This window comes from Plectropomus leopardus, chromosome 12, assembly GCF_026936395.1.
Source record: "Plectropomus leopardus strain MGB_pleo_1.0 chromosome 12, ASM2693639v1, whole genome shotgun sequence".
Classification (NCBI taxonomy): Eukaryota; Metazoa; Chordata; class Actinopteri; order Perciformes; family Serranidae; genus Plectropomus; species Plectropomus leopardus.
This window is the reverse complement of record NC_142187.1, coordinates 21,478,020-21,595,637: the sequence shown is the minus strand read 5'-3', so window position 1 is coordinate 21,595,637 and position 117,618 is coordinate 21,478,020. Positions and strand designations below refer to the sequence as shown.

General features: G+C 38.5%; 7 protein-coding genes across 13 annotated transcripts; 5 read left to right on the top strand and 2 right to left on the bottom strand.

Annotated features, from left to right (window-relative positions):
• Positions 1-2,403: 2,403 nt before the first annotated feature.
• On the top strand, positions 2,404-14,257 carry bokb (BCL2 family apoptosis regulator BOK b). Its single transcript, XM_042498288.2, has 5 exons — positions 2,404-2,668; positions 3,164-3,506; positions 5,623-5,751; positions 11,300-11,463; positions 13,171-14,257. Exons 2-5 carry the CDS (start codon positions 3,284-3,286, stop codon positions 13,294-13,296), a joined length of 642 nt encoding a protein of 213 aa, XP_042354222.1. The 5' UTR covers positions 2,404-2,668; positions 3,164-3,283; the 3' UTR covers positions 13,297-14,257.
• Positions 14,258-15,573: 1,316 nt separating this feature from the next.
• Positions 15,574-19,472, bottom strand: thap4 (THAP domain containing 4). Its single transcript, XM_042497824.2, has 5 exons — positions 19,313-19,472; positions 17,674-17,827; positions 17,369-17,478; positions 16,631-16,734; positions 15,574-16,436 (listed from the first exon to the last, which is right to left on the bottom strand). The coding sequence occupies exons 1-5, from the start codon at positions 19,335-19,337 to the stop codon at positions 16,320-16,322; spliced, it is 510 nt and encodes a 169-aa protein (XP_042353758.1). The 5' UTR covers positions 19,338-19,472; the 3' UTR covers positions 15,574-16,319.
• A 1,037-nt stretch (positions 19,473-20,509) lies between these two features.
• On the bottom strand, positions 20,510-25,197 carry agxtb (alanine--glyoxylate aminotransferase b). Its single transcript, XM_042498061.2, has 11 exons — positions 24,845-25,197; positions 24,143-24,335; positions 23,978-24,042; positions 23,701-23,801; positions 23,538-23,608; positions 23,355-23,439; positions 23,143-23,241; positions 22,787-22,856; positions 21,611-21,706; positions 21,216-21,344; positions 20,510-20,890 (listed from the first exon to the last, which is right to left on the bottom strand). Exons 1-11 carry the CDS (start codon positions 25,115-25,117, stop codon positions 20,783-20,785), a joined length of 1,290 nt encoding a protein of 429 aa, XP_042353995.2. The 5' UTR covers positions 25,118-25,197; the 3' UTR covers positions 20,510-20,782.
• A 3,423-nt stretch (positions 25,198-28,620) lies between these two features.
• On the top strand, positions 28,621-63,511 carry kif1ab (kinesin family member 1Ab). Of its 5 annotated transcripts, XM_088085485.1 has the most exons (49): positions 28,621-29,131; positions 30,366-30,544; positions 34,415-34,488; positions 34,675-34,854; positions 35,017-35,085; positions 35,486-35,664; positions 36,359-36,470; positions 36,819-36,896; positions 37,037-37,102; positions 37,200-37,217; positions 37,326-37,404; positions 37,496-37,574; positions 38,976-39,118; positions 39,314-39,352; positions 41,535-41,734; positions 41,944-42,023; positions 42,795-42,870; positions 42,961-43,040; positions 43,149-43,255; positions 43,392-43,475; positions 43,644-43,824; positions 43,905-43,977; positions 44,103-44,193; positions 44,297-44,445; positions 44,799-44,977; positions 45,142-45,279; positions 45,385-45,503; positions 45,616-45,701; positions 45,877-46,012; positions 46,819-47,002; positions 47,490-47,580; positions 48,096-48,214; positions 48,329-48,384; positions 51,050-51,158; positions 51,322-51,388; positions 52,329-52,413; positions 52,631-52,736; positions 53,078-53,101; positions 53,230-53,344; positions 53,493-53,626; positions 54,173-54,234; positions 54,352-54,497; positions 55,502-55,690; positions 55,796-55,867; positions 56,596-56,705; positions 57,613-57,732; positions 58,119-58,311; positions 58,414-58,532; positions 59,248-63,511. In XM_088085485.1, the coding sequence occupies exons 2-49, from the start codon at positions 30,439-30,441 to the stop codon at positions 59,312-59,314; spliced, it is 5,169 nt and encodes a 1,722-aa protein (XP_087941611.1). In that variant the 5' UTR covers positions 28,621-29,131; positions 30,366-30,438; the 3' UTR covers positions 59,315-63,511. The 5 variants fall into 5 exon arrangements, with proteins under 5 accessions (XP_087941611.1, XP_087941608.1, XP_087941606.1 ...); XM_088085480.1 differs by lacking the exon at positions 39,314-39,352 and having other exon boundaries at positions 28,622-29,131; XM_088085483.1 differs by lacking the exon at positions 39,314-39,352 and having other exon boundaries at positions 28,623-29,131; positions 41,604-41,734.
• A 936-nt stretch (positions 63,512-64,447) lies between these two features.
• Positions 64,448-73,751, top strand: espnlb (espin like b). Of its 2 annotated transcripts, none has more exons than XM_088085249.1 (6): positions 64,448-64,776; positions 68,844-68,912; positions 69,804-69,936; positions 70,128-70,246; positions 71,493-71,672; positions 71,793-73,751. In XM_088085249.1, the coding sequence occupies exons 2-6, from the start codon at positions 68,898-68,900 to the stop codon at positions 73,383-73,385; spliced, it is 2,040 nt and encodes a 679-aa protein (XP_087941375.1). In that variant the 5' UTR covers positions 64,448-64,776; positions 68,844-68,897; the 3' UTR covers positions 73,386-73,751. The 2 variants fall into 2 exon arrangements, with proteins under 2 accessions (XP_087941375.1, XP_087941374.1); XM_088085248.1 differs by having other exon boundaries at positions 69,801-69,936.
• A 714-nt stretch (positions 73,752-74,465) lies between these two features.
• Positions 74,466-85,560, top strand: rab6bb (RAB6B, member RAS oncogene family b). The gene is made up of 8 exons (XM_042498084.2): positions 74,466-74,664; positions 78,072-78,130; positions 78,806-78,859; positions 79,343-79,448; positions 80,051-80,162; positions 80,309-80,402; positions 80,896-80,962; positions 84,513-85,560. Exons 1-8 carry the CDS (start codon positions 74,595-74,597, stop codon positions 84,575-84,577), a joined length of 627 nt encoding a protein of 208 aa, XP_042354018.1. The 5' UTR covers positions 74,466-74,594; the 3' UTR covers positions 84,578-85,560.
• A 145-nt stretch (positions 85,561-85,705) lies between these two features.
• aire (autoimmune regulator) lies at positions 85,706-102,141 on the top strand. Of its 2 annotated transcripts, none has more exons than XM_088085479.1 (14): positions 85,706-87,345; positions 87,613-87,787; positions 88,987-89,133; positions 89,464-89,529; positions 89,607-89,738; positions 89,952-90,085; positions 90,175-90,296; positions 90,447-90,516; positions 91,425-91,562; positions 91,672-91,793; positions 92,431-92,512; positions 92,602-92,700; positions 94,352-94,455; positions 102,067-102,141. In XM_088085479.1, the coding sequence occupies exons 1-13, from the start codon at positions 87,199-87,201 to the stop codon at positions 94,430-94,432; spliced, it is 1,515 nt and encodes a 504-aa protein (XP_087941605.1). In that variant the 5' UTR covers positions 85,706-87,198; the 3' UTR covers positions 94,433-94,455; positions 102,067-102,141. The 2 variants fall into 2 exon arrangements, with proteins under 2 accessions (XP_087941605.1, XP_087941604.1); XM_088085478.1 differs by having other exon boundaries at positions 94,349-94,455.
• The last annotated feature ends 15,477 nt before the right edge of the window (positions 102,142-117,618 follow it).

The following is a 117,618-nucleotide window of genomic DNA, read 5'->3' as shown; positions in this document are numbered from 1 at the left end:
GTGTTGCAATGTCAAACAGATTTGAATGCATTAGTATGCATGCAGAGCATTTCAAGCTTGTGGAGAAGCTGCCGCTGGCAGCCTAAATGATCAGGTTTCATGTTCATGAAAAAGTAAATAAAATCAGGACAAGGATCAGATGCTGGTAAAAAGTATTTAAAAAGAAACAGTCTATTAATACTTGTGTTTTATTTATGCAAATGTTGTGTGCTGTATTTATAAATAAGTGGCTGGATCTGACAGAGCACAAAAACTAGTCTTGAAGAAATTATGTCAGTGATTTCATCAGCTCAGAAAAGTAAGAATGCCTTCTTGGAAAAAAAAAAAAATCAACCAACTGAAACAATAATGCTGGTCACAACAGAAAAGTGAGATGAAAAAACTACGCAACAGCGCCACTTAGTGACCAAATAGTTAACTACAAAAAGAGAATTTAAGCCCTTTATGGACAAAATGAGCATGTCCACATCAGGTAAATAATGATAGCACATGTAAAAAAGAACAGAAAAGTGAATGATATAACAATAATAGAAGTGCATGAATGATAGTAAATAAAGATAATTAAATAAAAATAAATTACCAAATATAATGATAGATAGGGTACAAAAAGTATATTCAGTCAGAGGATTCTGGGAAAAAGCTGCATGATTTTTCAAAAGATTTACACTTTTTTTTTTAATATACTAAATGATTTAAGAAGAGCCTTTGGGTATAAGAGAATAATTGTAAAATATCAGAAAGATAAAAAAAACAAAAAATGAAAATCTTTTGACTTAGTGAACAATCTAAATAAAAAAAATCAGCACTTAGAATAACAAAAATAATTTGATATTTAGGAGTGCTATTGTCTGGATTATCACAATAACAAATAATATCCCTACAGTTAAAGGAATCAGAGGTTTCATCAAAGAGTTTAGCCTAACAGCAGCCTACATGTAGGCCTAAAAATAGGTTAATGTCATTAATATTGAGAATAAAATAGCCAAATAAAAACTGGGATCAGTTTGACACACACACACACACACACACACACACACACACACACACACACACACACACACACACACACACACACACACAAATGGACTGATAAGTTGTTACCTGGACTGAGTCCATAAACAGGTCGACTTACATTGTTTACAGCCTCTCCCCTCTGGTTGACCTTCTTTTCTTTCTTTCTGTCTTTTATTGCAGAACAAAGTCACCGCCACCTTTCAAAACATCAACAGCTATTGAGTTTTACACTGAAAAATCAAAGTGACATGCAATAAGATCTATGTAGCCGCCCCTCAAACCCATGCAATGGACAAACTTTATTGTATTATAGTTTAATACAAAAAAGGACCATACGATATCATCAAAACAGCTTTAAGGAGCAATATAATTAACCAGTGGTGTTCATAGACCTGTGTGTACAAGGCTTCAGCCCAGGATGTTTTATAAATTACCCTGAAGCTAAATATATAGGCTATATACATTTTTCAAAAATAAGAATAGGCCTGATTATAAAAAAAACCAACAACCCTGCATCTAACAATCTTTTCGTTCATTTTTACTTTCACTTGATTAAATGTAATCAGTTACACTCCACCTTTCTTAAAATAAATATACACATTTAACATGCTTTCCAACTCCAGTCAACAAATTGTAATGATAATATTTGTAAAGTACTATGTACTCAATATTAATTACTTGCAACTATTTTTCTCATTACAATTCATAATTAACCTGTAAGGTACATTATTTTTAAAGAGTAAATATGGTGCCAGAGTGCACAAAAACGTCAAAATAGAGCTTATTCATTACATAAATAAATTTTAAAAAATAAAAATTACTGCGGGAGGATCCTCGGACTCACATACAAAAGTCGGGGCCAAGCCTAATTAACTTTGTCCCATTGCTGTAAGTGCAGAGTAGGACACCTAGCCTATATATAGCTGCTTTGCGTGGGATTAAAGGTGCAACACTTTTGGCGTCAGTACGGAACAGTTACATAAACTCTGTGAGGAAATCACCTGTAAAGGGATACACCTGTACTGGGAAACCCCATTGTAATTACTCACTCATCCACTCACCTTGCGTTACTGTGAGATGTTTAAAACCTGATTTAAAACCTCGTGACTTTTACGCACACGAGGAGTAGACACAAATAATATGCAAAAATGTAAAAATGAAAAAAGATTAGATCAGATTATTTTGCCCAGATTTGTGAATGAAAATATATGCGCAGTTGATTTGTTTTCCACTGTCCATCGTACTGCGGCTTGTCTCGTTTCTGCTGGCAGTTATGCGTCAAACTCCGCCTCCGGGCTGCTCCTGACTATGAAACCAACGCTCCCACTGAGCTCCAATGGGAAGCTGGAACAACAGGTAGGCGTCCTCTAACTGCGTCTCTGCGCGCAGTCAGTCGGTGTTTTCCGGGGGAACAAGTGGTCCGAGCAGACCATGAGCTATTCAGAAATGAGACCTGAGGTAAAACTTCGCCCCATCATATCCTAATTATCCGAAACAGCATTTTATGTGAGTGGACGAGCTGTTTGCCTGCGACTTTTTGGTTCTTTTTGACTGCGAAACACCACAGAAAGCTGGTTTGGAAGATTTTCTGCTTAATTGATTGGACAAATCACACTTGTCGAGTGGATATCTCAATGTGGGAACAACGTTGAAGGTAAGCCTGCAACAGCCAGCATTATTAATAATTAGTTATTCTAAGACATATCTTAGATATTCTACTTTTTTATCATGTTATTAAATGTTGCACTGAAAGACGTGTCTTATACGCATTTTTTAATCTCGAATCAAGTTGCTCTCGAACAGCAAAATATTTCCCTTGTCATTTTGTGGTATCACCTTGTTGTTGCATAATCCAAGAAATGTAGCAATATCTTCTTGACTATCCTACCATGTGACTCACAACAATAACGCCTCCATCAAATTCTTATGTAAGTTTCTGGTCTAATTTAGACTCTCAGTGTCTGTATGTACGCCCAAAGTCCTTGTGAATGTACAAAGTGTGTAGCAGCAGCAGGAATCACTCAAGATGCTGACTTTTTTTGCACCATGTGTTGATTAAAAGTGTCTGGCACAAACATTTCAAGATTTGCAAGTCATGCCAAAACAGTTCTCACCAGATGCCTCTAATCAGGGTTTTCTGTCCTCACAGCTGCCATATTGTCCTCATCGTTAAACTTTGCTCCTCTGGGATTAAAGCCAGGACACAGTGAGACACAGCTGATCCCAGGAGGTCAGACACACTCTGACCCAGATCCCCCTGCAGGAGGACATGGAGGTCCTGCGGCGGTCCTCTGTGTTCGCTGCAGAGGTCCTGGATGTTTTTGACCGCTCGTTGACGGAGAAGGAACTGGTGTCCCAGTCCAAAGCCTTGTGCAGAGACTACATACTGTCCAGACTCAACCAGAATGGACTTGGGTGGTCCAAAACTGAACTCAACCTCTCTCCTTCAAACGCAGCGCTCGCTGAGGTGTCTTTGGTGCTTCTCTGTCTTGGTAAGAGAAACCTGAAGATCTATAAAGTCTTAGAAAACTTAAAAATTAGTGAAATAATGGGCAAAGTTAAATTTTATTGTAACATACATGCACATCCAAGGCTGCGGTTATTTCCTCGTCTACTTTGAACCTGATAGGAGAGGATAACATCAGTAAGATGAAGTGGCCACATTAGTTTTAACCTTCAACAAAGGCTGCACAATCCTCAGTTTATTTTAAGTGTTTTTGGGGTAAATTTTATACCTTTTTATTGTATTTATATGTCAGACAGTAGAGAGATGACGAAAATAAATGTCTCAATTAATAAATAAAAAATAAATGAATCATCAAATTATTAATTATTCACATTATTTTAATGTAGTTATTAATTATGAAAAATTATTACATTAATACATAATGTCTCAATTGGACAATATTGTGGTACATGACTTTTTTTCATGAGTAGAAATATAAATCTGCTATAGATGTTCTGTCGTTTTCATCTGGGTCTCATCTGGTAGTGATGTAATATAAATACCAGATGTTTTTCATGTTTGTAAACAAGTTTGTGACAAAAATTGGGTAAATCGAACCTTTTCACCATATTGTTATATGAAGAAATTTGTAGGGAACAAAAAATCCTGAATCCAAATCTGTACAAAGAAATAATAAGGGCTTAATGTTCCACCAAATTCCACTGAAATCTGAAATCTGCCAGTAAGAAGGGTTCCCACTGTCACGGAAAACCTGAAAAAGTCTTGTTTTCCAAAATCTTTCAAAGTTGTAGAAAAGTCATGGAATCATGTTATCCATCTATCCATCCATCTCCATCCAAATTTTATTGTGTTTAATGAAATCACACAGTCACAGTAATCTTACATGTAGAACCGTCCACATAATGTAACATAGCCGCAGATTTATTTTCCGTAGCTGTTAATGTGCCTTTAATATGTGTCGTCGTGTGATGGTTTGTTGACCATCATGTACATTTATTCATTTTTCCCAACCTTCCCGCTCTCCATCCATGTCTGCCAGCTGACTGGAATGATGTTTGAATAGAATTTGAATCTAATGTATTTGAATAACACCACGCAAAGTGCGGGAACAAAACAACATTATGACAGTGTGTCTAAAAATGCCATGATACCCAAAGTTTTCATATCCTTGCCCCAGTAAAACTTTTAAATTTAGCTTCAGATTTAGCAGTTAACATGAGCATGACTTTTGGAGTATAGATCTGTTTGTGTTAAATGTTGTCAATGGTCTTGGAAATTTTTTATGGGTCTTTGAAAAGTCATGGAAAAATTTTGAAAGTGCATCCATGAAAAAGTGTGGGTACCTTGAGTAAGCTTTGAGATTTTTTTTACTAAAAAAGAAAAGGTGGACTCAAAAGACAAGTGCTTTGTAGAGGTAAGAACAGCTGAAACATACAATGAATATATAAATATAATATACAATATAGACTTGAGACTTTGCATAAGGCCGTTTTGCATATTCCATGTAACAGTATTTACCGGTGACACAAAAAAAAACCCCTTAAAAGTAAAGAAATTCTTTCCAATCAAGCATAAATTGATCAATTTATTGCTTTTAAAGTAATAAATTCTTATTATCTTGTGTGCCTTCAGCCTGTTGTGAGCTGACTGTTGTGATGGTGATATGATTACAGCTCTCAGGTCTAAAAACCAGAGTTGATAATCTTCTTTTAGATAACAGGAGGCTGAGAGCTGAGATGACTCAACAGAGCAGGGAGCATTAATTGTTACATGTGAAACATGAGAACTTATACTTGACTGTTTAAATGATCCACGTACTGCACTGGATATTATATGTTTAAAGCCATGATGTCGCGTTGTATGACGCGTCCGTGTGTGAGAACAGTTTGAACCGAGTGATCGAATCCAGGGGACTTGACTCACTTAACACATTAAAGTACTCAATGTCTGTTTAAGAGACCTACATGTTTCACTTTAACGTCCTGACATCTTAGAGACCCTCCAGCAGCAGAACAGAGTAAATGGTCTGAATCGCTTGGATTGCGTAATAGTTTGTATAACCCAGAGCGTTTAAAAAATTGGTTTAAACTGTGCTCTTCCTGCTTCTCCTTTTTTGTCTGTGCTCTCCCTCTGTTACCTAGGAGACGAGCTGGAGTGTATACAGCCCAGTTTGTACAGGAACGTGGCGCGGCAGCTCAACATCTCTGTTGCCATGGAGAACATGGTTTCAGATGCCTTCATCGGCGTGGCAACAGAGATCTTCTCAACAGGTACACAGCTGTTGGTGATTATAATGATGATGGTGATGTAGCACACTGTCCAAACTAAACGTGTCGTCCTCAGCCAGCACAGGAAGTGATTTTCACTTCAGTGTCTCAGACTGCTGATGCAGGCAGTTACTGTGATTAAGCAGGTGTGACTGCGCAGTTTGCAGTTGGCTGAGTGCTTTCAGTGAGAGTGAGCGGGTGTGAATCAGGCGTTGGTGGAGTGAGACTTCATCTAAAACCATAGACTGTATAAAAATAACGTAGGTGGCCACTGTGACGTCACACATTGGTTTGTGGACTCCCATTTTCAAACCTCAAGTTCGGCATTTTGGCCATCACCATCTTAGATTTGAGCAACCAGAAGTGTGGATATATAAACAGAACTGGATACAGTGTTGAAGGTGGGGCCTGGTTTAGTCTGCTGTAGACCACTTAAACACAGAATAATCAAATTAACTACACTTACAATAAAGTTAAAGTAGCTACAGACAAATAGTATCTATTTATTTAACCAGAAAAACCTCTTGAGACGAAACATCTCTTATGTAGTTAAGAAAAGTCTTATTACAATGAAGTTTAATGAAGTTCTGTTATAATTAAATTAAATAAAGTTTAAATACTGTATTAAGTACTGTTATGTTTAAGTTAAATCAAGTAATGTTAAGGTGTAGTTAAGTGTTGTTATTATAAATTTAAATAAAGTACTGTTATAATAAAGTTCTCTCAAAATGTTAAAACAAATATTTAATAAGATTAAATTCAATGCTGTTAAAATGAAGTTAAATGAAGTACTATTATTGCAAAGTTAAACAACATAATGTTATAATAAAGGTACATAAAGTACTGTTATGAAAAAGTTAAATAGCACTGTTGTAAAAAAGGTAAACAAAGTACTATTATGATAAAGTTAAATGAAGTATCATTAATTAATAGTATTTTCAAGTCACACAGTGCTCGCAAAATATAACTAAAAATCGTGGTAGTGTGCAGCTCTGCAGATATAAAAACACACACCTCACCTGCTCACACACTATCACTAAGGAGATGTTGGGGACGGGCGGAGGAGTGTGTGTGATGTATCGTGTTTGCGAGTCTTTCTTTGTGTGTGTATGTCTGAGAGGGATAGAGACTTATGAGAGAATGCGAGAACTGAAATACGGAAGCGAGTCTCATTCTGTTGGATTAAAATGAGAAAAAAACAAAAAAACCTTTTCATTTGGGTTGTGACACTAAAAAAAAATTCTACTGATTTACTGACTCCTTGTAATTTCACATTTGGCCACTATGTCACATTGCCTTTAAAGCCCAGCGCTGTTCCTGGAGGCTTGGCCTGAAAGTGGCCACACCCTTAAATATGCATAACTTTAACCCTTCATAAAATGTAAATGGGTGAGTTATAAAAAAAATTGCACCTGTACAGTTGTCATGAACGGGAAAATTAGCTATAGAGAGTAAAGCTGTTTTTTGTACCAGGCTGTGAACATGTTTATCTCTGCTGTAAAGTTGGGTTTTTTAACCATGAATATATCAATAATCTGGATACAGCCATGGAGATGGGCCTCGTGCATTTCTGTGAGAGCTGCTCATTGTTGCATGAAGCAAAAAAAAGCTCTTTTCCTGGTTATTGAATACAAGGATCTATTGGCCCATAAGGCTGCACACTAGAGACTTACGGTGGCCGAGTGTGCCCGAGTGGGTAACTTCCACTGGAGGATCAACTGACTTCTGGTTAAGTGCCTCACTAGCATGAATGGCAGTCTAAAAACTTTAATCTTGTGGCTCTCTTAGACTTTACAAATGTGATTGAACTGGATGGCTTAAATGTAGATAGTGAATTGAGTCGTTTCACAGGGGTTTTGATGCTCACAAAAAATGATTTACTGATTTACAGACGTCTCGTTCCCGATGGAAGTCAATGGGGGAAAGTCTTGCTGGGCCTGTGGGCATCACGTGACCGGCCCTGACAGTGTAATTCCACTTTTGGCCACATGTAAAATTTGCATCAGAGCCTGGTGTACTTCCTGGAGGCTTGATTTTAACATGGGAGTTTATGGAGATCAAGTTGCTGTTGGAGGCAGTGGACATTCGGGGAACTGCAGTTTTGGCACATCCGAGTCAACTTCATTTTTCGGCTCTGGAGGTTGCCACATGACTGAAACTGTGTGAATTTGTGAATGAATAACAAGACTAGTAGGACACAGACTTCCACTAAGACCAAATGCCTTATTCTGCAATGTTAATGAAAAGGAAAACTAGTTTGTGTATTCGCCCCATGATTAATATCTGCTGTGGGATGTAATGGGCTTCTCCTCAGCCCAAACAAAACCCTCGTTCAGTTTACTTGACAAACAAGCAAAATGACCGTAAAACATAACCTCATGGTGGAGGTGATGAATAATAATTAAAATCTTTGTTCAGTCTTGGTCTTGAAAGAGGACTTTTGGTTTTGTTGGACTGATTTCATCTTGTTTGTGCTGGCTCCTGGACGTGTTTTAAGTTGTCTTGACAACAGATCTGCTTCGTACACCATTCAAAGCAGCTGACATTTTGAGGTCTCCAAATAAAAATGGTGACATTATGTCCCAGAAAGAGCCTTTGGGATAGATTAGATGGTTTGGCCGCAGTGTGACGTGGAGCTAAAAATTGTCATATTTCCAAGAAAGGTAAAAACAGACTTGCTTAATGTGATTTTCATGCCTGTGTGCCGGCTAAACTTGTGCTTGTTTAGACGTCACAAGGGTGCAATTCTTGGAAACAGCGTGGGATTCCTCCTGAAGAATAACAATCTGGTGAACCCAGGCTGCTCTGGCCTTCTGGGACGATCTGAAAGGTGGATATAAATAGAAAAATGCACAAGTTTGTTTTTCCTTCTGTCAGGAATTTGTTTTATAATGACTTATATAACTTTTTATCATTCCTCTACATGCCTCCAAATGCTCAACATGACCAAAAAGGAATGAAACATCTAGTGAATCTATCATCATAACCACATACTTTTTTAGAAGCAGTTTAATGGCCGTCTGCACTTTGATCTCCCTCAGTAAAATCACGTCTCTCCTCTAACCATCTTCGCCTGCCTCCCACTTATGTTCTTCCTCTTTCCGCCCTCCTCTTCTCCAGCTTTATCCCTGACAATCTTGTCTCTATTCTTGGCCTCCTTCTGAGTAGGGAGTGAGATGTGACGTGCTTTGACAGCTTCCGTGGACACTTATCTCATTTAAGCTTGCCCAGAGCTCGCTCTATCCCACTTATAGCCACAGTCAGACACTGTAGGTCAGCCATAACAATGCGAGCTGGCCGAACGAGGCTAATACCATTAGGCCCTGCACTGCATCATTGACTGTGGTTATAACAGTCCCTGCTGCCCTGGAAACCCAACCTGGAAATGGCTGGATGCCATTAATAATCATGCTGGATGTTTAAGAGGACAAAGAATTTTCCTTTTTTAGCTTTTTATGACTCTGGATTGCTTCTTAGTGCTGAATGAAAAATCGTTTTTTCACAATAGAGTGTGCGTCACCCACCTCCAGGCAAAGCAACACAGTCTTTTAAATTTATAACTGGCACAGTAACACATCTTATCAGCTACATTAACACAAACGCACTGGTTTGTTGACTTTAACTTGGTATTTACAGTTTATTTCAGTACAAGGTCCGCCAGTTGCCCCACAAACTCCGTGTCAGGTCACAGAATATGTAACAGGCTTTAATAGAGGAGAAACCACGGGCGCCGATGGGTGTTGATGCTCGGCGAAGACTGAGTTCGGCACCCATGAGAACAGGAAAAGGAGTGTTTATTTTGAGATAAATGTGGCCGTTTTATTGATTCCTGTCAGGAAACTCTGCTGTGTTCAGGATGAAGTGTGATATTTTTGCTTCTCGCTTATCAAACAACTGTTCTGGGACTGCAAGACTGAATCGATATCAGCTTGAATTGCAGAAGCATAACGATCCCTCCAGACATGATGCATTAAAGGAGCAGTTTCCAAGAATTAGGTGGATTTAGTGGCATCCTTAGAAGGGGTTGACAGATTATTGCCCTGTCTGATTGTTGGGACCAATATTTGGCATTTTGCAGATTACCTGTAGCAGTATTTTATTTTTTATGATTGCTGATAAAATTAAGTAATTAAAAAGTGCAAAGAAAGTGTCAACATGGGAGGAACTTTTACTCTGTGAAACCCCAGGGAGCTATTTTTATTTGTTCATTTAAATTTTCACTTGACTTTTTTTTAAAATTAAGTTGCTGGGAACTTTCTGTATATGATGTTGAACATTTGCTAAAGTAATTTAAACAAAGTTTTGTGTTGGAGTTTGTTATATTACAAATTCTTAATATTGACAGAAAGATTTTCATTTTTTTTGTAAAAGCATATCAGTTCCACATATCTGTTATCAATCTCATTAACTATGAGTAATTGGGGCCTGAAAAACCAATATTGGTCGACTGAAACTTCTCCTGGTTTTTACCAGGAGCTTTATTATCCACAGAGGTCTCTCCCTCTCCAAAATAAACAAACACAGTGATTAAAACTTGTAAAAACAGTTATTAAAGTAGTTTCACATTACAAATTAGTATTTTTCCTGATGCTGTTTGGCATGTCATAGACAGGCTGCTGGCTCAGCACCTGCTAAAGTGTGCTCACATTTTTTCTTTGAAAACTTAGGATCCAGATGCTAAGGAGGTTTTTCTCAAAGCTTAATTGTTTGCAGAGGTCTTCACCTCCCCAAAACAGATGGATGAGGTTATTTAAACCATGGATCAAACTGTTTCAAGTGTTTTTCTGACGTCAACTACAGTAGCTGACACGAAAACAGAAAGACAGCCCTATCTAGAGCCAGTGTTTTGTCTGTTCTGGGCCTCTGTAGAAACATGGTGGTGTAACATGGCGCTCTCTAAGGGTAAGGACGTGTCAGGCTCCCAAGAGGTACGACAGGCTTTGGAGCCAATTTTTGTCATGGCCAAACGGTGGAATTACAACTCCTGAGTTCTTCACATGATGCCATGGAGCCCAAAAGACATTTCCCCAATAACTTACATGCCGAAAGAGACGTCTGTAAGTTAGTTGATACATTTTTTTTAACATCACAACCCCGCGAAATGACTGGTTTCACTATCAGCATTTAATCAGTTTTGTCCGATAAAATTCGCAAGTCTTGAAGAGCCGCAAGATTAAATAAATGTATCACCATTCACCAAGCACAAGTTAGCATGCAGAGGTCTCTCGTGCGCTTGCTCTTTGGGCCGAATGATGTGGAAGCAGCGCCCATCATCCAGATAATTTCTTACAGCGGAAATAAAGCTTTTTTGGCTTCATGTAAAAATATCGGCTCATTCTAAGACATTCTAACAAAATCACAATAATTGTTATTTTCAATTGATTATACCCTAAAGAAGACGTACTTATTATATTTTATTCTATTTCTGTCGATATATCCCCCAAAATCCTGCACACTGGACCTTTAATGATGAGCATCAGGGCTTGCACATCTATACTCAGACTTAAATACATAAAACATAACCCAGTGATGCCTGTTTTTCCCATTATAGGTATAACATGGGGCAAGGTGGTGGCCATGTATGCAGTAGCCGGAGCCCTGGCAGTGGATTGTGTCAGACAGGGTCATCCGTCCTCCGTTCACATCTTAGTGGACAGTCTGGGCCAGTTTGTCCGCAAGTTTCTGGTTCCCTGGCTGAAGAGACGGGGAGGATGGGTAAGTAACACTCTGCACAAACTGTGCAGAGTTTCTCATGTATGTTTTTATCTGATTTCAATATGATTAATACCGCTGCATGTTTAGTGTTACTGATATGACATTTGAGACAACAAGAGGGGGAAAAACACAGCTTGCATCTTGTTTCTATGGAGATTAAAACTAAAAATCTCTCTGGTCCTCTGTGTTGTTTTTGTTGTAGCTGGATCGGTAACTTTGTTATCTTGTTTATAAAAAAAACTCAGTTTGCTTTCATAAGCTCTGATAGTCAGAGGGGAGCTGCATAAAATCTGTTGTTGCTCAGAAAGGCCCAGATGACTGAAAACTGAGCTCTTCCTGCCACACTGCTGCTTCCTGTTTGCTTATCTGATGCTAAAATTTACAGTAATATTTGCTTCTTTGGCCCTCTCTTGATTAAAAGACAATTTAAAAAAGCATTTTTAGCTGCACTTACCTAAAAGTTTTTTTATTTCTTCCTCTGTCATTATCAACAAGTCAAAATGTAAATTTGCCAAAAATGTTTATTTATGACAAAATACGTGCAAAATCCAAGACATTCCCATGGGCCTCAGCTGTTTGCATACTAACACACTAAACTTAGCTGGTGAACATGATAACTCTTGTTTTTAATCACTGGACTTCTGCCTTTTTCCTGAGGAATTTTTCCTTGAAAAGTGCCCCTCTTTTTTTGCATGTGACTATTGAAGGGTACCTTTGCTGCTTTTCCTTATTTTCTGTCATATTTCTAATGTAACAGTGAGGAATGTTCATATTAAATGTGGCCAAAGTTTCAAAATAATGAGGTAAACGTGTTAAAGTAATCACTGTGGGCAAAAACCTCAGGTTTGGACCGTTCTGAATACCCTGTTTCTGACATTTCTTCTACTTTTTAGACAAGCAGGCGTCAGCTTGTGATTTCTTTACATGGTCATCTGCTCCAGGCGTGTAACTGCGTGTGCTTACATTACATTGCCTACACGGCTACATTTACACACTAACATCAGAGAAATATGTAATCTTGGTTGCCAATGTTACTAATTTCTCCCATATTTCAGATAATATTCCTGCTGGAACTTGTCTGGTTGTAAAGACTTATGTTTAGAAGCTTTTATCAGTGATTTTTCACAGAAAGGGCCACTATACTTGTCAAGTTAGTTATTCCTCTGCAGTAACGCTGCATAAACAATGGATGTGCAAAGATAACTGGATACAGCATTGGTGGGCCCTCTTCATTCATGTGCAAGTTGCTCTGTGGCACACAAAGTCAAAAAGTAGGTCTAAAATGAGAGAGATCTTAGATCCATACAGCAAGTGCATGAGAAACCTCATCAGTCAAAGGGTTAACTTCTGGTGTAGCGCTCCGTTAACTTAAATGAGGATAAAATTATTTAATCTTGCAGCTTTTCTAGACTTTTAAAATGTGATCAGACTGAGTGAATCAAACCCAAAACGAGTCATTTTGCATAGGGTTGTGCCGCTTTTATCGCTTGTATTTACTGATTTATAGGTTCTATTTCACAATGTAGGTAAACAGGAAAAAGTCTTTTTGGGTCCAGCATTTCAGACAGAGGGTGGATACAAGAAAAAAAAGTGTTTTTTGAATGTTAAAGGATACAAAAATGTTCTAGTAGAGACCCAAAATACAAGTATGAACCTAAAAATGAGCAAATAAGTCTCATTTTAATAAAAACAATTCTCTTTTATCAGGCGGAGATCACGAAATGTGTGGTGAAGAAGGACCTTACCCCTGAGCACCACTGGCTGTCGTCTGTCATCGAGTCTCTGAAATATTTTCTCACTACAATGTATGTCTACATCATGAAGGAACCGTGAGTCATCAGAGGCCGAGTGCACAGGAGTCGGCGTCATCATGGATTGATGTGAGATTAAAATCTCAGACTTATCAATAACGGAGTGGAGATGGTCGCTGTGCCTGCACGCAGATATTTGCTGTTGCTGAATGGCCATCAACAAATGTTTCGTCAGCATCGTGTTTGTGTTTTCTCGGATAAGCGATTACCCTTCATCCAAAGTGTAGTCATGGTGATGTTTAACAGCATAAATGGCAACCAAACACGTGTGTGTCACTCCACCTCTTCTGCATACTGTCACAGTGCTTTCTCCGGTGCAGTAAACCAGGCTTCTCCAGTGATGTAACTGTGTCGTGTGATGGTGTTCGGGTTGAATGTGACGTCTTTGCACTCCTGAGTTAAACTGTTTGATGTAATGTTTGTCTCAGAAAATAAACCTGAAGGAGGAAAGAAAGTGAAAGCCACGCTTGTAATGAGAGTTGATGCTCGCTGGGCTGCGTCTTCTTGACTTTTCAGTTGGAAAACGGTTTATGTCACATGGTGAAGCAAAGGTGTTTCATCTGCTTTCACTCTAAAGGTTTGATTTACACTATTGTACTTCACCAAAGCACAAGAAGTGTCTCTTCCCAAATATGATTCAATTTTCTGCTGCAACTTCAGACCCCACCGACCAAGAAATGTCGGGTCTCATCTTGAGCCAAAGAACTTGAGGACAGAAGAATGATACGTTCAGAACCCACATATTTTGGTGAAGTTGATTTCCTTTTCTTTTCTTTTATTTTAAATCTGTAAATATTGTTATTTATGATTTTATTTTTTGTATCTTGATGACTTTAACATTTAAAGCCACTGCAATGTAAAGACAACGGCTCTCCAGGATGATTGTGTGGTATGCTTGATGGTTATCACTTTTGCAGTGTTAATTTATAAATGTGTGTCTGAATGTTTTTTTTTTAAAATCCATAATAAAATCCTAACACATACTTATGTTGATTCTTTTAGGATACTGTGTCTCACTGATCCGGCACTTTACCCCACTTTCCACTCATTTACTGTCACCTCTATGGTAAAGGGATGAAGAATCATCTTTGATGCTGTGTCACTGTTATGCACAATAGCATCATTAACGGGTAAATTTGATCAATATCTTTCATGTTGAACTCACATCAGAGGGAAACTTTTTTTTTTATTTTTGAACCTGGACCCCAAAATTCCCATTGTGCCTCAGTGACATATACTGTATAAATAATGGATGTATTCTACCGTGATGTCTCCCATTGGTTTATGGACTGCTGTTTTGGAGCCTTGATTTTGGCACGTCAGTCATTGCTGAGTGGGGGTGGGTCTGATTTGACTATGGCGATGCCTCACAGACAGGTTGTCACTTAAGTGGCCCAAAACTGATTTTGGGGATTTACTCTGTTTTGGAGCCAGCCTCAAGTGGCCATTCAAGGAACTGCAATTTTTGGCACTTATGCATTGTTTGTTTTTTTTTCAGCCTTGGAGTTTGCTGCTTGCTAGTGACTAATGGAGACAAAAAAAATAAGTCTAGTGCTGTGAGAAACCACTGCAGCGAAACAAGCTGCAATGTAATGCCTTTGAACAACTGTGCACCGTCAATTCAGTTTTTGCAACTGATGGAAGTGTCGAACAAAAACAAAATTTCAGAAGGAACCTACAGAGACAGTTAATATTTTTCTTTACTTTTCACAGATCCGGTCTGTTTGTCAGGATGTGTAATAAAGTCTCGTTCAAGAGCTCTCATTCTGAAATCTGCAAACACACATTATCGATATCACCAAAATGTTCAGCCATGACATTGAAAACCTTTTAGAAAACACTAAGCTACACTTTCTGTGTTAAAACACACCTGTGTTTGTGTTTTTTCTGCAACATGTCATCTTTTGAAAGATTTTATTAGACTTATCCCCGAGCAGACTTGATCACAAAAACAAACCAGCAAACAGTACAGCTTGTCAGTGGCAAAAACAAGCACTTTAATGAATGTAAATTGACAGTGCCCGCAGTGGTTACATTGCAGCCTGTTTTGCTGCTGAAGCTGCAGTGCTCTCTCTCTGTTCTGGACCAATTTAAAGTATTGTTGTTTCTGAGAAGCACAGAACAAGCTAAAACATTAAAATAATTGAAATAAATAAAGACAAAGAAAAGAAAGGTTCAATGACATTAATTTCTTTTAACGCAGTCTGCATCAGAACAAAAATGTTGTATACCCACGAATCTGTCAAATGAAGATATAAACCAAACTTGAAACACAAAAAAACCTCTGAATCATAAAAGGTCATGTTCACCAGTTTAATCCATCCATAACATCACCGTTACATCCAGTATCAGAACAACTCTACATTTTACACTCAAAACATTGATCATTGACTCCAGAAGGACAGCAGTTACTTAAACGTCCAATCTTATAATAGTGCAATTAAAGATAAATGCTAGCAGACAGTGTGCTTAATCAGTGCATTATATGCTTAACAGCTCCCACATTAAATATCTGGACAATAAATATTAAGACAGTGCAAGCACCCATTCTCAACCATGGCCATTAAGTGCAATATGATTTATTTTTTATTTATTCTGTTAAAGATTTCCTGTAGAATTTTAGATCTCTAGTGGTGTTTTCACTCCAGTGATCTACAGGTGGTGGCAATGTGCCGAGAGTTACAGCAATATGCCAGCAAAGGCAGGGAAGAAGATTGTTTATGTGTAAACATGGACATAATTAATATGGAATTTAAAATATTTTTTTCTAAGAGGAAGGAAATGCGCTTGACGTGTTTGTAAAACCTCAAGACACACAATGCATTCTGGTGAGTAACGCTGACGGTAAAAATACATCTCTCTATGAGGCCTCATTAATTCTTTCAATTTAACAGTAATATTAACTTAAATTTCTTCTCCCTGTAGTGCCTAAACAATGCTGATTCATTACTGTATATAACGTGCAAATGCACACCATCACTCAAACCGTTGACCAACCCTGACCTAAGTGTTTCTGTTTTAAAGGAATCCTGGCAGCCTGTTTGGTCAAGATGATCGACGGTAGATGATGTGCAAGTGCTGCATCAGTGGCTGGTTGTCTGTTGCCATGGAAACTGTCTGCTCCAGCTTCCCATCTGGTCGGAGCTGAAACACTCGAGAAATCTGAAAGACAGACGAGAGCAGGTGAGGTCACTGGCACAAAAGAAAGCAAAGTAAAAGTTATTTTATTGATTAAAATCGGTAATGTTGATGCTTTGTGGACTGTGTGGGCAGTGATGTTACACAGATTTGATTTCAATGAAGAGCTTAAGACACTTTTATTAACAATGCGTGCATGATCAGACAATCAGTTTTACCTTCTGTACGTATGGCTCTCTGGCGAAAGAGATTCTGGCGAGACCCTGGCTCTGCAGGTTCAGCTGCTGCCCTGTCAGCTCTCCCTCCTCAATCTCCACCAGACCTGCACACAGAGACACACTGGACTGAAAACATGTGTGAAGTGTCTGTGTAGACAAAACAGTATGTTAGCCATTAAAAACTCATCCTATACACAATTAAGTACCAACTTAACTTTCATATTGGTAAACAAACACAATTTCTATCAGCAAAAAAGTCTTAAAGTGTACATTGGAAATAGTTTTAAAGCAGTAAATCCTTTATGAGAAGAATTAAACTGCCATCCCGGTCATCAATCAGTTACTTTCACTTTCATGACTCAATACATATAATTTATAGCTTATAGATATAAATAATAATTAATCCATCCACCTGTCAGTCATTGCGTATGTCATACTGTAAATACCAGTTATACTGTTTCAGTTTTTCTGAAACTCCCTTTTGTTTAATGTTTCAATATTTATTTATTTCTCTCTAAAATGTACCAATATTTTGTTTTATTTCTTACTATAATGTATTTTTTTTCTCCACAGTATTTTGTTCTGCTTTCTCTATATTGATTTGATAATTTACTACATAAAATGCACAACAAAGGCAGCACAAGGTAAGACAAACATAAAATAAAGAGGTATGTTATTTCCAAGTATTTATGTTTTTCATCATATTTATCGGGAATATACTTTTATGAATGTAACTACCTGAGTTCTGTGCAATGATGAATGCCACTCTGTTGGCCCCTGGCTGCATTCGAATGAAGCCACACTCCCTGTGCAGAGGCTTCTTGGTCTCTGCATGGAAGGCATTGAACCTGTCAAACACAGAAACGAGGAATCACATAAATTGATGAAGTCTGTTGGGATTTTCCTACTGGCAGTCTGTTTGGTCTGATATTTTACTGATCTGTGATGCTGGGTTCAGAAAGTAAGCGTTAAACTTTCCACCAGAAAGGGCATCAATATACAGTTTTCAGCTTGATGTTGGTAGACTTGTTAGAGTGACCTACATGAAGTTGATGACTGGTTGTCCAACATGGCTGAAGTTCAGTGTCTCTGTGTAGCGGAAAGGTTTTATGGAGGGGAAACAGCCCTCTCCCGGTTCATCTGACTCCCAGGAGCCCAGAAGCCAGTCGAGAGGGAGGACGGCTGGGTTTAACTCCACTGACGGTAAAACACAGTGTATGAAACATTATCATGGCAAGAAAAAAATAAATTTTGATACATTTTTCTTTTTTCCCATTAAAATGTTTCCACTTTTTAATCTGGTTATCAGAGTTTATCATTTACTTTTATATAAAGCTCTTTATGTTGTATTGTATGTATGTGTGTGTATATCTCCCTCTATGCTGATTGCATAGAGTTTCTTTTAATTTGGTAGTACATCCAGCATTTTTATTGTGGGATCAGACTGATCATTTTACAGTAGTCTTTTATTGTGACCATTGTAATTGTAATTTTGACTTCTTTGTGAGACACACAACCTCCCACCGCCTCACCAAAATGTCAGACTCTTTGATTGTAATTGTTAATTCAATTCCTTTGCATTTCAACCACGTGTGATATTCCTTCCCTTCTGCTTCTTCAGCAATATCCAAATCCTTTTGTATTTTGAACTGTGATGTCTAGACGGTTTAACTCACACCTTAGGGGGTCGGTACCCATACCTGCAAGAGACAAAGGGCGCGAATACACACCTTTGGATAAGGGGCCGAGGGGTGTGTCTCTCCACAAGCATAAAATGTCCAGTTTTCCCCATGCTCGGGGTCTTTCTTCATCCTGACCGCTCACATGTTGATTGACCTTTTTTTTGCAAAGGAAATAAAACCTTGTCGGCCGGCAGAAGTCTCTATTTCATTCTTCACCAGCAAAAGCAGCAGAGAATTTCCACCACACCATCCCAAAACACACCTGCGTAGTAATGATACTGTGTAATCAGCATCTTGATATGACACACCCCTCAGGTGGACGGATTATCATGGGAAAGGAGAAGTGCTAACTGACACGACTTTTAACAAATTTGATAAAAATATATCTATTGAGTGCATGAAAAATGAAAAAAAAAAAAAAAACTTAAACTGGGAGGATTTAAAATCCAAAAGCACTATACGTTTGCTCTCCTTTCGACAGCAGGTGGCAGTAGCGCTGCGGTTTGGACATTTGACTGAAACCACAAGAAGAAGAATCTGTGCTAAACAGGAGAAGGTGACTGTCCACACTCTCACAGAAATACCCACATCATACAAAAAAGCACGCAGTTGTCACCTTTTCCTTTCAGTATCGTTTTATCGGTCACAAAAATTAGCACTCACTTTTTGACATTCAGAGGTCACAGCACACAAACAGCTCAGTCTGTGCGGCGGTTACCGTTTGTTTACTATCATGGAGGCTAAAGTTAGCTGTTTTCGTTTTCTAAGCTAGCGTCAGTCAAACGTCTCAGTCAGCGATTGACGGTGAGTTGTATGAATAAAGAGACACTGACTTTAGGATATATTTTACTTTTTGCCCTTTGATATTGTAAAGTTACATTATTTAACTAAAAGCCATTTAATACTTTAAAAAAGTAGCGTCTTAAGTTAGTCCGTGGTAACTGAGACATTGTAGCTTCAGTTTACATTGATTTAAACTTAAAATGTTACATCGACCTACCTGTGTGATTTACAGGACACGCCATTAATAAACCAAAAAGCAGTCAAGTGAGTATAAATGCATAAGACGAGGCAGAATTTGGATTAAATGCCACAAACTGCAGCAGTGTAAAGCCAATGTGACGCAGTTTTATAGACAGTTATTACAGTGGAGGATCTTGGGAAATGTAGTCTTTTGTAAGATATTGGTTTTGACAATGGCTGTCAAACTCATTTTAGTTTGGGGTCCACATACAGCCAAATTTCATGTCAACTGGGCCGGACCAGTAAAACCATTTTTTATATTTAAAGTCTGACCAATATTGGATTATAGTATATATATCCGATATATATTATAGTATATTAATTGAAACCTGCTGTATTCGGATGTATTTTTAAAAAGTTTTTAAATCTTTACACTAATTGAGCTAATTGCTTTTACTAAATAGCTACTATTTACTTTAGTATATATTCAATACTTTTGAGGAAAAGGCAATGAGCAACCGGGCAAGTAATGTCCTGCAAACTGCAAAAAATTAGTAGATGTGTTTATTAATTTATTGTGTGTATATGATAGTGTTTTTTTTTTTAATTTGAAGTTGGGGGGGAAGTGTCCAGAAAACTATTTTAATAATCATAATGATATATTTTTTTAAAAAGTGAATTATTATAATTTTGTAGTTTTCTTGTTATGTTTTTTTCTCTTTGTATTTTTACTTTCCCTTTTTGTGCTAATTTTCAGGGAATTGTACTTTTTTGAAAAAACTTTTTTTTTGCTTTATATTTTTTGATATCTGCTTGAATTGCTCATTCACTTTTTCCTTGTTTTTGAAAAAACAACAACAACAACAAGCCAATTGGCTCAGGTTTCAAAGGGTTGAGTCATTTTTATGGAAAAATCTTGATTTTTTTTGTCTGGATGTAGTCAGAGATCTCCTTAACTCAAATGAATAGTCAATGTCAGAAATTAACTATTTAATTAACACGTAACTGTTACATTTATTTAGCCTCTTTAGGAAAATGTGTCAGAGATATAATCTGTTTGTCTTTATTATTAATGACTTCCTTGAAATCTCACACTTTGCAAAGTCACTGTTTTGGACCCTTTGGCAGGCTGGTTCTGGCCAGCGGGCTGTATATTCGACATCCCTGTTATAGACTGTTGGAGCTATTTTCAAAAGCATTCTTACTGTTATCACACATCGAGGCAGGACAAGTGTTTGATAAATTAAAGCACACTTTATTGAAATCTCTCAATGCACTCAGCATGGACCATATGACAATATCTGCTCCTTTATTTGAAAACTAGCCCGCCTACACAATAGAAGCACATGGCCTGTGTTTCATAAAATCTCTGCAGTCAAAAGCACAGAAAAAACCTTGAACTTTATGCAAGTTTTTGTTTTTGTCCCAAGTGTCTGGCATGTTGGGGACTCTGAATGTTTACTCTACTTCCCTAATCGATAAGTAAAGGGTGAGTGGTGAGGGAATTTTAAGCCTTGCTCTTTTTGCAGTTCTTGAGAGCGTCTGCCAGGGCATGTAGTGCCATGTCAGCATTCGTCTTCTCGCAGTTATACCCCATCAATCCAATCCTCATCACCTAATGAAAAGAGAGGTGGAAAGTAGAGTGCATCAGAGCCGGCAGTGACTCAGCAGCATGATTCAGAGAGCTGTAAAGTCACCAAACTGATGACATCGCTCTTGTTATAACTGTTGAAATTGGTTGTTAAGTTCATTTAGACAAGATTTGTGGAGAGGATAATTCACATTTTAATTCAACACCCGCTGCTGCAACATGCTGAGACTGATGGTCACATCTAGAGTGGCTATCATAAAATCATAAAGGTCAGCTGATGACCTTGACCACAGTGTTAAAGGCATAAATTTGTCCACCGTACAGTGCTAAAATACCAATAGTAACTCACCATGCCGATGGAGGGGCCCAGGCCTCCGGTCATCTCCATCTGGTGGTGTTTCATGATGTAGGCCAGCAGCTCCCTCCAGTTGTAGCCCTCGGGGATGGCAATGGTGGTGACGGAGGGAAGCCTCAAATCCTAAGGGACACGACACAAAATGATTGTGTTCACAACAGAGCGGTGCTGTCACAATAACTCTGGTCGAGTGTAACAAAAACAGTCCTGCATCTGAGGGATATGATATACAAGGCTACGGACTGTCACACTGATTATCTGTATGTATTATTCACGTATGTTATTCTTCAGTTTTGTTTATCCAATTTGTTTCTTGCAGATAAGCTTTTTGTTGTCCTTCTGCACAAAATATACACCATGTTTTTTTTTTCATTTCATGTCTGTCTCACCTGTTCAGGGATAAACAGCTTGAGGCCCAAGTCCTCCAGTCCTCTGTACAGATAGGATGCCACCTCCTTGTGTTTCCTCCAGGACTCTTCCAGCCCCTAGAGGGAGACAAAGATCGATGAAGGTAAGTGAGAATCAGAAAAGATATTAGGAGGCGGCTGTGCCAACACCACCAACTCAAATCTGCAGTATTATTTCCACCAAGTTTTTTTTTTTTTTAGCAAAATATAACCATTGGCTCCCCTTTACTGTAGATGTTTTGAACAAAGATGTTAACATATAACTGCCAATAAACAAGAGCCTAATAATACAAAGGAGTATGAGGGCAATATAAAAAATTATTTTTTCCAGAATCCAGTAATATTATGAGAATAAAGTTGTAATTTTGAGGGAAAAAGTCATAATATTACATTAATAAAGTCATAATATTACATGATTAAACTGTTTTCTCAAAATTAAAACTGTACTCTCATATTTTCTCTTATAATCTCATGACTTTTTTCTTGTAATATTGCAACTTTTTTCTTGTAATATGACTTCATTTTCATTATGATTTTTTGTCATAATACCATGACCTTTCACCTAATATTATGACTTCTTTCATTTTATGACTTTTATCTCAATATTATGACATCTTTTCTTATATCATAATCTTTTTCTCATTATTTAATGACTTTTTCTTGTAATATCAGGACATTTTATTCTCATAATATGTCTTTTTTCTTGTTATATCATGGCTTCTTTCTCATTATGACTTTTTTATTGTAATATGACTATTCTCATAATATAATTTTTTGTTACATTTTTCTCATAACATTTCAGTTTTTCTGGTAATTTTATGACTTTCTCATATTATGCTTATTCTTGTAATATGACTTTTTCTTGTAATATTGTAATTTTTGTTGTAGAATTATGACTTTATTCTCATAATATTATAAGTTCTTGTCTTATAATATTATGTTCTGTTTTTTTTTTTAAATCTAAGATTTTTTCCCCCAATATGGGCCAAATTCTCTTTTGTGTGATAGGCCCCAGCACGGCCCATTGTTGGTATTAAACTGGCAAAAATAAAGTTTTTTGACAAACATACTGTAAATGTAAATAATTGTGATGACATACACTAAAATGTGAATCTCTTTAAGTAAAGCAACTGCAAAACTGGTAAAATGTCTCTTTACCTTCTCAGCAAGAATTGCCAGACCCTCTCTCAGGGCGAAGAATCCAGACACTGGACCAGTGTGGTGGTATCTAAAACCCAGAAAACATGTAATTCAACAATGACATCTGTAAAATTCAAAAATTTTAGAGAGACAGAGTAAGATTCAGTGTGTAGGATTTAGGAGGGAAATATCGGCAGAAACGGATTATAACATAAGTGTGTTTTCTTTAGTGTATAAACACATAAAAACAGAATTTTTGTGTTTTAATAATCTAAAAATCAAATATATATATTTAGTCTCCTTCTAACAGAGTTAAAGTAATGTTTAGGTTGTATGAAGAGAATAAAGATGTAATTTGGCTGTAGCGGACTTACACTCTGGCTGGTTGGCCATCACAACCCCAGTAGTTGGACAAATGCGTCATATCAAAGAGGTAGGATACTGGTTTTGTTTTCCTGTTAAACATCTTGTGGCTGTGATGGGTAACAGAGGGACAGAGAGATGCTTAATTCAATGACTGTAAGGTCTCATTTTTTATGCAATGTATGACTCAAAAATGGACTGCAGTCAGAAAGTCCCTCCTCACCATGCTCTGTCATTAAAGGAGATGGGTGCTGTGCCAGGAGGTGCATTCAAAGCCTTCTGAGAACCACTGTATAGGATGTCAATATCTGGGAGTGCAGAGAGAAGCAGAATATATCGCATACAAGCTATGGTAACAGGTAACAGAGTTCAATCATTTGTTAATTAATTATTGTTAATTACTTACTTTGCTTGTCCATAAAAATTGGTGCTGCACCGAGAGATGCAACTGTGTCCACCAGAAAGAGGCAGTTATGTCTGCAGGAGATATGACGGAAAGCATTGACAAATGTGACTTTATATACTTTGGTTGATGACATGAAACTGTCTTAAATGTGTTTGAGGCTCACTTTCTGCAGATGTCTCCAATGCCATCCACTGGGTGGCATAGGCCAGCTGAGGACTCTCCATGTGTGAGGAAAAACAGCACAGGCTTGTGTTTTTCTATGGCCTACAAAAAGACAGTTGTAAAAGAGGTTTAATATAATATGTGCTCTTGTTACTGATAGTAAAGTGATTGTTTGTCAGTATAATTGTTCAGCCATTTTTAGGGCTAACAAAATTTTGTTATTGCCGTGTTTTGTAGCTTTGGTAGGTTATAGGCTACTTTGGAGACACTGTGCATACCTGTTCAATTTCCTTATTGCTGAAATATCCTCCAGGTGTTTTTACCATTCTATGTACATTAGCACCTAAAGATGAGATAGGCAGAAACAAAAAATACACAATCAGTGTAATTTAGTCATGTATGCCTCTGGAGACCCGTGCGTAAAACCGTGCGTAAAGACGTACCCATTCTTTCTGCGATTTCTGCTACCCGCTCTCCCCAGATTCCGTTGATGGCAATGAGCACGCTCTCTCCGGGCTCCACCGTATTAAACACTGCACACTCCATGGCCGCGTGCCCGGAGCCACTCATAGCAATAGTCATGTTGTTCTCTGTTTGAAATACGTACTGGATCCCTCGCTTGATGTCATTCATGATCTAAAAAAAAAAAAAACAGAGACAGGAAAACACTTTTAGCCTAATTGTCAGTTACTGTCACCAACTACTTTTAGTGGTTGCAGTGAGGGTGCACAGCGTAGCCAATGCGCAATTACGCACAACCTATTAGTCATGGTCTTTGATAAATGTGTATTTGTCCTTCGGTTTATTAGGAAATCCAAAAAAAGGCGATACATTGAATAAACACGTATAGAGTAAAACTTTTTCAGTAGTTTTAAAAACTTTTGAGCTGGATTTAGACTGATAAAAAAAAACATTTCGCTGGTCGAGAAAACGTTCACTCAAGCACAAGGAATAAAATATAGCTTGAATCTAGTAGAAGTAAAAAATCTGTGTTCTCAATTTTACTTCAAACCAACAAGACACAAACTTCAAATTGTTCTAGAATTCAGTATTTTCATAAAAATAGCCTTCGTGTGTGCAATTTAAAGTAGTTGGAATTGAACATACAACTTTTTTTGAGTATGAATTTCAAATAAAGCGTTTACCTCATACATTTCTGGATGCAGGTGACCGATGATCGGCCTGCCCTGTGCAGCCAAGATACGTGGAGGAACGTTTGAGGGTCCCGGTCCGAACAGGTACCGCAGTGGAGCCTCCAGCGGCCGGAGCATGCATGCCGGCGGCGGGATGGTGACGGAGGACATGGAGCGGTCCAGTCGCTGCATCAGAGGCGCACTCCTCGCGGCCAGCGGACTGTCGAGGACCGCTGCTGCCTGCTGGGTGAGCAGCACGCTCCGGCTGAACAAAGCCCGCTGCATCACGGCTGGTGTCCTGGTTCCTGGGAAGCCTGCACCGAGTGGGATCAACACCGACAAACGGTGAGACTGAACCTGACTGTGAGTTTTAGGAGAAGATTTAAAACAAACAGGTCTTTGACCTGTTGGCCACGGGGCGGTGTGCCTCCCCATGCAGCCAACCCTGCCCCGGACTTCAGAGTTGGCAATTAGTGGCACAATAGTAAATCGAGTTAAACTAGGTCTTCCATGGTAAAAAAAAAAAAGAAAGAAAAAAAAGGGGTGTGTGTGTTTTATATTGTATTTGTTGTTAACGTATGCACATATTTTACATTTTAAGGTTTAAAAACACTTTTTCAAACATTGGTGTCACTTTATTTGAAGGGAATAAGACTGATATTACACTGTGAGGACATGGTCATATGACAGGTGACATGTGTTGTTTCATGGTTAATTGTTTATTCAAGGATCCCCATTAGAAGCACTTGAATGTGACCCTAGTCCTCCTGGGGTCGTCAACATTGAAATACAGTACAAACATAAAATTAAGTACAGACAACTTACGACACATAAACAGTACACACATAAAGTAAAAGAACAGTCAATTTAAGATAAAACTTGAATGCTAGACTGATGTCTAAATGAAAAAAGGACGATGCAGTCTTAGTCAAAGCAGTACAATTAAGCATAGCAACATAAAGAGAGAGACTCTTGCAGACATAAAGTGATAATAAGGTAAGCAGGCTAAACAGATGAATTTATGAACAAATTTAAGGATAAAACATGTCAAAATGCAAAAACCACAAGTGCATACAGTTAGAGCATACCATTTGTGTTTATCTTGTTATTTGGCAGGATATTTCTTTCTTTTCTTTTCAAGAATTTTTTTATCAAGCTTTTCTGTATAGAAATGAACGACAAAATAAACCTCCAGGGTCGGGTGGGTGGTAAGTTTTTTAACTGACAGAGTGCTGACAGTGTCATATCTTTATCGTACACCCCTTTAAATAAATTGGTGCCAAAACTTTATAAACTAAAACACTCATATAACTACTGAGCAGATGGTTATCAGGGCCTTTTCCCCCACATTTGAATGGGTAAAAAAAAATTTTTTAAATCATGGTGAATTATTGTCCAGCCAATGCAGTGTCCATATTTCAACTGTCTACGTGACAAAGTTAGCTTTGTTTATTCTTTTTCAGGCCAGTGTTTGAATTTAAGGAATGTCTTTGCAACACAACAACTTATCAGTGTATGTTGATTCTTCTGTTATAGTTTGGATCCACCAGAACTGTTTTTGTGACTCGTTCAAGGTCCAGATCCTCAGCACTTTGACTCTTGTGGAAAAGTGAGGACCTGCACTTGGCAGCTTAGAACCGGTCGAGGTCAGTTTGCAGGTGGTTTGTTGATTTTGTTTTCAGCTACTGCAGCATTACATTTGTAAAGAGGAGTCTCCTCTCAGAGAGCCAATCTGCTCTCTCAGAGGAGGATGGGGGGCATGCACACACACACACACACCCACAAATACATACACGCCTCAACCAATACACACCACCAATGGCTCAATTTTTTTTCTTTGTGAGCATAAGTAGCATATATATTTTTGATTTTGCTTGTAAAGTGAGATTTAAAAGCATTTATTGTAATATCAGAATTTGTTCTGTTCGGTTTATAAGTGTTTTTTTGTTTCAGATGTTTTCAATACAAAATGTCACTGGGCTCAAAGGTTTTTGCTTACACAAGATGGCTAAGTAGAATAGAAAATCATTAAACTTAGAAATATGTCCTGAGTGAAAACAGTTTGCAAACACAGACTAGATCCAGCTAAGATAGTTCTGCTATTTGCTTTAGTAGAGTATTATTGTTGGTCACCATATGTCACTAAATATGCAAAAAATTGTTTTTTTTTTAAGTTTTATGATTAAACTGACAGCACACTAGATGTTTTGGCCTAACATAATGTAAATATTTTAAATTAATAAGTGTGTTTATAAAATTAGGAAAAGCTTTGAAGAATGAAAATAGAAGAAAAACTTAATCTCATGTTTGTATGGATATTAAAGTATTACTTCAACTGCAAAATGATCATTCTTAAATCAAATACTCAGCCCGTGTTATGCTGTATTTTATGAAGAAAACTTTGCTTTTCCCCCCATGCATCCATCGTGAATGAAGAATTTAAAAAGAGAGATGATTCTTGATGACTGAAAGTCAGCAGGGCCCAAGTCCCATCATATCATCTATCATCTACTACTAAGCATACAATTAGATAAAAGAAACCTGCATTATATTGCACGAGTTGTGAGAGAGTTTGTTAACAGATTTTTTTGTAATATAGGTTTGCTGTTAAAGATGGTCTCCTTTTACTTTGATAAATCAACAATTTCCTCTATTTTTGGATTGTTTCAAAGCACGTTACAGTAATTGATGTACAAATGGTTGTTTGCACATAAAGTATTCCTTTAAAGATTACAAGAGGTCCAGATGACACTTAAACTCCAAACCAGGCAAATCAAACATTTACATAAGGTATATTAAGCTTCATTTTATAGATATCCCCACAATCAGACAAAGAAACAAAAGCCAAGTTTTGCTCTTGACATAAGAGCTTATGTTTATTATTTTGCTTTTGTCAGTAATTGAGTAAAATCTTGTATTTCTGGCCCTTTCTGTTTTGTCACAGCTAGCAGGATCACCAGAAAGTGCCCCTCTGTGAGTCTGGCTGGGTAAATAATTACACTACTGGTAAACAACTCACAGTTACCCTCATACTGGCCTTTGAACTGGACTGAACACTCAAAATCTGCCCAAACAGAGCAGGAGGAGGAGCTGGAGGGGACAGCCAGAGAGAGAGAAGCATGTATGTTCAAGTTCATCCACAGGGGGCGTCATAAAACTGTCAATGTAGTGACAAATATTCAGTTCAATTGTCCTCAAAATGGGATGCTATGTACAAGGCCAGATCAACCTGTCTCCTTCTAATTTAAATAAAAGAGTAATGCTTATATTTAAAATTAATATATAATTCCTGTAAAAATATGGCAAAATTTTAACAGTAATGTACATTTTTCTTTAAAAAATACAGTAAAACGCTGTAAACTTTAGGCTTTTTGGAGACAATGTTACACTGTAAACTAACATTCTACTGTATGATACTGTAGTATTACAGCAATTTGTTGTAATGAAATGCAGTTTCTCCAAATTACAGCAAAACATAAATCGTGATGCTTTTTTGAGCCAATATTACACAGTAAACCTCACTTTCTACTATAGAATATTGTAATAATTTCAGTTATTCATTAATACTGTTGAAGTCATTCATGGTAGTGACTGTAAAATAACAGCAGGATGTTGGCAAATACAGCTGCTGGTAGTTTACTGTAATTAAAAAAAGTTACAATGTAGGCAAGACCCAACATTTTGCTATTTTTGTATTTTTAATATGATAAGATGCAAAAATAAAGTGAATCTCAATATTTGTCTCTCTCAGGTTTATTATGGTCCATCGTAAGGCCTTTCCTTCCTCCTCCTCCTCCTCCTCCTCCTCCTCATCCTCCTCTGTGTCTCTGTGCTGCATCGCTCTGCCTCATAGCTGCCTGATGATGATGATGATACTGCTGATGTCATCACCGCCTCCCAGCATCCATAGCACAGCAGCACCGCCATTTTCCCTGGTTTCAGACCGACTGACGGACAGACTGACAGCGGGCCGCTGGAGCGTCCCGCACCCATCCTCCTGTTTATCCATCCGGCTGTCGCTCCTCCCTCCTCCTGTCTGTGATTGACGCACCGCTGCGTTCAACACTTCAGCCCACCCAGCGCCGCCGCCGCTGCTGCTGCTGAAGCTGAGGCTGACTCTCCCTCCCCGGCGGATTCTCCATGTATGGATGCGCCAAGGAAAAGGATGCTGTAGGCTGACCAAAGAGGAAAAATACTGTCTGCTGAGGAGATTCAAGAAAGACGCACCGGAGGATCCGGGCGCTGTTTTGGATGGGCAGAGGATTCACTCTCTGCGGTCGTCGTCTCTGAGTTGCTGAGGTAAGATACGGCTCGTTGGAGATGTTTTTCACCGCACAGCGTCGGAACAGATGGGTGTCACGCCTTGGCGAGGACTATCGTGTGTTTGTTGGTCATTTTGAGGCCTTTTTCTTTTTTGTAAATGTGAGGCGGTAAATAACGACGCTGCGTCAGGAGGGTTGATTTTTGATTCAGCCGCTGTCAACAATTGTCTAAAAAAATACAGCCAAATCCATCTTTGAATAAACGACAGCCCAAAATCAATTAGATAAACATCTGATCTAATACAAGCTGTTAATGTCATTTAGGATCTACAGATGTGCGCTGACCTCCTTTCTGACGCAGCGTTTGATGGTTTGGTGTTTGTGCCGTTTCTGTTTACGCGGCCTGTCTTTGAGGTGCGGCAGGCAAGGCAAGATGGAGGAGACAATATTTACATGGCTTATGAATCTTTACCCTAAAATGTCTCCTTATGTGTACAGAGAATGCGTGTCATCCTCTTATTTATCCACATATAATGGCCTATTGTGATAATGTTGTGGAGGAATTGTGTTTTTCATCGATTGAGGCGGAGAGAAGATGGATGTGCGCGACGCTGCTTTGAAGCAATTATACCGTTAAAAGAAACCCCTAAATTATCTAGTGTATCTAAAGGAGAAATCTACAAGCCACTTTTTAAGGGTTTTAATGACAAGCATCAGTCTTAAGGGGTTGATAATTGTAAATATTTTGTGGAAAAACACCGCAGCCAATTCTAGACATTGAGGAATGTGTGTTATTATCTTTGAGGAGAAGCAGATTTAGTTTCATCACAAGGCCTCCAGCCGTAATGGATGAGGCCAGGGGATGATGCCCGAAGAATAAGCAGCCATTTTACTGTAGAATAGCAGGGATGCTGATGATCCTTCTGTGAAATAATTTACCAGCCTTTATTCAGCATGTTTTAAGAGCTGTGTGTCTCAGATCGACTGATTCAGGGCCTGAAAATGGAGAATGTGTCTCAGTCTGAGCTGTTAGGTTTGGCTAACAAGGCCTTGTCCTCAATATTTAATTATGACAACAAGAGGCATCGCTGATTCAGTTTATCATTTTAAATTATTTTCTCTATCTATCTACGCCCCCCCCCATCTTAAAGTTACAAAGAAATGCATAAAATGCCAAATAGAAGAATCAAAGATAGAGCCCAGTTTGTTCTGCATCTTATGTATCTCTGCTTGCATTGGTATTAAATCCCTCTCGTCGTCTACCCGTGCAGGTGCCAGGTGTGCGTGTCTGTGTAGCCGCACAGATCTTCAGCTCTCCTGCTCACTCACACACCCTCCTGCAACATGGCGGCGGCTTCAGTGAAGGTGGCGGTGAGGGTCCGACCCTTCAACTCCAGAGAGATGTCGAAGGACAGCAAGTGCATCATTCAGATGTCAGGGAACACCACGAGTGAGTACAAATTCAAGTCATTTCTTTTACTGTACTTGGAGTTTAAAGTCATTAAATCTGATGAATGTGGACTTCAGTGTTTACATGGTGATGAGAGATGCAGTAATGTGGATGGTTCTGCGCATTATATGGCTGACATGCGTTATTTAAACTGTATTTGGAGCAAAATAAGTGAAGTTGAAACCAACTTTGCCTCGTGAAATTCAAATGAATATATATTTCTATTTTGGGTAAAGCTGCCATGGTTTTAAATGTTATCCGTTTTGTTACTTCACTTGGATGTTTGAGCTTCACGGTGCAGAATGACGTCTGTGCAGAGTTTGACTCCAGAAGGCTGAAAGTTTCTCTGTGCTCATCTGAAATCTGAGTTCAACACGTGTTGGGACGTTAATGTTTCTTTTCATTATCAATTTAATCTGCTGATCAATTTGTTGATTTATCAATTGGTCTTTTAAATGTCACTATGGACTGGATTTTCTGACGTCACAACTAGTTTGCAAGCAAATTGAGGTTCAATATGCAACTAAGACATTTTTCATGTTGAAAACTGAAGCCTTTCGGTGCACACATACACTGAGAATGGACTATACAGTGAAGTGAGAGACGTGTCCAATGACTAAAGGGCGAATAGAACATTTAGAGAATATCCAAAATTGAGGGCCATAGCCAGTCTTACATCACAGTTTTGTTATAGTATCAATAATTGCCCAGCTTTAAAGCAGATCTGCCCTTTCTAAAAATCTCTAAAATAAGAACATATCAGAGGCATTAGAGGGACGAAAGCCACACATATGCATTAACCTTCATTTTAACTTTAATATTTCTGCAAACTAAACATCATAATAAGACAAGGATACCACAAAAAATCTACACATAGGAGCGTAAAGGAAAAATTGTATTGATATGCACACATCAAGAAACATGATATAATACATAGAGTTTGTAATCTATAAAACACTGCAGTGATGTGTTCCTTCCTTGTTTTGCAACATTGTCGTCACTGTTTCTATGATATTGCTTTTTGTCCTTACACCCAGTAAAGGAGTGTAAAAAGAAAATTAACCCTTTGAAACCTGAGCAAATTGGCTTGATTTCTTTCAAAAATGAAAAGTAGGCGATGAGCAACCTACAAGAAGAAATTAACCCAAAAATAGCAAGAAATTAGTGCGAAGAAATGTCGAGAACAAAGTGCTTGAAAATAATAATTGCGTAACATAATTTTAAATATATATAATTATAATAATTGTAAATATTGTTTTACATGATAGAGCATGTTTTAAAAAATAGTAGTATTCTAGACTGGGCTTTAGTCAGGTCATTTTCCAGTCTGCTAAGCTGAATCACAGCATGTTCATATAAATAAATGACACAATCTGATATCGCAGTTTTAAGGTCATGCATCTTTTAAAGTCCTGGCTTTAGAGCCAAAGAAGTGCAGCAACGTTCTGCTGCTGTTTTGATCAAATTCCTGCGACCTAAATTGAACTGAGTTTAGCGTTTGACCTCAGTTATTTGTTTCATGTGCAGCTTTGGCCTGCAGCAACAAGCGAGTGGGCAGGGAGGCACGCAGCATCGTGGCAGCCAGAGAAGGAAACAAAAGCTTCAGTCAGGCCTGAAGCCTGTCAGTGTGTGTAGGATGTAGCAACCATCGCAGCTCTCATCATACGAGCGACCAAAAAGACCTCCTTGTTCTGGTCGAGCCCAGACGTGGGGTCAGCTGATGCAACTCTGTGTTGTGTGTGTATGTGTGTGTGTTTGCGTATGTGAGAAAGAGAAAGGGCGAGTGTTTTGTACTCGTCTGTGTTTGAATTGACCTCATTAGAACCAAAAATGTAAACTTGTATTATTCCAACTCAATAACTTCACTTACTCTTAAAATTAATGCTTGCAGTTTCCAACACCGGTCGGCTTTTCATGTATTTATTTACTTATGAGCATTTTTTAAGTTAAAAAACCAAAATCAATATCATAAAACAAATGATTAACAGGCTATACGTGTGTGTGTGTGTGTGTGTGTCAATAACGACAGAGACAAAGAAGAAAAAATAGAAATAAATACATATCCATAATAATAAACCATTTTGGACAGTTCATAAATCATTCTCAGTTCACAAATCATTTGAAATTCATAGGTTGATAAGTAGTGATTTCCTGTTTTAGGATTACTGAGTTAGCAGGCGAGACGAATAGAGAAGAAAAAAAAAAGAAAAGTTCTATATGTTATTTATTTAACTGGTCCTCTTCTGTTTTTCCTCAGAAGAATAGGCAGGTTTAGCTTTGGGATGGATGGATGGATGGATGGATGGATGGTCACTCTCTGGCCGTGTGCGCCTCTCAGCAGCATATAAATGTGCTGCTGTATTGAACTCGTCCACAGGGGGCGATACAGAGGTTCAGTTTCCAGCCGAGAGAGCATCTGCTCCCTCTCAGCTCTTGCTTGGTATTCCAGTGCACCGCACTCCTCCCTTCTTCAAAAAGGATGAGTGGTGCATTTTAAACTGCTGCTTTTGATGCTAACTGTAACATAATGAGTTTTCTCTGAACTGTATTTGTCATTTCTCACTCCTAAGTTAAGAGAGAAATTATTTAAGTATTTCAAAGCCACATCATTCTGTGAGAATTTCAAATCATAATGTTGAAACAGGTTACTAATTGACAAACAGCAGTCCCTGCTTTCATTTCAACAATATGATGATGCTGTTTTTTGCTGCTACTTGAAGGCTGAAAGTAGAGAGATGACACGGAAGTGGGGAAATGAGAGAGGGAATGACATGCAACAAATATCTCAGCTTTTCAATCATATCATTGACATTGTGATCACAGTTTAGCCAAAATCTATGAAGTCAACCAGGCTGGTCCCTCTGTCTACATGTTTTGGTGTCTCAGGTTCAATTATTTCACTTAGAAATAAGCACATAAAAGAGAGATACAGTCTCTTCATAAATTTGATGCATTCCTGCAAGCTGTGCAGTGATTACAATGTCAAATGTCTTTATATAAAGTCTGTGGTATCAACAAATAGCACAGGCATGTAGCACAAATTGACATTGTACCGGTTAATATTGTTAGCTATATTTGGTATTTTGTTGTCCATTGTGTAATGAATGATTGAAATTACATGTTAATTTGCTCGCAGGTTGTGTTGTTGAATGGAAATATTTGCTTTTGTTGCATGTTTAAATGTTTTGTGAGCATTGGAGCATTTTGCAAACAAAATGTCATTTTGGACAGCGATTGTCAGTTTAGGTCTTTGTGTTAATGATTTAGAAAAAAAAAAAAAAAACTTGTTCTATACTTATTTTTTTAAACTTATTTTTTACTTATTTTCTTTTCCATCACAACTATCACACTGACGACATGGTGTGTGTAGACACTGAATGCAGATTTCATATTAGAGGCTTCTGCTCACAGTATTCTCAGTCTTGTTACCAGTGAAAAAACATTGTAACAACATTTTCTTTTTTCAGACAACAGAATGTGATTTTGTATTGTGTCAGTAGTTGGAAGAACACAATACATTTCAGAGCATGTACTGTTTTGCAAATGGAAACACAGTTTTGATGTTTTTGTTATCTGTTCTGAAAACTGTGCTTCTTTTTGTAACAATGCATCAAAACAATGAAGAAAAACTGTCTATATTCAAGATGAAAAGACACAGCTGGATTGAAGTGATCATGATGGAAATGCACAAAGAGAGACAGAGAAAAGGTGTTGCATTGAGATGTAGATTCAAAATCTCTATGAATTTAAATGTTTTCGCAGTTTGCACCCTGCAGCTTTTCAAAAACTGACAGTAGATAGACTGAAATGAAGAATATGCCGTTTGTTAGTGACTTCATTTCTGATGCTCCTGTTTTGTTTTTATTTTAGCGATCCTGAACCCTAAACAGCCGAAAGAAAACAAGAGTTTCAACTTTGACTTTTCCTACTGGTCACACACCACTGTGAGTATCACTGCATCACTCAGCATTAAATACATGAATGATCTGTCAGATAAGGAAATTACTAATCTTCTGTAGAACAAGTCACTAAAAAATGATAAAAATGTGTATTTTTGGTGAGAAAATTAATAACTTGCCATCTCTTATCTATGTTTCTTTATTTCTGCTCCACTTCCTCTCTTTCTACAGCCCGAGGACATCAACTATGCGTCCCAGATACAGGTGTACAAGGACATCGGGGAAGAGATGCTGCTCCATGCCTTTGAAGGCTACAATGTGTGCATATTTGCATACGGCCAGACAGGAGCGGGAAAAAGTTACACCATGATGGGACGACAGGAGAAGGACCAGCAGGGAATCATACCTCTGGTAATGCAGACTACACACAGAATACAGTTCTGACCAGCAATGAGCATAAAATACAACTTTGTTTAGTCTTTTTGATATTTAAAAAGTATATTTCCAAGATGCAAATTTGCTCAAAACAATGACAACAATGCTCTGTTTTCTTCTGGTTTTTGTTTTTTTCAGCTTTGTGAGGATCTTTTCACCAAAATCAATGACAGCAATAACGACAACAGCATGTCTTACTCTGTGGAGGTGAGTGATGTCAGACTCTACGAAACTTTTCATGTTCGCCATTTTTCATATTTAGAGGCTTTTTTATGTTAAGTGTCTCACAGGGGTGGGCAATATGGCCAAAATCTTTCATCACAGTATATATAATTTCATATCATGGTAACGGTATATATCACAATACAGTAATTGTTCTGTAAATTCAGTTAAGGAAGAGTTTAAAATAACCATTTTGTACTTCATCACATTTGATTATTTTATTTTGTTATTTGGAACTTTCACATAAACAAAAAACAACAACAACAGCAACTGCCTCCACACAAAACAACAACTGCGTAAAAAAACCGAGAATAAAACAGTAAAACTAAATTCACTTCCACTTCACTACACGACCCGCTTTCAAAAAACTGTCTGCCTCTTCTAGGTGAGTTACATGGAGATCTACTGTGAGCGTGTGCGTGACCTGCTCAATCCCAAGAACAAAGGAAACCTGCGTGTCAGAGAGCACCCTCTGATGGGACCATACGTTGAAGACTTGTCCAAACTGGCCGTCACCTCGTACAACGATATCCAGGACCTGATGGACTCTGGTAACAAGGCCAGGTAACAGAGCAGGACTGTGTTACGATGACCTCGTCAATGACGTGGAAAAAATCCAATCACACCAAAACTAAATTCATGGAAAACAACAATAGAGCATTTTCTTTACAAGAAAATTACTTTAATTAGGGACCCAAATTTAAGAAATGGTACAAATTATATCCTAACAGCAATGTACACAAAAGTACATACTGTTTTAGATAAGTATGAACTATTCTCCACCCCTTCACCCAGCCATGCACACACACACACACACACATTTTCCCACCTTTTTATTATTATTTATTTCTTTTTTATAATAGCCATTGTTGTTGTTGTTTTTGTTATTATTAATAATGAAGATAAGGGTGATAACAATTTTTGTATTTTTGTTCTTTATGCTTTCTTTATTCTTGTATGTGTATGGTTACTTTCCTTTATGTATGATGCCTTAATTTACACAATATGCATGCAAATATGCCATGGACTTTAAATAATGATTTGCACAAATTATTCATAGGATTCTGAAAAAAACCCATCGCAATAAAGTATATTAAATAAAGAATTACAGGTATCGACCTGAGAAAACTGCATGTGATGATGGATGGAGAAGATACCCAGATCGGAGATTTGGATGAATAAAACAGTGGCAAGAACAAATGATGAATTGAGCAGATAATGTGTGTATCAGTAATATGTATTTGTTTTCTTTTTTCAGGACTGTGGCTGCTACCAATATGAACGAGACCAGCAGCCGCTCCCACGCTGTCTTCAACATCATCTTCACACAAAAGAAGCACGACATGGACACGGAGAACACATCAGAAAAGGTTAAAGCTCACTCTCTTCCCTTAGAAATCACCTCAGGACATGATGTTTTTCTGTTTTACAGACTAACAAATCAGTAAGAGGGACAGTTTTTTATTCTTGTTCTTCCAAAGCAGCCTTAGAGGACGTGCTACGAGGCAGACATGATTTTATCACCTTTTATGACCTGAGTGGAGGCCGTCTGCAGTGCAGTTATCTGATGAATGTGTTGTATTGATTGATGACCCCATGTAACATTTTACTGTCTGTTCTCTCGGTGCAGTTTCAGGTGAAATGTGTTAGCTGAGGTGAATGTTTGATCTTTTTTTATACAGAGCATCTCATTTTGAAAATATCTTGTGTCATTTTAGGTCAGCAAGATCAGCCTGGTGGACTTGGCTGGCAGTGAGAGAGCCGACTCGACCGGAGCTAAAGGCACCAGACTGAAGGTGAGAGGAGGACGCTGTCTTCTGCATACAAGAGGAGGAGATAGGAACAATTTAATAATGATTGTTTGAACGGTATATTTTAAATTTAAAATGCATTAATAAATGACCAAATACTTAACAAGGTTGACTTTTATTTGCAGGAAGGAGCAAACATTAATAAATCTCTTACCACTCTGGGAAAAGTTATATCTGCTCTGGCTGAACTGGTATGTTGTTTTTTTTAACACATCAAAAATGAATTAAAAATTAAATATTTTATGTTGTCCACCTAACAAATGCTGGTATTTCTTCTCTAACTATCAGGATTCAGTGCCAAACAAGGTCAGTAATGCTGACACATTTGCAAGCAACAAATTAAATCTATACTGTATTTTTTAAAATGTTTTTCTGACTTGATCAGCGAATAAATTGTGTTTATTTTGTGCACAGAACAAGAAAAAGAAGAAGGTGGAGAGTTTCATTCCCTACAGAGATTCAGTTCTGACTTGGCTACTGAGGGAGAACTTGGGTAAATACACATAATAATAAACTTAAGCTTTTACCATAATAAAATATAAGTCCTCTGTCAGTTTATGTATTGTCTTACTTTCTTCTTTTAGGAGGAAACTCTCGCACAGCCATGGTGGCCGCCCTCAGCCCTGCTGACATTAACTACGATGAGACACTCAGCACCCTCCGGTGAGAAAAACTACTACTTCTCTTCTTAAAGATTTTAAAATCAACTTTTTTTTAATGTCACACTTACATGTTCAACCTGAAGAGTATTGATTTGATTCTAGGTCAGTGGTCCTCAAACTTCTTATGTACCATCTCTGAAAATATAAGGCTCCTCAAGTACCACCACTATGAACAAGGTTAACCCTTTGAACACTGAGCAAATTGATCTGATTTCTTTCAAAAACATGGGGACAAGGCAATGAGCAACTCAACAACACATTCCAAAAAAAAAAAAAACAGTGAGGATTAGTAAAAAGTTACAAAGAAATTACCTGAAATGAGAAAAAATAAATTAATTAATTAAAAAGAAAAATATTGGGCTGCCCAATAGCTCAGTTGGTAGAGCGGGTTCCCCAATGACAGAGGCAGTGTCCCTGCTGCAGTGGCCGCGGGTGCGATTACAACCTTGGCCTTTTGCTGCATGTAACTCCTAAACAAAAAAACCCCTCAACAAACAAAAAATAACTGGAGCTTACAATAATGAAGGAAATTGCATAAAGAAGGTATAAAAAAAAAATAAGAACTGTCTAAAATAATTTAAAATATATAATTATGTTAATAAAATCTTATCTAATTTCAGTAATTTTTCACCAGCTTTAAAAAAAATGCAATGTCTTGAAATTTGCGGGACATTTCTCATCAAACCAATTTGCTAAGTGTTCAAAGGTTTAAATACTTGCAAAAAGTGTCCGAACGCACCACAAGAAAAGTGATGTAGATCCAGGTTTTAAAGAGTTAAACCATTTATATTACTTCTGCTTACTATCTTTCCCTCACAGTTTTGCTTGTAACTGATCATGGACATATACACCCACTATGTTCATGTACGTAGCTACGTAGCAGACTGATATATATTTTTAAAAAATTACAGGAAAGGCAAAACTAATCTTAAATGACATTCCCCAGTTGTCATAGTTTAAATGTTTTATTCAAAATGTAGTGGCATTTTGATAGCATTATAAATATATATGTAAAACAGTTTATTTTAAAAAATATATTTTTGGTGATTCCCCTGCGTACCACTAGAGGGAGCTCGTGTACCATCTGTGGTTCACGTATCATAGTTTGAGAGCAAGTGTTTTGCTGCATGCATTTCCATATTGCAGAGTAGCTTGGCAGTGTTGCGCTGTTTGTGTAACCTTATAAATGCCTGCTGACCTTTTCACACTTTGCAATGTTTGTGAAACACCTTAACAAACGCATGCACCATCACTTCTGTAGCAACAGAAATTACAGTAGCATCCCTCTCATTTTAGGCTCATATTGTCATTAGCAGGTCGTTATAATTCAGTATGCAGAGCCTTAGGAATCGTGCTTTGCAAATTAATGGCTTCTTGACCCTGATAACCTTCGTCCCTCCAGGTATGCTGATCGAGCCAAACAGATTCGCTGTAACGCCGTGATCAATGAGGACCCCAACAACCGTCTGGTGCGTGAGCTGAAGGAGGAAGTGGCTCGCCTCAAAGACCTGCTGTACGCACAGGGTCTGGGAGACATCATAGAGAGTGAGTGTCGCAGAGAAACATGACTTACAGAAAATGCACTTATGCAGGCACACACACACACAAACACACACACCTGCCTGAATTCAGACCCTTTGTGCAGTTGTTTTCAGACTGTACATGTAACAGAGGATGGCAATTAAATCTGGAGTGTGGGTGTCTCTCACACTCAGTCTCTTCTCTCCTCTGTCCTATCAGCGTATCGTGGCACCGGCCCCGTCATCGCTGGTTTGAAATGTGTGTATTACTCTTGCAAGCCTGCGCTTTGCAACTAATAGAAATGAATCCCAAGCCAGCGTTCCTCCTCCTCCACACCAGAGACCAAACTAACAATCCCGAGACTGGCATGAATTAAAGATATTCTTACCCGACATGATTATTTAGAGCAATCCATAGATAATCAGTGGTTGCTGTATTATTGAGTTACTGTTTTCTCAGGAATTCTGTAAAATGGCCTCCTTTTTTATTTCCATTCATTCTGGTTTTCATGGTAATGTGGGATTTTCTCTCTTGTTTAATCTGAAATGTCCAGCCTTGTCATACTTTCATTTTTATAACACAATTTTAAATTGGCTGAGATTTTCTATTTCACTTCGAAGCTTTGCATTATGATTTGGCCCAGAGGAAAGTAAAATTCAAAATAAGATATCTTCTTTGTCCAGACTATTTCTCCTAGACACAACTGAGCTCGATTTCACATACAATATACATTAACCCTTTAAAACCTGAGAAAATTGGTTTGATTTCTTTCAGAAACATGGCGAAGAAGGCAACCAGCAACTTAGCAAGACATGGCCCAAAATTTAGCAAACAATTTGTTAAAAAGATACAGATACACATCAGCTGAAAATAAGCAATAAAAAAAGATTTTTTTTTTAATTAAAAAAATTAAATGACCTAGATAAAGTGATAAAAAAGTATTTATTTTATATATTTTATTATATTGTTTTCTGCAACATAATTTTAAATATAAAATTATTATAAATATAGTTTTTGGGACATTTTCCCTGTTTTTAGATATTTTTAAAAAACAACCCTCCCCTTTTTAAAAACTATTTTTAGGTAATATTCTTGTCATATTTTACTGATTTCTTGCAATTTGTGTTACATTTCTTACCCAGTCGGCCGTTGAGTTTTTTCCCCATGTTTTAGAGAAAAAACAAACCAATCTGCTCAGGTTTCACTAGGTCAAAAAGCTTGTGAAAGGTGTCTGAATGCGACACAAAAAAACTAATATCGATCCAGGTTTCAAAGGGTTAACAATATAAGATATTGACCGTTTTCTAAGTCATCTGAAATTCAGCCTCTGAGAAATAGCCTTCCTCTTGTCTCAGGTCGAATTCAAAATCTTAAGATGCTCTTTCTTTCACTACACTTTTTTTGTCTGAAATAATGAGCTCTTGAGATATCAGTAAGATCCAAAAGAAAACTTGATTGGCTTTTAAATTGGCCTGAACAACTTCATAATTCTCTCCCAAGGATCAAATTCCAGCTTCGAATCAGTGTATTCTCAGAGCTGTCTCACTTCTGAGAAGCCCATGAGCACAGCAAAAGAACTCCTGCTGATTTATTCTTTTGTGCCTTATTTCTCCCAAAGGGGGTGTTTAGGAGAAACAGATCAGAATTTAGTTTTCTCCTAATAAGAAGCTGATTTATTTCAGAGAAGACAAAGAAAAGCAGCAACATTTTCCTCTGGGTGTAGCTGTTCATCAAGAATCTGAATTGTCTGACTTTGATTTTGTGAAAAAAAAAAAGGAAAGCAGACAGTTGAGGCCAGCTTTGGCATCACGCATGCTGTCTGATGCATTTTGTTTTTACGAGACCTGTGATCATGGAAGAAAGGATTGACCAAAAGGACGCCATTTTAAATTGCTGAGGAACTCCTTTCTTTGGTTCTCTGTGTGTGGAGCTAATTGACGCTGTGAGTCAGGTGCTCAGAGGCCTGCATCCCTACCAAAGGCTTTGCCAAACCCTTTGAAAAACATTTGGACATGCAAAACATGACAAAAAAAGAAGAAAAAAGCATTGTAGAGATGAATATCTTTTTGCTTGCGAGCTTGTTGAACGTCTCTTCAGTGTTGGAGAAAAAAGAGATGTGGTCTCTTTCAGTGTATTTGGCATTTTGTGCTCTATCAGTTTGAGTTGCTCTTCTCTCTCTGTCTGCGATGGCTTTGGTAAGCAAATGACCTCTGCTTCTCTGATCCATTATTTGAGCTTTCTCTTGTTTTTTTTTGTACTCCTTCCCGTTGTTTCCCTATTTTTTTCTCCTTTTTTATAATTTTCTCTGCGTGTTCCTCTCAATCCCTGATGTTTCTCCTTAATTACCCGGCGTCTGCTCCGTACTTCCGTCCATCTGTCCTTCTGTCCTTCCTTCCTTCCTTCCTTGCTTACTTCCATGCGACGCCTCTCTCTCTGGCAGACCTGTGCGATTACAAGAACTTTGTGAATAATCGCCAGGCTGTCAATCAAAGGGGTGATCTCTCCGCAGTGTCCAATGCCATGACAGGAATGAGTCCCTCCCCGTCGCTGTCGGCGCTGTCCAGCCGTGCAGGGTCCATCAGCAACCTCCATGACCGCATCTTCAGCCCAGCCAGCGAGGAAGCCATCGAGAGGCTCAAGGTAGGAGGGACAATGCTGAAGTTATTCAGAATGTGGAGTCAGGAAATAAGGGGGTTAGATATCAGTTAGAGGACAGAAATAAAGTGAGCTGGGGTTAGAAAATCAAAGAAAAAGTAAATATGTTGCAAAAGGCTTTTAAAGAACTGATTGAGAGGTTATTAATTTAAATTTGTATGATTTTTACACGTCTGTCTTAATTTTGCCAACAGGAAACTGAGAAAATCATCGCAGAGCTCAATGAGACCTGGGAGGAAAAGCTGCGACGTACTGAAGCCATTCGTATGGAGAGGTTCGTCACACGTGATTCGTGGCTACATGATAGCGTTACTTATCGCAATTAATGTAGTTATAATGTTAAACAAAGTTATTGCTTTTTCTTCATATCTTGCAACCATACTGTTTGCTGGAGGTTTGATGCTTAAGTTGAATATGGACATAGAGAGCCTGAACGCTCTGAAGTGCATGGTGTTCAGTGATTGACACAAGCACATTGAGGGCATGTGCAACTGCACTTTTGTTAGGCATATAATATATAAGGCATATAATCGGGTGCAAAGGGACAACAGGGCTGTAATCGGTTCTTTAATTGATTGTATGTATGATTCACTTCAACCACTGTCATTTCCCATGACCTTTAAAAGCCAGGTGTCCTTATTTTCTTCATTAATGATGTATATCTTACACATATGCAGCCCATACGCACATCCCTGTACGCTTAACAAGCAGAGTGTACTTGCATTGTGAACCGCCCATATAGGCGCATCTTACTGTCTGAATAATGCGCTCTTTTAAAAGCAGGAAAATACTGCACAATTGTAGTTAGACCAGGTTTTTGTTCTTTGTTCAGTCAATGGCATAATCACTCTCAAAATAGCAATGAGCAAAAAATGTGCCTGACTACACCTCACTTACAGGCCCACGGGCTCACAGATGGGCGCAAGTATGTTTGCTACTTACACAAACTTACTGTATTACATTGCTGGATTGTGAGATGACTCTGAAAGTAGGAATGCACCATATTTGTAGTCGTGCTAGCAGCATGTGTGATTGCTTCCTGCAGAGAGGCCCTGCTGGCTGAGATGGGTGTTGCCATGAGGGAAGATGGAGGCACTGTGGGCGTCTTCTCCCCGAAAAAGGTAAGAACCGATCACTGTTACGCAGTAGTTTGATACATAAACAGCATATGTCCAATCGCAAACACTACATTTGTCATGATTTCCCTTTAGACGCCTCATCTGGTGAATCTGAACGAAGACCCGCTGATGTCAGAGTGTCTGCTGTATTACATCAAAGACGGCATCACCAAGTATGTTTTCTCTTTTTTAAATATGTATTTTTCATTTTTGAGATTTAATTCACATACTGCACTGATTCTGTGAATTTGTCTCATATGGATTAATTTATCTTCCCTCAGGGTTGGCCGTGAAAATGCCAAAACTCGCCAAGACATTGTTCTCAGCGGCCATTTTATCAAAGATGAGCACTGCACATTTAGCAGCACTACGGGCCCTCAGGGAGAAGGTAAAGGCTGGCTGCTCTCTCTTAACAATTACAATTTCAAATAAATGTTGTAACATGTTGAAAACAGACATTGGTGTATATTGTATATGTGTGAAGTACTTTGTTGTGGTGCTTATAAGATTGTTTTTGTGAAAAGGATGCGTCATCCTGGAGCCGTGTGAGGGGGCTGAGACGTATGTCAACGGGAAGAGAGTGAGCTCTCCCATTGTTCTGCGATCTGGTGCGTGTGAAGCTTCATATTATTTTGTTTTAAAAAGGTGTAAAGCAAAGCAGCTGTAGCAAGAGAGTAGACAGAGAAATGTATCGGGAGGAAGTGATAAGTCACATTATTATTATGTGGGAACAAGTGTTTTGAAATCAGAATCATGTTTTTCTGTGCACCCTTTAGGGAACCGCATCATCATGGGAAAGAGCCACGTGTTTCGCTTCAATGACCCTGAGCAGGCTCGTTTGGAGCGAGAGAGGACGCCGTGTGCTGAGACGCCGGTGGAGCCCGTCGACTGGGCCTTCGCTCAGAGAGAGCTGCTGGAGAAACAGGGCATTGACATGAAGCAGGAGATGGAGCAGAGGTGTGTGGAAGACACAATATTATTAACTTACATTTGATAGCGTCACTTCTCTTAGATACATATTTTTGAATCCCTTTCAGGCTTCAGGAGCTCGAGGATCAGTACCGCAAAGAAAGAGAAGAAGCGAGTAATCTGCTGGAGCAGCAGAGGCTGGTGAGTGCACAGGCGTACAGTAATTTACTGTTTAAGGTGCTTGAGAAAAAAAGTAAAAATGTGTATTTATTGCATGCAGAAGCATCTCATTCTGTTTTTTACCTGGACTGTATGTTTTCCTTCAGGACTATGAGAGTAAACTGGAGGCGCTGCAGAAACAAGTGGACTCTCGGTACCTAGAGTCCCCAGAGGAAGAGGAGGAGCCTGAAGAGGAAGGTGGTACTGCCACTTTTCATCTGACTCATCAAACAGTCGTCTCTTAGTCAGTCTTTTATTTGGTCAAAATGTACTCACATATTATGTGTCTTGTTCCTGTCAGTGCCGTGGACGCCTCGTGAGACCGAGTTGGCTCTGTGGGCTTTCAGGAAGTGGCGTTTCTACCAGTTCACCTCTCTCAGGGATCTGCTTTGGGGCAATGCCATCTTCCTTAAAGAGGCCAATGCTATCAGTGTGGAGCTGAAGAAAAAGGTGGGATGTTTGTGATGGTATAGCATTGTCCTTATACAGCACTATGGAATATGGTATGCATAGGTATCCTGTCATTATTTCTCTTTTTTCAGTTTTAGGTACCTTTTTTGAATATTTTACAGTACTTTTTGTTGTGGACGTCTCCAGATTGACTAAAATCTGTGGCACTTAATGTTTAATGAAGACCTCGTCTTTGCTGTGTTGGTAGAAACTTTGAGGAATTTAATGTGTAATGACACAAATTCTCTCCTGCTGAAGTCATATTTTAAGAAAAAGTGATATTCTAATTTGATACTGCGGATATGATGCAAAGAAGCACTCGCTCTTTTTTTATTGTCTCATGTCGTCCACAGGTTCAGTTCCAGTTCGTCCTGTTGACAGACACTCTCTACTCGCCCCTGCCCCCCGACCTGCTGCCCCCCAGTGTGGCCAAAGAGAGGGAGAGACGACCTTTCCCCCGAACCATTGTCGCCGTGGAAGTGCAAGACCAAAAGAACGGAGCCACACATTACTGGACTCTGGAGAAACTCAGGTACAGGAGTTTTGCCTTAAAATAAGTAAATACAGACTTTCCCTAAAGTTACTCAGAAAATCTATAAGGTTAAAAATTATCCCAATTTGCACAATACTACTATCTGTTCTCAAACAGTGCTCAAACCCTCAGTAAGGTTTTTTTTTTCATGCTGCTCCGTGCAGGCAGAGGCTGGACCTGATGAGGGAAATGTACGACCGTGCTGCAGAGCTCCCCAGCAGCGCTGTGGAGGACTGTGACCACGCTTTGACCGGAGGAGACCCCTTCTACGACCGTTTCCCCTGGTTCCGTCTGGTCGGCAGGTCCGTCACCTCACTACCTCCTGGAGGCAGAATAAGTTTAAAACCCTTTTACTGCACAATACATGCCTGTTAAAACTGAAATCCCCTCATCACTTTGTCCTTCAGGGCTTTTGTGTATTTGAGTAACCTGCTGTACCCGGTGCCCCTGGTACATCGCGTGGCCATCGTCAGTGAGAAGGGGGAGGTGAAAGGCTTCCTCCGAGTGGCTGTGCAGGCCATCTCAGGTACAATCACAGGCTGCATATCAGACACATTCAGACACTGTTGGTGTATCTGTTCTTTTGTATTAAGAAATGATGTTAAGACATTTCATCTCTCTGTTTCGTCTCCCTTTAGCTGATGAAGAGGCCCCTGATTATGGATCTGGTGTGAGGCAGTCAGGCACTGCCAAGATCTCCTTTGAAGACAAACAGTTTGAGAAGGTACTAACTGGCTGATGATTTGTTGTCCTCTGCAGCCAGTAAAAGTCAGATGTAATTTAAACACTGATAAACTGTTGAGATCAAGGGAAGAGAGTCAGAATTTCAATCTATGCTCTTGAATGTTAATATTTGGTGAAAACGGGATCCAGGCTGATTTTTTTCCTGTTTGTACCAGTTCCAGACCGAGTCGTGTCCTGTTGGTCTGTCCCACTCCAACACCTCCCAGGAGGAGCTGCGAATCGTGGAGGGAGAAGGACAGAACGCAGAGATAGGAATTTCTGCAGATGAAGTCAACAACAACACCTGTCCAGGTGAGCTAACAACCTGTGCAGGGAATAAAAAAATATACTTGTCCTTCTGTTAGTGCTGCACATTATGCAAAAGAGAAAAAAATCATATTGCAATTGATTTGTCAGCTATTGCGATATGAGTCCAGATATGACTGGGGATGGTAATTTTTGCATTTCTGAAGCATCACAATGCATGATTTACAATGGTATGTTGTGACACATTGTACCTTAAAAAAACTCAAAAAAATGCAGATCCTCCAATTTGGACATTGCACTCTGCCATATTGCAATTTCAATAGTATTTCAATTGTGCAGCCCTGCCTTCTTTGTATAAACAATTCTTAACAGGGTAAAAGAGTCCCCATCGAAACACCACATGTTAATATAATTCAAAGTTATCCCAGCTGATGTTTATGGTACATCAGTGCCACCATAATTTTTTTTTTTATGTTTTTTTTTCATCACAAAAAATAACATTTACAAACAAACTGCCCACATATACACAAAGCAAAACAACAAAAAGACAGACTGGACATAAACACAGCCATGTCATCCTATTACATTAAGAAAAAGGAAAAAATGGGTTAAACTATCAGAACTTTCACTCAACAAGGATATCAGTTAATTGATGGGAATTGATATATCTAATAATTTGTCCTGCAGACCCAGTGAGCTGTTTGGAATTCTCTCTATATGTCTGCCTGAGACTAATTCCCTTAGCCACCTTGAGAAACCACCATAAATCTTTAAATTAACAACGAAAATAAATAAACCAAAATAAATACCAGGCTCACGTGTTTCTGTGTCTCGTCCTCTGTTGTGTGTAGCCGTCATGGAAGCTCCCCGCAGCCCAGTAAAGAGTTCAGGTCTGGGTCTGGATCTTCCTTTGGACCTCTCCCCAGAGAAAGCTCTGTCCCACCTGAAGATCGGCAGCACCTTCACCTTCAGAGTCACCGTCTTACAGGCGTCCAGCATCTCAGCCGAGTACGCCGACATCTTCTGCCAGTTCAAGTGAGTTTCAAGCATGTTTCCTCCAATGAAGTTCAGTAAATAATATGGTCTGTCTGCTGTATGTTTCTGACTGAATGCCTGTTGTCTTTGTCAACGATCTCTCTCTATTGTCACTATTGTAATACATGCATACAAATGCAGAAAATGTCTTAATATTTGTATTGTATTTGCATTTAAGTATTTTTGCAATTGGAATTTCGGCTATTAATTTATGGTAGTATATTAATGCATGCAAGTATACATCCCGTAACTGACGTACATACAAGCTCATATAATATTGTTTCAGCACCAAATAATCTGCAGAAAAATGATCTCAATACAAAACAAGGTCCTCACTGCTCTTATTTATGATAATATGTATTTAAAAGATTGCTGATAGTAAATGTTTGTGTTTTGTAGCAGTTACCAAATTAATCAGTTTGTGTTGTGGTAAACCTGATGTAAGGAAAAGGAAAATCAATCTAATAGAATGTCATCACTTTTTCAGTTTCATCCACCGCCATGACGAAGCTTTCTCCACTGAGCCGCTGAAGAACACGGGCAGAGGACCTCCGCTGGGATTTTACCATGTTCAAAATGTAAACATTGAACTTTACATTCAGACCTGTTTTTAACAAATATTACCGACAACTTGGGGTGTAAAATTATATAAAAACACTGCAATACTGCGACATTATGTTTGTGATACTGTATTGATTCTCAAAACACTATTGATTTTTAAATGTTTACAATTAACAAATGCTGTTTGTTTTTTATTTTTCTTAATTTGTTTCCTGAAAGAATCCTGCAAACACTTTTGGTTTTTTATTTTTATTGATAAGGGAAATATTTCTTTCTTTTCTTGGATTGCACTAAAAGAAGTACTCATTGTGGTGTTCTTTATACTGTGACAGTTTTCCTACAATTAGATTAAAAAAAAAACCTTATCACCTTTCTTACAGTATTGCAATATATTGTTATAATACAATATATTGAGTTGTAACCTCTCTATCTTGATGTGTATCGTATCACCAGATTCTTGCCAATACACAGGCCTGCTGACAGTGGTCTTAAGTTTCCGTGTTTGAGTTGTTTTTCCTCTCTTGTCTGTCAGATCACAGTGGAGGTGACAAAGTCGTTCGTGGAGTACATTAAGACTCAGCCCATCGTCTTCGAGGTGTTTGGTCACTATCAGAAACAACCATTCCCTCCGCTCTGCAAAGACCTCATCAGGTCTGAAAGAAAACTTATCTTTAATTTTCAAAAGCTGATGACTTATTGTGACATGGTATTTTTAAATGCAAAGAAACTTTCCTTATGTTTTGTTCCTTTGTCTTTTTTTTTTAGTCCACTGAGACCTTCCAGGAGGCAGTTCCCCAGAGTGATGCCCTTATCCAAACCAGGTTAGCAGAGAAATTTAATGTTTAGTTTAGTTTAGTTTAATTTTATTCAGTCATAACAACACCAAATATTGTACACAGTATTGACATTTCACACAAAATCACAAAATCATTAACTCAAGAAACATGTGTTGAATATTGACTGAAAAGGCATAGGCAGAAGCAGACTGCTTATTAAAGCCTATCCTATATTATCAACTTTCTGGTCCACCAACCTCCAGAAAAACAAAGAAGACACAACAACAAATAATTAATCACACTTATAAGCTTCAAAAATAGCTTTACAAAGCATTTTCTTAAAAACCAAAAAAGAATGACATGTTTTTAAATTTATGTCGGCATCATTCCAGAATTTAACGCCTATAATGGAGACACATCTTCTTTTCATACCTTTTTTAGCTTTTTGTACAGTGAACTTGTAAACACCTCTAAGATTATAAGGACTGTCCTGAATTAAAAAGAACCTCTGTATTGAGTCGGGGAGCATTTTTGATTTTGCTCTGAACATAATTTGCATTAATTTATAATAAAACAGATCATTAAATTTCATAACATGAGAATTTAGAAAAAGTATTTCTGTGTGTGCATAATAGTTAGCATTATTGATGATACGTATAGCTCGTTTTTGCAATTTTACAATTGAATTTATGGTGGTTTTAAAGGTGGATCCCCACAATTCCACACAGTAAGACATATAGGGAACAATCAATGAGTAATAGATCAAATGCAAAGCCTTGGAATTTAGCACATTTCTGGATTTATATAGGATTGCAAGTGATTTTGAGATTTTCCCTTTAATATACTCAATGTGTTGTTTCCATGTTAGCTTTTGATCAATAACAACCCCAAGGAATTTAGTCTCAGAGACTCTTTCAATGTCAATATTACAGATTTTTAATTTAACATTACAGTCACTTTCATTTGGATTCCCAAATACCATAAATTTTGTTTTCTTAATATTTAAGGATAATTTGTTGACATCAAACCAAGTCTTGAGATTTTCCAGCTCCATTTCTACACAACACAAAAGTTCCTTTAAATTCTTACCCGAACAAAACAGATTGGTATCATCTGCAAATATTACATATCTAAAAAAATCGGTTACATTGCAGATGTCATTGATATAAAGAATGAACAGTATTGGACCAATCACTGATCCTTGTGGTACACCACATGTAATCTTTCTCAGTGCTGACATAGTATCATTAATTTGTACACACTGGTGTCTATTGCCTAAATAGCTTTCCAGCCAAGAATGAACAACCCCGTATTCCATACATCTCTAGCTTCTTCAATAACTGTCCGTGATCTATGGTGTCAAACGCCTTCTGCAGATCAATATACAGACCAATAGAACACTCACCATTTTCATTTTGCATTTGCTATTTCTTCTACCATTTGCATTACTGCAAAGGCAGTAGTTCTGCTCTCTGAATCCATATTGATTTTCACTTAATAATTTATTTTTATGAATGAACAAATTTAATTGTTTCACAAACAATTTCTCTATAATTTTAGAAAATTGTGGCAAAAGCGATATTGGTCTGTAATTTTCCATATAGTGTTTATCTCCATTTTTATAAATTGGGATCACCTTTGCCAATTTCATGTCGTTAGGAAAAATTCCTTTTTGGAAAGACAGATTACAAACATAGGTCAAGGGTCTGACAATATAATCAATAACATCTTTAATAATTACAGTATCAATGGAATGTATGTCAAGTGATCTCTTATTTTTTAAATTTTCTTACAATTTCAATAATATCAGTTTCATTTCTACTTAAAAACATAGAACTAGCATTAGTATTAATCAAATTATTTAACATATATTTGTTATCATCAGGTACAGTAATCTGTTTTGCCAAAGAAGCCCCAACATCTACAAAATAGTCATTGAACTCGTCAACAATACTTCTTAAATCATGCACTTTATTATTAACTTTATTTATAAAGAAATCTGGGAGTTCTGAATTATTACTTTTATTCTGTGTAATATAATTGATTACCTTCCAAGTTTTTTGTATGTTATTTTTACTGTCCTCCAACAATTTACTATAGTATTCCTTTTTTTGAGTCCTCATAATAGTAGTTAGTTTGTTCTTATAGCGCTTGTATTTTTCCTCACTATCACTAGTTCTCAGCTGTAAAAACTTTTTGTACAGTTGGTTTTTCTTATTACATGCCTTTTGCAGACCTTTTGTAATCCAGGGTTAACCTTCATATTGATCTTTCACCCTACACATTTTTATAGGACAATGCTTATTATATGATTTTAAAAATGCAAATAAAAATGCTTCATATGCTAGATCTGGATCATCAACATAAACCTCGTCCCAGTTACAATTTCTAAGATCCATCTTTAAGGCTTCAATTCTTTCTAATGTTGTCAATCTCCTTAATTTGTAGGGACGTTTATTCTTATCAACCGAACATTTTGCAATTAAATTATGCACAACTACAAAAACAGGAAGGTGATCACTTACATCACTTATGAGCAAACCACTTGTTACTTGGTGACGAGTATTCGTGGATATACTTGTGCCTGCAAGTATATCAAAAGTTGATTATTCATGAGATCTCCATGACCTGCTCTATTATTCTGCTTACAATTTGATATTCACTTCAGTTTGGTTTAGTGCAGTCTGGTTCGCTCTCTTTGTTCCTCCAGTGCCGGCCACGAAGCTCAGCACGCTGACTCGCTCCACTGCAGGACCTTGTCACGCCAAATATGACCTCATGGTCTTCTTTGAGATCTGTGAGCTGGAAGCTAATGGAGAGTGAGTCAAGTTTCTGTGACTGTGTTTCCACTTCAGTAACATAAAGCAAGAAACACAATAGATCATACTGTTGGCACAAAGAATAATGATTTTTTCTGTTTCTGCAGTGAATACAATCATCTCGGTTAAAAATGTGAAAATAACATTATCTCCCTTTTTATAGCTACATCCCAGCTGTCGTTGACCACAGAGGCGGGATGCCCTGCCACGGCACTTTCCTCTTACATCAGGTCTGACATGTCACATCAAAATACCAGTTACACACACATCTATATATATATATATATATATATATATACTTAAGAATGTTCAATATCAGTAATTATATATACAGTAAAGCTTTGAATAAATCGCTTCCCAGATGTTCATATTTCTGTATCTATTATTTAAACATCTGGCAGAAAACTTTTAATATCAGCAACAGACCTTTTGCATGTCAGACAATTTGACAATGTGAAGAGCAGAGGTGTATTTAATAACAATAATGATAGCTGCATTATTATAATTATTAATCATATTAATATTAATAATAATAATAAACTTCATTTTTATAGCACCTCTCAAAACACAGATGTTAAGTGCTTCACAATGAAACTCAATTTAAAACTTAATGTAACACAAAAATTACACAAGGACAGTTAAACAAACTAAAATCACATAAACTGTCAGCAAAATAAAAGATAAAATACAAGAAGGCCAGAAATAAAATAATGATAATAAATGAGAGTTAAAATCAGTCAGACAGCAATAAAATAAACAGACGGCACTGATGACATCACAATATGCTTTCTGATAAGAGTATGCTTTTAGGAGAAACTTAAATGCAGTGACTCAGTCAGCCTTGTATCTCCAGGCAGGTTGTTCCAGGTCCTCAAGGCCCTGATTGTAAAAGCTCTGTCCCCTTTAGTCTTGAGTCTGGACTCTGAAACAGACAAAAGACCTCTGCCCGTATCCACTAAAAGGAAATGGGCCATTGTTGATTTTATCGATTTCACCTCTGCCTTTCCTTCTATCTCAAGTCAAAATGTCTGCTGAGAAAAAAAATATCCAAAACATTTTTAAAAAGAAAAAAAGCCACAGCACATTAGCCCAATTCAGCAAACCTAATCAATCTTCGCCTCCCACTGAAACTCCAGTAACAAACTGGTTTATCGTCTCTCGACTCCACAGGGCATCCAGAGGAGGATCACAGTAACCATCGCTCATGAAACAGGAAATGACATTGAGTGGAAAGAGGTGAAGGAGCTGGTTATTGGTGAGTGAAAATGACATTTTAAAAGCTTGTTTGGGCAAGTTTGTTAGATTTAAATGGAAAGAAATCTTTAAAAGTGCTGATTTTTTTTTCTTATTTGTTATTACACTACATGTTTGTACCTGTTTTTGGATCTTGTTGTTTGCATCTTATGTTTCATCCTTTTGTTCTTTTCTTTTTGATAAAAATAAAGCTTCACTTATCTTTTTCTTGACTTCAGGTCGCATTCGAAACACACCAGAGGCTGATGAGACCATCATTGACCCCAACATCCTTTCCCTCAACATCCTGTCCTCAGGATACTTCTGGCCAAAACACAACGACAAGTACAACTCTTAGACTGACTTTTAGTTTACTATTTTCTTTTTAATTTATTTTTTTCTCTCTGTCTCTCTATTTTCTGTTTGTTTATGTTCAAAAACTAGTTTCTCCCTTGAATTTGTTAACAAACCTGCTCTATATAAAAGGATTAGTTGCTTTTTTCAGTAGTTTTTTTGCTTCAGTTTTTTGCACATTGCTTCAGTGTGCCTTCGTATGAATAAATATTATTTGCCTTCAATGCATTTTTCAGTTTGCATGTATCAATATTCTTTGCTGAGTTCAAACTTTTAACAGCTGCAGTTAAAAGTTTCTAACTCTGTTTCTCTTTATCCTTTGCTAACGCCAGCGTCTCCTTGGGAGTTGATCATAGGTATAAACGACAATCATTTTTATCTTTTCTATCAATTTTGCTTTCTAATAACAAAATGGCAACGTGCTCAAATTCTTGTTATGAGATTTTGCAGATAGACGAAAACATTTTTGTTTTTCACACTGCAGAACTTTTTACCGATTTGAGGCAGCGTGGGACAGCTCCATGCACAACTCTCTGCTGCTGAACAGAGTCACTCCCTACGGGGAGAAGATCTACATCACCCTCTCTGCTTATCTAGAGGTACCGAGTCACATTAACTTCCCTGAGTTTGTTCTCTGTAGACTAAAGCATTCTGTGCTGAGAGGAGATATTTGTTTAAACCACTTCAGCCGAATTATAACCAGAATCCTGGATTCTGATTTGCTGCTGTCTGATATGCTTTAACTAGATGGAGAACTGCACTCAGCCGACAGTGATCACCAAAGATTTCTGCATGGTGTTTTATTCCCGTGATGCAAAGCTGCCGGCCTCTCGCTCCATCAGAAACCTCTTCAGCACCGGCTGCCTCCGACCATCAGAGAGGTACATTATGGATTCACACAGTCCTGATTCTCTCTGTGTTATGGCTTTCATCTGGAAGTCCATTAATCATATTTCTGTCGCCAAGAAAAGTACACAACATGGTTCGTGTCACTGACGCTTCATTTATTCAGCAGGTTATTCACGGTTTGGTGTCCAGCGATGAAACAGTAGTTGATGAAACAGTAGAAAGGCAATGTTTGTGTGTGTGTGTTAACATATGCTATAACAACCTAATAGGACATGCCACAAACTAACAACTAACTTATTTTAAAACCCACTGAAGAACAGTTTTCGGCTCCTGGCAACCTAAAACCGCTATTACCTATAACCATGACACCATCAGCGTGTGCCAGTTTATTAACAGTTCAGTGCCGTGGTCAGCTACATGGGACACATATACCAACCACATAGTCTAATATAATCGGTTACATACTAAAGAATTTATCCTGCCCTTTGTAATATGTGGCTCATACACTCTAATTCTAAAAAATATTGTTGTATTAAATAAAATGGTTGTTAAACTAATTTTATTTCTCTTCTTCTCAGTAACCGCGTCACTGGGGTTTATGAAGTCACACTCTGCCATGTGGCTGACAACGGAAGTCCGGGTGAGAATGAAAAAATAAAAACATGTATCTGTAAAAATCACAAAAGCGTTTCCTCCTTAACTGGGGTTTGTTTTTTGAGTTACAATACTCACAGAAGGTTTTACTCTAACTCCTCAGGTATGCAGCGTCGTCGCAGGCGTGTGCTGGACACCTCAGTGGCTTACGTCCGAGGAGAGGAGAACCTGGCAGGATGGAGGCCTCGCAGCGACAGCCTCATCCTGGACCACCAGTGGGAGCTGGAGAAACTCAGTTTACTGCAGGAGGTCAGTTTAATAGGCTAAAGAGGTTTGTTTATGAGATTACATTTAAAAGAGACAAATGAGGGAAGTTTTTAAACTGTAATAAGTGCAGTTTATTATGTTTTAATTGACTCTCAGCCTCATGAGGTTAATCTAAACTTCATCTCAGAGTTGAATTAAAAAATGTAATACTGTTTCTTCGCACAGAGAGGCTTAGTTCATTAATCAACATCTTGACAATGATTAAATTTTAAATTGCCGGTAAGATAATGACATATCTGGCCTTGTAATTCCCCCCAACCTAATGAACACCTATTCAAATTTAACGCTTGCAGAGCGACTGCAATATTTTAATTGGAAAATTGGGAACAAAGACAAAAGAAGCAAATCACTGGTCTTTTTAAAATCTACAATACTTGAAACGGTCCAGAGTTACTATAGTTTTGTATTTTTCAGTTCTTGTTTATTGTTGGTGGGGGTTTTTTGGTACTATAGTTTTGTTTTTTTCTGTTTAGTTTTAAGTTTTTGTCAGTTTTAGCATGAGTTTGCTCATTTCAGTATAGTTTTTTTTTGTTGAAATCTTTTAGTTTTAGGTTTTACATTATAAATGGGGTGTATTTGTCAGGGGCAAGATTTAAGAAGTTCTGTACGGGTATTACTATACAAACGCAACACCTTTTTAAGGAATTTGATCCACAGTTACTTTCTCAACAAACATGTGCACCGATGCCTCCTCATGCTGGTTGTGTTGATAAATTTGACCAAATTTACAAAGACTAAAACTAGACATTTACTGTACAATTTAATTTTATTTTAGCAAGCTTTTTACAGTAAGTACACAATATCATTTTTTAGTAGTAATTTCCTTCTGAAGTGTAGTTTTTTTGTTTGTATTTCACTAACCATTTTTTTTTCACACCTAGTTTTAGTTTTTATTTTAGTTTTATTGAACTATAATAACCTCCCTATCAAACACACTTTGAGCCTTTCTTACGCACAAACAGCTAAAGTGTGTGTGTGTGTTTTAGGTGGAGAAGACCAGGCACTACCTGCTGCTGAGGGAGAAGCTGGAGGCGACTCTGCAGGCAGGACAGGATGCGCTCTACAAGAGCAGCGACATCAGCGATTTCGCAAAGAGTCCCGTCCTCAGCCACAGTCCCAGCAGCAGCCCCGCCCCCGACAGCCCCAACCAGAGGCAGAGGGAGCTCGCTGCCAAGGTGACTGCTGGTCTCTGAGGCCTCCAGAAACTGCTCTCTTTGAATAAATGATTTTAATCTGATACAGATTTTATTCAACATTGTCTGTCACTTTTTTCCCTCCAGTGTCTGCGTCTGCTGATGCACACCTTCAACAGGGAGTACAGCCAGGTGAGCAGCAGTGCCAGTGAGAGCAAGGTGAGCCCCAGCCTAGGCCCTCTAACCCGGCCCGTTAATCCTTCTGAACCTTTAGCGTTTACCGCTGTACCCTCACAAAATATTAAAGCCCCGCACTTCACCCACTCTCTGCCATTGCATTCATTTATCTTTTTTTTTAAGCACAGATTCCCCTTTCTAACATGTCTTTCTTCATTACCCCGCTTATTTTCATATCACTCTTGTGTCTTTACGACTCCTCTGTAGACCGGGGTTAAATATTATTAACAAATAATTCTTTCTTCTGCTGGATGAGCCAGAAATGACAATCAAACAAACATATTTTTCTAGCATAATATGGACTCGGGTCTACTGCTCAACTCTGTCTCTTCATTTCCATATTTCATACCTTATAATAATTTAAGGTTCCCCCTCTGCCGTTACCCATCTTAGCCCTCACTGTCCCTCCTCTTTAGACTCTGCGAGGCTTCCGCTAACCCGACGTTACCCCTGCATGTCCTCTTAACATGTTAACCAGCGAGGGGCTCTTAGATAATGAGGATTACAGTGGTTCAGAGATGGTTCTACATTACACTGCTAGAAAATGACAAATATTCTGATTGAATTGTTCTCTGAATGCATGTATGTGTCGTCCGTGCTTAATTGTCTGCGGGTATGTTTTGTCTGTATCTGTGTTTGTCCCTCTTGTCTCGTGTGTGTGTGTTTGTTGTGAATGTGTTTCTGTGTGTGTGTGGATGTGTGTGTTTTAGCTTTCTGAGATGTCGGCGTCGCTGATGAGAGACTCCTCGTCGTCTGGACTGAGCACACTCACTCCGTCCTCTACCTGCCCCTCACTGGTCGAGGGAAATTATGACATTCGGTATGTTTACTTATTCTTTGTAGTATCAGTTGAATGCAGCAGAGACTCAGCAGCTTTCTCTGTTTGTCTGTCTCCACTGTTCCTTAGAAAATAAAAAAAATGGTCTATGTTGTGTCAGTTATAATCAAGTGATAACAGAAAATCTGAAAATCACATAATACATTTGTTGCTACCTCTGTCTTTCTGTCAGAAAGTATGATCCATATCACAGGTGTTTTGATTATGGTTTTCATATTCTTAATCACTCAAATGTCCTTACTCAAATAAAAGTGCAGAAGTATGATCAGTATACAGTGGTAGGTTTAAAGATATGCCACGCTAAAAAAATGAGGACTTTTTCACACAGAAGAGCTTGACTCATTTTGACGAAAAGAAATTAAAAGATGGAGAAATTCTATAGAATAATTTTTGTGACAGTTAAGCTCACAAAATAAAATTTAAAATTTAATCCTACTTAATTACCGTTAAGGACACACACACACACACATATATATATTGTACACAATTGTCACAAAAGATTATTCTATCAAAAATGTATCCGTGTTTTAATTTCTTTTTGTCAAAATGAGTCAAGCTCTTCTGCGTGAAAAACTCCTAATTTTTCAGTGTGACAAATCTTTAAACCTACCACTGAACCTCATACTGTCATTTACTTTATATTTTCACTCACCTTGTTGTCAAAAGGTAGCTCAACCAAAGTTACTCTAATAACCATATTTCTACACAATACCTACCTCTGCATAGGACCACATAAAATACAGACATAAAATGAGAATTTACAAAGATTGTGTTTTTGGTTTTTTTGAGTGAATTAAAAAAAGAGTCAAATGAAAAGGCCTAGACACCGTACATTGGATTAGTCACGTTTTCCTTTTGTCACCAAATGAACATGTTTTATGTTCTGTAGACACACTGAACCCAGTTCAGGAGCTTCCACACCAGATCTGGACCCGTACAGCCCGGTGGACAGAAAGAAAGTTCTCCGAGGATGCACCTTTGTTCCTGACATACAGGAGATCCGCGTCAGGTCAGAACACACACATACAGTACTTGACTCTGAGTCACTGTGTGTCACTTATAGCGGTAGGGATTAAAAAGTGCGTACTTTTCCCTACTCCTTTTTCAACATGTGATATTAAAGTTTAAATGGCTTGAGTATTTGTTATTGAAATAGATAAATAGGCCTTTTTTCGTCCCTTGGTTTTTGTTCTGCACTTGCCACAAGGCTTGTTTGCTTTTATTTGCGTGTTTTGTTTTTACATATTTGAAAAAAAAGACTCATTCATAGATTTATTCACTGTGGATAAAGTTAAGATTTTATTTTTATCTAATTCTATACTTCATTTTGAGTAGGTAGCCTAATATAAGAACAGTTGTGGTCAGTTTGAATCATTTTGTCTTTATCGTGTGCAGCCCCATCGTGTCAAAGAAAGGCTACCTGCACTTCCTGGAGCCCCACACCAGCGGCTGGGTGAAGCGTTTCGTGGTGGTTCGCAGGCCCTACGTCTACCTGTACCGCAGCGAGAGAGACAGCGTGGAGAGAGCCGTCATCAACCTGTCGTCTGCAAAGGTGGAATACAGTGAAGACAAACAGACCTTGCTGCGGGTAAGACTGAGCTTCAGTTCAACAATAAAATACATTTTTAGAAAGGTAAATAAATATTAACCCATTTTACCTGAATGAACTTAAGTAACCTCATGTCTCCAGACTCCCAACACGTTTGCTGTGTGCACGGAGCATCGTGGGATACTGCTGCAGGCCACCAATGACAAAGAGATGCACGACTGGCTGTATGCGTTTAACCCTCTGCTAGCAGGCACCATCAGGTGAGTGGCGGAGAGACTGCGGAGGGGAAATACAGCTATTCGCAACAAAGATGAACCCATTTATCTTGGTCTTATACAATTAAAAAATAACTGGTTTCCTATAGGTCACATTGTTTTATGACATTTTCCTTCAAAGAAAGTGAGACAGTGTCTGCATTTTCTCCAATAAACTGTCCAACTATTTATGGACAAGAAGCTAAAGCTCATGACAGCACAAGATGTAAATGTAAATGGCGTCCTCCTCAGCTGAGCCGTAAGACCAGCTAGCTCAGTGGTGCTAGGTGTGCTAACAGCAGATGCACTCTTCTGTCTTTGTCATCATACGGTTGGTGGGTGTAGGTTAGTAAGAAAATAGTTCCTACATTAAACTGCTCACAACAAGGTCTATAGATTATCTTGAGTAAACAGGTCATGATTTCTGGAAAGAGATATTGCTGAGTTTTTTTTAAATGTTTTTTTGTCAATGGAGAGAAGCTAGACATCTCTGTGGCTGTGATAAACTGTGTAAACTCTGGTTTTAAAGGTGCTATATGAATATAGCTATTATTATAAATATAATAATAATAACAATAATTATGTATTTAGGTATTTTAAGGAAACTTCTAGGGAAATTATTAGTAAATTACAGTACCTGCATAACAAAATATTACTACAACTGCTTTACAACTATTAAAAAGGTACTAATTTTTATCTTTCTTTGATTTTTTTTTATCAGGTCGAAGCTCTCCCGGAGAAAGTCGGTCCAGTCGGCCCCGCCGGTCCCGTGTGCTCAGAGGATGTGAGGTGAACCGACTTGGTGGAAAACAAACAAAACAATACAATCTAAAAGCTCCACTCACCATCCTGCGCTAATGAACATAGACCATTTAAACAAACTTATACACAGAACCACTTAAATAACCTATATGACGACCGTCCCAAACATCACTCGATTGCTCATCCCGAAACCCAACGTCCTTTCCCTCTTTTTGCAGTTGCCACCTCCAAACCCTGCATGGTGTGCCTCCTCCTGACCTTTAGAAGAAACATAAGACAAACTAACCACCCAAACCCGTTCATTAACTTACCTCTGCTGGGCATCGGGACAAGTTTTGATTAGCTTTCATGTAGAAATCCATCAGCTGTGAGGCTCCCAGTTCCCTGTATAGAGTTAGTATGTGGTCAGTCCCTCCTTCATTCATGAAAATAAGTCCCAGTTTTAAATCAGCCGTTCATGTATTTCTAATTAACGCCATCAGGTGAGGGGGAAATTGCAAACATCAAAGCGGATGTTTCTCTTTGCAGAAGTGTGTTAAGTGCAGGAACGATCGCTTCACATAAATCCATCATACACTGTACATTACCTCAGCTCGGATCGGCTTGGTGCTCTACAGCATAGAGTATTGGTTTCACTGCAGAGGTTTCAGATAGCAAACAGTCGTTTTAACACTGAAGTAGCATGAGGGATTTGTTAGGACTGAAGGGTACGTTGTTACTGTGTCGTCTTTTTTTCTCATGAAAACTGAGTTCGTTGGCTAGATTAAGGCAAAAATAATGCATTATCAGGAGAGATAACTCATGTCCTTGCCTTGTTCTCATTACGTGCTTCATTTTTTAAAAAAAATAATAATCCCTTGTGCATAAAACCATAAAGAATAATGTTATTTATTGTTGCTAATGTTGTTCTTATTTATTTGTGACAGGACCACTGACTAGTTTTGATGCATGGCACTTTATTGTCTCTATTGAGTTAATGTGTAATTTACTCAGCTTTTTTTAACCAAAGCATTATTTTCTTGTTTTAACTGTTTCTAATCATTGTCCACTGTGCTGCTGTGTTAGCAGACATTTAGGCTGTTAAAGAAATATTTTGACATTTTGGGAAGTGCACACATATGCTTTCTTAACGAGAGTTCAATGACAATGTTGATGCCACTCTTTACTGTCTGTACGGTAAATATGAAGCAACAGCCAGCAGCCCAATAGCCTCACAAAAAGACTGGAAGCAGGGGAAAACAATTAGTCTGCCCAGAAGTGACAAAGTCGCCAACCAGCACCTCTAAAGATCACTAATGACAGGTTGTATCTTGTGTGATTAATCTGTACTACTGAAGAGAAAAAAAGGACCAGTTAAGATTTTATGGTGGGTTTTTCGCCTGGATATTTCTTGGCGACTTTTGGGATAAATGAAGATTTAAAGAAGCTTTAAAGAAGCTGTCTCTCAAATTTTTTTCATAAAGCGTACAGTGTCATCACCATATGTGGACGAGAGGGTGGAGCTGTTGGAGGAGCGAGGGGTGGAGCTGACTCACAGAGTGTGATGACGCCTCGCGGACAATCTGTCACTCAAAGCGGGCTCACTCTCAGTTATGAGTAACTTTAAGCCTTGGAAAAAAATAAATGGGTACATTTTACTATATATGTGATGTATCGGGCTGTAAATATGTTTATTTCCGCTGTTAAGTTGGGCATTTCATCACAGGGATTGACTAGCTTTTAAAGCCAGCCTCGAGCGGCCATCAGAGGACTTGCAGTTTTTTGCACCTCTGTGTTGGTTTTATTTTTCAGTCCTGGAGTTTGCCACTTGATTTTTGTGGTCTTGAGATAGAGTGAGGCAAGCTGTTTACCCTTGTTTCTGGTCTTTTTTTGCACTAAGCCAACCATGTTTTTGGTACAAACCAGAACTCACCATCCTCAGATGGAGGAAGCAATACCTGTGCCGATCTGTCGTATTGAGTTTCCCTCCCTCAGTGAACATGGTTAGTTGCTTAACTTTCAAGAATATTTCCCAAATTGTTAACTATTTCTTTAAACTAATCAAATATACTAATATGAACCTAAGATATTTTACACAATAAATACCCTGGAGGACAACTGTTCTGCATGTGGGCAGTAAATAAGCACTTATTCTATCTGTTTTGGGCCAGCAGAGTTGCTACAGTAAATACGTTTACTATTTAAGTCTCCTCTAGTAGCTTAATGGAAAGTCAACCATGGACCTGTTATCTGTTGACGGCAGTTCCTTTGAGTGGGCAAGAGCGTTGTCCATGCACCAGATAGTGCCTCCCTTTCTTCACCTCTTTTTCTTCTCTCCCTCCTTCAACGTTGACATCAAACTTAGTTACACGTGTCCCAGATCAGGCTTTTATGTAGAATCAGAGTAGATGCTGTGAATCTTTTTCTTTTTACATTGATGATCAATGTTTTAGAGAGTAAATATTATCAATGATGCTCTATAGTATGTTGTTATAGTAACAGTACAGCGTATATCCCATTATCACCGAGTGTAAATGTTGCACTTAAAAGAAATGTCCCCTCTTAGCTTTTGTACTGTAGCTGCTACTAGATATTTGACAGCTTGACGCTTGTGTTAGACACCAGTATGGTACGATTAGCTCGGTGTTGTTAAGACTTTTACGTCCAGGGATGGTTTCAAGTTGCTTTTACCTGCTGTCTGTTACTTTGCATTATACCAAGATGACTCAAATGTTGGTTTGAGACCAATATTATCAGTGAAAGGAAAAATACAACAAAAAAATACTTAGCCTTTTCTAGAAAGAATGTTTGAAGTAGCTGTATTAGGAAATTTTTTATTTTATTATTTACATTAAAGGGATATTATCTGCATCTTTTTTTACTTTCCGCTTTTGTAAATCTGTCAAAGACGTGGTCAGCCAGCCATTTTGTCTGTTTCTTATGATCAGCTTTTTGTAAAAACTGACTTATAATCAGAAAGTATTCAGGACTCTGTACGCCACAGGCCAGCCAACCTGTTGAGCAACGCAGCCTCATACTTCTGCACAAATTCTGACTGATAAAACGTTGTTGTTTTTTTTACATTGAACTTTAGATCTGTTGCTCTTTGTGGCTTTGACTTTGAAAATGTCTTCGCAAAAAAATATCTGTGATAAGATCATTTATTTTTGGGTCATTTTGGTATAATCAACTTGTTTTTTTTTGTAAAATGCTAATAAAATATATACGTTATGTTGTCTGCTGGAACAGAAGACAGATGGAAAATTTTATTTATAAAGTTTAGAATGACGGATTATGTTCTTAAAGTATATTGCACTCATGCACAAGGCATCTTTATTTAATATGATTTCGTGTGACGATGTTTTAAGAATGTATGGAAAGTACTGGTTTGTGTTTAAAAAAAATAATTTCGACTGTTTAGATTCTGAAACTGTGCCATTTTTTGCTTCAGCAATCAAACCAACAACAACAACAACACTGCACCAAAAGTCATTGATTTGCTTTTTCTTTGTGTACAACTGGCAGACGTGTAATGCATCCAGCCCTGATAGCTCAAGAGTATCATGTTTAAAAAAAAACATTTTGTGCGACAGTTATAGTGCACTGGCCAATAATGGTTGAAGAGTTAATGAGTTGATTAATTTATATTTGGCTGCTTTTTAACTGTCATAGCTCTGGATCGAAGCATGCAGGTCCACCTAACTTCTGCTGTCTCTCTCTCCTGCCTTACCGCTTGCTAATGACAACAGCTTTCCCCCCCTGAAGTGCTGCTTGTAAAGTATTGTCATTCATGATCCTTGTACTGACTAACTGGAAACCTTCCTCTTGGCTCTGTCTTGTATATAAATGGAGATTTTTCTGTGTTGGGTCTCATCACACAGATGATATTAACTCTCTCTTCCTCTGTATACCATGATGAATAAGAATAACTGGCCTGCTGCTTCGTCAAGCATCACCGCAGAGCTAAGAGTGCTGATCAGGGATCAGTTTTGCACATTTCAGCTCAGTGTGGGTGAGGAGGCCGTCGTGGACCGGGTAGATGATCCCAGGTTTGCCGCTTTTGCTCTGAGCTGCTTGACAGAAGCAGAGACAGGTCTCTCAGCCTGTGATGAAGTCTTAATCTCAGTGCTCACGTTTATCTTTTGAGTGTTCTGGAGTTCTTTCTCATGTCTGTTGACACGTAACAAAAGTTGTCAAGAAAAAAAATAAGGCGAATCAATAAATGAGTGTTGAAACTTATGGAACTTCTTAATGTGTTTGTAGCCTTTATTGCTTTTTACTCACTTTAATCATCGCACAGTTTGTGCAGTTGGCTCATGGGAAACCTTGTTTTGTGGTGGATGGATGAGTAGATGTTTTCAAGTCTGCAGCACCATTGTGCACATTTTCAATCATCTTGAGGTCTGATGTTTGATTATATTGTCCCAATGACACACCAGACTGTCACGTTCTAGTGTTAAGAAGAGGACTCTAATGCAGAACACCAGGAAGGCAGGAGAAAACAACAAAAATCAAGTTTTGATGAAATAAAGCTGATAATAGACAAAAGACAAAAACAGGGAGACAAAACTAAGGAGCTGGCTGAGGTTAAATAATGCCCCTCCCAAAAATGAACAGAGAACAAACCAACACTGGATCAGGGAACACAGAGAGCCTGTTTACACCTGATATTAACACACGTTTTGTGGGATCAGATCACAAGTGGGCAGTACTAAACACTGTTACTGACAAAAATGCTCCCAAAATGGCAAGAAAGTAGTAAAAAGTTGCAAAAACCTGCTTTGAAAATTAGCAACAAAAAAGAAAAGTAAAAAACAATAACAAACTAGAAAAATACCTAAAAAGTGCTCTAAAATAATAATAATTATGTAGCATAATTTTAAATAAATTGCAATTAGGATATTTAGAAATATAGTTTTGTGAGTATTTTCCTATCCCTAGCTTTAAAAAAAAAATCTAAACCTACTAAATCTTGCAATTTTGGGGACATTCTTCCCAAGTTGCTCATTGTCATTTATACCATGTTTTCAAAAAGAAATCCAACTAGTTTGCTCAGGTTTCAAAGGTTTAAATACCTGTGAAAGATGTCTAAACGCAGCACAAGTAAAAATGGTGTCGATTCAGGTTTCAAAGGGTTAAATATACAAGGAGAGCAGACAGGAGATAATGAGGGACAGGTGACAGCAGGGTTAAAGAGGAACAGGTGAAACAAATCTGGGCAAGACAGACAATCACAAAGGCAGGACCTAAAACTATAGACTGAATGAATAACACTCACCCACTGGTTTGTGGACTGCTGTTTTGAAGCCTCAAGTTTGGTGTTTTAGCCGCCGCCATTTTGACATTTTTGAGCCAGAAGTGATGATATCTGGACGAGAGGCTGGAGGTGTGGAGGAGCAAGGGTTGGATCTGATTCATAGACTGTATCAACGCCTCACAGACAGCCTGTCACTCAAGTCGCCCCACTCTTAAATACGCTTAACTTTGGGTTCTACTAGAATGTAAACGGGTAAGTTATATAAAAATTCACCTCCGTACAGTTGTCATGAATGTTGAAATTAGCTATAGAGACCAATTAATTTTGTATCAGGCTGTAAACATGTTTATTGCTGCTGTAAAGGTTGGCATTTCAGTATGGGGGTCCATAGAGATGTACTCTGTGTTGAGGTCAGAGGTCAAAGTGGCCATTCAATGAACTGCTTCATAACTAAATCTATATGTTGTTGATTCATGTTGGGTGCATCGCTATGTTGCGCTAAAACGCGACATGTTGTTGCTGTGCTGTTGTTTTGTTCTGCTGTTTTCTGTTACTTCGCATGGCTCCTGTTCTGTCTTCTTGTCTGTTGTTATGTGAATTTGATCATTTTTACAGGTTTCGAAGCATCTTGCCAGGGGACTAAGGTTGAAAATTAGCCTGATGGCTATCACTGGCACATTTACAGACATGTCAGTTGTCCTTATGAAATAACAATTTAAAAAAACAAACAAACTTGAGTCTTTGGCACTTGCGATTTGGCTTCACTTCTCAGCCTTGTTGCATATTTTTTGGTCATTTCTTGCTAAGTTGCTTTTTACCTTTCTGCCTTCGTGTTTTTGAAAGATTTGCTGAGGTTTCAAAGGGTTAACATGCCATTAAATATAAACATGTCTTTCCAGTACTTTTCTTTTAAAACTCAAAGCAGATAGGTCTGCAGTATGCAGCTCTGTTGGTTTGAATCTAACCTTAAAGGATTAGCTTGACATTTTGAGAAATGTTCTGTCTTGCTCTGCTCGGTCTCATCTGGTTTAACATGTAGAGAGAGAAAACAGGACTGTGTTTGTGCTGACACAGCACCTGATGAACGAACTTGTCGTATCTGTTGCGTAACAGTTTGTACTTTGGCTCGGGGTGAACACATGTGAACGCCTGTGTGAGACTGTTCTTATGCATTTGTGCAGCCTTCCATTATTGATTATGTGCTCACCATGTGCTCAGCAGCAGCAGGGGCCAGACACACTAATCCGCTAATAACAGAGGCAGAAATCCTGGACAAGACACAAAGGGCCCGGGCTGAGTGAGGGGCACCTGCCTCCCATCAGGCACTGGGGTTACACAGCACACCATTGAAGTTGGAAAGAAAACTGTAGGTCTTTTCTATGCAATGAATGTTGAATATTTAATCATGTGTTGTGTGTCTGTTTCTCTGTCTCCCTGCCCTTACTGTGTTTGTACTGTAGCTGCAGGGTGAGCTAAACACACTTCCGGTAAAGGCTGTGGCCTTTGCAAATTTTCACTAAAACAATCAAAAAAAAAAAACTTTAAAAACAGCATTAGACAACAAATTCAATTATGCTGATTAGAAATCAGGAAATAATAATATCGTAATAAAAGAGTTCATCCAAATTCTTAAAATAAATGAATAGAGTAATAACAAAACTTGATTCACAAAAGTAAAGACGAAATGTGAAATTATGTGGATGTCTCCCATGAAATAAAAAACTACAAAGCAACACAGAAAAGAATTGTCAGTCAAAGATCAACATTAAAGCAACTACTTTTATTTTGTGTTGATTTTGGCGACACCTGTGGTCAAAAGCGTTAGTGTTTCCATGAGCGTCACCTCCTTGTGCAATGTTGACTTGTTTTGGAAGCATGTAGTGTTGTTATCAAGACCACACTTGACCGAGACCAAAGCAGGGTGAGAAGGAAATTTTACATCCAATTACAGTAATTATGTTAACAAATAAATCCACTGTGGTCTTGACCAGTCTTGATTTAAATCCAGAGTAATATAGCAATATGTAATATGACAATGATGATACAAAGTAAGCTACTCTGTGGGTCCAAGATCCAGGTGATTATGGAAGGAATAAAAAAGGCCCTCTCTACATCAGGTCAAACCACATCTCACAATGCATTTCATACCTGTTCATCCAGGAGGAGGAAGGTCAGGTCAGGATTGATTTGGAGTCCTTTTAAATCCTGCAATTCACTCCAGCTGTAGAGAAAATGGTTATAGGTTGACGTCATCATGCCTTGGTACATATTTTTGGAGGGGGTACCATCTTTTGAGGAGTGCTCTGTGTTACCTGTGCCTGCTACAGAGGTTAAATTATAATGTTTGGATATAATAATCACGATAAACAACATAGATCTGTATGACCTGGCAGCCCAAGACTGGATCACAGACCCCGACACAATACTTCCACACACATTCCCAGACATTGTAAACTATCTCAGCACACACACTTTGATAATAACAATAATAATAATAATCCCACAAAGCATACTGTAAAGTCACATTCTCTGCTCTATCACTTCCCCTTTAAGCTTTTTTTGTCATAATTTTTCATACAATATAATGCTTCAACAAGACGTACATAAAAAACCTGAGTCACATCTGACAAAATGGTGAATTTGACGCTAGTTTAACTGCTATCAAATGGTGCCAGTAGGGGTTGCTATAGCAACACATTGAAACCAGCTACCGATGGCTGAATAGTGGGGCCTAAAATGCTTAAAATGCAAAATTTAATGTTGCTCCAAAGCCAAATCTCTGTGCAGCAAGAAGTAAAAGAAGCACTGAATGTCGACTGTCATCCTATGTCATACGTGTTCGAACACACACACACACACACACACACACACACACACACACACACACACACACACACACACACACATCCCACCAGCATACAGTATGTTGTCTCCTACATACATTGCAGAGCTATTGTGCTGAACTTCTAGGTGCAGGTCACTCTATCCCCCTTCTTTAATTATGCACACTAAGAAGGCCCCCTGTCTGAGGTCTGGCTCCAGGTGATGCTGCTCCTTGGTCTGACGCTTTATTGGCTGCTCCCAGAGTAAAGAGACAACACATGTTGGATTTCCTGCCTTTTTATTTCTTTCTTTCCATTTCCAATTTTGTTTTTCTATAACCTCCAAGCATTCTTCCACCGAGACATTTTTGGTGGTTTCTGGACCATATTGTAAGTACTGCATGCAAACTGCATGCATTTATATAAACCAGATCTTGAATTAAAAATAAGGAGATCATAAAGTTTGGATTTTGAATATATGTTGAGCTATTTGCAGAGTTAGACTTTCTTTCTTTCTACACTTTGCTTGTATTTTGTATTGTTTGTGCACTGCTGTTTTTTTCAAGACACTGTATACTGATATATTCTCTTATTTATCACAGTTTTTATTCAATCATTCTTCTGTTTTTTAATTTCTTTGTAAAGCACTTTGGTCAAGGTTTGTTGCTTTTAAATGTGCTCTATAAAGAAACCTTACTCGACTTTGTTTCTTCCTACCTTTCTTAATTTCTGCCTTGTTTTAAATAAAAAACACATAATTATGTAATTTGTTTTTTGACAGGTGACATTTCGACCTTTCATGAACCACTAAAATCTACGGAAGATAAAAGTGTCTTGGCTGAGATAGGCAGCAATAAAAAAAAGTTACAGCTGACATAAAAGAAATGATACAATATTTAAATTGTACTGGAAACCATTGAAAACATGAGATGGGATAACATATTTTAAGCTTTACGTCACAGATGGAATAAATATATTACTTTATAAGCTTAACACAAAATCTTTCTTAATTGTGTGAATGTGTGTTGCACAGCATTTACAGAGCTACCACTAACAGGGCATCTGACTTCTTACGTGTGTGCCTCTAATTGGGAGAAACGCTGTAATTGTCCTTGTAGTATTTAGGTATTGAATGGCTTGGCACTTGTGAGAAAGTCCTGTGAATCAATAAGGTTACCTGACGCAGGATATCATGTCTCCAACACACTCTAACACACTTTCTCCTGCACTCTGTGTGGGCTACGCTACCTTCGCTGACAGGGTTCCAGTTTCACCACTTCTTGTTTTTGTTCCCAGTACTACGAGCTGCAGCCTGTGTTCTTTAAATTGAGCATGTGTGGCATCAAGGGGGTCCTTTAGAAGATTACTTTGGAAGTGTTTGTACTCGCTGCTGTGCGATGCTCTGTGTCACGTTTCTCTCCTGGAGGGGTCTTCCTCTGCTCACGTTATCTGGTTGTTGTCACTCTATATTGTTGTTTTTCTTGTTGTCATTTTCAGGAAGAGGAGCTCCTGCTGTTTTAAGTGTCCTGACTGTGACCGAGCAGAGCCAACATGGAGAACAGCAAGGTGATCAATTACCACTGCAGGGACTGAAATACCAGGAGGTTTTAACACATCAAACACACACGTAACTTACAACGTCATTCATGGAGAGGAGCCAGTATTGATATTACCTGTACTTTTTCTACAAGTTAATTAAGAATCCAAAGGGAAGCATGACAGAAAAACTGTGAACCACTGACTGAGTACTACAAAATTACCTGCTGAACAGATCACACACTGTAGAGCAGGGAGACTCAACTGGCTTTGCTGAGGGGCAACTTCACAGCAAAATCACAGGGTTGCAGTTGCAGCAGCCCCATACACGTTTCTAGGATTTTAGGACACTTCTAGGACAGTAGGACATTTCTCCAATTTAAGGACATTTCCAGGACATTTAAGGAAACACAGCAATGTCTCTGAAAAAACTGCGATGGGTCACCACAAAACATCCGTGTTTAGTGTCCAAAAAGCTGCTGGAAACACAGCAATGATTTGCTAAACTAAAACTGGTTTTGTGGTTTGCTGGTCTGGAACAGTTGTCTGTAGTGGTGTGTAGCTTGGCAGGCATCTTACCGTGCTGACATGCCTTCAACTATCCCCTCCAGCTCCCAATAAAAAAGTTAGCTCATATAGATGTTATCATATGACATTGATATGATATGAAATGTGCAAATGTATAGTATTTGTGCTTTGCAGAAAAATACAAATCCAACTTTTTTTCTATCTATTGGACTGGCAGTTGCTAAAGAGAAAAACTTAGGTCTCTGTTACATTTGGATAACATAAACATTTACAATCAAAAAACATCACTGAGCTGTCCCTTTAATCATGGCTCACCCCTGCTGTGTGTCTGTGTGTGTGTGTGTGTTTGTGTGTGTGTGTGTGTGTGTGTGTGTGTGTGTGTGTCCCCAGCAGCCAGTGAAGGAGGTGCTCCCCCTGCCTCGCCACCCTTCCCCACTTCCTGTGACCTCTTCCTCTCTGACCCCTGCTGCCATTTCAAAGAGACACAGCCCAGGCTCCATGCAGCATGTACAGGTGGCATCCTCAGGTGATTAACAAGGAGACCACATGTTTTCATTTCATTACACACAGCTGAAAATGAACAGACACTAACCACAACATTTTACAAGGAAGTGGTACTTTTAATTCTTAAAGAAGGAAACAAATAAATAAATATATTAAAATACTTATTTTAAAGCTACATTTTTGACATCTGGCTTTTGTTTTGTTTGTTTACAGTGGTGACATCATTCACTCATCTGAAGCCTCCGGAGAGGGATCTCACCCTGATGTCACACATCAAGTCTATAAAGTCTCTGAGACAAGCTGGCCTCACTGCAGTCTTTACTGGACAAACGGTACGACTTTCAAGATAAAATTAGATGTTGTGGTATTAATTTTTTCTACTGCAAAGAACCCCATCATAATATTGATCTTCACATTTTAAAGGGCCTACACACTGACAACCCAGTAAAAACTTATTATATTTGGATACAATGGTTACATACATGACATCGCCCAAATGCACATGGCTTTGCATGTTGTGCAATCCAAAGTGTGACAAACCTGCCATAGTGAGCTATAACAGGACAATCACTGTTCTGGGGTTTAGAGAACAGTTAATAGAGAGGCAGATTCCCTCCTATTTCCGTGGGCCGCCATGGGACTTTTTGAAATAAAATATGTATGGTAGTCAAACGCTAAAGAAAAATAACTTTTTGATTCCGTTTGACTTTTGCCATGAAGCACACCTATGTTTGTCAACTTACAAGATCAATTTTTAGGTCAAAAAGTCATTAAACTGTTGATGTAAACATCTGTGAAAATATGTAATTAGAAAGACAACTTGTCAAAAACTCACATAGATGATATCATAATTCTTTTGCTGAACCTACGATCCCTGTTTGTTTTGTACCGGGAGGCACTCACACGAGAAATGGATCTTGCTTGTTCTTTCGCTTTCCAGCAAATGAAAAATACCAGGAGTCACTGGATAAAATGTAGGGGCACGTTCAATACAAACAGTGTGTACTGTTTTGCTACAGGTTGAATGGTATGGTTCTTCAAAATAGTGTGAAATCATGTACAACGAACATTTTCTCTTTGTATTATCCAATCAGCTGTGACATGTAAACCCCACTATATTTAAAAGGCAGTGCGCCTGGGTAACACAATAATCAATGCATTACCATTTACGTTTAAATAGAAGTTTGATTTGTTTTGTCAGGACAGCAACATATTTTCTTTAAAATGAGGTCCTATGGCGGCTATTGCAAGGGGGAGGACTTGCTATGCAAAGAAAGACATAAGGTGATCAAACAAAATAAGAATGATGAAGGTTCATCAAAGCCAAGTGATAAAACCTGTGTAGATGAACCATGGGGGGTAGGGTTAAATTCATGCAGTTGTGTTATTAATATACTGTATATATTTACTGAAAAGTGTCTTTAGGGACCCTTCGATGAACAGCTAATAGACAATCAGAGAACATAAAGAGCATCAGAAAACAGACTTGTGAGAGGTTTTCATGATAGCGATGTTATTCTTACAAATCCGGCTTTAGCACTGACACTTTGACTGTCTTACGCTGTCACACGCTGACAGAAACTTGACAGTGAGGAGCTGTTGGAGGAGGTACCAATCGTCGATGTGATCCTGGCTGACATTGACTCCCTGGTGCCCACTCACGACGAAACCGGGCGGCCCATAGCAGAGTGGAAACGCCAGGTGATGGTGCGGCAGCTGCGGGTCAGGCTGCAGGACGAGGAGGAACAGAGGAGACAGGTACAAACGTGTACTTTTAAGTGTGAGTGAATCTGTGGTGCTTATTATTATGTTATGTTATTCCTTTGGCAAAATCATCTTTCTGCATCATTTACTAAAAACTCTTTGTCCCTCCAACAGGGCGTGACTAATGGCTACACACCTTTGGATGGCTGGAAGTACTCACAGGCCCACAACGCAGTCTTGGGACCCTTTGGTGAGCTCCTAACAGAGGAAGACCTGATGTACCTGCAGCAGCAGATCGAGACAGTTTCACTGCAGAAGCGCTACCAGGCCTACGAGCTGGAGCTGACCAGGCTGACCGAGGAGCTGAAGGCCATCTTACCTGATCCGATCTTAAACATCTCCCTCAACAAAGAGGTGCTACAAAAGATTGACGCTGAGGGGAAAATGCACCCAACTTTGCCGCTGTGGTGCAGTCGTGTCTCAGAGATTGTGAAGAGTATGTCACTGTTGGTGGCTAGTCTGAACCAAAATACAGAAGAAGGGGGTGAGAGGAAGATAATGGAGGGCATGATTGATGAGATGAGGGAGGTAAGAGATGGTTTAGGATTTGATTTCGACCGGGTGCAACAGGGTCAAGAGTTGGCATCAGCACTTGGTGAGACCTCTGGTGGATGCAGGATTCCTCATATAGGGATGGCGTCCGCTTTTAGCCATCGTCTGGAGACCAACAGCTACAGCCGAGCACGGAGAGAGAGGGTGGAGCGGGAGATCCAACAGTCTGGCGTGTCGGTGAGAAACCTCAGATCCAACTTTGAAGGTCAGATCGGTGGTATTTATCCCTTCGCGGGTGTTGTGAAAGGAGGCCAGGTAGCGTTTGGAGCTTCAAACAACCAGAACAGTGGCCTCAGCTGTGAGGTGAGCCTCTCTGATCCTCCTAAAAAACTCATATCTGTGATGGAGACTACCAGTTTAAGGAAAGAGCGTATAGTGGTGTTGTTCCTAAGCCACTGGAAGAAATCTGCATATGCTATTTCAGTGAGAGCAGCGAGGCGGAGACAGGGACAGGAAGCCCTGTCAGGGAGAGTGACGGGAGCGTCGCCACAACGGAAAATCACCTCCATGTTTCAATTCTGCCAACAACGAGGCGCTGTGGACAAGATGCTAAACTCCTGGAAGACTAAACTAGAACTCAAAGATGCACAAAAGTCCTGTTTGTCCTCCTCTAGCTCCTCACAAAATCCACCACCTAGAGTGACCTTCTCCCCCGAGCAATTCCTGCCAGACGTGGATGGTGTTGCGGTGACCCACGACAGCCTGACCCTTGACCTCTTCATGCTGGGATACTTCCACATCTTAGAGCAAGAGCTGTCGCCTGAGGAGAGGAAGATGAGGCATCTACTCTGCTTCGAGGTCTTTGATCACGTCGGTACTTTCTCCTGGGAGATGGTGAGGGACTTCCACAGGGCCGTTATCCAGGAAATCCAGGCTGGGAGTCGACAGTGGAGTGACGGCTTTGAGGACATCAAAGTCCGCTTCTTTGGGGACTCGAGACCATGCCGCTGTCCCTCACCATCTTCATCATCATCATCATTGTTGCCAGATTCCAGACTTGTACCCAAAGTTATAGTTCAAAGTGCTACTCCGGATGAGAGCAGCAGTGACATGGAGTTCTCTTGTTTCAACAATGAAGATATCTGTAAATATATTGACCGCAGCTTTGCTTTCTGGAAGGAGAAGGAGGCAGAGCTGTTTGATTTTGAACACTAAAATGCTCAATTTAGCATTTTTGCACAAAATGATGACATCTTGGTGTGTTTATTTTGGTTAGTTAATGGAAGCTTAATAAAATGCTGTTGAGAATGCACTGTAGATGCATTATTATTGAAAACCTAAAACATATTATACTAATCAATGACAACATTAGCGGTAAACTATGTAAAATATGACTAGAGTTTTAGGTTAGCCCCATAATGCCCTTTATATCATATTTGATACAAGACCTCCATGTCATCCACATTAACAATACTTTCCCGAAAAAACTGTTGTGTACACTCTGACGCATGCCATCTTCCCCCTGGTGTACTATTAGTGCACTGCAGGCAGTATAGGCCCTTTTAATACAAAAGTGGTTGTTTTTAGGGAGTCATCACTGCATTAACAACCGACATTATTGTGTGTGAGAGGCTCATTTCTTAAGCTGGCATGAATGTAGCGGTATCATGTGAAACCATGGGTGTATTAAAGAGAGTCTGGATGCAGCCATGGAGGTGGGGCCCTGCTCATTTCTATAAGAGCTGTTCATTTGTGCATGAAGCAAAAAAAAATATTTTTGCGGGTATAAAATACTCGGATCTACTGTGCCATATATTTAGATCCTGTCGTCTTACAGGGCTGTGACGCTCACAGACTGGTTTATAGATGTCTTTTTCCCGATGCAAGTCATTAGGAAAAGTCTTTCTGGGTCAGGGCCAACATGTTATTGCATTGCTACAAGTGTCCTATACATGAAACAGTCATTTTGATTTGTATGAGATAATTGTTATGGGCAGACCAAGAATATAAAAAAAATCACTGGTCCAAAGTAAACACATGTGGCATGTTCATTTTCTCTTTTTTGTAACTGGCTAAAGTATGAGTAAATATACTTAGTTACTTTCCACCGTTGTTTTTATCTTAAGATCTGCTATCAATGTAATCAAGCAAACCTATTTTCACATTTATGTAACATAAATTAATGTTTTATCATCTTCTATTTTCTATCTACAGAAAAACCATAGTTTCCTATAGAAAGGTGACGGATGGAAATAGGTGAGGTCGCGCAGGCGCACCAGCTCCCTAAAACTGACAGGAGGATGCTGAGCTGCATTCCCATCATTCTGTGAGGAGAGGAGGATCCCCCTGCGCACCCACAACGGAGGAGACGCCAAGCGATAAGAACATATAAAATAATCCAAGTTGAGCTCTTTATCTGCCACCATGTCAGCTGGAGGAGATTTGGGGAACCCCCTGAGGAAATTTAAACTCGTATTTTTGGGAGAGCAGAGCGGTGAGTCAGATCTTGGACAGGTTTGGTGTTATCCATCCATCCTAATGCTAAACATGCGTATATGCAGAGGGCCATGTATGTAATCACTGTTGGTTTTTTAAAGTTTTTGCTTGATATACAGGATGTAGGTAGCTGGCTTTTGGGTATTTTGACGCCCATGTGTGTTTTGGCACAATCTGTGACTGTAGAAGATCTGATTAACCGGGGAAGAAAAAAAAACGCATGTATGTAAATTGCACCCTTGGATTAAACATCACCATCACGATTACTCAACAATAATTGCTAATTGTAGAGAATATCCTTGAGGATTAGCTGACGCAAATTGTCATGTTCGCATCATAGCAGGCGATATGAATTGGGATGTTTTGATGTGCTGCAGTGACCGACAAATATGGTCAGCCTGTTTTCACATAACCGGTTTATTTCCCCTCTCATCGCTTATTTCTAACAACCTTTTATTCCATTACATGACAACTGTGTATTATTTTCGTCCTCCTCTCGGGTTTTCTTTTTATTTAGAGAAGATAATAAACAGTCCCCCATGTGTCAGTTCGGGACACACCCTAGGCTGGCGATGTCTGTAGCATCTCTAAACCTCGCAGTCTCCGGTTCGGTCCCATAAATAATCAAATAAAAAAAACGATTTGACAGCGCCACAACATTATACTATTTATTCAATAAGCCATCTATTCAGGGTGGGGAGGACCGTGTGCGTGATTTGACGTGATGGCACAAATTCTGGATCGATAATGGTTTAGCGCTGTAAAAAGCTGCCTGAATACGTGTTCAGACATCAGACATCCAGAGTGGCCGCACATATCCCATAAAATACAGCAGCACAATACATACACACAATATGGCCTATTGTGACAGCAGCTTGTTTGTGTTATTCATTGCGATGCCTCAGTGTGTGTGTGTGTGTGTGTGTGTGTGTGTGTGTGTGTGTGTGTGTGTGTTGCATGTCTAAGATGAGGCAGTGTGTCGACTACGAGCCTCCCTGTGTGTGTTTGTGTGGCCCGCACTGCAATGTTGCTGTCCATGGTGCTGAATCGAGGCCTGGCGTGGCCACTGCCCATTGCTGGCTTCAAAACTACTGCTGTCTGCATACAGAGACTCTGCATGAGAGCCCGGGGCCTGCTGGAAAAGTCCAGTCCTCTCTGATGTGTAGATGGGACGTAAAATGGTGCTAAAGATGCTGGGATGTCAATAAGAATCCAGCTCACTGTAGGCTCACCTTGATCCACTGAGAAGTCAATCTTATGAGCGCTGCTGTGTGTATGTTTTATCTGTTATGGATGATCTTGTGCATTTTTGGTGATCATAGGTGTTTTTTGACTACTGTTTTCTTATTTTGTTCTTTAATAACATTCTTTTCTCATCACCATAAAATAAAGAATGTGGAATTAATGAGAAGCTGAAACAATTAGTCCATTAATACATATAAATATTTGGGTATTTATTTATTTAAGAAGGAACAATATACATCAATTCACACTCAGACAAATGTAAATGCACCCTCATTTACTAGTTTTCATCAGTATTCCCTTTGCCTATTAATAAGCAAAAATGTTAGTATAGGCATCATAGAATAATGAAAAGCATACATTTTGAATATTATGATATGTACAATGGTTAAAAGCATACAAAATGAGCTAAAAAGACATACATTATAGTTAAACATGTACATGTTTAGCATATAAGACACAATGAAACAGCATAACAGAATAACATCCAGCCATCACAGCTGATGTCGTTGGTTCTCAATTGGTCAAAAGAAAATGAATCAACAACTGTTTTTTGATTTCTATATACAAATGTTAATATTTACAGGAACAAGTAGCATGGGCCAATGCAACATACTGCAGCATCTATGCCTAATCTGGTTTGTAATGCACCTCTGTAGATGGGCCTTTATACAAATACATATTATAAATTACCACAAAGACCATAAAGAGATGCAAGCAAACTGAAGAGAGACAAAATAACTGCAAAAATGGGCAAAACTACCTGACAGAGATGCAAAACAACCAAATAAAACACAAAATTACCTCAGAGGAACAAAACCACAAAAATGTGTAACAGAGTTGCAAAACAACAACAACAAAAGAGGCAAAACCACCACAATGTCTATGTGTCTTGCCTCTGTGTAGGACGGATGGTGGGGTCTTTTGCATATCTGTGCCCACAGTCCCATTGCCTCATGATCTGCCCATGCATACATATCAGCACAGAACACAACCAAACAATACAAATATAAATAAAAGTAATTAGATCATCAATTAATTGTTCAAATGATCAAACTTAGCAAAATTGTCATATATTCTGAAGGTGCAGCCTCTCCAGTGTGAGGATTGTCTGCTTTTCTTTGTTTGTATTCGTTATATTTTCACTGTTGCCAGACGAAACACAACATTTGAAGTCATCACCTTTCAACCAGCATTTTTCACATTTTTTGACGCTTCATAGACCAAAATGATTAAAGGTCCATTGTGTAGGATTTAGGAAGATATATTGAATGGAGTTTAACATTCATAACTATGTTTTCATTCGTATTTCACCCCCTGAAACTAAGAATCGTGGTTTTTGTTACCTTAGAATAAGCTGTTTATATCCACATATGGAGCAGGTCCTGTTCCACAGAGTCCACCATGTTGTTTCTACAGTAGCCTAAAATGGACAAACTAAAGACTGGCTCTAGTAAGGGTCATTCTTTTTTTTGCGTCAGATGCAGTGGACACATATGGGAGAGATTTCAGTTCTGCAACCTCACCACAAGATGCCACTAAATCCTACACACTAGTCCTTTGACTGACTAATGTGAAAAGTGATTGATTATTTGGTTATTTGATGATAAAAATCATTTTAGTTTCAGCCCTAAAAAGCTTTGTCAGTTAGTTTCCCATTATTGACTTTGTTTATCGCCATGATTTCTTTCACTTTGGTTTGATGGTGAGGAAAATGTACTGATTTTTTTCAGCAGTGGGAATAATTGTTGTTTTTGGAAAACTACTGATAGTTTTACGTCTAATCTTTCCCTGTAGAACAGAAAATGTAGAATAATAATTTTATTTTTAAATTTTTGTTTTATGAAAGGGGAAGAAGCAGTTGTTTCCACTACAGATATAAACACCAGAGAAGCAAAATTGTGGCAAATTTTTAAAATTTTTGGGGTCTCTTTTGTTCATAATTGAAAATGTTGCCTCTCTGAGGACAGATGTTTGCTGAATTATATGGCAGATTGTGTTCTACAGTGCATAACATGGCTTATGTTTTTTCTTTTTATGATTTCTACTCTTTGATAATTTGATAGTGATGGGAAATTGTGTAATCATGCATTTAGGAGATGATTTATGATTATTTATCATCTGAAAATCTAACTGAAAACTATCCCATGTTCTCTCTTTCAGTGGGGAAAACATCTCTCATCACTAGATTCATGTATGACAGTTTCGACAACACATATCAGGTGAGACCAAAAATATCAGAAACATGAAATCTAATTTAGAAAAAAAATGATAGATAGAATGACTGACTATGGTCAATAACTGTACATAAGAAGTGATTGTGTGGGAGTTCTCCTTGTATACATGCTATCTTCTTAATTCTTGCCATATTTTATAAACAGTTTCTTTACTAATCGTCCCTCCATGTTTGAGTAGACAGAATAGTGGCACTAATAACGCTGTAGGTTTACAATATATTAAGCCTTCAATGTTTTAATAATTAACTGATTAATTAACTGATTAACAACTGAATAACATTGCAATGAAAGCTTTTGGCCCAAAATGCCCACTTGATAAACAAATTACAAATCAGGGTAAAAAAATTGAATATTGTCACTGCAGTTATCAAAAGGTTATATTAGCACAGCAGTGTTAAATTCTTCATAAGAGAATACAAATTATTCTGTCACCTGTTTTTCTTAGAAGTTAGGTACAGAACAAGTCTGAATGATTTAGCCTCAAGGGCAGAAACAAATGAAATTTGTTTATTTAGTCTGATTCAGTTTTGGCTTTTTGTGTTTTCTCCGCATAAACAATGTTTAATCTGGGAACAACAGATGGTGCAGGGAAACATTTAGCTTGTAAACTCTGGGTGATGCTGATGATTTTTCCCCTCTTTTGTTCTTTCTCCACTGCAGGCGACCATTGGAATAGACTTCCTATCGAAGACGATGTACCTGGAAGACCGAACAGTAGGAGGCCTTGATTATCATATATAATTAGCATGCAGATACTCGTGTAAAAATGAATTCATGTATTTGAACTCGTTTAGCCAGTCGACATCCTGAGGAAGAACTGTCCGAATTTTCTCTCTGGTTTCACTAATCTTTGATTTGATTTGCTTAATTACTGCTCTCTTCACAGACTAACACGATTATCCTGAGGTTATTTCTGCTAGTAATAGTGTTGGCTTTTCTAGCCCTAAGGAGTCAAAGCCTTTCCCATGGATCATCTGCTTTAGCTAGTATTAATACTATTTCTTAGTTGGGTTATTATGGCTCTGTCAGCCTGCACACATGCTGATACTGGCTAATCCCTTTGGATGTGTGCTTACAAGGCCTTACATCTGTATAGTCTGCGTGCAGTATGATGGGTAATGTTGGAACAGCTGCTGAAGGTGTGTGTGTGTGTGTGTGTGTGTGTGTGTGTGTGTGTGTGTGTGTGTGTGAATGCAGGTAAGGCTGCAGCTGTGGGATACTGCTGGACAGGAGCGTTTCAGGAGTCTCATCCCCAGCTACATTCGAGACTCTACAGTAGCTGTGGTCGTCTATGACATTACAAGTAAGCAGCAATCTGCTTCTTCTGCTACTTTCATGGTTTTATCAGGATACTATTGGATTTTTTGTTGATATCCAATATGCTGATTTATAGCAACTCATTTGGCCAATAACCAATGCCAATATCTATATATCCTCTTTTTTTCCAGTCTAATTTTAGTGATCATTAAGTCTGTCCTGTAGTTAAATTAAAATCATGTTATGCAGACGGAGACATAAAATACAGTGCTTTCAGTGTATGTTCAAAACAGAAGAAATATTGATGATGTTTTGTACATGTTGATTTGGTCAAATGAAAAAAGAATTTCAGACAATTAGTTTATCATATAAGCAGAAATTAGCATGTGGGCTGATACCGTTATTTATTTTAAAGCCAATATCGGCTGATACTGATGACGTGCCGATATAAACGTGCAGTTAGTTTTTGTTAAAGGTGACAAATGCACATGTTCTAAAAATTGAGGAGGAAGTGTTTCCTGCATTCCTCAACACCTGGACACATGGAAATATATAAAAACTCAATGTGGAGGCACTATTTGTTCATGAGATTTTAAAGCTGTTAACACAAAAACGACTGGATTTAAAATAAGAGTCTCGTCTCCACAGATGTGAACTCATTCCAGCAGACCTGCAAGTGGATCGATGATGTCAGGACGGAGAGAGGAAGTGATGTCATTATCATGCTAGTCGGCAACAAAACAGATCTGGAAGAGAAGAGGTGAGCATGTCAGACACTTCATTTAGCTATGGCTAAGATAAATTGTTCAATCCTCAGAAAGCGTGTCATTAAAAGCAGCAAGTCAGTACGGAATAAATTATCCTTCGATGTTGTGATGCTGAGTCTGGCCTGATTTTTTCCTGCAGGCAAATCATGATCGAGGAAGGAGAGCAGAGAGCCAAAGAGCTGAACGTCATGTTCATCGAGACCAGTGCCAAGACAGGCTGCAATGTCAAACAGGTGATCCCTGCAGTTTCACCATATTTCACAGCATTTTGGGCGTCACTTGCTCCGAGCTTTTCTGACATTCCTGTGGACCTCCAAGGTGATCGAGTCACCAATGTGAATAAATGACATTTCTAGGTGGAAATATGTGGAAAAATTGGTAATAAGTCTGGTGGATAGTGTACAAAATGTGTCAAATCCTGGTTAGTGCAGGACAAAAGTAGCAAAGGAAAAAGAGAGGTAGTAATATTACAAGCTCCACAAAACAGTGAACAGAGATCAGATGATTTACTCAACACATAGAAACCACAAAATATCTTCAAAAAGGGGCTGAAGTCAATTTAGAACAAATACAATATATATTTTTGCAGATTTCCAACCCTCCTACTCCCCCTGTCCTCTCTTGCATGCTGATTTCCTCCTCCATTTTCTTGTCATCTTTCCTAATCCCTAACTCTCCCTCCTCTCCTCTCCTCTCCTCTCTCCTCCTCCTCTTCTCTCCTCGTAGCTGTTTCGTCGGGTTGCAGCAGCCCTACCTGGAATGGAAAGCTTGGACGACGCAAATCCTGAAGGCAGTATCCTTTACAGCCGCTGTGACTCACTGTGCCGAGAGTCACACGGCCAAGAAACAGGCAGCTTATTTTTAATCTCTTAGTGGATGTTGGCATGAGTACAAACAGACCGCCCAGCCTACTGTCTACTGAGGCATCAGCCATTAAAGCTTTTCTGCTTAATAGAGAAGAAATGCACAGAGCCAGGAGGAGAGAGTGGATGCACAGGTGTAGCACCACATAGTGGCTGTCTGGGAAGTGACAGACACTGACGATGTGTGATGGAGGACAGATGAGGGACTGATTAAAGAGAGAGATGCCGATCAATAACTGAGAATTAATCTATTATATTTGAAATTAAACTTAATTCTATTACTCTATCTGTTTTACCATTTAAAGATAGATATACAGCTAGTATTTAACCTCTGATTTTTTTTTTATAAAATTAGGTGAAAATTAGATTCATGATTAAAGTCATGTTATGTATTTCTGCCAACCAGCATCATCACAGGATCGGTTGGCACAACACTATTGTAACAAAAATTGAGGCAAAGGATTGAACATTTAATTCAAACAAAAACCAGAAAACATGACCATTTCATAGAATATCTGCCTTTTTTTATAACCAAATTCACATTTTAAAGCAATTCTGTAGAAATGTCTAATTGCATTTAGTTTTCATAATAATAGGAAAAAAGAAAAGGCTATAAACATCTCAAAATACCCCAACTAAAAATACATTAACTGTTAAGACATTTGACCAGAAACCATGTTAGCCAGCTTTCATAACTCATCACAGACTTTAAAATCATTCAAAAATGTAGCGTATGCCTGTCTATTCTCTAGAAGCTAGTTCTCTACAGAAAGAAAGGGTGATATATTTTCGCTGTTGTGACAGAAAAATGCGACTAGCCTTAAAGTTAGACCAGACTTTAAAATAAATAAATAGTTTATTTCAGTTTGATTTATTTGTACACAATTTAAAAACTGCACATTTTCCAGTTGAATTACAAAAAAAACAAAGTGTCAGGAGAGGTCAGGAAGCCGGACGCTTATACAAACAACCCCCATCCTCAACAACAAACAAAAACAAAATTAAACAAACAAAACAAAAACCCCACAATTAACATTTTACAGTAAAATACAACATAAGATAACTGACAAAAAAGTGCAGCAAAAGTAAACAGTCAGGTAACATTAATCCAATAAGAAAAAACAAGAAATACCTAGAATAAATAAAAATGTATACTTTTTAAAAAATATAAAAAGGTCACAGAGCGCGGTGCCCTTTGACCCCTGTCATGTGACACTGCTGTTTCCCTGCCGGTCTGGTGTGCTGCGTGTTTTGAAGTTGTGGGAATGATTAACTATGAACGGTTTAACCACCGGGATGCCACGTGGACAGAGATCTCCGCATAAGGTACGCCATGCGTCCTAACGACGCGCAGCTCGTCATGTTTGCATCAATATTGCTTTGTATCATGTTATCATGTTATCACGTGTACCAACCCGAGCGGGTTAACAGGCAACATACCGGCAGCAAACTGATCACATGCAGGACAGAGAGGAAGCTGCAGCCTTACACTGTCAGACTAACGACACGTGAACCGAAATGTCAAGCAACCGTTTCCTAAATAATTAATTTAGTAGGAAGTAGGCCTGTTTTCTCAGTGGCATTATTTTAAAGGTGGAAGTAACGTTAGGCTAATGTAAAAACAATATTTCAACTATTGATAAACAGTATATTATATCTGATAAATGTCAGATAAATCACTTTCATCTTTGACGCGATGTTAAATAAAGTTGCAGCGTGAGCACATTTACTCAAGTACTGTACTTAAGTACAAATTTGTCATTTGCCATGTCACTTTCTGCTTATACTCTTCAGAAGGAAATATTGTACTTTTTACTCAGTACAATTATTTGATAACTTACTTTACAAATTAAGATTTTTACACACATATATGATAATATACAGGGGAAGCTTAAATGATTAGAAAATTAACTGGCAACTGTTTTGATAATAATCAATAATAAAGTCAATAATAATAAAGTCAATTTTTCATAAAAAACATTTCATGGTTCCAGCTTCTCAAATATGAAGACTTGTTACCTTTCCTTTTAATTATTTTAATTATTACAATTTATTTGAGAAATCTCTGCATCGAGAACTTTTATTTTAAATACTTAATTTTTTAGAAATTTTACTTTACATACTTTTACTTAAGCAGCATTTTCTAATGCATGACATTTACGCGTAAAACGATATTTTTAAAGTGTGATTGGTATTTTTACTTAAGTAAAGGAACTGAATACTTCCTCCACCACTGATATTTTGTAGGGTGTTAAACCCAAATTCGCCAGCTCGGAGAGCTGTGAAGAGACCAGCAGTGATCATTTAAAATACTTAACATATCTATAGTGACAAATCGGTTTTGGACATGGGCTTTATGTTAACTCAAACTAACAGTGTGCAGTTTTTTTATTTTATTATTCTCTAAAATAAAAATAAAAAAATTACACATTTAAAATTGTTTTGTGGCTACTGACCATATTTACTCCATTCAGGTTTATGCTGACAGCTCTTTAAAATGTCTGTGCATTTTAATATTATCCAAATATTATCATAATCACAATATGGCTTAGTGTAATATTCAAATCGCAGGAGCTGCAATTTTTTGCTAAAGGTAAAATGTAGAATAGAATAGAATAGAATATTCCTTTATTGATCCCCCATTGGGGGAAATTTCAAATGTTACAGCAGCATGAAAAAAGAAAAGTGAAATGTAACAAAGAAAATAACAATAACAAATAACAATAAATAAGTAATAAAATAAGTATGTACATAGAGGAAATAAGGTATGTACACATAATAATAAGTAAGTAATAGAATAGAATAAGTATGTACACAAAAGATGGATTTGAGAATAGAATTTACAAAAATTTGTTGTGCAAATTACTCAGCCAGTGATGCTGATGTTATAGAGTCTTATTGCAGATGGGATGAATGACCTGCGGTAGCGCTCCTTCTTGCAGGGTGGATGTCTCAAAACATCCCATTATTAATTGGCATTAGGGAACTACAGCGAGGCCTCGGCTTACAAATCATATTCCAAAGCTGCTTGTTTGGTGCAGACCCCAGCAAAAATCATATCATATCATCTCATATTATTTTTCCATTCCTACTCAAATCATGACACATCACATATCATAATCTCCTTCAAAATAAACGCAATAGGACTTTTTTTTTGTATTGTGCAGCCCTACTATAAAACTGTTACCCTCATCACAAAAAGTTAGAGACTTTCAAATGTTTTAAAAAAGCGGAAGAGTGGAGGTCATGATAAAAATCATTTTCATGTACATTTGTGTTACATTGTTACATTTCTTTGTCCTTCAAAGGACCAGAAAATGGCTTTGTGCCAACTAACCCCGGTCTCCCCTACCCTGTAACTTGCAGGCTGTGATTTCAAGCATTTGAGTGTGACGTATGAGGTCTTAATATTTTATTTATTATTATTTACGCGTTTTTATCCTCAACCACCTGACTTTCCCTTAACTGGACAATTCCCAGTGATCGACATTAAGCTGGACAAACCGGCAGAGCCAACTGTCCCCGAGGGCGGGTGCTCATGTTAATGCAGAGCTGAAATCGGACAGCTCCCTTCACACCATAGGCTTGTTGTGTTGCTTACTACTGGTTAGCTTCCAGTTGACTTCTCTAATTGGATATAGGATGCGGGCCTTGTATCTGATTGGACAAATCAAATGTTATCTTTCAGTCTTGTTCAGTTGTAAAATATTGTATACTTTGTCAATATGTAAGTGACTGGAGGAGAAAAGGGGGAAAAAACCCCAACCAAATGCTGAAATGAAAACGAACAAAAAACAAGTTTTGGAAAAATGAAAAAGGAGAAAAACGGGACAACTAACGGAATTCTTTTCGCTGTTATGTTTTGTATTTTTTATATATAAAAAGGGAAAGCACCAAAAATGATGCCTAAACATAGAGGGAGAAATAACCGGGGGGGTCGGCCATTTTTCTAGATGGCCGAACACGTCTGAATGTCTGCAGCACGCATGCACGTTGATCTGATCTTTGACCTTTGACCTTTGACCTTTGGCCTGCCCTCCAGGGTCTCCGCACTCTGGAAGGAGGTTGACTATCTTAGAATGTTTTATAGCATCTCTCTATAGCATCTCATGACAAAATGTATCTCATTTGATATTCCCACAAGAGTCAACTTCCAGTAGGTTCACCTAACAGTAGCTGTGAAAATGTGGCACTCTATCTCTCTATGGGTTTAACTTTTATAGAACAAACTGTACTGTGGTTTAAAAAAGAAAAAAAGAAGAAATAAAAAGACAACTTACTATCACAACTCCCCCTCCTACCAACCACTCCTCTCCCTCTCCTCCTCTCCTCTAACCCCTTTTTCCTCCCCAGTGTCCCCTTCCCTTCATCCCGGTAATACACATATAACGATCCACTGTAATGCACTGCACTGTATATAATAATGTAATATGTATGTTGTGAACGTCCCTCTGTAGAAGTGGTCCTTGTTCACCAGTATGAATAATGTAATAATGTTTAATGATTAATAAATTACAGATTAAAGGGCTTCACTCTCCTAACCATCAACATTCACCTGGTTAGCAAAATGGTCTACTCTATTTAATCTTTATTTCCCGTTTTAGTGATTGAATGTGAAACTGTAACCTCTTGCAGTTTTACGTCATCGTAGCAATTACAATCCACAAAGAGAAACAGAAGAGGCCAGGTTTTTGGTTAGATTTCACACAGGTTTTGTGTCTTTAACCGCTCTACCAATCACATTTTTTTTCTTAATGACATCAAATGTTCTATATTTGACATTCGGAGCCTTAATATAGCAGAAAACCACTCTTGCAAACTCTATGTAAAGACTAGGGCTAGACCTGAATATTTGGTTATTCAGATATTTGTTGATTGGGTAAAGGCGCTCACAAAGAACAAGAGGTGATGGCAAAGCCATTCCTGCTAGCAGCAGATTGGTGTTTTTAGTGTTGTTTGTTAGTGAAGTAGTAACTTCTCCATATATTGTATGTACCAAGGTTATGAATAATGATCTGCAGTATATACAAAATAAAAAACTTTATGGTAGCTCAGAGACTGTGCTATGCCAGGGGATACGTTTTGTGGCGAGTTGATATTGCAATCTGGACGAATGTGTGTCCCACTTAAATTTTGCAAGGAAAGAATTAAATTTTCCATATTCACCAAGATTTATTAGTTATGATCTGAAGTAAATGCAACATAAACACTTGACATGGCAGAGTGCATGTCCAGCCTGGTAGGACAAGTACGTTAATCTCTTTGTGTTTTGAAAAGCTCTATATAAATGCAGTGCATTATTATTATCATTATTATTATTTACACTTTAAGGAGGATGAATACACAGTTACTTAGATTAAAATCCAAAGGTAGGCTACTATTTTGCAATGGAAATATGGATTACAAAAACAAAATATTGTTTACAACCCTTCATATATGTTAGCATTTATTTGCCAACAGTTAGCTGTAAGTTGTTATTTGTGTCTTTAAGATTGTGCTTTATTCACTGAGAGAAAAGTAAGCTAAACTAAGGCAAAGAGGCTGAAAGCAATCAACCAACCTTATAATCAATCTGTCAATCAGTTGATTGTTGACAGTGTTAATTTTCTCCTGTCATAGTTGTCGCTCTAATCAGTGTCTGAGTCAGTGTCTGAAAACCTGATAGTTAAGGGGAAGTTGTGGTGGAAAGAACCTTTTAAGAAGGAAACTGTCACAGTTATGGTTTTCAGGTCGCGTACACTCAGCCCTCCGAATGTAAGAGGACAGGTATTCCCCTAGATGGACAGTTCGTCATGTGATCCCCCTGAGGGTCAACAGGCGGACGGAGACAGTTAATGCTGTTAGTGGACGTGAACTCCACAGAGATGAGAGGTCGAAGGTGAAACCTTGAATGTTGAGATTCTTAAAATCTCAGCCAGTGAAAATGATTGGCATCAGTTTATGAGGGACGATAGTGATGTGTGGATTAAAAGCAGAAACACCAGATTGTATGGAAAAAGACACGAAAGAGTTTTAAACATAAATTACTTAAGAAATATCGGCATGTAATAGTCCACCTGTACAATATGTTCTTCCCTGAGAAGGACACACCTCTTCCAACCAAAGTACCTCTCGGTACGATCTTAGGTCCGGATCTCTTTGAATCTTATGACACACAAAGTGGATCATGTCCAGAGTGGAGGTTTTAAGCGACACAAACCCTCGCTCCCTGCTGAGGGAGCTGCGGACCGATATTGCTATGGCTGTGGATGATGCTTTTCCACTTGTCTACGGTTTGGTGGACAAAAATATCATCACTGACCAACTGCTGAAGGTAAGAAAAAGATGTGGAAATCTGAATTTTGATTATATTTTAATTTTGACCGTGAACATCAGCAATTTTCACTTGTTTTTTTTTTTCATTTGGATTTGCAATTTGTGCAACCCTCATACACTGAAAACAATGAGATGTAATGGTTAGTAGGACATGTTTCCATGCCATTATTCCCCTGTAGTTAAACTAATTCAGATTGTAATCCTGGATTATGATATGTATTTGGTTTTATTATTATTGAGTTCACATACATACATGTTTTCATAGGACACTCTGGAGAAGGAAGGCAGAGAAGGGATCCATAAGGCCATGTACTCCCTCCTGTCCTGGATCCTGGAGCAGAGCAGATCCGCCATCCAGGCTTTCTGGAGCAACTTGTCCAAAGACTACAACCTGGACAGCTACCCCAAACTGCAGACGCTGCTCACTAACCTGCCCTCACGTGTGTAACATTCAGACTTTACCAAAAATATTTTTTATGTATCCAATGTTCGTTTAAGAATTCCAACTGTAATCTTTTAATCAATTTATCTTTCAGCCAAGTTTAACATAAATAAATCCTTATTGATACATTGTATGGAAATCTACAAAATACAAATATTTAGCAATATCAGTATGCTGTAAACTCAAGAAAAGACTGAGATTTAATGTCAAAATCAAATTTCTGTTAATTTAATTGTTAGATTTTCTGCAAAATTAAAGGTACAGTTCACCCCCCCAAATCAAAAATGCATATTACGTCTCTTACCTATAGTGCTATTTATCAATCTAGATTGTTTAGGATTGAGTTGCTGAGGGTTGGAGATATCAGCAGTAGAGATGTCTGCCTTTTGTCCAGTACAATGGAACTATATGGCACTCGGCTTGTGGTACTCAAAGTGCCAAAAAATAATAATTTAAAAAACTCAACAGCAATGTCTCTTTCTATAAATCATGACCTGGTTACTTTACATAATTCACAGATCTTGTTGTGAGCAGTTTCATTTTCTTTCTACCGAACTACACCTGCCAACGGTATCATTACGCAGAAGGAAGCGTGCATCTACTACTAGCTCAGCTGGCATCACTGAACTAGCTAATGTTACAGCTCATCTTGGGAGGATGCCATTAATGTTTGCATTTGACTCTCACAATCTCGAACCTTTCGTCCGTAATTACATGCACGCTTCCTTCTGTAGGGTGATACAGTTGGCAGATGTAGCTCAGTTAAAAAAAAAGAAAAAAAAATCCTAATTAAAACTGCTCACAACAAGGTCTGTGGCTTATCTTGAGTAAATGGGTCATGATTTATGGAAAGAGACATTGCTGGTGAGTTTTCAAATATATCTTTTGGTGCTTTGAGCCCCTCTAGCCGAGTATCATCCAGAGAAGCTAGCAGAAGTCTCTAATACTCTTCAGCTGACACCAAAACCATCTCGATTAATAAATAGCATTACATGTTCGAGCAAAAAAAAGTTATTTTCATTTGGGAGCAAACTGTCCTTTTTAAGAGTTAATAATTGTTGTTGGAATAATTTTGGTTGGAAGCAGAAGCTGCCATCTTCCATCCCAGTTCCTTCTCTACCCTCCCTGTACTTTCAGGACAGAGTTTACTATCTGTAGACGTAAGTGTTCAATATTTTGCTGACATTTTGTTGACAGGAGGGGATACTGCCAGTTCCAGGGGTGAAAAGAGATCCTCCGGAGACCACAAAACACCTCATGTCAAGAAGAAGCGCCACGAGGACAGAAAGACAGTCTCACATGATCTGCATCCACAGTATCATGCCAAGACAAGCGACGGATCAGGTTCATTTCCATAACACGATCTCTTCAAGACTCAAGATTCTTATGCAAGCATAATAAAATTATGATTTTGTCTTCCTTAAATAGTGCATTGCCTTTAGAAATTCACACATATTTACAAAGAATAAAGAAAGACATGAATGAAATAAGAGAGAATTAATAAATATTCAGCAATAAAAAGTACAGAATTTAAGCAAGTGCCAAATATGAGCAGCTTAAGCATGAAACATTTATAAATTCAGAGTTTCTAAATAAATCCTGACTATTTCCTAACAACAGCAACAAGATAAGGCTCCTGATGACGATAAAACATATGTTTGTTGTTTTCTCCAGGGGGTAAAGTGAAGCTGTACAGAGTGAAAAATGGATCTGTGGCCCCACAGCTAACATCTGGAAACGGTAATTAAAAATCAATCATATTATGAAACATAAACAGACAATTATGTAACACTAGAGACACATTTGTTCTGCCGCAGGTGTTCAGGTGTTGTCTTCAATCCAGAGACCTGTCACTTGGTCTTCCTCCTCCTCTTCCTCCTTAACTGAACTGCCAATCAGCCACGAAGCCACAGAAAAGGTCCACATCAAACAGATGTTTGGCCCAGATGGTGCGCCACTGTTTTTTTGTTGTTTTTTTTTTAAGTGTGGACACAAATGTGGATAAAACTTATCATTAGTACATCAAATCTAAATGTTTGAACTATACAACAATGGTAAAATGTGTCACAGAATAGATGAGTATTTTATTGAAGACAAAGCCTAATATGGAATGAACAGTTGCTTTTCATAAACATTATTTTAAAAATATTTTCATTCGGCAGAAATTGCTGGAAAGTGCACAAAAGTCAGCAGTGAGTTTTGCTCCCCGGGTCAGTCAGAGGAGATAAATGGAGCAGCCAAGTCGAAAACTGTTGAGAACAAGTTTCACCACAGGGGGGAGACAACCACAGGCATGGTACAGGATCCACTCATTCACAGTCGATCCTGTTCAATGTGTGTGTGTATTATAAATATCTTATATATTCTGTATCTCTGAGTGTGCAGGTTCAATATAATGATGATGAGTGTGCAGCGTGTAAGGACGGAGGGGAGCTGATTTGTTGCGATGGCTGTCCTCGAGCCTTTCATCTGAACTGCGTGGACCCTCCGCTCACATCCATACCAAGGTGAGAAATATAAGATTTAACTCTCCATCTATCCGTCTGTGTGTAATCATTTCAGTATATTAGCTTATGTGTTTGTTCAGGGACAATTTGTTTTGTCAACTCTGGCTCTGAGGAAGTTTTAATGTTGATTATTAAATGTTTAATCCACAGTGGCACTTGGCAGTGTGAATGGTGCTGTGGCAACAGAGTGAAAAGAGAGAGCGCTCAACTACCTTTACAGGTAAGTATCTGAAGGAAGGTTATTACAAGAGGCAATTTACAGGCAGTCTGGTGTACACACAGACTGTACATATTTAAAATGTTCATTTTGTATGAAAATCTCTGATTGTAATGGTTATTAATTTATGACAAACAAAGAGGTACAAAGTAAAAAATAACTATTAATCACATGCTTCCTAAGAGAAATCTCATATTTCCAGTGCTTTTCATGTCTTTAAAGGTGCAGTGTTTAGTTCTGGAAAGATCTGAATGTCATACTTTTTTTTTTTTGCTGGGTTTTTACTTAATCCAAAAGAAATGTGTCTGATCATTGGTAATCATCAGTTTAAGAAATTTAATCTGTTAGCCATTTTTTGTATCGATACTTAAAACAAATATCATGATGAATATATTAATGTTTCATAAGTACAGCTTACCAGATGTATTTCGCAACTTCTTGCTAATGAACTCTGATGTTCATTCATATCCAGCAAGACAAGCAGAGGACATTTATCTTCCCTATTACTGCACAAATCTCTGCGTTGAAATAGAGGACCATTACTGTGGAATACAGGTCCTCACTTTATTAAAACTTGTCCATCATATTCTCATTTAAGTCTAACATGAAAAAACATTGTTGTAGTTAATGTACGAGCTGTGCTCATGTTTTTTTTGTGTGTATGTGGCTATTTATGATAATTATATCTGCTTGTTTTGTTTGTTATATTGTCACATCAGGGAGAGAAATAACTTTAGTATTTGAATAAATTTTCGAGGGGAGGTTTTTTACTATAAGCCTCTTTGGGTTTCTTACCTCTCCTGCACAATCCCTGCTATGTATGTTTTTATTTACTTGTTTTTATCACATCTTGTGTATTAATACAATTCTAATTCATTTTCTGCTACTGATCATAATATTTTACATCACAGCCACTTGTTGCCCCGCCGCAGAAAACCAACACCAGCTCCAGTAACTCCATCATAGACGTGTCCTTCTTCTCCTCGCTGTCTTCCTCCTCTCTCACCAGCGTCACAGCTTCTATAAACGAGCTCAATGGTAGAAATCAGGTAAAGACTTAAAGCTCCGCATCCAATTTGCAGCCCATTTTGTTGCATTGGTAAAAGATTTCTTTGATTTTAGAAATTTTGCAAAAACGTTCATAAAATGTGTATCCAGATCTCAGGTGGAGAGCTGCTCAGTGTGAGGGAAGTGTGTGGTGTTTGTCACCTGGGAGGGGGAGACCTGACTCCCTGCCTCCAGTGTTTGCAGCGCTTCCACGTGCACTGCCACTTCTCCAAGTAAGAGATTCCCTCCTGTCTCCTCCTTCACTGTTTTAGCCTAGACTCATGCTGAAGATGACATTTATATGCTTCCCGTAAGCACGACAAATCCTGATCTCAGCCTCAGTGGGATCTATGCATCAGTGTGTACATACGTTTCTGCTGGCAAAGACCTTCCTGTGGATGTTTGTGTTGGTATTGATGTGCATTAAGGATGTGATCATTATCCAGCTAATGTTGACTAATGGATTGTAAATGGACTGCAGGGTATACAGTATTATGTATACTGTAAATGACGATCAATGATTTTACAAAATGCTGCCAGAGATACAAAATCCATGTGATGCTCTCATGTGCCATAACTTCTTTGACTGCTTGTCTGAGTGTAATAAATTGATAAGAAATTTAAGATTTCCTTTACCATGTTTAGTAGAAGATTAACAATTACTTTAAAATCTTTTAGTGGCTTATAAATGCCACATGATCCTGGTAAATCACTGGATATGTTTTACATAAAGAGGCCATCCAAACAGAAATGCTTGTAACCTCTTCCTCTGTAATCCTCCTGAGTGTTGATATCACGTATTGATGGACAGAAACATTATACACCACAGCAATCAGTCTGACTCACTCACTGTGTGCTTGTGTTTTGTAGAGGCAGAGCCATCTGCTCGTCCTGCTCCAGGCCCTGGAGGAGCTCTGCAGAGAAGGAGGCTGAGTCATCCCGAGGCTTACAGGTGTGTCTGCAGGTGTGTGTGTGTACAGATGTACCTTCATTATCTGAATATAATGGAGTGTGAACTCTCGTGTGTGTTGGTGTCTGCAGCTCGCTCCTGTGGTTCAAAACACAGTCGTCCATGATCAGAGCTCCTCCGTCCCCGAGCCCGTCCTCCATAAAGATGAACTGGACTCCATCCTGGGAGACGTGAGTGTGGCTCAGTTACAGATGTAGACATGACGTTAATATAACCAGGCATTTCAGACAGGGGTCAACAGATTATTGGCCTGGACTATTACTGGGGCCAATATTTGGAATTTTGCCAATTATCTGTATCAACATTTTATTTTAATGAGCACCGATTAAATCTATTAATTAAAAAGTGCAAAGAAAGTGTCAGCATAGGAGGAACTTTTACTTTATAAAACCTCAGGGAGCTATTTTTATTTATTCATTTGACGTTATTTAAAAAAAAAATGAGTTTGTTATATTCCAAATTCTAAATATTGACAGAAAGATTTTCATTTATTTTGTAAATGCATATTGGTTCCATACCGGTTATCAGCCTCATTAACTTCTAATAATCAATATAGGTATCTGCCCTGAAAAACCAATATCAGTCAACCCCTAATGTCAGACACAAGATAGAGTTGCACATCTTATCACACAGACAGGGAGTGAGTTGTCATGGTGTTCATTGTGTTGAGGTCTAGTTTTTTGTGTTCAATGAGAGATATGCATGTACTCAGTTCCACTGTGTTTCATTTATGGCTCAAAACTGGAGAGCTTAAACACTATTTTTTGTGCTGTTATGTATTCTTAATCTTCCTGATAAATGTTGACAAATTCCTGTGAGATGGTACATCGATGAACTGCAGCTTGGTTTAAATATGTCCCCAAAATGGTTTTGAAAAGGACGAATAGGGGGTGATGCATGGCCAATGCAAGTGTTAGAAACTGTCAAAGGTCTCAAAAGGTCTTGTTGTTTGCAGCTTTCAGCTTCTAGCGGTCTGTTTCGGCTTGAGCTCCATAAATGCTGCTTGCGGCTATAATTTTATTTTGTGCTTATTTTGATTTTATTTGTCTGCAAATTAAAAAGGAATTAGCTCTGTGAAAAAGACATTTCGCAAAGTCTTAGGGAGCGCTGAAACAAGATTGTCTGAATAGACATACATTCTGTAACAGTAATAGCAGGAAAGGAGAAGCTGATATTGACATTAAAAGTGAGCTTTTCTAGAAAAAGTCTTTTGTACTATAAACAGTAAAAGGATGTAAGGAACATGTAGTTGTACATGCGTTATTACGCTAATTAAAATAATGATAGAGGGGACTATAATGCATTGTATAGAGGCCAGATTAATATATCAGGTTAAGTTAGAATTTCTCATTGTACCAAAAGATTTGCTTCTTACCTCACGGTTGTGAAAATTATTGTGCTCCCAAAGACCAAAAAACTCTGAAATCAGTGGATATGCATGGTTATTAGGATCTGACTGATTTAGGGCCCTGTCTCATCCTCCACCTCAAAATTGTTGTTGAGAGACGTAAGTCTAACACATTTATAAGCTCAGATGATCAGATCCTGTAAATATTTCCTCTTGTTCCCTGGCTGCACTTCCTTCGACTCCTTCTGAATCTACATCGCGGAAATGTGAATGTACCAACAGAATGACCTGAAACTAAAAACATAACCTGACATAACTTGATAACTGCGGCAATAATCGGGTAAAGATTGTTGCCATGTGATATCATCATTGTCACTGACATCATGCAGTACATGTTTGCCAAATGATGTCACCAGGTCTCTGTTTTTTAACGATGAATCCTGCTGTGTTTTTCTCTGTTTGGATCTCAGCAGGGCTCCGTTGACGGCATCTTGCAGTGGGCTTTCCACAACATCTCTCGGCCTCTTCCAGACTCTCAGGGATGCTACCAGTGACAGACGGACCATCTAACACCCATGTATGAGCTCTCATTGTTTTCACACAGCAGTATCTTCATATTCTAAGTGAAAACACAGCATCTTTTATAAATGCACATTTTAAATAAGTTTTAAAGAATTCAAGTACAAACAAAAAAGATTGATAAAAGATAGAAGTCCTTCTTTTAAAGAGGCTTTGACTCTAAAATACATAATTAAGACACATGAAGCTACAGTTGGATTGCTGGTTTAAGTTTAAAAAAAAAAATACAAACTCATACACAGAGGGACCAAATGTCTTTACCCCTTCTTATTTCTGTGCTGAATTTTTGGCAGTATCACACCACTCTGAGTGCATATACTTAAATCATCTTCTATATCAAAACAACTAGGTTTTTGACAGAAACCAAGGCGGAAATATTTTTCGTATTGGATGGCTAAATTGACATGTTACAAGTCCCCTTCAGACCATCTCCTTTCCTCTATGCAGTGTGTATTTACCCTGTTGCCCTAAGTTTCCATTAAATCTAATACAACCAGCACTCATGTGTTGGAATAAAACTTGCACCATGCACCATGTGAGCACTGTCTGTTCTGATTCTCAGGGCATCAAATACTTACGCTTTGTCACAACCCTCGGCGTGCCAAAGGCACCCTATAGCGTCTTCATAAAAAGGCACAGGGTTTTCAACTAACTCCAATGTACGTGGCAGTACTTGACACTGAGAGCCAATGATGTTGTGTAAAGACTCAAAGTATGTGTAGGTTGGGAGGCAGGAGAGGTCGATGTGTCAAACAAAACTGTGGCCCATATGACACCAAAAGTCTTTGTTGTTATAACGTAGTGTTACGCAGTTTACATATGGTTGTTGCACAATGATGCCACTGACTCATTCATGTCACCTCATGTTACATTTTAACCCGAAACATAATCTTTTCTATAAACTTAACTTCGACCGTTACACAACATTAACCACATCTTACAATGTGTTTCAGCTGTGCATCTCATAGATAAACTAAAGGTTACCCTCTGTTTATATGCGATGCAATAACACCTCTTTAAGCACCTGCTGAATCGCGCCCGAGGGAGCCACTTACTACCAACAGCCCATAGCATCATGTGATCTATAAAAGCAAAAAAATGTTTCCATTGCAGTTTTTCAAATCGCCCGAAATACCACCTCATGCAAGCGTAAAAACTTTTTATTTTTATTTTTATATACGTGTTTCCATTATGCATATTTCATATTCGCAATTTCAATTTTCAGTCCGAAGATTAACGGAAACCTACATAGTGAAGCTGGTACTTTTTGGTTTTTTTGGGGTTTCCTGCATAACCCAGTTGGTAATCTAGTGTTGCTGCAGTGATTGTACCAAAGGACTTTGTGACGATGCAGCAACTTAAGGTTTTTCTCACCATTCTTGTCACCCCCAATCTTCTCCCCATCCTATTTCACAACACTTTTAAATTTCCTCCTGCTCTGTGTAGCATCACAACATGACTAATTGTGTTGGACATGGGGTCAGCACTGATGTAGGAGGGCTGGCAATGGGTCTTGGACATCTTTTTGCTAACTTGGCCCAAACAACTAAAATATATATTTTTCAAGTTGTCAATATCCTTCAGCTGTCAGCGTGGAAACCCAGTGATATAGGTGTTTTTTATGCCTTAGTTGTGTTTTCATGTGCTTGTGTGGAGATACTCACTGGTTAACAGTTTTAGATCAAGACCCAGGCTGTTGCAGCACTCTAATGCCAGAGCAGATCAGTGTCTCATCAGGGTAAATAAAAGAGACGATGCAAACTTCCACATGTGTTTTCAGAAAGAGAAATAAATGCCCCTCTCGCTGTGCGGATCTGTGCACAATTCACATTCACACGTTACAACAGATGGTTTTAATATGATGAGGTATGCACGCTGAGAAATGCCTCTGTTTAACAGGAATTCCTTGAAGACTATCACTTAGATGTGGAATGTTGTTTTTGTCATGGGATTCAACAGTTTTAGCATGACTGCCAGAGGGATGGAGCTCGGCCAGGCAGATTTTTCTCCCCTCGGTATTTGGTTGCCATGGCTCTCAGCTCCTACAGGCCCAAAACAGAGGATGAGAAACAAGTTCCAGTGTGTGTGTGTATATCTGTGCATGTGTGTCTCTGTTTGTTTATGAATCCACTTTCTAAATGGTTCATGAAATATCCTGCATACTTAAGGGATCTGTGTCTTTGCAGGGAAAGCAACTCCTTGAGTATTTGCTAAAAGTATGAGGGAGAAAACTCAAACAATGCTTAATGCAATGATAATGATGAATCTGATATAGATTGGTGTGTAAACAGTTAGCGCTGCTGCGCTCAGATTTTCTGACATAATTTGTGTTCAAATTGCATTCCTAATGATTTTTGTCATTCTGCAGTCCACTCCAACTCTGTATATATTGTGCATGAAAATCTTATTACTTTACCTTGACTAAGTAGGTTTCAGTCATGACTCCAGCTTTACAATCTCACAACTTCCTCTGCGTTGCATACCACATGAGAGACCACATGGAAAAACTTGCCTCTCCTTTCAGAAATTTAAAAAAAAGGTCAAACAGCTTCTCACCACTAGGTGGCATCCATCTGTGATTGTCTTGTCTGTTGTGCTGCCGAGTCTCACTGAACTTAAGCAACCATCACAATGTGATATGAGGAAATATTTCCTTTAACAAAACAATTTTTGTGTGTGCAGAGAAGTTGGAATTTCTCAGATTTTGTCAGGACAAAAGGAATTTGTCACAGCTATTTCCAACATGAATAGATAATATGGAGCGTGAAGAAAATATGTTTTGATGTAGGTTATTTTTACACAGACCAGTGTGGGAAAGTAGAAACATTTACTCAAGGAGTTCACTTAAGTACAGTTTTGAGATGCTTGTGCTCTACTGCACTAGTTCCTAACCTTTTTCCTTAAGAGACCCTTTTTTTTGTCATTCAGTATACTCATGTCCCCTGACTAAGTGACATATTTTATAATTCATTCATAATATATTCAATGCATAACAATGATGGGAAGAACAACTGATAAACTGTATCAATTTATTAACAGTGAATGCAATAAGTGAAGGAAGTTTTTGTAAAATGAGCAATTTGGATTAAATTTGAGCAGATTATTTCTTGTGAATATTACATCAGAGATTAGTTTTCTTGACATTTTAGTAACTTTTTATAGTTATCTTCCTATATTGTTATTTGTAAACAACCAGCCTTTCCTTTTTTGACAAATACATTTTTGTCGTCTCCCTGACACTTGGCCATTATTCTGTTAGGTCTTTGGTTATTTTAACTGCATACTTTTCAAATGTGGGATGAGGCTGTTCAGCACAGAGTGAAGGCTCTGTGAATAAAGTTTTTGTTCAACTCTTCACTGTGCTTTTGTCCTGTGAGATTTGGTTAACGTTTATATCTTAAATGATGATCTAAAATTTTAAAACAACAAGTTAATTTATGTTTATACTTAAAGCTTCATAGTATTTTTACTTTTTTTTAGTAAAAAAATTTTAGTATTTTTATATAGTATAATAAGTAATATAGTATTTTTACTCTTACACCTCAAAATTGAGAAGCCCTCAAAACCCACAGTGGGAGTCGAGACCCCCAGGTTGGGAACCAGTGCTCCATTGTGTATTTTATGCTACTTTGTGCTTCTGCTTCATTTCATTTTAATGGGATATATTGCACATGAAAACTTGCTGCCTACATTGTAATGCCTGAGTAATAATACCACTCTCTACTAGGCCCTTCCTCTGTCTTAGCAGAAGTATTTACTTTTGAACATTATACTCCTTAAGTAAAGTTATGAACGCAGGAATGTGAGGGTATTTTTTTCATTCTTGTATTGCTAATTTTACAAAATTAAAAGATATTGACACAGACTATACCAAGCAGCAACCAACAGGGCTTCAGAGTGAAGTGCCAGAAACTGCAGCTCCTCTAATGTCCACTTGAGGCTCACTCCAAAAGTGAGTTAATCTCCATAGACTTTAAGTTAAAGGGCCCAACTTAGAGCAGAAATAAACATTTTTACTGCCTGCTATGAAAACAGTTTTGGTCTCAATGGCTAGTTTCCCCTGTTATGACAGGGATTGATTTATATACTGTATATATATATTACTCACATTTTTAAATTTTATGACTTAATGTTATGTAAATGTAAGGGTGTGGTTGAGTGACAGGCTGTCTGCGAGGCGTTGCAACAGTATGTGAGTCAGATCCACCCCTCACTCCTCCTCAGCTCCACTCTCTCGTCCAAATATTGTCACTTCTGGCTCCAAAAAGTCAAGATTGTGACTGCCAAAATGCTAAACTCGAGGCTTTAAAACGGGAGTCCTCAAACTAATGGGTGACATCTCAGTGGCTTTGTATATCACTTTATACAGTCTGAACCTGCCATATGGCTCATTTTCTGCAAACAGTTTTTCTTTGCACTTCTGTTTTTTATTGTCTTTTGAAAACCATGATTTAAAAAATTAACATAATATTGTCACTTTTTCTATCCATTTACACATTTAAAAGTTATCTAGCATTCAGAGCTCTGAATGCAGACAAGGTTCAAAATCTATAATCACAGACATTTTTTGTGATCTCGCAGCTTCTTCAGTTTAAAGCAGTTCAGCTTTCATTTCTGCCAGTTTTTCAGATATTTACAGCAATTTGTAATATATTTCTGCATTTTCAGCTATATATTTCTACATTTTCAGCCATGGTTTAACACTGATTTCAGCTCTAAGCATCCACACACACCGGAAATCCACCGGAAATGCATTTTCTAGTCTAGTTTTCTAGTATTTCTTGCCATGCTGCATTCCTTTATGATGTATAATAAGGCAGAAATGTCCCAAAGGTTATCAAGAGTATCAGCAATGTGTTGTGTAAGGCCTCGTCATCGTGTATACACTTACGCCTGATGATGTTTTAGAGAAGTATTTTGATAGAAGTGGAAGGATATACTCTCTCGCTTTCTAGTCAAGAGTTAGACAAACGTGAAGTATAGCCAGCAGCTGGTTATCTTATTACAGTAAAAAAAAACCTACATATAGCACCTCTAAATCTCACTAACACGTTATATCTCCCTTGTTTGAACAAAAACCTAAAATTAAAAACCTCAACTTGACATTTCTTGGGGGCAATGGGTAATATCCTGTAACCTGGTAACTTCTGGATTTGCTAAATGTGGCGTTTAGTTGGGAAATTAAAAAGTACATAACACTTTCAACATGCTTAGTCTAAATCTCTTACCATGTAAATATCTCACTGTTTTACTGAGCCGATGCATAAATATTTTTTTTTTTTGGGAGGGGGTAGAATTTTTCTCAGATGACGATTTCATGTTTGGGAGGTGAGAAAGTTAAAATAATACTAGTGAGGCACATAAACACCCAGTTTTCTGTGTCAGCTTGAAGTTTAGATTCCTCGAACGTACACACACATCCTGTTACGACTGTGTTGCTCACAGGCCTGAAATTCTTTGGAAAACTATGATAGGTGAAATTCCCACGCTTTGGGCATCCTCTCTTCGCATTTTTTGGCGCTTAATAAGTGTGGGCAGCTGTCCAGTCTGTGTTCCTGCTGGGCCACCGACGGTCTGGGGATCTTTAGAGAGGTGACGTCTGCACCACTTCCAGTCAGGACCCTCCACCGTTTGTTCGTGCTATTGTTGTGGGCAGGAAACTGCGAGAGGCCCTCCATTGTCTTGGCACAAGGTTTCAGAGCAGAAAGTGTTACTTCTCTGAACCACTGAGAAACTCAGGAAATAAGGAGGGTGTAAACTGAGGGGCAGCGTTGCATGTATTTGAATTCACTTTTATGTCAGTTATTTCACTATCTATGTATTTTATGTGGCATCCTTTATGTTGAAGACAAATTTCTCCAGGGACAGATAAAGTAATAATGAACCTTGAATAACAGCACATGGCACTGAAAGAATCCTTGGAAGCTGTTTCCAATATAACTCAACTTTTAATAGGGATTGTGCTCATTGTTTGAGTATTTATAGGTTACAGTTACAAAAACATTCTTGCACAACGGAGATCTGTAAGGCCAATTATTTTTTTCATAATGTGCTCATAGCTTAAAAAAAGTCTGTACATTATAGAAACCTTTTTCTTTTTCATACATTCTACTAATTTTAATGTGAGGGTAATTTTTTTGTACTCATGTACAAAGAAATGTAAATTGTTAAGCAATAGTGTCATGAAATTCATAATCATATAGTTTTAATACTATATAGTACATTTTCATAAAATTTTAATATTTAAATATACTTTTAAGTTAAGTTTTTAGGTAAGTTACTCCACTGATTTAGCATTGCAAACATGTAACACTGTTGAACTCACGATGGACAGATTAAATGAAAAATACCAAAAAAAAAAAAAAAAAAAAACGTTAAAACTGGTGCAGCAGAACCAGAGATATCTTTTCCTTTCAACGCCTTCTCCATTCTTGTAAAAACCGTGTCCCACATTTTCATAGTGGCCAAAATAGGGATTTACAGCTTCTGAGTACATCATGTGATGCCTTCGGGGCCCAAAGGAACTTTTTCCCTATAGACTTACATTCTAAAAGAGACAGTGACATGTATCAGTGGATACATTTTTTTGAGCACCACCACCCCTGCCAACCAAAATTTGATCCATTCAGTCTGATAACATTTGGAAAGTCTGGAAGAGCCGCACAACTGAACCATTTTATCCCTGTTCAATTTAGCAGAGCACTATACTGGAAGTAGTCGATTTGGCAGGCAGAAAAATGAAAGTAGTGCTGATCATTTAGGTAATTTTGAACTAGGCAACTGGGATGTTTTTGGCCTCATGTGCAACTGAGCATCTTTCATATGAATGAAAGGGATCTTGCCTCCAATGTAGTATCCACTTTAAAAACTTGGAAGGGACCACCATGTAACTCCATCGCCGACAGATCAGTTGTGAGATTTGAGTTTGGTAGTGATGTAGCTAAAAGCTGCCAGCCTCCAGCAGAGATGAGCAGCTACAGAGGTCTAGAGACCACTCTTCTTTCTAACACCACACTTCCAGATTTCTTTTTGTGTTCAACACCAACCAACGCTGACTCAGCTGACATCATAAGCATCTCATCGGAAATTGCACAACTTTTTAACATATGCTGTAATCCTCCCTAAATTCCTACTAAAGTATTAATGCGAATTTATACTTCATTTTTCTTTCTTTTCTTTCTACACATTGCATGAAATATTGTACCTTTTACCCAGCTGCATTTATCTAACACCTGTAGTTGTTTGTTACTTTGCAGATAAAATAATGAGATGATATTGTAGATAATATCATCATGTACAATAGGTAATCAAATACCTCTTTTTCTACCAACTATAACATTAAAATGCCCTTACAAGTATATTTTACTCATTATACTTAAGTAACATTTTGAAAGCATGTTTTTACTTGTAATGGAGTATTTTTGCATTGGGGTTTTGCTTATTTTACCTAAAGTAAAGGATCTCAGTACTCTAACTTCAACACAACTTGGAAAAAAAACTTCAGTTATTTATTGAAAGTGCCCTTGATTGCAGTTTATTTTTCCTGCTTTATATCTGAGAAGAGATACCAAACATATTTGAGATTGTAACTTCTCTGTTTCCTTTGCAGCGTTTTGACCTGGTGCGACGGTCCAGGTCCAACATTCCTGCGTTACATAAGAGTGGACTGAAGTCAATAAGCTGTGAGTTCTTATTTGTGTTTCTGATTTCACTGAAGTAGATCTGAACATACTGTTAACTGGGGGTGAAAGCATTGCCAACACACACACACACACACACACACACACACACACACGCCACCAACACAGCTGTGTCACATGTTTTTCCCATTCTGCCAAGAAACATTTATCCTCTTCTCTCTCCTGACATGAAGTTTCCACTTTTAGTAAAATGTCAGGGTCACTTTTCCTTCCTGGTTTGAGTGATACTTCGTCTGTAACCTGACACCAGGCATAAGTCAAAAACAATGATCTCTTTACAATGAGTAAATGCCCTTCCTTTTTCACCACGCAGCCAAGAGCGATGACACTGAGTAACCACAACGCAACAAGTTTAATCTGACATGACAGCGGCTCCCCAGCATCTAGCTATTTGTCTAGACGTCTCCGTAATTTGAAGCGGTTTACAGCAATTTATTAGGACTCATGAAGTCACTGTCTGTGGTCGCCTCTCGTCTCTGTCTTTCCCTTGCTGTTTAGAGCAATATGGTCAGCTCCAAAGACAAACATCCAAACCTCTGCCTAGGGCTTAGGGAGAAGAAAATTCGTCTAACTCTCTCTGTGTCCCATGAGGAGGCCAGATAATGATACGCTGGCAGGGCAGATTGCAGGGTTGCCATCGGGCTGGAACTGTAAACACAGCGGAGAAACCTCGTTAGGACATTCCAGAAAGGTCCTCAACTGGGAATTCTTGGAAGAGCTTCTCTGTGTTTGCATTCTTCTTTGGGACGGCAGCGCTAACACAGTCTCCTGTGATCACTGCCCTGTCCCGAGTGAGAATTTAATGAGGAGGAATGAAGGCGAGCAGATGTTGAGCATTTCTCTGCAAACTGTGAACTGTGGTGACGCAGGTACATTTCAGTACAATGGATGTTTACCTCCTATTTTCTGTTTCTTTAAACACTGCGTTTAAAGTGAGACTATGTAACTTTTACTGGACAGTGGACACAAGTTACAGTCGGGAAAAAAAGCTAAACCAGTGCTTTGCAGTTATCGTACCAGTAGCACAGGTGGAAAAGATCTTTAAAGCCGGCAAAGTCAGTGTGCATTTTAAAGCAATATGTAGTGTAAGCCACCATTAGCTGCTGATCATACCCAGGCCTCCAGGAAGTATGCCTGGCTTTGAAGCCAATTTTTGTAGAGGCCATAAAGTCGATTTACATCCGTCGCGTAATGCCATGTGGCCCAAAAACACTTTTTCCCATCGATTTACATGGCAAAATGCTCTGATAATGTTTGGAAAGTCCAGAATAGCCATATGATTGAATCATTGTATCCCCATTCAAGTTAGCAGAGTGCTTAATGAAAAGAAACCAGAGAAAAATAGAAAAATATAGTGCCCATGCTCAAATTGCCCGCACAGTGAAAAAATGGAAAACATCATTAGGCTAGTGTTATACCCCACACTATAACTTTTTTGGATTTTTGCACCACTGAGCAGCTTTCATATGAATGGACTGCATTCCTCCCCCATTGCTGTATCCACATCTCTTTATACATCCATAGTTACACCCTTAGTAGCAACTGGGGGGCCGAAAAATGAAATGTTCAGCCAACACGGAAGTGCCAAAAACTGCAGTTCCTTGAATGGCCACTTGAGGCTGGCTCCAAAATCCATAGACACCCATGTTTAAATGCGTAACTTTACAGCAGATATAAACATGTTTACTGCATGGTACAAAAAACGGTTTTGGTCTCTATAGCTAATTTTAGCATTCATGACAACTGTAAAGGGGAAGAATTTATATAACTCACCCTTTTTATATTTTCTTAAGGCTGAACACATAATTGGGCGAGGGTATGTTACGTGACAGGATGTCTGCGAGGTGTCACCACAGTCGATGAGTTAGACTGCTTTACTATCTTTCAGATCATTGTTTTGGTTTATGACCTGCACCTTAACTGCTGGCTTGGTGTTGCTGAAAATCAACCTTATTTTCAACAGTTTTAGTTAAAAAAAATCTCTAAAAACCATTCACTGTATAAATAATGGATGTAGTTACTGTGACATCACCTATTGGTATGTGGACTCCAGCAAGTTCAGCATTTCAGCCATTATCATCTTGATTTTTTGCATACGGAAGTGACCATATTTGGGCGAGAGATTTGAGCTGCGGAGGAACGAGGGTCTGGCCACGAAGTGTAAACTGTAGAGATGCCTCATAGACAGTCTGTCACTCAAGTGGTCCTACCCTTAAAAAGCATATGTGTTACGTACTTTGGGCCTTAATAAAATGTAAACGGGTGAGTTATATAAAAATGTATCCCCCATATAACTGAGACCATAACTGTTTCTTTGTACCAGGCTGTAAACATGTTTATATCTGCTTTAAAGTTGGGGATTTTAACATGGGGGTCTGTTGGGAGTGAATAATTTTATACACTTTGCAGCAGGCTTCATTTTTCATCCTTGGAGGATGCCGCTTGCTAAAAACAACTGTATACTACCTGCAAAAAATCGAATATATCTGCTTTAAATCCTCAAACACGTTCCATTGTAAAACACATGAAATCAAACTAGCCAATATGACTATGAAAAAACAAAAACTCATTCAGATCATCAAAGTAAAATTTTGGGTGACTGTTAAACGTGTCAATCTCTATAGGTCTATTTTTATGACAGATGTTTTATTTTACATCTTTGCGTCACCCAAACTGCACAACCCACAGTGTTGAATTTAAAAAGGTCATCCAAGCACAAAGGTGAACTCAGTGTAATACGTTGCATTTTGAAACAGTCACAATATTTTGTGGATTTGTTCTGAAAAATTTCAAGTTACTGTAACAAATGTAATGTAGCTGAAGTCATGTCACTATCCTGAACACGTGGAACATTTAAAAAAAAGGAGATCAGATAACTCAGATGCTGATTGTAAAAATATCTTTGTGTTGCTTAAAAAAATTGTTGTTATGCTCCTAGTTTTTTTCTCAAAAACTGAAACACTGGGGAAAGTGTTGTTATTTTTACGTCATTATTATCTCAGTGAGGTTGAAATAGATGTTGACATTTTCTCCGCATCAGAAAAAAGTTTGGGTCAGCTGTATTGAGATTTATATTTCTGGTCAAATGATAATACCAGATCAGTGACAGACATGATAAATACATAAATCAAAAACATGTTATTGATTCTGCTATTGTTTTCCAAAAGCACGAACTATACAATGCAGACACAGCTGATTTAATCTATCTGGGTCAATGCACAATGTGACTTTTCAATAACATTAAAACGATTCAAATGATTTTTTTCCCCATGTCATATTATTGGCCATTTGAATTAGTCTCAGAATAGATACCCCCCAGCCTTAAAAATAGACAGTCTGTGTAAAACAAGACAATGATCGTCTTTTAGTCGACACAATAGTGTCTTTGTGTGTCAGCAGACACGTCCAGGCCCTCAGTTGCAACCATTAACATATCTCGCAGCTGAATCATCATCACTTACTGGTAGTAACGCCAAAGCTTGAAGTCATCTGAAAGATAATGGATTTTTCCAGTTGACACTTTTAAAAAATGATTTGCACAATAGTCCTACAGCAAGCAGAAGAGCAAGCTGCCACAGAGGAGGTTAACTACTTGAAAGGTGAAACATAACAGAAAAAAAAGGAAAGGAAAAGAGTGAGACAAAATAATAATAGTAATTATTGCTCGACATGAACTAGGAATTTCTGCCTCTATTGGCAGAAAGGGTTTATAAAATTCATAACTCTGCTCTCTTTTATTTCAAGATATTTTTGGGGGCTCTTCAACTTTATTTGATAGGACAGCTTCAAGTGTGGTGGTTGCCAAAATCCATCAACACCCACTCATCCAAAGTAGCCCTGAACGGACAAACCAAACACTGACTCTGTCATTAGGAGCTACTAAGTCCTACACAGTTGATCATTAATATTTTAGAGATAACATTTTACATTGACACATCAGCCGATTTTTTTTTTTTTTCATGACAAGTACAGGTAGGAAGCTTCTGTGCAAGCTGACACTCTTTGGCAGTCACTGTTGTCCTAGTCTTTTTGGAGTGTCCCACACCGTTGGCCCTCATTGGCCCTTTTCAGACCTTGTCAGACCTTGTTGGCTCTTGACAGGCTTTTTTCAGCCAGTTAAGTGTGGAAACAGCTTTGGAGACGGCAATGAAATCACTCTGACTGGCAGTTCAGCTCACTGCACAAGAAGAGAAACAGGTGAGGAAAGTAAACAAAGGGCTGACATCAAAGGGAGTAAGACCAATATGATCTTATTATATAGAGTAAAATTATTTTTTTTAACCATTGGGCTCTTCAGCAGAAATGTTTCCTTGTGTTTTTGTTTACTGGCGCATATTGAATATGATCGTTTCTTCTAACATTGGGTTGTGTTGTTAATGTGCTTACTGGTTAACTAGCATCAGGTGGTCTTCTGGTTTCCCATTTTGAATGACAATTACAGACATCCGCCGTCTGCTGTTAAAAAGTTAGTTATTTCCTCGTACACAGATGCAGAACTTACGTGCTGGTTGGCAGTCAGTTGTAGTCTTAGTGGTATGTTCTACTTTTTGGCCATGACACAGGCAACATGAGGCAATGCAACAGTTGGCTTTCATTGCTGTTATTTGATGGCAGTTTTTTAGTATCTCGCCCTTAACATGCATGTGTTGCTGGACTGGTTTACAACAACAAACAACAGAGAAGTGCACACTACAACATACTCTGAGGCAGTGTGACTTCATTCTCTGATCAGGACGTCATTACTACACTTTATGTGTACATAGAAAATAGTGTTTTGCTGCTATATTAATGCCCTGAATATCTCATTCAGAATCTTGAAATTGCAACCACCTATATTTTATGAATGCAGTGCAATATAGTATAAAGTTAAAGAGTCAAAAGAGTGTATTTCTTAAAAAACTGTAAGTCAAAAATGTGGAATGTTTCCGATGGCTGTACAGTTTGATTGCACAATGTAACCTTGGGGTGTTGCACAATGGTAGTGTGGCAGTTGTAGGCGTGCAAATAGCTGAAAAGTAAAAAGACATAAGGTCAATATTTGTGGTTCATATTTCATCTGCAGATCAAAACGTAATACACCCTCATTAGAGATAGTCCTGATACACCGAGGAGATACCCTGCTGTTACTACAACACGTACCAGACTGCAGTAACACTGTAAACTGTGACATCATGATCACATTTACTGCTTATTTCAGAGTTGAGAGCTTAAATCAGCCGCCTACAAATTTCCATCCTGACCCCCCTTCCAGCCCACTACGTCCATCACCTACCTGCTCGCCCTCACACTAAACTGAACCCTCTCACCCACCCCCACCACACCCCCCCGCTCACCATCCCAGCCCACATTCCCCTCATTGCTTCTGGACCATGGAAAGCCCCTGGTACATTTTCAGAGCTGCTGAGCCCGTATACAGACACAGAGCCCCTCTCTCTCTCTTTCCACAGTGCTGCCGGCCAAAGCCAGCCATCAGATCACATGCTATGTGCAGCCTCAGCAGCAGAGGAGCACAGCTATTTGCTGGGGGCACACATGCTGGGGCCCGAATGAATGACTGGCATTCTGGTGACCTCCCAGGATGGCGGGCGACGGCAGGGGTTGAAGGCTGTTTTAGGACAGGGTGTCATGGCTTGTTGCTGTGTCATTCGTCTGCGGTAGGCATGTTGTCTCCGGGGCCGAAGGCTGCAAAATGTTTTCACTTGGGCAGCCTGGGCTGGTATTTATAAAGGGCCTCAAAGCTATGCCTCGGAGTAACGGTGCACAGTGTGGTGCAGATTTGCCCTGAAGACTGGAATGGCTGAGATTTAAGTGGATCTAAAAAATGTAAATGTTTTTCACTCCACAAAATGAGTAAACGTCCAGCTGCAACCCCTTTGGCGAATAGTGTTGGTTGTACAACTTTATGACGTTTTTCCTTCTTGACACTTGACCTGTCAAGATTCCTGTGACATACCAGAAATACAGTTAACTTGGTGCAAAGCTATGCGTGTAGTTATGTGTTAACTCAAAGAGAACTGGAAGAAGGCAGGAGAAATAAGGGGATGGGAAGAAAATGGAAAAGGGAACATCATTACAGTGACACTCAGCTATTTGCCCTCAGCACTGTATGAGTAATACGTCTGGGAGCAGAGGCCAAATATTCAGCGTGTTTTGAGAGAAAAAAGAAACAGTGAAGTTGCTATGGTGATGTCAACATGTAAATCTCATGTGTTAAAGGTGCAACATGTTAGCGTTTTTTCACCCAATAGCACAAAAACAGGGTTGTTGATGAATACCTTAACCATTAGTTCAACAAATCAAGAAGATTTCTAGTTCACACAAGATGTGTTTTTATGTATGAAAAAGCAGAGCAGAAAGCAGCTTTTTCAAGCATTTATTGTGTTGATGTGAACTTTTTACCAGGCATTTCTATTGAGTATCTTCTCTAATTAGCTTGTTTGCACCTCTCTGTTGTTTAGGTGACTTGTGACGACTCTGAAAGTGTGATGTATTGACAGTATTGTACTCTAAAAGCTTCCAGTCACATGGACCTGCACATCAAATTGTAATCTTCCTTTCACTTTTAAATGCTGGTAACACTGACTTACACACAGCAAAGCCAATACACAAGAGGACTTCTCAGATATCATCACTGACAAGAAAAATGTGGATTTTCCAGTTCTGCAGGGAGAAAACGTTGGCTGCATGTGCCATGTGGTCTCTATGAAAACACACCTCAACATCATAGTTGGGATCAACTGAAGCATTCAAATATTTTAAATTCAAATCATGATAATCATTTAATTGTAAAAATCTACTACAATTGCACAAAGTTCTCAGCAGTACATTATAATAATACATATATAAAAAAAACAGACTTTAGTGCTTTCTTTCGATTGTTTAGATGAGAGGATTGATAGCACTTCCATGTGTAGATGTGAGAGTGATCTTCTCATCTAACTCTTGGCTAGAAAAGTGGATAAGTGTATTCCCCAAATGCCGTTCTGGGCAACATCCTGTGCACAGAATCAGATTACTTTGATATTACAGTCAGCTTTTGACAGAGGTGGGAGTAAGTCACACATGTGGAAGTCAGGCACATTCTCAGCCCAAACTTGTCCAATACCAAATCTTGGTCAGTGGATTTACACATCAAACTTGATGCTTTAAGTTTAGGCAACAAATGCACATGGTTCAATTTAGAAAAAAAACATGATCTTTGGATTAAAATAAGCATGTTTGTTACCAACGTAGTCTAATGTCACATGACATATCGTAGTACATACTGCACAGCACTTTGTCAATAAATCAGCTGGATAGACTTTTGGTTTCTGACCGGACACAAACAGCGGTCTCCTTACTCCAGAGTCTGTTTGACCCTCGCCTCCCCTTCCCATCCGTCCTATGTGGACTTTCTCATTCTCTGTACTACGACAGTTGATTAGGGTGTCAAAAGATGCCACCACCCAGTGCATCTCATCCTGCTTCTTAACGGTACCTCATGTGTTGGTATCTGGCACTGAAGGGCCACAGACCAAGTGCTCAGATTTGACAGTGAGACAGAGTTGGCAAGTCAATGCAAATCTCGAGTCTTAAACTTCAAGTCTCAAGGAAGTCCCCTTCTTAAGTTATTGTGGCCATTAATTAAGTAAAACAAGTCAAGTCATATAAAATTTTGATGATCTAGAAAACTAACCTTCTATAAATTAAGTTAGCTAAAAAGATGCATTTCTTTGTCAGTTTTGTAGTTGCGGATGAAGTTAGATGTTGCGGTGGTCATGTCAAGGATTTTTGAGCTGTAGACCTTGTATGCCACTGTTCTCGTTTCAAGTCTAAGTCTAAATAAAGTCTTGAGTCGTGAATTCCAGTTCAACGTCAGGTCCCGTCTTATCAGTGTTAGTTGAGTAGTTCTGAAGTCTTCAGCTTTTCGATTCAGCCCGACTCGAGTTAAGTCATGTGACTCGAGCCCCTCACCGCTGGCTATGGAAGTCAACACAACATAACCTGACCCTGTTGACTGCTCTACACGTCTGTTTTGTCATCTTTGTACACTTAACACATTCATCTGTTGTGACTCACGTCTGAAGTCTCATTGCTATGAACGTCTGGAAATCCCCTTGAATGCGGCTTGACGAGCTACAACACGCAGCGATTTCCAGACTCTTAACTTTAAACAAATATTCAACTCGCGGACTATTTATTCTCTCTGTGTTTGCTCCTCACAGGTGTCCTAATCAAGAATTTAGTTCAGATCATGTTTTGCCCACTTGCCTTAACATAAATTCATGTGTAAATCAACCCTAGCATCACAATCAAAGCTGTTGTGAAATACAAATGCATGGGAAGCTTGTCATCAGTGGTTTCCTGAGAACAGGATACCACTTGAGCATAGCGCACCTTATCCTTGTCTATTGTGTACTGTGTGAATGAGGAAGCCGTCCGTGGATGTGAGAGCCAAGCAGAGGAATCCATCCCACTCCTACCAACACTATCAGTTACATTCCTCACCAATCCTGCTGTATCAGATGACCTTGTCTGCTATTCTATGTCGTTCTTTCCCACACGGCCCGACACTGTAACGTGCATCCCGTTCTATCCTGTCACTTTAACTCTTGTCTAAAGCCAGATACAGTCATTTCACTCTCAGATCATCCCTGAGTCCAAAATAATCTGAAGACTATATGACAAAACAAAAAGAAAACATCTGAGAGATAAAAAAAAAAGAGACAGAGAGTCAAACATCTTGTTGTTTGGTCTTCAGTTTAACAACATGTTTAATCTCTCTCTCTTTAATCTCCTATCTAAAGTATGACAAGTGAAACAGCCGTTAGTCCATACAATTTGTCCTGATTCATAAACCATAACAGATTGCTACAGGAATGAGTCCTAAAACCTGCAAATGAGTTCACATTTTTGCAGCCTGAAATAAGGTATGTGGTTAACACAAGTTTAAGAGACTTTCGCTTTTTTTTTCTATGACTTCTATAACCCATCAGTAAATACCCCTCTGTGAACAAACTTTTATGTGTCCTAAAAAAGGCGGTTGCTAACAAGTAGCTAAATGAGACTACAGAACGTCATCACACAGCTGTGCCAAACATGGCTTTACAGCCCTGTTGTGGTGGCAGTTATAGTGTAGTTTGTTTATAGCCTTATGTTAAGTTTTTTTTACTACTGGTGATTACATTTAGGCTTCAAAAATCCTGAAAGTGGTGTTCGTTTGTGAAGATTATCTTGCTGAAATGTTTGTTTGCCACAGAGCTTATTTTCTGCCATAAACCAAAATCCAATGGAAAAATCCCATCGGCTTTTTGATGCTGGTTTCTGTGTTGGTCCACTTCATCTCTGAAACACTCTATTCACAACCTTTTAAGAGGAAATCTCTGAGTTCACAAGTTGCGACATGTTGTTGATGTCTCAGAAGACAAAGGCCATATATTTTTTTGGTTGATGGTAAGGTAATAGATTGTAATTTTAGTCATATAGAGTTGTTCTTTGTAATTTTATTACATCTCTTAGAAAAAGGATGATATGACCAAGGGCCTCATCTTTTTCACTGTCATTGTGTCTTTGCATTTCCTGCATTACGTGACCCGCTCGCTAATTTGCTAAATACTTAGGCTTGGTGGCCTCTAGAGGGAAACAGCAGAGTCCGCGTTGCCGTTGCCTTGCAGTGGTGCTTTCATGACATAACAACTTAAACGTGAGGATATCATGCAGCCTACACAGCTTCCCATGTGGAACCACAAGCTCATGAGCTCTATTTGAAGGCAGTGCCAAAAAAGCCCGTTGCTAACAAGTGGCTAAGTGAGACTAAAGAGGTTGTCGGGGAAGTTAAACAGCATCATGCCAAACAGCAAGATTAGTGGCGGTGATGTTGGTGTTTTGTGACTGTGGTGCAGTTTGTTTATAGCCTTATGTTAGCTTTTTATTTTTGGCAATTGCATTTAGTAGTGTTCATTTTTGAAGATTATCTTATCCAATTTTAAATCATCCCAGAGTAAAAAAACATAAAAATAGACCTGAATTACAATGTGTGTGTTGAGTAGTAGCCTCCATTGTTTGGAGGATGTATTGTTTTCAATATCTTGATGTGGTTAAACTATTGTTGCTCTTCTATCACAGAGTTACAGCCCTCTTCATCATGTGTGGTACATATCTATACATGGAAGCCTCAGCTTCAGCAGTTCATATTTAGTTAGGAGGAAGACATGATTTAGATGTTAGGGCTGGTTCATGGTACACTTGAAAATATTACTTGTATTCTATATGTGTCAAGTAAAGGGAGTGTGTTTTGACATAAAGGTTGATTGAGTGGACAATTACAGCACTATCTTTAAGTAAAGCTCTTTAATTACATAGAGACAGGATGTGTTTATCCCTATATATTGGGCCTGAAAGATGTATTTTGAAAGTGAGGAAGTAGAAGAATACAGTTCAGGCAAGTCCAAACATGAGTAATGAATTCATAATTTACAATACTGAGATAAACCTTAGAGCCTTTTGGGAAATTGTCAAATTGGACTTTACCTTTTAAATATTAAGCTGCATGAAATTGTGATAGTCAGACTAAAACTGCAGTAGACATAAAATGTGTCATATTTTTATTATATTGTTAAATCAGCCTGGTCTCACTTTCAGGGCGTCAAAATACACCTCTTGGGCAGTTTCCCTGACATCACGATAATCACGCTGGGGTCACCATTTACCTTTTGCATGTGATGCATTGAATTTTTCACCAACTCCATTGTAAACCTGTCTGCATCGTTGCAGATGCTAAGAGTAACAAAGTTTAAAAAGCGTGAAAGTCCACCCATGGATGTGTCCAACAAGCACCAGACTTTGACCCAGAAGAGCAGTGTTTGAAACCAACAAACAACATTGGTTGTGGCGTTTGTGCCCCCTAAAACCAGGTGTTTTGTAGTGACATTCATGATGTTTTCCTAACCATAACCAAGTAGTTTTGTTCCCTAAACCTAACCTAATCGCCGACCCTTTTTAACCACCATGTCCTTATCACTCAAAGCCGGCTGTTTGTTAGTGACACGCCACTGCCTTTCCAACCGTGTTGGTGCCACTCAAAGCTGGGAGCTTCATGGCGACATCTATGATCTCTGTGATTACAACCAAGTAATTTTGTTGCCTAAAAATAACCACTGATGCCTCTTTCATCAAATTACATCAGATCACGATCTCAGTTGTTTTTCACCAACCGGTCCCTGCTTTTCCAGCAACTTTTGTGGCACCAAATGTGGGTGGATTGAACTAAAACATTATCGTTTTCTAATTTTAACCAAGTGGTTTTTGTGCCTAAATTTAACCGCACATTCACCACAGCACTGTTGACAAATGTCATGTATCCAAGGTTTACAGAATTGTGCATTTGTTTTTCTGGGGATTCGATTGTCTTACTGCAGGGAGAGTTTTTTTGGTTTGTTTGGGTTTTTTTTCTGAGAAATGGGTTTCAGTCCAATTGGACATTTTGGGGGGTAATGAAGTTTTGGAAATTTTGGGCCTTTGGAGCAATGAGCAGACCCCCAAAGGTTGATGAATAGAAAAGAGATCTTGTGCTTATTTTATTATTTTTTTATTTATTTAAACTTCGTACTGGAGGCACATTGATGAATTAGAAATCAGTGAAGTTGCATAAAGTTTGATCAAAGAGCTTATTTAAAACAACAGAAATGGTTGTTTGTCCCTTTAAGGGCTCCCCCTCTTTTAACACACACAGAGATGTTGTCTTCCTGCCTCCCTCCCTTTGACAAAGACATTTTTATACTGACTTTAACACACGGCTCAGATGAGTAAATTTAGACTCAGACTGTTTCCAATTGTGTAACTGGTAGTTTGACTCTCACTGTTGCCTCATTTGTGCTCATGTTTCCACCAAAACCTCAGAAGCAATATGATTTTACTGTGTATAGCAACAACACAATTGAGTTTTATTTTCCTCAAAGCCACTTTTTTCTGCACAAACAGGGAATAACTCATGAAATGTTAAGTTTTGTCTGCTTTGGGGTCGTCTGCAGACAGTCACTAAGGAATTTTTGTGGCACGCCATTTTAGATGTTCATCTCCAGTAATGACTTTTTGAAAGCCTCCATAATTTTCAAAGGGTCAGCCTCACATTCCTTTGGAAGTTCACAGGAAGTGTGGCACAATGGAGGACAAAATGGCCAGAGGCGTTGTCTACCAGCACACACACAGAGGGAGTAGAGGAAGTAGTGAGGTGGTGTTAAATGACACCACCAGACTTTTTAAAAGGTGGAGTGTGCTGCTTCACAGTTTGGATCTGAAGGGGAAATGCAAACATGTTCCACTCTGCTGACCAGTCGCCTCCATGTGAGTGCCGCCCACAGAGACGCAGTGTCTGCATGTTTTTTAAAAAGAGCCCTTTTAAGAGTACGCAGCATCTGAAACATGACGGGAATGTGTGTGTGTGTGTGTGTGTGTGTGTGTGTGTGTGTGTGTGTGTGTGTGTGTGTGTTTAATTAAGGAGCAAAGAGTCAGAGAGATGATGTGGACACATACCATCAGCCGTTCGATACCAACTCATGTATAGATTTTTAGATTTAATGAGATAATCAGCCCGAGGCCAGTGGCCACATACTGTATAAAAATCAATGACTGTTGTGCTTTGATTGAGTGATTTAGTTTGCATGCTTGCTTAGTGGTCTGCTGCAGGCTTCTGGAGGGAGAGAGTGGATTATGCAGAGGCAGGAGAGCATCTGTAACCCTCCCTGATTCTTTCTTTCTCCGCTGCCCAAAGACATGATTAGTCTGTTATGACTAAAATCTCTGCTATTTAAAGGGCCCACAGTAAAAGTCAGTGTCCCCGGCTAAAGTCCTCAGTATAGCAGCAGTTATGTCCAAGCGGGTAATAAATAGCTTCGTCTTGTCTTTGGGTTGGACAGAAATAAAGCCTGTCATAAAGATTTGCTTTCCCTCCGGGAGGGAAGTTTATCTTCAAGGAAACAAAATTGGATGTTGCACAGTGTTGTGGTGTAATCTATCATCTGGAGAGGGTGCAGAAAAATATTAAACTGTGTGAGCATTGAAATGACTTAAATGTCCAGTGTGTTGGATTTAGGGGGTATATTGGAAGAAATTGAATATAATAAGCATGTTTTCTTCACTGTGTGATCATCTGAACATAAGACTTGTTGTGTTTTTGCCTTAAAATTAGCTGTTTAGATAGAGAGTGAATTCTTGTCCACAGAGGTCAACATGTAGTGCTGCCATGTTTCTACAGCCCTTTTCACACAGAGATTGCACTATTGGGCCGCTTCTAATGGGGCATTTCCACCAGCAGGTCAGATGGGTTCAGTTCAGTTCAGATTGGAACGCATTTTTCTGCATTTCCATTGTGAAAAAATGTGGATGGTACCGTTCGTTCCTTTGGAACTGTCCCCATTTTTTATCCCCCCTCTGCTCAGGGTACCTAGCACGCAGATCTGGTACTAAAAGGTGGAGGCAGAAACGCTGCAGTCAGTTTATCGGTCAGTAGAGTATCAACACTGCGCTCAGGGATGAGCTGTAGCTGGTGTAACCACTGCTCATACTGTGACAATTTCTTAAAACATTAGTAAAGTCTAACTAAAATAAAAGGATGTTTCACAGCTTCTAGCAGCAGCTGTAGACTGAGAAAAATGATTTATTTTACTGGGCCGACGGCTGGCAACTTTGAAGGTGTAACGTTTACTCAATGCGTGAGTTAATGACATGAATCCATAAACACATCTTAAATTTCATGTGTGGATCTTCAAGTGTTTAAAAAATGTACATCAATTTTGACCAGATTATGTGAACTGCATATACTCTGATTCTCATTTGGAGAAAAAAATGCGCGGCACTCTATCTCGTTTTTGCGACGGCCACTGTAGTTAAAACCCTATCTGCAAAGAGTAGCAACCAAGAAACACTGATTTATAATGTGGAACTACTTTATTCCATATTTTTTACCAATTTAACAACCTGGTCAGTTTGTTTTGGAGAGGAAGAGACCTCTGCGGATAAGTCAGCGCCTGTTAAAAATCTCATGAACAATAAACACTTAAGGAAACCTAATCCTGAGACATTTCAGCTTGTTGCAAAGTGCAAGCCTTACCACTAGACACCACCAAATCCACCTAAATCATACATATTTTACATACCCACGTTTGGCTGTTTACACTCACACAGTACATCCTCAGTTATGTTGCAGTGTTTTTTACCAGGATCCTGAGGAAACTAGTAGCACTGTTTGTATTGCTGAAGGCCATGTTGAGCCCCCTTTTTAGGGCCTTCCTTACATGGTTCAGCTCCATCGATTCTCTCCGCAGAGTATACTGTATGGTGATATTATAAGAACATTTTTCTTCCATTTACAGAAAAAGAAGAAAAGAGTAAAATTAGCACTTTTGGTTGATATTGGTGAGAATTGAGAAGTTTCCGAGGCAACAAGCTGCTAGACACCAGGCAAAAACACAACCAATAGGGAAACCACAGTACGCCAGGAGAGACACACACCAGGAAACTGACAACATTTATATTTAAAAGAAATAATTAAACACTGAAATATAACTCATCATTGTTTAAAAACAATGTTATGATTGTTTAGTTTAATAGACTATTTATGTAAAGTTTTTTGAAATATGCTTACATTATTTAATATGTGATGGAAGGAAGGTTAACTTTCCGCTCATGTGTGTAACGTTGTCCCAGCAGGAGGACAACCCCTGCATGTTTGAGATTTGTGCCCATGTGTGGCATTCCCCAGGCTCCGCTCTGCACCATGTAGTGCAATGTCGGGTACAAAGAGCCACTGTGTTTGTAGTGATGGGGCACACACAGACCTCGGATTCCAGTGGACAGCTGCCACACACCACACAGACACACACACACACACACACACACACACACACACACACACACACACACACACACACACAGTCAAGGCATGCACAGCCTCAGCACACTTTCACAGATGAGGAAAGTTTTTACTTCTCCATGGTGTCCTGCAGTGAACACTCAGAGGTTGAATTCCTCTAGGACACCAACATTTTAGGAGTGCAAAGGTCAGAGTTGTAGAGCTCCCTCTGCCTCTAACTGTCACACATAAGACACTAAGAGGACATTAGAGAGACACATAATTAAATTAATTTACTCAAGTACAGTTTTCAGGTACTTGAGTATGTCCATTTCATGCTTCTTTATACTTCTACTGTACTACTTTATAGAGACAAATATTGCACTTCTCATGCCACAAAAATGAGAACAGTTTACAAAATCTGAAACTTTATTATAGATTAAACAACAGTCGATAGAATAGATAAAATTAGCTCCACCTTGAACATGTTTAAGTAGGGTACTTCTTATTTTGAAAAATCAATAAGAAAGATTCAAGGTAACACTTTTATTTTACCAAATTGTGCTTATAGGTCAAAATTTCCATTTTATGTTGCTTTGTACTACATAAAGGGAAATTTGTTATTCATATAGTT

What these genes read in the sequence shown, in the direction of transcription:
- bokb (XM_042498288.2), top strand. Translation starts at nt 3,284, where the DNA reads ATGGAGGTCCTGCGGCGGTCCTCTGTGTTCGCTGCAGAGGTCCTGGAT. An exon ending in TTTGGTGCTTCTCTGTCTTG is followed by an intron (nt 3,507 to 5,622) that starts GTAAGAGAAACC and finishes TCTGTTACCTAG; the next exon opens with GAGACGAGCTGGAGTGTATA. An exon ending in TGAAGAGACGGGGAGGATGG is followed by an intron (nt 11,464 to 13,170) that starts GTAAGTAACACT and finishes CTCTTTTATCAG; the next exon opens with GCGGAGATCACGAAATGTGT.
- thap4 (XM_042497824.2), bottom strand. Translation starts at nt 19,337, where the DNA reads ATGGCGTGTCCTGTAAATCACACAG. An exon ending in GTGTCCTGTAAATCACACAG is followed by an intron (nt 17,828 to 19,312) that starts GTAGGTCGATGT and finishes TTTTACCGTCAG; the next exon opens with TGGAGTTAAACCCAGCCGTC. An exon ending in GAGAGCCATACGTACAGAAG is followed by an intron (nt 16,437 to 16,630) that starts GTAAAACTGATT and finishes TCTGTCTTTCAG; the next exon opens with ATTTCTCGAGTGTTTCAGCT.
- agxtb (XM_042498061.2), bottom strand. Translation starts at nt 25,117, where the DNA reads ATGCAGCGGGCTTTGTTCAGCCGGAGCGTGCTGCTCACCCAGCAGGCA. An exon ending in ATTGGAGACATCTGCAGAAA is followed by an intron (nt 23,609 to 23,700) that starts GTGAGCCTCAAA and finishes TATCTCCTGCAG; the next exon opens with ACATAACTGCCTCTTTCTGG. An exon ending in TCCTTTAATGACAGAGCATG is followed by an intron (nt 23,242 to 23,354) that starts GTGAGGAGGGAC and finishes TACCCATCACAG; the next exon opens with CCACAAGATGTTTAACAGGA.
- kif1ab (XM_088085485.1), top strand. Translation starts at nt 30,439, where the DNA reads ATGGCGGCGGCTTCAGTGAAGGTGGCGGTGAGGGTCCGACCCTTCAAC. An exon ending in AAGCAGGAGATGGAGCAGAG is followed by an intron (nt 43,825 to 43,904) that starts GTGTGTGGAAGA and finishes AATCCCTTTCAG; the next exon opens with GCTTCAGGAGCTCGAGGATC. An exon ending in ACAAACAGACCTTGCTGCGG is followed by an intron (nt 58,312 to 58,413) that starts GTAAGACTGAGC and finishes TCATGTCTCCAG; the next exon opens with ACTCCCAACACGTTTGCTGT.
- espnlb (XM_088085248.1), top strand. An exon ending in TGTACAGGTGGCATCCTCAG is followed by an intron (nt 69,937 to 70,127) that starts GTGATTAACAAG and finishes GTTTGTTTACAG; the next exon opens with TGGTGACATCATTCACTCAT. An exon ending in AGGAGGAACAGAGGAGACAG is followed by an intron (nt 71,673 to 71,792) that starts GTACAAACGTGT and finishes TCCCTCCAACAG; the next exon opens with GGCGTGACTAATGGCTACAC.
- rab6bb (XM_042498084.2), top strand. Translation starts at nt 74,595, where the DNA reads ATGTCAGCTGGAGGAGATTTGGGGAACCCCCTGAGGAAATTTAAACTC. An exon ending in GTTTCGACAACACATATCAG is followed by an intron (nt 78,131 to 78,805) that starts GTGAGACCAAAA and finishes TCTCCACTGCAG; the next exon opens with GCGACCATTGGAATAGACTT. An exon ending in CGACGCAAATCCTGAAGGCA is followed by an intron (nt 80,963 to 84,512) that starts GTATCCTTTACA and finishes GACAATTCCCAG; the next exon opens with TGATCGACATTAAGCTGGAC.
- aire (XM_088085478.1), top strand. Translation starts at nt 87,199, where the DNA reads ATGTCCAGAGTGGAGGTTTTAAGCGACACAAACCCTCGCTCCCTGCTG. An exon ending in GCTCACTAACCTGCCCTCAC is followed by an intron (nt 87,788 to 88,986) that starts GTGTGTAACATT and finishes TTTTGTTGACAG; the next exon opens with GAGGGGATACTGCCAGTTCC. An exon ending in GGGAGACAACCACAGGCATG is followed by an intron (nt 90,086 to 90,174) that starts GTACAGGATCCA and finishes CTGAGTGTGCAG; the next exon opens with GTTCAATATAATGATGATGA.